This window comes from Epargyreus clarus, unplaced genomic scaffold (genome assembly GCF_041222505.1).
Source record: "Epargyreus clarus isolate Ecla_fem2 unplaced genomic scaffold, WU_Ecla_fem_2.2 ptg000002l, whole genome shotgun sequence".
NCBI lineage: Eukaryota > Metazoa > Arthropoda > Insecta > Lepidoptera > Hesperiidae > Epargyreus > Epargyreus clarus.
The window spans coordinates 2,966,862-3,111,040 of NW_027332210.1; the positions used below are offsets into that span (position 1 = coordinate 2,966,862).

General features: G+C 36.3%; 8 protein-coding genes across 9 annotated transcripts; 7 read left to right on the top strand and 1 right to left on the bottom strand.

Moving 5' to 3' along the window:
• Positions 1-275: 275 nt before the first annotated feature.
• On the top strand, positions 276-6,609 carry LOC140744855 (facilitated trehalose transporter Tret1-like). The gene is made up of 7 exons (XM_073076551.1): positions 276-717; positions 2,084-2,239; positions 2,725-2,927; positions 3,339-3,525; positions 4,074-4,456; positions 4,951-5,062; positions 5,969-6,609. The coding sequence occupies exons 1-7, from the start codon at positions 663-665 to the stop codon at positions 6,283-6,285; spliced, it is 1,413 nt and encodes a 470-aa protein (XP_072932652.1). The 5' UTR covers positions 276-662; the 3' UTR covers positions 6,286-6,609.
• A 9,107-nt stretch (positions 6,610-15,716) lies between these two features.
• On the top strand, positions 15,717-21,919 carry LOC140746001 (facilitated trehalose transporter Tret1-like). Of its 2 annotated transcripts, XM_073077981.1 has the most exons (6): positions 15,717-16,288; positions 17,932-18,624; positions 19,039-19,225; positions 19,430-19,812; positions 20,594-20,705; positions 21,176-21,919. In XM_073077981.1, the coding sequence occupies exons 2-6, from the start codon at positions 18,478-18,480 to the stop codon at positions 21,493-21,495; spliced, it is 1,149 nt and encodes a 382-aa protein (XP_072934082.1). In that variant the 5' UTR covers positions 15,717-16,288; positions 17,932-18,477; the 3' UTR covers positions 21,496-21,919. The 2 variants fall into 2 exon arrangements, with proteins under 2 accessions (XP_072934082.1, XP_072934091.1); XM_073077990.1 differs by lacking the exon at positions 15,717-16,288 and having other exon boundaries at positions 17,868-18,624.
• A 437-nt stretch (positions 21,920-22,356) lies between these two features.
• On the top strand, positions 22,357-36,676 carry LOC140744486 (ornithine carbamoyltransferase, mitochondrial). Its single transcript, XM_073076104.1, has 8 exons — positions 22,357-22,432; positions 22,469-22,615; positions 23,005-23,125; positions 23,805-23,953; positions 25,034-25,187; positions 26,461-26,586; positions 35,569-35,739; positions 36,479-36,676. Exons 2-8 carry the CDS (start codon positions 22,542-22,544, stop codon positions 36,674-36,676), a joined length of 993 nt encoding a protein of 330 aa, XP_072932205.1. The 5' UTR covers positions 22,357-22,432; positions 22,469-22,541.
• A 524-nt stretch (positions 36,677-37,200) lies between these two features.
• On the bottom strand, positions 37,201-37,852 carry mRpS25 (mitochondrial ribosomal protein S25). The gene has a single exon (XM_073078011.1). It carries the CDS (start codon positions 37,771-37,773, stop codon positions 37,270-37,272), a length of 504 nt encoding a protein of 167 aa, XP_072934112.1. The 5' UTR covers positions 37,774-37,852; the 3' UTR covers positions 37,201-37,269.
• Positions 37,853-38,694: 842 nt separating this feature from the next.
• On the top strand, positions 38,695-40,298 carry LOC140746016 (uncharacterized). The gene is made up of 2 exons (XM_073078002.1): positions 38,695-39,758; positions 40,077-40,298. The coding sequence occupies exons 1-2, from the start codon at positions 38,891-38,893 to the stop codon at positions 40,253-40,255; spliced, it is 1,047 nt and encodes a 348-aa protein (XP_072934103.1). The 5' UTR covers positions 38,695-38,890; the 3' UTR covers positions 40,256-40,298.
• A 1,301-nt stretch (positions 40,299-41,599) lies between these two features.
• Positions 41,600-76,500, top strand: LOC140745984 (uncharacterized). The gene is made up of 21 exons (XM_073077961.1): positions 41,600-42,527; positions 45,909-45,986; positions 49,210-49,365; positions 50,818-51,016; positions 51,553-51,743; positions 53,301-53,686; positions 54,741-54,852; positions 56,024-56,284; positions 60,928-61,051; positions 61,588-61,788; positions 62,168-62,358; positions 62,852-63,110; positions 63,586-63,715; positions 64,277-64,388; positions 64,853-65,111; positions 70,378-70,535; positions 71,606-71,804; positions 73,564-73,754; positions 74,155-74,537; positions 75,063-75,174; positions 76,216-76,500. The coding sequence occupies exons 1-21, from the start codon at positions 41,768-41,770 to the stop codon at positions 76,482-76,484; spliced, it is 4,731 nt and encodes a 1,576-aa protein (XP_072934062.1). The 5' UTR covers positions 41,600-41,767; the 3' UTR covers positions 76,485-76,500.
• Positions 76,501-77,835: 1,335 nt separating this feature from the next.
• LOC140744496 (facilitated trehalose transporter Tret1-like) lies at positions 77,836-81,922 on the top strand. The gene is made up of 6 exons (XM_073076114.1): positions 77,836-77,981; positions 78,517-78,715; positions 79,620-79,810; positions 80,158-80,544; positions 81,117-81,224; positions 81,654-81,922. The coding sequence occupies exons 1-6, from the start codon at positions 77,840-77,842 to the stop codon at positions 81,920-81,922; spliced, it is 1,296 nt and encodes a 431-aa protein (XP_072932215.1). The 5' UTR covers positions 77,836-77,839.
• A 3,028-nt stretch (positions 81,923-84,950) lies between these two features.
• On the top strand, positions 84,951-99,189 carry LOC140744506 (facilitated trehalose transporter Tret1-like). Its single transcript, XM_073076128.1, has 14 exons — positions 84,951-85,108; positions 85,900-86,055; positions 86,915-87,113; positions 87,632-87,822; positions 88,397-88,776; positions 89,147-89,258; positions 90,233-90,500; positions 93,872-93,879; positions 94,436-94,591; positions 95,164-95,362; positions 96,173-96,363; positions 96,618-97,000; positions 97,525-97,636; positions 98,921-99,189. The coding sequence occupies exons 1-14, from the start codon at positions 85,051-85,053 to the stop codon at positions 99,187-99,189; spliced, it is 2,682 nt and encodes an 893-aa protein (XP_072932229.1). The 5' UTR covers positions 84,951-85,050.
• Positions 99,190-144,179: the final 44,990 nt, after the last annotated feature.

Consider the following 144,179-nt stretch of genomic DNA (forward strand, 5'->3'; position numbering starts at 1 on the left):
ACAGCGTTAAATATATAATTAATAAATAAATATTTATATTACATGTACAGGGTGATTTTTTTATTGGGTGGCGAAATCCGTCACTATATGCATTAGTAAAAAATGCAGAAATGAAGACGCTGGTTTTTAATTGCTTTCCAGAACATCAGCATATAACAACAACAACAACATATAAGGATCATTTATAAGCTACACTATCCTATGGTGGAATAATATAGGATGTATTTTTTTTTCAAAACGTAGTCGTTCTATTCTAGGCAAGGGAAAAAGTTTTTTTTTTAAATTAATGATTGCAGTTTTAATTGTTTTCATTCATATTATAGTTTCGTATTCATATTATTATAGTTTCGTATTTCGCCATCCATACCCACTTGAAAAAATCACCCTGTATATTTAGTAGTACCACATTACAATACACACATTTATTGCGCAGCACTGTAATATAGTTATTTTTATAATTATATACACTATCTTTATTAAATGGTAATGTGCTTTAATAACAGTTGTGCCGACTTATGCAATAAAAGTATTTTCTTTTGTTGTTAATTACAATAGATTTTTTATAAATATAATAATTAAGTTGTGTATTTTTTAACAATTGTATCAAGCACCTATTTTTGTTATAACGACTTTATTAATTCACATTTTATAAAGATTAAAAGATGATGATTCCTGTTATATCCAGTTCGCTGAAGCAATATATTATTGTTATTACTGGTAAGTTATTTAAATATTTTTATGATAAAATGAAAAAAATATCTTGACTGCTTAAAAATAACTAACTGAAAAAATAAGTTGTACAGCTTTATGTACTTAACTTCTTTGTCTACATGCAACTGTAATATTGCCGGATTATATTGAGATTGCGGCAATTGCGAATGCAGGCCGGATTTGGAGATGTGGAGGCCCTGGGGCAACGAAGTAGAGGAGGGCCCTTATGATTTTCTGTCTAGTTTTTCAAGCATTTACTGTAAAAAATACAATTATTTCAAAACTATTTTGAAAAAAAAGCAACTTGTAAGATGCTGGCCCGTCTAAATTTGAATATTTATTGTGTATTGTGGGGCTCCCTTCGTGGGGTGGTTGCCTCCGCGGTAGTAGCCTCGATTTACTTCTTTAAAGACGGCCCTGTAGTAGACAAACTCAACACTTGCAGCTAGCAATTGCTACAAAACTCCTAAATAAACCCTTTTTACTTATTAAAATTTAATAATTCTAAGAATACATTTAGCATATCAATACCATAAAAATAAACTGGTTACCGCACAATAGAATGTGTTTAAATGTAATATACACGTGGAGTATTTAAGCATGAAATGAATACTATAACAATAGAATTTATTACAATAACCGTGTTAATAAAGCTATTATCATGCATCAGTAAGTGGTAACTGTATTATGAGGTTATCTAAGTATTACATAAAAATAAATAGTAGAAAGAAATAGTCAAATAGAAAGTAATTTTAATTCCCCTATGAATTTTTGTCAGTGAAACTGTGAAATAAGCAATACTCTTCTACGTCCCCCAATGATTACGTGAAAATTGGAATTAGATGTCTATGCCATAAAAAATAAGCGAATAAAAGTCCCACTTCCCCCATATTGGTGCTGGAATGATCTTCATTGGGGCTTCATAATACTTAAATAAGTGGCAATGTGGCGGCCACATCGTTCAGAGGACCGATAACCGATGGGGAAGTCCTCGAGTGGCGTTAGGAAAAGGGACGCCCCTCAACCAGGTAGACCGATGACCTGAAAAAGCTGGAATAAACTACTGAATTCAGAGGGTACGGGATTGGTTATAGTGTTGAAAATTAGGTGTAATCCATGAATTAATCAATCAATTAGCTCTATGTCAAGTGGACCTTAAAAGGCTGATAGACAGATATTTTAATAACACCAAGGTAAGACACGTGTTCAACCTGTAGCCGGACATAGTACATCATTACTAATGAAGACTACTATATGAAGACAAAATAATTTACAAATTTTAATACAGAAATATTAGATATTTCTTTGACACCTTGCTCCGCTTCAAGGGATAGATAATCACTTGATAGATTTTATTTTTTATTTCTTACAGTGAATCTTTCGGTTTTTTGTTTGGGCTTGGATGTCGCATGGCCATCCCCAATGCTGGTCAAGTTGAGGAACCCAGAAGAGACTCCACTGACAAGGCCTATCACAGAAGATGAAGGTGGTTGGATTGCGTCTATTGGATATCTATTTTCTATTTTTAGTAAGTATTATCATAATGCCCATTGGCTACGATCGCTTGAGCGACAGTTGCTGAAGTCTTTTCGCTCAAGCTAGTGTATGTTTACTTAAGCGGTTACCGCTTGGCCTCCGATTATTTGTTGGCGACAGTGCCAAATTTACCGGTCTGGAGGCCCCTGGACAACGAAGAAGCGGAGGCCCCTATTACTTTTCAAATAAAAGGAATAGTTTTGTTTCATCAAGTCTTTCAAAAATTGATTGTTAGTAAGTACATAGAATTATTCAACAAGTGCTAGTAACGTATATAAAAATCGAAAAAAGTACTGTTCGGAAAAAAGAGTAAAAGTTGCTGAGACGTCAAAATTTGGACATTGTTTTATCTGTATTGCGAAGGTTCAGGGGCAGTTTTTGTTTCTTAAGACAGTAAACTTATTTGTTGACTTCACTTACCTTACATGTAAATTTAATGTTCTAATTGTACATCTTTATACAATTTGCGACTTCTAGCCCTACCGTTCGTTGGTTATCTCGTGGACCTCATCGGGAGGAAGTACAGCATTTTGGTGATGTGTTGGCCAAAAGTCATCGCTGCTCTGTTAACTGTGTTTGCCACTGAAGTGTGGATGATATTGGTCGCCCGAGTCCTCACTGGCGTGACCAATACATCATCCATTTTGGTTAACATGATATATTGCACGGAGATTGCTAGTGTAAGTAGATTTTTCACGATTTTTTTAAATTATGGGCGAGTACCGTATTTTATATGCAGCCTAGTGTTTAAAATCGGCCTTTGAATGAATTAAACAGACTTTTAAAATAGTTAATCTCACCTGATTAAGCTGAAATTATATATCGAATAGTCACGTTCTTCTTAATCCAATTTGGCGGACGCCCTAGATGGTGGACTAGTTATTCAAATTCAAATTTCGTTTATTGAAAATTGATTCATATATAACACTTTTTTAACATCAACAAACTATCACCGCTTCGGAAGGTGGAGAAGCGGGGAAAGAAACTCCATAAATTCTGTTATTGATGTACCTTCATATGAAAGCGTTTTCTGAACGAAACTGTTACTACGAGTAAAAAGCTGTACGTTTAAATACAAATTTGTTTTTCAGAGTGAAATACGCGGTGCTCTCGGTTCAGTGTTGCCTCTGCTTGCGAGTTTGGGAGTTCTTGTGGTTTTGGGAATCGGACCGTACATATCATACCTGAACCTCAGCATTCTGTACACCGTTATTATTACTTGTTCGTGCATTCCTTTGATATTTATTCCCGATACACCTTACTCGCTGTACAGTAAAGGTATGACCTCAACTTTGAAATCAAATTCAAAGTATTTTATTTAAAGTAAAGGGATAAAAAGCAGCGACAGGAATCCATAACAATCATCCAAAAAACGTTTATAAATACTTAACTAAAAAGGGCTGTAATCACGGAAAAAATACCTGTAATGCCATCAAAAACAAAGCTTGTAAAAAGATCCAATTGTCGCCATTCAGTTCTTCTACTGTAAAAAGTTGTGAGATCCATGTAATACCAAGTCAGTAAATGTATGCAGTCCCTACTTAAGGGACCTTAAGACAGAACTTAAGGTATTATCTAACTATCTAATCTAACAACATCTCACGGGACCATATCAATATTAAAAATGTTTTATGTTCTAAATAAATAGATTGACTTGGCAATCGTACTAATGTTACTTGTGTGATGCGATATGATAAGATGAAAACACAACGAATCTAACGATATGTTAAAATCCGTCAAGCTATGCGCTGTAGGCCGTGCCAATGAAGACACACATATGCACGAAAAACCTTAGGCTCTCGGGTAAAAAAGTGATTTATTTCCAGGCAAAATCGAAGAAGCTGAAAAAGTGTTAACATCTCTACGCGAATCAAAAACAGTAGCGTTAGAAGAAATGAAACAGCTGTCACACAGGGAACCAAAACAGAATTTCGATAAACGAGAACTCTTCACAAATAAAGCGTGTCTCAAAGGGTTGATAATAGCCGTAGTCCTGAGCATGGGGATACAAATCGTTGGGTATAACTGCATATCGTTTTATTTGCAAACGATTTTCGAAATCACCAACACTAGTGTGTCGCCGGCGTTTAGTTCTGTTGTGATTGGCTTAATACAGCTTATGTCTGGTATAGTCAGCAGTGTAATCAGTGACAGATGTGGTAGAAAACCAATTTTGATTACGACTTTGTTTGGCATGGCCGCAGGAATGGTAAGTTCATTTTATTTGTCGTTAATTCTTATATATATTGTTAATTGCTTGCTTGGGTAGAGACCCGAGTATAGACTCGGAGTGTGGGGGTTTTAGGCCATAGTCCTCCGCTAAAGCCGGAATGAGAGAAAAAAATAGGGGCCCCTGCTCTGCATTTACCTCTATACCTCCAAATCTGGCCTTGGCAAAGTGCGTATTAGTAGAATTTACACAACTTTAAGAATTTTTGTTAGAACTCTCAGGCGTGCAAGTTTCTTCACGATATTATCTACACTGTTTTACCAAGTGATTATTTTTTCAACATGTAAGTAACTTTAAAAATCAAAGGTTTGATAGGACTAGGACTAGGCTTTGAATTTGACCGAAATTTGACAACTTCTAATAGGCAGAATTCAGTCAGGTAGTAAATTTTTCCTTTTTTGATTGGAAACCATTGGAATGATTGATTATTAAGAACGGGAGTAAATTAACCTGAATGTACTGTATTTTTTCAGATCGGTCTGGGTGTATTCTTTACCCTGACACAGCACGGTGTAAAGATTAGCGGTTTTCTTAATTATTTGCCGGTTATATCTGTTGCAATTTCTAGCTGGTGTTACTGTGGAGGTAAGCAAAACATTCTCATTGAATATATTTTGATGTGATATAGGAATAGATAGATAGATAAATAGTCTATGTAATAAACTTAAGCAACAATAACAAATAATAATACATAATAAACAATGAAGTCCAGAAACATATATACAAAAAACAAACGAAATTACTTATGAACTAAATTTTCATAAGTAATAACTAAATACACAAAACATATACTTAAACACTAAAAATAATAAAATAAAAAACAAAAAAACGACAATACAAAACCAAAAAAACAAAATACATAATCGGATGTTGCAGCTAAAGTCTATAAAAAGGGTTCCAAAGCTCAGAAAAAACCGAGATTAGATCTCGGCAACTGATTTTCAGCTCGGACCATATGTGAATGTTGCTCGGCAGGCTGTACCTGTACCTGTACAAATAGGAGACGAGCCAGTCCACCTGATGGTAAGTTGTGACTGCCGCCCCTGGATATCTGACTCCAGATAAGATTAAAGTACTATCTGAAATCGGCCACATAAGCGAGTGTTATCCTGAGGACTAAGTTGGAACACCTCGGATAAGTTACGATACCTTGTCTACGATTTTTTACATAGAATATATAAGTAGCAGAAGAACATTCAGTCCACCTGATGTTAAGTAGCTACTGCCACCCATGGACATCTGCAATCAACCCCAGACAAGATTCCCCCCTGACCCACTACAGATGCGTCGCTAACCCTGAGGGCTAAGCTGAAACGCCTCGGAAGAGTATGTCTCTCTTACCACACCCTTCAAACTAGAACACAACAGCGCTTAACACTGCTGTTATTAGGCAAAAATAGGCTTGGCGGTGGTGCCGCCGGACTCGAACCACAGAGGGTTCTACCACTTTTAGAATGTTTGTTTTTAATACATATTTTTTTCAATCAACAGGGATAGGATCCCAATACTTCGTGTTGATCACGGAAGTGCTCGACGGTCCAGCCCGCGCAATAGGAACTTCAATAGGCCTCGAAATCTCGACTATTCTCGTGTTTCTCCTCACCAGATACACGATGGAGATCATGACGGCACTTGGCGCTGACACAACCTACTTTGTCTTCGGTGCGGTGTGTGTCTTGCTGGCTCTTTTCGTTCTGTTCTTCGTTCCGGAGACGAAACAGAAGACGATAGCAGAAATACAGAGCGCGTTGAGCGGCACGTGTCGGAAGGAGAATGAAGAAAGTAGTGAATATGATTCACGGTTTTAATGTCTTCTGTGGGATAAGAGGCAAGAATCGGAAGGAGAATAAATAATGTAGTGGAAATGTTTCGCATTTTTGATGCTTTATGTGTGTGTGTGTGTGTGTATGTGTAGCGTGTCGAAAGGAGAATGAAGAATATGGTGAAAATATTTCGCGGTTTTGATGTCTTCTGTGGGGCAGGAGCAAGAAGTAGAAGTAGCAACCACTCTATCTACGTGAATTCTCTTTTTATGTTAGAATTAAACTTGTATATAAGGATTTGAAATGTTAATTTGTATTATTTTTTTGTATTAGATTAACAGTATCCGAAAATAAATTTCGTTTTCTTTATGCCTTTATTTATACATTTACTAGCTGACCCGGCAAACGTTGTGTTGCTATATAAATAAAAAAATGTTAAGGGTGAACAACCCTTATCACTTAGGGATATGAAAATAGATAGTAGCCAATTCTCAGACCTTCTAAATATGGATATAAAATTAAAAAACAGCTTTTACATAGGAATACGATGAATGAAGGCACTTTCTTATATCTAAATCTTATACCTTTTAATTAAAAAAGTGAACAAGGTCTAATAAAGGATATTTTCACCCCGACCATTAATATAGGATTATGGCATATCGGGGTATTGGGTTTAAGAATTAATATGCAAGGAGAATTAGTTTAAATAAAAACACTACAAATTCAAACACTCAAAATCGAAGCTGTACAAAATTGTTGTTCCATACTAGGCATGTTGTCAATATCCGTGTAAAGTTGGATTTGTACCTGTCAAAACTGTCCGGTTAGGAAAACTCGGAATGGAAAATTCGATTTCAAAATGTCAACATGTAATTGGAGCTCCCTGGTGCTAGGTTTTTTCTGCCACCCACGGACATCTATGATCAATCCCAGATAGAGTTAGAGTTCTACTTGAGGTCGGCCACGGACGCGTTGCTACTCTAAGGACTAAGTTGAAATGCTTCGGATAAGTATGAATCCCTACAAACCAGAACACAGCAGCGCTTAACACTGCTGTTATTAGTTAAATTGGTGTGACGATGGTGCCTCCGGAGTCGAACCACAAAGTTCTACCCTCTTTAAGAACTGGACTTCGCCTTGGTATATTGTGAGCAGTTCTATATGAACTTATCAATACAGTCATAGTATTATAAATACAGCTGTTTCTTTATGACATATTCAATTAATCTATACGAATGTTATACACAATTTATCTATACTAATACTATAATGTTGACGATATAGTTTTCTTGAACGTGCTATGGGCAGCAAGCATACTTAGATTTTTTAGCATCAGCGATCGACGATGCGGCTTTCCGAAGCTAGTTGCAGTGGTCAAACGCTACACCCCGCATACGTTTGAGTGCCGATTGCAGCTACTTTTGTACACACGTTGCAGCAACTCAACGAGAACAACGCAACGCAGCATTAATGCTATCCCTAAAATGCGTTTAGCTGCTTTCGGAAGCTAGTTGCAGCGGTCAAACGCTATTACTCGCACACGTTTGAGCGCTATTGCATCTGCTTTTGTACGCTCGTTGCAGCAACTGAACGCGTTAAACACGACGCAGCATTAATGCTGACCCTAAAATGCGTTGAGCTGTTTTCGGAAGTGTTCCATATGTATTTCAATAGTGTAACGTTAGGTGCGAGCTGCGCCTCGCCATCTTACTTGCAATAAACCAGTTTGCATCCGACTGCGCTGTGTATTAGTTGTTGCCCCCGCGCTCCCTGTCTTTGTACATACAGACCACGTGGCGACGAGCGAACTCAAAATTAATAATTATGTCACCGGGAGTAATGTACGGAGTTTTGTGTACTTTTGACCATGTGTCCAATGATTGGAGCAGTTTTCAGTCCCGTTTAGAACAATGGTTCATCGCAAACGACGTTAATGACGTTACCGATAAAGCAAAAGTTAAGCGGCGGGCAATACTATTAAGCGTGCTCAGTGAGTCAACGTATAAACTGGCAAATAGCTTAGCACTGCCTAATAAGATTGAACAGGTAGATTACGACCAAATTATAAAATTGTTAAGCGACCATTGCACCCCTAAGCGGTTCGGCTTCGCGGATAAATCAACATTTTACTCTGCCGTGCAGCAGCCCAGTGAGACACCAACGGAGTGGGCAGCCAGAATAAGAGGATTAGCAGCACATTGTAATTTCAAGTATCTCGAAGAAGCAGTCTTGGACCGTTTCATAATGGGGATGTCACCAGGTCATGAACGTGACAAATTATTTGCTCAAGATCAGCGGGAGTTATCCTTGGCAAAGGCGGTAGACTTGGCGGAGAGCGTGCGGTGCGCGCGCCGGGCCGCCGGGGCGGTGGTGGCCGGCGCCGCCGCCGCGGCCGCGCAGCTGGCGGGCTCCTCTGAAGACGTCGTGTTCAATGTAACCAAAGTGAAGTGCAGTGTATGTGGTTATACCAACCATAAAGCTAGTCAGTGTCGTTTTAAAAATTACAAGTGCAAAAAGTGTAATCGGAAAGGGCATTTGCGGAAAATGTGTCGTAACGATAACAGTGTAAATTACGTAGAGGATGTGGATGCAGGAGATGATGGTAAGTGCGTGTATAATATTCGGTGTGATAACGCGGAGCCTATGGTTGAGCGTGTTTGTGTCGGTGGTGTATTTTTGGAATTCCAAATTGATAGCGGTTCAGCAGTTAGCCTTATTTGCAACGAAACTTATGAGCATTATTTCGGTAAAATACCATTATCCCCCACTAATAAAAAATTAATTAGTTATACCGGTGATAAAATTATTGTATGTGGCGTACTAAAAACATCTATTACATACAGAGATAAAACGCGGCCGATGGAATTATTTGTGGTTAGTAACAACGGCATTTCGCTTTTAGGTCGTGATTTTATTTACGCTTTTAATTTGCAATTATCACCTTCCGTTAACGCGGTTTTCACAAGGGATAGTTTTTGTGTAGAAGAATTTATTTCCAAATTTCCAAGTGTGTTTTCCAATAATCTAGGCCTGTTTAATAAATATTCAGTCAATCTCAGTGTTAAACCTAATTCTAAGCCCATTTTCTGCAAAGCTAGATCTGTACCATTCGCTTTACGGGACAAAATTGATAAAGAATTAGACAGGTTAGTCGAATTAGGTATATTAAAGCCTGTCGAGCACTCTGAATATGCTTCTCCCATTGTACCCGTATTGAAGAAAGATGGGGGTTTACGACTGTGCGCTGATTATTCGATTACTATAAATAAACAGCTAATTGTAGATAAATACCCATTGCCTACGGTAGACGAACTGTTTTCAAAGTTAAATGGGGGGACTCAATTCAGTAAGATAGACCTATCTATGGCATATAATCAGTTCCAATTGAGTGAGGCGTCACAGACACTCACCACTATCAATACTCACCGTGGGTTATTTAAATTCACTAGACTGGTTTTTGGGTTATCTTCCGCTCCAGCAGTCTTCCAACGTGCCATGGAGTGCGTTTTGGCAGGTCTCGACGGGGTAGTCTTCTTCTTAGACGACGTGTTAGTGACAGGCAGAGACCGAGACCAGCACGCGCAACGGCTAAGAGCAGTTTTGCATCGTTTAAAAGACGCCGGTCTAACCGTACAAATCAATAAATGCGAATTTTTTAGAGATAAGATAAGCTATTTAGGTCACGTTATTAATAAATATGGTATTAGAAAGTCACCAGATAAGGTAAAAGCTGTATTAAACGCCCCCAACCCGACAAATGTAACACAATTGCAATCATTTCTAGGCTTAACGAATTATTATCGTAATTTTTTACCCAACGCATCATCAGTCTTAAGTCCTTTGTATAATTTATTGCATAAAAATGTGAAATGGGAATGGGAAACGGAACATGATATTGCATTTAATAAAATTAAGAAAATGATGGCATCGGATAATGTGTTAGCCCATTTCGATTCGAATGCGAAGTTAATATTGACAGTAGATGCATCTCCGACGGGGTTAGGCGCAATTTTGTCACAGATAGGTACTGATGGACTCGAGAGGCCAGTGTCTTACGCTTCGCGCACCCTTACGGCTGCGGAGAAGAAGTACGCTCAGATACAGCGAGAAGCGACGGCTATCATTTTCGGCGTTAGGCGATTCCATCAGTACCTGTATGGACGATCTTCGCCGTTCGTACTGCGCACCGATCATAAACCGTTATTGACCATTTTCGGTCCCCATCGAGGCATACCCGAGGTGTCCGCTAATAGGCTGCAGCGCTACGCAATATTTTTGTCGGCTTATAATTACTCGATAGAATATATTCGTAGTAAAGATAATTGTGCAGATTTTTTATCGCGGGCATCGTTATCAACAAACGAAACCGGTTTTCTCAATGCGGCGCGGGCGCCGACGGCAGAGGTGCGGTGCGAGGGGGGCAGTGAAGAGAGCGCGGCCTACGTGAACTTTGTCCTGCAAGGCGACATGCCCGTGTCCCTTAATCAGTTGCGATGCGAAACCGAGCGAGACCCTATCCTTACAGTAGTCAAACATCACATAATTAACGGTTGGCCGAGGAAGGTGTCAGATTTAAAATTGAAACCTTATCATAATTGTCGTTTACAGTTGTCCGTTGAAAACGGTTGTATAATGCGCGGACATAAAGTAGTTGTTCCAGAAGTGTTAAGGCACACAATTTGTAGCGAATTGCATAGTTCTCACTTCGGCATTATAAAAATGAAGGCTGCGGCCCGAGCATTATTTTGGTTTCCCGGCATAGACGCCGAACTGGAGCGGCTCGCAGCGGCGTGTGCGGTGTGCGCGGCGCTGCGGCCCGCTCCGCCGCGTGCTCCGCTCGCTCCGTGGCCGTACCCGCCCGAACCTTTCTATCGTCTTCATCTAGACTTTTTAGGCCCGTTAAATAACCAAATGTTTTTAATTATTGTAGATGCGTATAGTAAATGGGTCGAATGTTACATAATGTCGACATCATATGGTTCTAAATCGGTTATCACCAAGTTATGTGATTTTATGTCCCGGTTTGGTATACCAAATACGTTAGTGAGTGATAATGGTACTTCTTTTACTTCACTAGAATTTCAGAATTTCTGTAAATTAAACGGAATTAATCATGTTTTTTCACCTGCATACCACCCGTCTAGTAACGGCCAGGCGGAAAGTATGGTTAAAGTGGTAAAAAGAGGGATAAAATCGGTAATTTTAGATAATTTTAACAAGAAAATACTACATGATCAAATATCAAAATTTTTATTTGACTATAGGAATTCCAAAAATAGTACCACGCAACAATCACCTGCTGAAATAGTTTTCGGCAGATCTTTGCGCTCCAGGTTAGACATGCTAAAACCCCCAACGTCTCCTCCATCCACAGACCTCTCTCGTACAGTAGAACATAATCAGTATTTACAGAGTAATAATTATAAAGGAAAGCAAAGATCCGATTTAAATGTTAATGACACTGTATGGATAATAAAAAATTGTATTAACAAAAAGCTTAACTGGATCGCGGCTATAGTCAGAAAGAGACTGGGCAGGGTTTTATACTCTGTTTATATTCCAAGCTTGGATATAGAAGTTACAAGACACATTAATCAAATAAGGCCGAGAGTCGGAGCAGCATGTCAGAAGGGTAACAATTGGAACGTAGACGTCATTCCTGACTTTCCTCGTCCAGGGGAAGACTTAAGCGATGACGGACATGACTTTGAGGATTCCACGGGAGGACTTGTGACTCCGAGCTCTTCTCCCATAGACGGGGAGGGAGGAATGGAAGATGGAGGTTGTTTTATGACCCCTCCCGCAAGTTCTGTAAATCCACGACGGCGCGAGTTGGCGCCTATTTATTCTTAAACATTGTTCTATTTATATAATCTTGGGTTTATTTTTAGTAATTGGGGTATTACATACTCTACTATATACTTTAGCTATAAGGGGGAGGGACTGTTCCATATGTATTTCAATAGTGTAACGTTAGGTGCGAGCTGCGCCTCGCCATCTTACTTGCAATAAACCAGTTTGCATCCGACTGCGCTGTGTATTAGTTGTTGCCCCCGCGCTCCCTGTCTTTGTACATACAGACCAGGAAGCTAGATGTAGCGATCAAACGATACACTTCCCACACGTTTGAGCGCCGATCACAGCTACTTTTCTACGCTAGTTGCAGCCACTGAAGGCAAACGCCTACGTAGCGTTAATACTGTCCCTAAAATGCGTTTAGTTGCTTTCGGAAGGTAGAGGCAGCGTTCAAACGCTACTACTCGGAAAATTATTAGCGCCGATCGCATACTTTTGTACGCTAGTTGCAGCAACTGATCGTCAAAGATGTGATATGGTCCTTAAAAGGCGTGTTATCAATAACACGATCAAATGCAATAAGTCGTTAAAAGTAATTGTAAAATCGTGTGATCGTTGCAATCGTTAAAAACGAATCACCGATGCTAAAAGTAGCTATTCCGTAAGGGGTTCCGTAAACTATTTATTTGATGCTTTAACTCTTTAACAGTTTAGGGAATACTTGTATACCAGAGAACAAACTTGATCTCTCTGTTATATGCAACGTAATATACATGAGAGGTGATTGGCAAATGGTGTACGGTTTTTTACATGGATCTCCAATGATGGTGGAGCTTCTTTTAGATATTTATAGGTAAACGCATGTGAAACCACGAAACATAACTAGTATAAACAATAAATCAATTATTTAATTTATTATTTAATGCGCACAATGCTTCGATCACTAATAAGAACTAGATACACAATCAGCGACAAAAAAATGGCGCGACGAAAAGAGCACCCAAATGTCTATTTGGGTGCACTTTTAAGTTTGGTCAGAATGTATAAACCATTTAAATTGTAAAGTCTGTTATTAAACGTACAATTCTTACTATTGCATGCCCACTTGATTTGTTCGGGTAACATGGTGACTCTGTTTTAACTTGAATGGAGACGCTATTGTTTTATATTTTTTTATTTAATTTAATTATTTTTTTTCTTTTTTTTTGTTATATAAAAATATTTGTTTTATATAATAATTAAACATATGCCCGTATTACCTGAAAGGTTAGGCAATGAGTAAATAGTAAATGAGTGAAATTAAATTATTAAGTAAATTATTATTTAATATATTTTATGATGTCTTTTCATCCAACTGCCGCGGCAATAGTCATAGAATTATTATAATAAAGTCTATTGACGAACGATACACCAAAATAAGATTGCTTAACATAGCCAAAAAAGATACGGAAAAAAAAATAAAAATCCATCGAAAAGACTGTTTTCCAATAAACTCACTTTATTCAAGGGAATTAATGGCACCCTGTTGATTCCGTATTTTTATTTTTACTCGACTGCCAAGGAAGGGTTATGTTTTTTGCACGTATCTTGTATGTATCTTTATAAGAAGATTTTAGCTGCACTGCATTTTATTCCCTCGGATCTAACATACGGCTGGGTGAATTTCGACAGTTAAGATGTCATTATATTCGTCTCAAATATCCAAATGTCCTTAGATAGGTGTTGGAAAAAAATCTAAATTTAAGAAAAAAATATACAACGGATTTCTGTCACTACAAAGCAAGCAAGTAATTTAATTAAAAAATCAAAAACCCGACTGGCTAAAACTACTACTACTACTACTACTACAAAAACAGTGAAATAGGCGTTTCATTATTTTTATCAAGAAAGCAAAATATAAGTTTCATAACAGGTATCTGCTTCAAAAACAAATGTTCAAACAATATTATCCTATTTTATCCTCGTAGAGCTCATTCACGCTATATAAAGAACCTATGTGTAAAATTCCAGCACGCTAAAGTTCAGCGGTTTCCCTTTACGTTAGTGTATGGCGCAGCAACTTACGCATTTAGTCAGACAGTCACCTCGATGTGTTATATATATATATACAGGGTGAATTTTTCAAACGGGCCTTCAGGGCCAAATCCATAACTATGAGGATTAGCGAATAACGTTGAAAGGAGTTACGAGGCCGATTTTGATAAAAGCTAAAACTGCATCATTAGTTTTTTAAAATATCTTTTTCCCTAGCCGGGAATAAAACGAGTTCATTTTGAAAAAAAAATACACCCTCTATATTAATCCACCATCTCATAGTGTTGCTTATAAGGATCAAATTCTGGGAAGTAATGATAAATGACAAAGTAAAGGAAAAGCCTCATTTTTAAGGAAATTCGTTTTTTTTATAATAATTTGGCAGTTAAGTTTCCGCCATTCATCAATTTAAACATTTCGCGTATTAACAATTTTTTGGCCTAATATTTCAAATCATTCGAAAGCGGACGTTTTGTTTCTCCAAGAATTTATATTTTTATGTTCAACTTAGTTAAGGTTATTTTCAGTACTATTATAATAGATTTTCAACTTGTACCATTGTAACATTATAATAGAGTTTCGTTTAATACAGATGTAAAGTTGTCAATTTGCGAGAATGACTTTTTCGAGTCAAATCCGAGTGATTACTTAACAAACAGATATTGAAAATCATATTCAACGTTGAAACGAAGTTGTAAACAACAACAAAAATAAGAATTTACTGATTAATCACTTATCTATTTTTATTAAAAAGTAAATCCTAAAAACGGCGGGAACTTAGTTGCCAACCTATTACTTTCTCATACTAAGCCGTTTGTCATGGCCATAACATCGAAGAATTAGTTAATTAACCAACAAATTCTTCAATGTTATCACTTATGTATAGTCCTAAAGAATTATACATAAATCATATGTTATGTATAATCCTTAAGGATTAGTATGCCAAGGTATGAAAAAATATGCATTTTCTTCAAAATTTTCCTTTTCCTTTAATTTGTCACATAACATTACTTTCCAGAATTTGATCCTTATAAGCAACACTATCAGATAGTGGAATAATATAGAGGGTGTATTTTTTTTCAAAATGAACTCGCTCGTTTCCCGGCTAAGGAAAAAGATATTTTAAAAAACTAATGATGCAGTTTTAGTTTTTATCAAAATCGGCCTCGTAACTCCTTTCAGCATTTTTCGCTAATCCTCATAGTTTCGGATTTGGCCCTGAAGGCCCGTTTGAAAAATTCACCCTGTATATATGTATGTATACATCATATAATATGTGTGTAATCTCCTTTTAATTTCCTTTATTTTGATACCCCACTCCATAGGTTTGGTTAACTTTTTTTGAAATATTACTATTTCGCGCCAAACATCCGCCATTTTGATTTTTTTTCTAACACCTATCTAAGGACACTCGGGTCATTGAGACGAATATAATGACACCTTACTTGTCGACATTCATCCAGCCGTTTGTTAGATCCTATGGTTAGATCCGATCAAATAAATAAAGACAAACATACAAGATACGTGCGAAAAACATAACCCTTCTTTGGCAGTCGGGTAAAAATAATTGAAAAAAATGTTGGTTTACTACATATTTCTTTAGTCGTGGGCAATCTATTTCGTTAGATAATGGCGCAAACAGCTTGTTGATTTTTTAATTAAATTACTTGTATTTGGTTATATTTTAATTTTAAACTTATATTTGCATTATAATAAATTGTGTCTTCACATTACTTTCATTGATAAATTATTATTATGTTCATTAAAATTAATTACTTCGACCTAATAAAAATATTAAGTTATAATTTATAATAACCGTATAAAGTAATGACAGTTCGTCTCCACTAATTCCTTGTCCAAGTGACAAACCTGTAAAAGTGATAGGTTATGACAGCTAGCTTTTGTCGTAAAAATTTATTGCTTTTGGTAAGCTGTTTTTGAAAAACACCGTTAAATAATAGTGATAAGGTTGATTTTGCATTAATTTTAGATTCTGTCGCTTAGAATTTTATAAACACGTTTGACACCACTTTTTAAGTTCATTTTTGTATGGGATTGTGTATCTAGTTCTTATTAGTGATCGAAGGCACAATGAAGCATATGTTTCTTCAATTGTTAATTTCAATTTATTTTAATTATTAACAAACTTTATAAACCTGTCACATGATGTTTCGTGTCGAATCTAGTTCGTTGAAGCAATATGGTATTGCTATTACTGGTAAGTCAAAAAAATATGTAATAGTAACAAAGATTAATAAATACTAAAAAAGTAAAAAAATGGATCTTTTTTTAATTGTGCTTGAAATTTTAAAGTGATAGAACCCTTTATGGTTTGAGTCCGGAGGAGGCGCTGCTTCACCGATTTATGACCAATAACAACATTAAGCGTTGCTGTGTTTGACTCTGAAGGGTGTAGTAAAGGAGAGATTTTGATTACATTGACCATAGATTAGTAAAGATTACTCACTCCTAACTAGAAAATGTAACCAGTTTTGAGAATTGAAATACTTGCGTAAAAAAGTTTTGCCACGTCTCCGTGCTAAAATATCCCTAAAATATTTGAAATAATTATTTATTTATTATGTAAATTCATGTAAATTACGCAGTATTAGTTATTTATTCGTAAATTTTCTCTAAAAATGTTTTTATTTGTCAATAATTCAAAAAATGAACTTACGATAATAAGCCATTTGTGGCTTCATTCAATTTCAAGGCGGCGAAGTATCTTTACTAATCTATGACATTGACATACATTTTCATTGAGGAGTTCCAACTCAGTCCTCAGGAGTAGCAACGCATCTAACTGAGTTGATTACAGAATACAGATGTCTCCGGGCGGTAGTAGCCACTTACTATAGTAGCCAGAAGTAGCCAAATAGAATAGCCAAAACTAATATTTTTTGTGTTTTGACTGCGGCACCACAAATATACCTAATATTATATATTAGCCAAAACAGCAGCGTAGCATTGTTGCGTTCAGATTTGAAAGTTGTACTTAGGTAAACACTTAGACCATACTTAGACAGTAACGCGTATGGGGCTGATCTCAGGTAGGACTCTCATTGTATCAAAGTTGGTTATGGAAAAAGCCCAGCGATTGAAATATAATAATATATCACGTGGAAAGATCGTGAAGAAATAAAGCGATGGAATATTGCAATATGAAGTTGCAAGCTGCATAAACATATGTGTCATAAAATTATTCATTATTCATGCGATTTATTAAATTGTGAAGAAAATGTTTAAATAATAGTGTTTACTGCAACACTTTGTTTGAAGAGTTCTTTCATGCATCGGGCGTATGTATTTACCTACCATATTTTCATCATGATCACTATGATCCTAGATAAATTCTTGATTGAGTTTGAAATCCCAGGCAAACACTTCTGATTTAAAAAAATGTGCGCACTAGTAATTAATTATGACTTGCTATAATCATCATGGCCATTGTAAGTAAGAGTACGAAGTCTACCAATTCGTTTTTGGCCAACGAATCTAGCACAAACTACTCTCACTCTGATGGGAGACATGTGTTCCGCAATAGGACAATAATGTTTTGATGATACAGAAGTAGCAAGCGAATACATAGTCCACCTTGACCTTTATGAAGGTGGTAGAACCCTGTGGTTCGACTCCGGCGGCACCACCGCCACACTATTTCTGCCTCATAACAGAAGTGTTAGGCGCGGCTATATTCCGTTTTGATGGGTGTAGTAAGGCAGACATACTATTCTAAGGTTGATTACAGATGCCCATGGGCGGCAGTTTCTGTTCCATGGCGGCAGTAGAGTAGTCTGTCAGCTGATGAAGGTGATGTTACTATCTCCAAAAATAACATTGATCGTCTTTTCCCAATTTTAGTGAATCTTTTGTTACTATGTGTGGGAATGGACGTAGCGTGGACTTCCCCAATGCTGGTCAAACTGAGGAACCCACAGGAGACGCCTCTCTCAAGACCTATCACCGAAGATGAAGGTGGTTGGATTGTGTCTATCGGATTAATATTTTCTGCTTTTAGTAAGTATCTTATCTTTATATTTAAAGCAGCAGGATATAAAGGTTGTAGTGTCCTTCGTTGTTCGACTCCGGCGGCACCACCGCCACACCTATTTCTGCCTAATAACAGCGGTGTAAAGCGCTGCTGTGTTCGGCTTTGAAGGGTGTAGTGCGCCGACCTCTAAGGACTACGCTGGAACGCCTCGAAAAAGTATGTCTTCTTACCACACCCTTTAAACCAGAACACAGCAGCGTTTAACACTGATGTTATGAGACAAAAATGGGTGTTGGGTGGTTAGTGTCAATTATTGTGTAAGTACAGCAAAAGTTATAATTGTATATTTGGTATTTCCAGCGCTGCCATTCGTCGGCATTCTCTTGGACCTTATTGGAAGAAAATACTGCATTTTGATGATATTTGGGCCGAAAACCATTGCCGGTTTTATGACCATCTTTGCCACCGAAGTTTGGATGATATTAGTGGTCAGATTTATCAATGGCGTGGCTGACACCGCAGGTATCATGGCGGTCATGATATATTGTACGGAAATTGCTAGTGTTAGTAATTTTTGATATAATTTCATCAGTTTCACTCAAGACTTTAACTTTTAATAAAATGTGACATCCTTTATGTGTCGAGGCACCAATGTCACACTCATTTTTCTTGTAAGTTGCAAGGCAGATACTTATAGTGACGTTTTAATTTGTTATTCACGGTGTATTTTAGCCTTCGGTAGAATTCCTTATCGCCATTAAAAAAGATGTACTTAATACTAATTTATATGATCGAGAAAGGTCTAAGTATATATATTTTTTTTCAAAAGTACTTATAGGAAATCCACCGATCTACGCGTACGACTATAATCTAAGCAAAATAAAACCCTTCCCATTCCAGCACCCATGGTCAGTTATATGGATCGATAATATTGACTATGTTTCCGGCCTTTTTGAAATTTCGTTTTTGTTTTCCAGAATGAAATACGTGGTTCTCTTGGTTCGCTGATCCCTTTACTTTCCAGTTTAGGAGCTCTTATTATCTTGGGAATTGGACCTTACGTATCATATCGGAACCTCAGTATAATGTACACTGCCATCATTATATGTGCATCCATTCCGATTTTATTTATTCCTGACACACCGTACTCGCTGTATAGCAAAGGTATGATCCCTATTTCATTGTACTGTACTATACTGTACTGTTATGTAAGCTTAACCTGTTACATACTGATGTAATAGGTTAAGCTTACATTTGTAAGTTCGATCCATTACAAACAGATTACTACCCTTCTCTGTCTATGGAATAGTTCCATGGTTACTCTTGTAGAAAAGTCAATGTGGTTGTTAAAAAAAAGGTAATTTTCAGGTAAAATTGAAGAAGCTGAGAGAGTGTTAATATTCCTACGAGAATCAAAAATAATAGCGCAAGAAGAACTAAAGCAATTCTCACGGAGAGAACCAAAACAGAAATTTGACAAACGAGACTTATTCAGAAATAAGGCGTATCTCAAAGGGCTGATGATATCTGTAGTGATGGGCATTGGAGTAGAAGCAATCGGTTTCAACTGTATAACGTTTTATTTGCAAACTATTTTGGAATTGACAAACACTAATGTGTCATCAGCATTCGGTTCTGTGGTTATTGGATGTATACAACTAGTTTCTTGTATAGTTACGAGTATATACAGCGATAGATTTGGTAGAAAAATAATTCTGGTTACAACTTTGTTTGGCATGGCCGCAGGAATGGTGAGTGTATTAGATTTTTTTTTATATAATATAGGAGTAGCAGACGAGCATACAGTCCACCTGATGGTAAGTGGCTACTGCCGCCCATGGACATCTGTAATCAAACCCAAATAGGATTAGATATTCCCACCTAAGGTCGACCACAGATGCGCCGCTACCCCTGAGGACTAAGCTGGAACGCCTAAGAATAGTCTGTCTCCATTACAACACCTTACCGTTTCCTACCTATACGTTCTACGTACCTTACCTATACGGTCTACCATCTTCAGTAGATTTATTAAGACTTTAATTTGTATTATTCCTTTTATTTTCCTGGTATCCGCCGTAGTCGGATAATGCTTTTAGCGTATGTAATGTATGCATGTCTCATACTTAGGTTCGATTTTAAGATATTAAGAATTAAGATATCAAATCATGGGAGTATCGTAGGCTAAGTTAGGCGGTCGGGTTTTTGGTTTCTAATTGCTAATTAATAACACTTTAAATAACACTTTCTACACTCACAGCCCCACACTAGGATTCCCTGTGTCGTGGGTGCCATGGACACACACATAGACAAATACACAAACACCCAGACCCAGAATCAGAAATCTAAATTCATCATTTAGATATCTGTCTGGCCGGGGATCGAACCCGGGACCCTTTGCACGTCAGACCGGTATGGTGACCGCTCCGCTACGCGGGTCGTCAAGTCTAATTAGACTAATATTTTCTTTTTAGATATAAAATTTATAATTTTAAATATCTTGTTTCATTTAATTATGTTTCTCTGTTGTTTCAGATGAGCCTAGGCGTATTTTTCACGCTTAAACGACACGGCGTATCGATTAGTGGTTTTCTTAACTATCTACCGGTCATATCTGTTGGCTTTATTAATTGGTGCTACGGTGGGGGTAAGTTTCTATTCTATATAATTATGAGAGATGACAGAGCTTCTAGGAGTAGGTATGTTTCGACAGGGGAGGCTCCCCGTATATCGCTTAGGCCAGCTCATAGGTATAGTACCTGTCAAGCAGAGGTCTAACTAGATCTCGAAACTAGAATTATAGTCTGATTTACTGCATTTTACGAGGTAGATCCATGAAAGATGGATATTGATATTCCACGCTAAAGAGACAAATTTGAAATAAGCTCAATAAAACTTATTTGCTTTCCGGTTATATATAATGAAACCTATATAATCCTGTTTGGCTATAATTAAAGGCTTTAAATTATTTATATAATATGGTGTTACGATTTCCGCTTACGAAATTGCTGACAAAAGCTTAAATACGTTCATAATTTTGATTTTAGCTAGTTCAAACCAACAATCTCTTCAGCTTTGTAATATTAGTACAAATAACCTTTCGTATTTTCTCATCAGGAATCGGGTCTCAGTTTCTCGTACTGATCTCCGAACTACTCGATGGCCCAGCTCGAGCATTAATTACTTCGATCTGCATGGAAGTATCCACCATCACCGCGTTCTTCGTCACCAAATACACCATAGAGATGATCACAGTCCTTGGATCTAACACCACCTTCTTCATGTTCGGAGTTGTCTGTGTATTGTTGTCTCTTTTCGTCCTCTTCTTCGTGCCAGAGACGAAACATAAAACGATAGCAGAAATTCAGAACGTGTTAAGAGGGGAGGAGCGTTTGGAAAAGCATATACAAGGCAATGGAAACATTTCGCGATTGTGAAGCTTCCAATAAGGGTATGGTGTCCTCTTGGTGTCTAGAGATTTGCTAACAGGGTCTCATCAACGTGTCACAGTCACTGCTAAGTACCTATACTTTACACTGAGGGTAGAGAAGAGAGCCTTAGACCAAAAAGTTAGCTACCAAAAACCCAATTGATGTAGTAAGCGAACGGGTCGACATTTTATTTTCTTAAACTGATTTGTCAACCATAACTATTGGAGTTTTGTTAATCTAATAATATATTATGTTGTTAATGGCAGCTATGTTGAAGGTGGTAGAACCCTTTGTTCGACTCCGGCGGCACAACAGTGTTAAGCGCTGCTGTGTTCTGGTTTGAAGGGTGTGGTAAGGGAGACATACTTTTCCTAGGCGTTCCAGCTTAGTCCTCAGGGATAGCGGCGCATCTGTGGCCGACCTCAGGTGGCAATATCTAATCCTATTGGTTGATTACAGATGTCCATGGGCGGCAGTAGCCACTTACCATCAGGTGGACTGTATGCTCTACCACTCCAATATTATAAAAAAAGGATTTATTAATGATCGCAATCGGCTGCGATAACTGCAGTGACTACATACTATCAATTGGAGCATGTTCGTTCTCTACTTCTATATTATAAAAGAATTATTAAATGAAATTAGACACTAATGGAAATCGAACTAAATTATCGGCATTTGTGAAGTGTATGTATATAAGTTGATTTTGTTGATAATTGTATTTTAAATATTAAATTACTCATAAGTATTGTGAAATAATAGTTTCATTTATCTGTACCTATACCTGTTTTATGTGTATGTAAGTTTCTTGTTTTTACCAGATTGCGGTTTTTACTAAATACCACGGAATAATAAAACTAGTTTTGTTCCGTAGCAAATAGATACGCCTAAAGAAGAATGTTACTTGTGTCAAACATGAAAGATTGCAGACATTTTCAATAAAGTTTAATATCTACGTCAGTAGGATAATATATCTATGGTTTAATGACACCAAATTTTAAACATGATACGTTTTTCTCATAACAACAATCGTTTTTTACGCAAGTATTGATATGTCGCAATGTTTTAGACTTTTTACCATACATCTACCGTTATACCTACAAGTGAGATATCAGCAATGTTGCACGTAAGTTCTTTTCAAAACCTATTTAAAGTCTTAGCAGATATTTAAGCTTTTTACAGCACTATAAAGCATTTAAGCAACTTCCTACAATCGGTTTTAAAAACGCACGTTTAAGCGGCTGTAATGAATGCAGTAATGCTGCATCGCCTTTTTGCATTCAGTTGGCTGTATCGAGCGTTAAAAAGTAGCTGCGATCGGCGCTCAAACGTAGCGGGATGGAGCGTTTGATCGCTGCATTTAGCTTTTGAAAAGCAGCTTAATCGAAATGCTATTAGTAGCTTGTCTGCTGTATGTACCTTTAATGATATTTGTTCTGATTTTTGTAACATTTGAAGATTCCCATCGTAACTTTTTAGTCTATTTAATATTTTTTATAATTGTGATTTTGTCAGGAGTCCGAAACCAAGACATCTAATATGCTTTAAGAACTGGACAGCTGATATGATCATGGAAGTCATCCACAGTGCTATGAACCTCAAGTGCCGTTTACAAGATTCGCACCAGAAGAAATTGGTGAGTTGATTTGGTTAACTATTGGAGATATCACTGGTATACTGTCATTACATGACAGCAAGAGGTGGAGTCATAGATTAGTAAAGATTAATCGCTCCTAACAAGAAAATGTAACCTTTTGATAATTGTAACCGTCATCTATTTTCGTGTTTGAAAAATATTTAAAAAATGTAGTTTTTATATCATTTACGAATGAAACGATATTTCTTCGCACTTTTTCTTCGATTTCGTGTCTTAACTGCGCATGTCGGCATTATTCCGCGTAAACTACACCATGACTGCCATTAAACGGCTAAAAGAATTGTCAGAAGTAATTTAATGGCTTCCTTCAATTACAAGGCGGTGAGATATGTATGCTTATCTATGGGTGGAGTAAGTTCCAAGTTAGTTTTCTGGCGATAGTTAATTTACTCTTCCAGAATACAGCTGCGCTACACTGCTATTCGTACCTATTATTAGGCAAAATAGATGTGGTGAGTGTGTCATAGGCAATTAGAGTTCTTCCTTAGATTATTTTATTTGAATTCTTTTACTTGGACTTGCAGATCACGTGAACTACATGATGTTAGTCGTGTTCTCTAAAGGGTGGAGAAAAAACCGAGTGTTTTATAACTGTATTACATGTCGTGTTTTTAAAGAACGATTTTAAGTTATATTTCAATGGCTTTTTCTGTAACAGGACATTTTAACAAATTGCAAGATAATGATCCTACAGGAAGTAAATGAACCGATACTGAACATGGCGGTATCCAACGCAGCCACGCTTCTGGGTGCTAACGACGTGAATATTACTGATCATTTGGTGTGGGAACACGATTATCTTGGCAGGTAACTTTGATTTAATAAATAGATTACGTTATATAGTAAGTTAATAGTTAAGTTACTTAGTATATTAAGAGAATATTTCCGGTAAAATTCTGAGATCTGCTTAGACGAAATCTCTGCGCTTAGGTGGGCAGAATAATATGAAAAAAAAGAGTAAAAATAAATTTCCAGAGAGTATCTAAGGCACAAAAAATTAAATCCCTTCACGCTGGCAGGTCTACAATAGGTAGAAAATCTGTGGATGCATTTGAAATATGAATGTTACGTACCTTTTTTGAAAATATAGTAGTAACAGACGAGCAAGCAGTCCTGATGGTAAGTGGCTACTGCCGCCCATGGACATCTGTAATCAATACCAAATAGGATTAGATATTCCTGCCTGAAGTCGGCTACAAAGGCGCCGCTCTACCCCTGAGGACTAAGTTGGAACGCCTCGAAAAAGTATGTCTCCCTTACCGCACCCTTCAAACCAGAACACGGCAAAGTTTAACACTGCTGTTATGAGGCAGAAATAGATGGTCTATAAAATATTACTAAGTACTCATTTTATAGCGACATTTTCCGTGTGGTTTTAAGGCAGTCTGATCAAAAAGTCGAATAACTGTGAATGTAATGAGGACCTCCAAACTCATGTTTCATTTCACTTCATCACTTCACTTCAAATATATAAAATACTAGTGGTGCCCGCGGCTTCGCCCACATTTTAAAGAAATAATATGACATACATAAAACGGAAAATTTGTACCTTCATTGGAATGACAGTGGTGCCATCTGTCGAAAATTGGTCTTACCAACTCCCAAACCCTCGGCTCTTGGACAACAACTTTGCTAAAGATCATCACTTGATCAAATGCATAGTTTCCGATTCTATAACTACTTACGAATTAAAAATAATTAAAAAAACCTTTTCCCACGGTCTAAATTGTGAATCTAAACCATTCTCAAGTCCACTTGAACACACACAACAAATTTCATCAAAATCAGTCCAATCGTTTAGGATGAGTTCAGTGACATACACACGCACATAAGAAATATATATATAAAGATTTGCAATACTGAATATTTTTTGTGTGTCATTTTTAGGGTATTCTCCACCATGGCTGACGCGATCTTTGTGTCCACTATGACCCATATGTGCGTACAACGCTTCGCGGACCAAGCCTCCGTCCCAGTCCTGTGTATGAGGTCCCGAACCCACGCCAGCATACAATCTCTGGCCACGGTTATGAGTATAATTGTGAGTTTTTTTTAATAGGAATAGCAGACGAGCATGCAGTCCGAGGGTGAGTGGCTGCTGTCCATGGACGTCTGTAATCGATCACAATTAAGATGAGATTCCTATCTGAAGCTGGCCAAAGATCTTGTCGTCAAACCACAAGTTCTTGCTATCAGCCATAGATTAGTAAAGATTAGTCACTCCTAACAAGAACATGTACCCAGTTTTGAGAATTGAAATAGTTGCGTAAAAAAGTTTTGCCACGTCTCCGTGCTAAAATGTCCCTAAAATATTTGAAATAATTATTTATTATGTAAATTACGCAGTATTAGTTATTTATTCTTAAATTTTCTCTAAAAATGTTTTTATTTGTCAAGAATTAAAAAAAAAGAACTTACTATAATAAGTCATTTGTGGCTTCATTCAATTTCAAGGCGGCGAAGTATCTTTACTAATCTATGCTATCAGCAAAAACATAAAGGTAGTAAAAACCTTTGTGATTCTACCCTAGATGCACCACAGCTATCATCTCCCACCTTTAACCTATTTGTTACGAGCTACAATGTGCGATTTGAAGGGTGTGTTAACGCCAAACGGATACATACTTATGAGAAACATTCAAACTTAGTCTACAAGGGTAGCGAGACAACTGTGGTCAATCTCAGGTAGGAATCTAATTTTATCTGGGGTTGATTACAGATTTAGTCTTCAAGGGTAGCGGCGCATCTGTGGCCGACCTCAGGGAATCAATTTTATCTGGGGTTGATTATAGATTTAGTCTTCAGGGGTAGCGGCGCATCTGTGGCCGACCTCAGGTAGGATACTAATGTTACCCGGGGTTGATTACAGGAGTCCAAAGCAACAAAAGCAACTTACAGTCAGGTAGTAAAAAATGTTTGATACGCCACGCCTCTAATAGTGTTTCGTTTGTAGATGTAAATGAATCCGTATAATTATTTCCGTATAAAAAAAGCAGTGATAGCCTAATGGTTAAGAAACGCGGCTTCTCAATCGAGGGGTCCGAGGTTCAAATCCCAGGCACGCACCTCTGATTTTTCAAAATTATGTGCGTATTAGAAATTTCTAATTAATTAATTATCACTTGCTTAAACGGTGAAGGAAAACATCGTGAGGAAACCTGCATACCTGAGAGATTTATAAAAAATCTCAAAGGTATGCGAAGTCTACCAATACGCACTTGGCCAGCGCGGTGGACTATGGCCTAATCCTTCTCGTTATGAGAGGAGACCCGTGCCCAGCAGTGGGACGTTAATGGGTTGATGATTCTTTACAGGAAGAGTTTGGCACAATGAAGTGTGTGAATGTGTCGTATTTGGGATCACCACATCCAGTACTCAATTCCTACTTGCTTCTCTGTCCGATGCTTGGAGCGAATATTAAATTTAAATGTTGCTGTGAGGTGAGAGAAACTACATTTAATAATTAAGTTTAAAGATAATGAAAGGAGTGTTAAGCTCTGCTGTTTTCTGATTGAAGGGTTTGGTAAGGGAGACATATTTATTCGATTCGTTCGACTCAGTCGTCAGGGGGAGCATCGTATCGGCGGGCGACCTCAGTTAGGAGTTTTATCGTAATCTGGGGTTGATTATTGCTGTCCATGGGCGGCAGTAGCTACTTACCAGGTGGAGTGCATGGAGTTTTGATTTTTGCTCCATTGATCTGCATTATTATTGATTGAATTATCGTGGTATAGTATGCTTCGCGGAGAAGTAGTGGAGAGAAAGTCGTACCCAGCAGTCGGACATAAGAAATGGTTGACCGGGGATCGAACCCTGCACCCTGCAACAGACCGGGCCGTCATAATCAAATATTCCATTTCACTTCGATTTTAAATCTGTCCGTTTTTGTCCCGAATAAGCATTTCCCAATCACGCCCAAACTCAATAAATTATAGACTCAACCCGAAAAAGGTTCAGATATGTTTCGATATAGGTACTTATTTTTTATATTTGTCTCACTTACACTATTTTATCCTTCGAACGTGCGTCTCGTGGCGTAGGGACGTGATCGCAACTTGTATTTTGGGCAATACTCATACTATGCCCTCAGACTAAAAAAGATAGAATGGGCCTGTCGAACAAAATTTAAATAGATGTAATGCTGGAACCTTGGCAATTGGCACTCGTCGCTATTTTCAAACCTCTACAAACGCGCAAACGTGAAACCTATACGAACCAATTGAAAAAAGATTTGTTCATAAAATCCATCATAGCGTTGAGTCACTCACAATTATAGGTAGGTATTCATTCAGAGAAATGGTGTGTAAGGCTGTGTCTTTCTTTTTTATCTAAGTCGTACTTGTAAGCCGAACGGATAAACTTTTTATTGGATTATGGTTTAGAATAGTTAAGATAATAAACGTCATATTTTTATTTTTATTTGTAACAAAATGTTACGTATCAAATACCTACCTATCTACATATTTTATGTTCGAAAAAATTTGACACATAAATTTTAGATTTTATTTCTACCGATTATTTATTTTCTATCGTCGGCTATATAATACCGATACTGACTGCGCTGGGCTAAAGAAATACCTATATTCGTGTCTTCAAATAAGATTTTATAAGAATACCAGACTAAAAACAGACAGACATTTTTTATACGTACCTTAAAAACCTTAATGATTTCAAGTAGATATTATTAATTAATTTCAAGTATTAAGTAATATAATAAAAACAGTGAAATAGGGAATACGCACATTTTTATTTTATTATTTTAAACCACTTATCACATCGTTTTAACATAGTAAAAAATATCTGGAGGCACGGCAGTGCCTCCGCCAAGTCGAGCCAAAAGAAGCGGCACGGCCGTACCATACTTTTCCCGAAGCAATTCGGCCCATTTTTGACCCCCTGTAACTTCGTTGCATATGAAGCTAGAAGCCTGAATTTTCAGGAGCCAAGCAAGAATTGTATAGACACGGTATATTTCAAATTTCATTCAATTTGAACCAGTAGTTTAAGAATTACAAGTAGTCAAAGTTCGTAATTTTGTCACTCACTCACTGACTGACCGATCATCAAAACTTTAAGGCACTTCTAGCAGACATAGAAGGTTGAAATTGAGAATACAATTAGTGTTTAGTATATAACTCACGGAAAAACTATAATATTTTGCAATTTCTTTCCGGTTATCTAGATACACCAACTACATTAAATAACTTTGTATCCTATATAAGTTATATAGGATTACAAAGTTACGTTTGCAGTTAATGAATCTGTGTTTCTGTCCGCGAAATGTACGAGTAGTAGGGGAGCCCATGATGTTAAATGGATAGAAACTCGAGCGTCGATAGGACCTATACGATTGTATAGATTACACTTTAGTGAGTGAAGAAAAGTTTGTATGATATTTTTCGATTCACGGTGGGAATAGCTTCTAGAGGATTCGAAAGATGTAAAAAAATGAGTCAGACGGACATACTCAAGGCGCAGCAGAAATATGTTTATCTGCTGGTTTGCAGCTATACGAGAGGTAAAAATGGAGAAAAAAAATTACACCAGTGCATTAGATTTTCAAAAGGGGATATTAAGTTACCCCAGATGTGTCGCCCATTCGAAAGACTGACGATTCGATTCGACTCTTCGAATATGCAAAAAAAAATCGTTTTCTTGATACACTCGAGGGCGTAAGATTATTATACAGGAAATTCCAGCTGATGTTTTACTTCTCATAACCCTTCATCTGACGATTGAGTGGAGGGGTCGAAAAAATGTATTTTCAGTGACGCTATCAGATAGTGTATGTACATATTGTCTTTTTAAATGACTGTGTTTTCACTACATAAACGTGTGGTATGATTATGATGTTACCCGTTTTCTAGCATTATTTCCTTTATATTAAAAAAAAAATACCGCGCTCAAGTATGTCCAGGTAACGATTTTTTTGCAACCTTATTACGCCACCCTCAAATCGTCAGATTGTTATAAATTTATTGTTTTCAGCATGTAATTAAGCTACTATAGATTTCACGATATTTTCCCCGTGCGAACCCTCCAAATGGATGGTTTAAGATACTCTATAGGATGTAAGGTATCTTCCATATCTTAATCTGCCGCGTTCGAGTCACTCTCGAAATCCCCTCTTGGGCTCCCCTACTATTATAGGCGACGTCAATTGTTTTTATTCTCGAGACAAAAGAAGTATTCAATTCCAACTTCAATTTAACTTCAATACAAATAATGGGTGAAGTGCGAATCGAACTCGTACACTGAGAGTTCCGTACCAAAAAAACATGTGTTTTTTATATTTACTAATTGATATTATAGCAGCCATAGAATGCATTGTGAAAATGTCAACTGTAACATCTATTACGGTTCAATAGATAAAGTGAAAAACGCCAAAAAATAGCAGGTCCTTATATGTTTGTCCCTGTAGTTCCTGGACTAAAATAGGGCTACGATATCCCCTGCCTGTCGTAAGAGGCGACTAAAAGGGGGCTTCCGGAGTTGGGCGTAGCAAGAGTGGGAGCTCGAACCGTCCTATAAGTGTCCCCGGGAAGGACGGCGGTATGTGTGGTCGCATACCGTCGTGAACACCGGATAGTTTAGGAGGAGCGAAACCTGCTCCCCCAGGGCAGAGCGCTTGGAGGACTTCGGTTGCGTTCCGTCGGAGATCCCAGGGTTCTCCAACAAACATTGAGGACGGCCACCGGGGGGTTTTAGTGCGGTAAAAGTCCCACATAACCCCGCGTCACTTCCACGTCATCGGGTACCTTTTGAAGATTTCCTCCTCATAAAGAAAAAAAAAACTCTCCTTTATTTGAAAGTTTTTCTTTTTATTTTTAGTACTTGTTGTTAAAATGGCCATCATTATACATATTCCGTAAAAAAAGTAGTAGTAAGTTTATATCTATTAAGGTTCCAGAAATAGAGCTCTATGTCAGACAGAAAAACGGACAGCTTAGTAATAGGTTCCGTTTTTACCCTTTAGGTACGGAACCCTAAAAAGTAATATAATATCAAAAACATTCCGAATTTCTGACAAATGTCATGAGAATAAAAATAATATGTTACGGCTAATGTGCCTAATCAGATAAATTAGCTTGCCCATTACCTAAAGTACAAAACGAAGATTGTATCAATTTGCCCCTTGACGTCGTTTCGTGCATGCCATGATGCCTCGTCGTGTCATGAATTTACGACAAACATTGCATATTTTCAAGAAACAATATCGCTTTGCGGCATGATGTCGCTATGTGTCACGATACGTCGTTATGTCGTAAAAAGGCACATGTTTTAGCCCTAAGAACGAAAGTCGAAACGAACGAAAGAAAGTCTGAAAAGATGTTTCGAATTTTAATACATAGTTAATCTGCATATTATTATCTTCTAGCTAATCTTGAGACTAACTAGTTAATGTATATGCTAACGTATTCTGCAATCTAACGGTAACGTACACAAAATACAATAACTGTCGTGAGGTAAAGCAACTGTCACCGTATTATAAAATAATAATAAGTTTGTTTCCAAGGAAACAAATGTTTAGGCAAATTTCGCCCTTGTTGTGCTTAAATAAATGTCTGTATGAAAATAAGCATACATAATTATAAAATTTTACAAAGTTCACAATGTAAAATCCTTAATAACTTTTAAACGGATTACCCTAATTACACAATTCCTTTTGCCCTATCCGTTTTAGACCTAAACCTACCAAATGGCATTAAAGACAAACCAATATCTACACAAACAAAAAATCATGTTTTCAACTTACGTAATATTTGAAAAAAATACGCCCTCTATATTATTCCACTACCTCATAGTGTTGCTTATATGGATAAAATTCTTGAAAGTAATGATAAATGACAAAGTAAAGGAAAAGCCTCATTTTTAAGAAAATTTAATTTTTTTCATAATAATTTGGCAGTTAAGTTACCGCCATTCATTAATTTAAACATTTCGCATATTAACAATATTTTGGCCTTATGTTTTAAATCATTCGAAAGCGGACGTTTTGTTCTCCAAGAATTTATATTTTTATGTTCGACTTAGTTAAGGTTATTTTTAGGACCATTATAATAGATTTGTAAATTGCTATGCGTTTGTAACTTGCTATGCGTATGCAGAGTTTACATACAGATGTAAAGTTGACAATTTACGAGAATGACTTTTTCGAGTCAAATCCGAATGATTACTTAACAAAGAGATATTGAAAATCATATTCAACGTTATTACGAAGTTGTAAACAACGAAAAATAAGAATTTACTAATTAATCAGTTATCTATTTTTATTAAAAAATAAATCCTCGGCGGGAACTTAGTTGCCAACCTATTACTTTCTCATACTAAGCCGTAAGTCATGGCCATAACATCGAAGAATTAGTTGATTAACCGACAAATTCTTCAATTTTATGACTTATGTATAGTCCTAAAGAATTAAACATAAGTCATATGTTATGTATAATCCTTAAGGATTAGTATGCCAAGGTATGAAAATATATGTATTTTCTTCAAAATTTTCCTTTTACTTTAATTTGTCATAACATAACATTACTTTCCAGAATTTTATCCTTATAAGCGACACTATCATATAGTGGAATAATATAGAGGGTGTATTTTTTTAAAACTGAACTCGTTCGATTCCCGGCTAAGGAAAAAGATATTTTAAAAACTAATGATGCAGTTATAGTTTTTATCAAAATCGGCCTCGTAACACCTTTCAGCACTTTTCGCTAATGCATTTTTCGATATTGTTCGGTGAAAAATATGGTCTAGCTGAAAATATTTATTATTAATATACTTTGCAAGTAATAATTTTAAAAATAACTACAGGTTGAATGCAGAAGACAAATACAGACTAATAATTTAAGTATGATTTCATTATTGGTGAGTAAACTTACTGAAAAAGGATTTACTGTTAATTTCCTGAAAAACGGTTGCACTATTAGTAACTCTATGGATAATATCATCGCAACTGGCCACAACGTACATGGTATACATAAATTTGAACAATTTGTCAAATCACCGATATGTGATTTGACAATGTCAAATAAATATTGGCATAGAAGACTAGCCCGTACTAATCCGGAATATATGCGCATTTTAAAGAATATTGTGACTCGTCTTGATGATGTGAACATTACGACGGATATGTCGACTAGTAAGAAACCATTTCCAAAACTTTGAACGGGAGCGAACGATATACTGGAGATCGTACATACAGGTTTATGTGGTCCCATGGAAGCAACTTCATTCAACGGTTCAAGGTACATGTTATTATTTATCGACGATTACACTCGAATGACATATGTTAATTTTCTCAAACATAAGAGTGAGACTTTACAAAATTTAAAAAATATAAAGTTCGCGTTGAAAAGGCAACTAGCAAGTCGAACAAGTGTATGAGATCAGATGGTGGAACGAAGTTTTGTAATAGAGCTTACGATATTTTTTTGTCAACAAATAAAATTCTACATCAGAAGGCGATATATAGTATATACCACCAAACAGAATGGTATGGTTGAAAGAGCTAACAGAACTATTATCGAAACATCGAGAAGTCTATTATAAATTGCAGCGAATTTGAGCAAGAGCGTTAAATACTGTGATTTATATCAAAAACCGGAGTCCGACGAAGGCAGTGAAGTGCCACTACAAAAATGGTCTGGGAAACGAGTAGATGTTACCTATTTATGCTTATTTGGATGTGCAGCGTATACTCTTATACCAAACAGAAAAGACGAAAATTTGATGCAAAGTCAAAACCAGTGATTTTTGTCGGATATTCATAAGAAGATATCGATTATTTAATACGAAGACACGTGAAATCACAATCAGTCGAGTTGTTAAGTTTTTAGACGATGTTTTTCCTGAGGATAACGGGAGTAATTCCAGTTGTCAAAATATTAACTTTTTCGATTTAATTTATTGTCATGTTCGAATGAAAGTGGTGATGAATGAAAAGAGTGCATGACTGATCCTGGTGTTACAGGTGATATAGGTGTACGTGTGCCTGCGGTTACAGATACAATTGATGTAAGTAATGTGACTAATGCTATGACGGATGTAAGCGAGTCTGAAGTAATGGAACGTGAATCTATTGATATAAGTAATGGTAGTAATAGGCGTTATCCTGTTAGAGAGAGGAAATAAACTAAATTTTACAACTTTTTAACATGTGATTTAATTTCAGAGAGTGGTCCTGTAACGGCCTGAGTGTAGGCCTGATCGTAATTTGTGCTAAAATAAAATCAAACTTGAGTTCTTGTTGGACCTGCGCGTGATAACATGGTTATAGCTGACTGAGTGATTATTTGAGACCAAAAACAATGTATTTTAAAATTATTGCAAGCGTTTGGTATGTCCGTTTGTAAGTCCGTGTCAACTTCAATGGAGGTTGATTTGAAATAAACAAAAGGTAACTCAGATAGGAACAGTAGTCTACCGTGTCAGAGTTTAGTGGAGATTCAACTATTTAGCCAGTTCCACGAAAGAGTTATGTTTGGTAGTATTTATGTAGAGTTTTGTTATAGGTGGGTAATATAGATAAAGGGGGCGTATTGTAAGAACCTTTTTAATATAAATTGTAATCTATATTACTGGTTGTGTATAAAATGATATTGTTCGGTGACTCACGATTAAAATAGAAATGAATAAAAATGTGGTGTAGCGGAAAATATGTTTTATTAATATACTCTTCAAATAATAATTCTTACAATAACTACAAATATTACCTACAAAAAAGAACGCTCATTCTCGTAAGACAGTGAGAGGGCTTTAAAAAAATCTGTTGTTGACATTTAAGTAATAGAAGGTCCCGGAAAAGAAAAAAAGTAGGCATACCTACAAAAAGGAATGAGATGCCATCAAAAACACTGCTTGTAAAAAAATCCAAGCCTCGCCATTCAGCTCTTCCACCGTAAAAAGTCGTAAGATCCATGCAATTGCCAAGTCCAATCTATTTATTTGAAACATAAAATATTTTTAATATTGATATGGTCCCATAGATGTTGTTAGGTTAGATAGTGAGATAATACCTGAAGACAGAAGGTCTCTTAAGTAGAGACTGCATCAACCGACTTGGATTGCATGGATCTTACGACTTTTTACGGTGGAAGAGCTGAATGGCGAGGCTTGGATTTTTTTACAAGCAGTGTTTTTGATGGCATAAACAATTTTATTAGTGATTGAAGTATTTTTTTAAAAATTATTTAAAGTATCAATAAAATTTGACACATTTGAACGCCGCCATTTTACGCGCTCTTTGAATGACGTCACGTAGCGTGATTTGTATTAATATTGATGATAACTGTATGCACATAAAGGTATTATTAAACGTTTTCAGGTTTCATCGCTATTTACATCATGGGAAAGGCTAAATAACCACTTTATAAATATTTCCTAGACTTATTGTGCAAAACCAGTACTATAAACTATAAATACATTATATAGTGTTTTTTCTTTTGCAAAAGATGCGAAAATACGAAAAATGTGGAGCAATTTACATTAACATTTGTATTTACTGTAACAAACAATAATTTTAGGTAAATGATTTTAAAAAATTGCATTGATCATCTACTTCGTTAGGTACTTATCGACTTCTACAACAAATACTATCATTTGAAACACACAAAATGCATTATAATCTATTATAAAGATAGGTGAAGATCGGTGATTGGTTGAAGGTGGTAGAACCCTTTGTGGTTCGACCCCGGAGGCACTACCGCCACACCTATTTCTACCTAATAACAGCAGTGTTAGGTGATACTGTGTTCCGGTTTGAAGGGTGTGATAGGAGACAGACTTTTCCAAGGCGTTCCAGCTTAGTTCTCAGGGGTAGCGGCGCATCTGTGGCCGACCTTAGGTGGGAATATCTAATCCTATCTGGGGTTGATTACATATGTCCATGGGCGGACTGTATGTTCGTCTGCTACTCCTATATTATAAAAAAAATAATATTAACATAATAAGTTATGATCAGTTAAATATTTCCAAATTGACCTATGCATAAAAACCAGTTTATTCATTTTGCATATTTTAGGTAAATAGTCCGATTTTGCTTTGACAAAACTACTTTCAATCATTGTTCTTGATTATTCCTAATAATACTATGTAGAAAAATCGCACTAGGTAATAAATGACACTGTAGGAATATAGACAATAACAATTTTTCTCTCAAACAGTTTGAATATCGACGCCGATAAACATCGTAACACGCTATGTGACGTCATTTTTCGATTCGACCAATGGGAATGCGTTTTGCAAATTTGAATTTCGCGCGCATAATTTACGATTTTTGATTAAAGTTTTAAACAATTTAACACGAAATAAAGAAAAAATAATGGTGTAGATGTAATTTCAGGACCGTAATGTACCGAGGAACAAAATAACAAGCAAATCTAAATCACATGCATATTCCCTATTTTCTATGTTTTTTACAGAAATGTCCAGTCAGCCCTTTGCTCTACAAAATTAGCGAGGATATGACGTCACAGTCACAAACTGAGTCTAAGGAGTGCAAGACAAAAGAGGAGGTGTTCAAAGACACTAGAGTGGTTATAGCTGGTCCCACTCATAGTAAGAAGAAAGAGGATTTCAAGTTCTGTTTAAGTGTAAGTAGATTTATTATTTATAATACTAGCTAACCCAGCAAACGTTGTGTTGCCATATAAATAAAAAAAATGTTAAGGGTGAACAACCCTTATCACTTAGGGGTATGAAAAATAGATAGTATCCGATTCTCAGACCTACTAAATATGCATATAAAATTTGGTGAAAATCGGTAAAGCCGTTTCGGATGAGTACGGTAACTAACATTGTGACACGGCAATTTTATATATAAGATAGGAGTAGCAGACGAGCATGCAGTCCACCTGATGGTAAATGACTACTACTGTTCATGGGTACTTATCTGTAATCAACCCCATGTAAGGTTATATTCCTACATGAAGTCTTCGCCGATACGGTGCTACCCTTGAGGACTAAGCTGGAATACCTCATAAAAGTAGCTCTTTTTTACCACACCTTTCAAACCAGAACACAGCAGCATTTAACATTGCCGTATAAGGCAGAAATAGGTGTGACGGTGGTGCTGCCGGAGTAGAACAACCTAATAACAGCAGTGTTAAGCACTGCTGTGTTGTTGTTTGAAACCTATCATTCCAATTTAGTCTTCAGGTGTAGCGGCGCATGTGTCCAATTTTACGTAGAAGTCTCCTTATCTGGGGTTGATGTCAGATGTCCATGGGCAGCAGTAGCCACTTAAAGTCACATGGACTGCATGCTCGTCTACTACTCATAAAAAAACTCATTATCTACTCCAAACTTATTTAGGTGACACCTTAATTTCAGGATATAGAAAAGAATACAAGCCAACCCTGGATATTCTTCCACACATGTCCGCGGGGTGAAGAAGTTGCGGAAGACCTGTTTCTCCACTGCAACGCTCGGACATTCTCCGCATTTGAGAATATGCACTTCATAGCCGCTGCCTTAATGGCTAATGCGGTTAAGGGTTATACATTTAGAGGATCTTTTTGTACATGTTAATTTGCAAGTTGTACAATTTTTTGTTGTTTTTACATATCTTCTTGTTGTTTATTGTTGTAATGTTTAATAAAATGTAATTGTTACTTATGAATATCAATTTTTATGTACAGAATTCATTTGAGTTTTAGATCTATTGAATATATACAAGATATAAATCTAGTTGAAAGAAATTCATTGGAATTTTATATGTCATGAATACATCTTGTTTTTTTTTTATAGTTATAGAACATTTATTGCATGGAATAGTCTGTTTTTTTCAAATTGTTTACTATTTTCCAAAAAGAAATCAATATTTCATGTGATGTTTTTATCAAATACTGCATTCTGTTTTACAAAGTAGTAAGCAAAAATGTTTATTAATAACATTTTTAATCAAAGCGCTAGCTAGATTATTGACTTACCAAAATCTTCCTCATTGAATTCTTAGGAAGCTTCAAAGTTTTTAAATAAACAAGAAACAAGTGTTACTGTGTGAATACAAGTGCTGGATCGAATAAACTATGATTTTAGAAAATAAAAAAATGTAATCAATTGTAAATTTAATATTATTTCTTAATTAGCTACAACTATACACACTTAATTAATTAACAATCTTAATCTACTTGGTTCTTATATTTCCCGCGCATGAATTTGGGTAATGGTACAACTCCGGAGCATGGTATCTGGCCGTAGACCTCGCATATGCATGCTCTTTCACAACCAGTACCGAAGTTGGCAGGATTATCTTTCTTCTCCGCAGCAATTGCCTCAGATTCTAATACTTCCTTACTCTTCCCTACAGTCAGCATCAAATGATTTAAAATATCTTCCTTTGATTTATTGTCTATGTCCACTAATATTTGCCTTCCATCGTCAAAATAACATTTTATGAACGGCGAAGGAGTTAAATTCTTCAAAGTAGCCACTTGTACGTCCGGATTTTTATATTGTATCTGTGGTAAATACCAGAATACGAACTCTTTAGCGCCTGTGTTGTTCTTACCAATTATGTTGTATGCAACAGAGAATATCTTGATTTTGTCCTTAAATACCAGCTTTCCAGCGTTTAAATAGTCTAATGTACGACGAATGGGCGCTCTTCCTTTCATAAACGGCATTGTTGATTAGCAGTTTAGTTATTTTATTATTAATTAAAGAATATAACCTCACACTGCTTGAATGGTATTATAACTGACAGCCGATAGTGACAGAGCTTGACAGTTTTGTTATTTCTGACGTTCTAGTTTCGTTTAGAAATAGTATAACAGTTACATGACATTATTTTACCATAATAGCGCAGTTGGTTAGTGCCTCAACAAAACAGAAAAATTAGTACGTCTTTGAAAAAAAATATAAATGGTAAGGCTGCGTCAAGACCTGTAATAACATTGGTCAATACTTTTTATTGTACATTAAGTTTGAAAGGCGCTCTGAATCCAAACGAGCAATTATATTGTACAATAATACGTACAGCACAATGTTTTCGTGTTCAGTCGGAGAATAGTAGAATAGTTTTCTCCATAACGAAACACCTTGTGAAGTGACGGTAGATGGATTGACATTCAAAAAGTGTTCTGTAAAGAACCTATTTTTAATAAAAAAAAACTCATTTGATTGGAGTAAGAATATTGCGCAATACTGACCCTACACTATACAATAAAAAATATAACGCAATAAAAAGTAAACTCGCTCAAACTTTCGTTCAATCTTTGCGCAATTTTCAATATTAACCCTAAACGGTCAATAACATTGCACAATTCGCAATATTGCACAATATAATTGATAGTTTAGGCGGCCTCTAAGGGTTGTATAATATTTTTAAATTAAACGTTCGTCTTATTGTTTTTACTATACCAGTGCTATTATAAGTAAAGATACGATAGCGTGTTAAGTGGCCCATTTTAGAGTTAGAATAAATACACCGAGAGACCACCATATGTTCTACATTTTATGTTTGCTGTTTAATAATTTTAAATATTTTTTGCAATGCTGTGTGGCAAGCTGATTGTGCGCGAGTCCTTAAAGTTGTTAATCAAAACAGAATCTCATGACTTGTATGACATTGATGGCAATCACTTAATAATGTCATTCAACCAATAATTATCATTATCTTGTAATTACAATCAAAATCAATATGATGTATCAAAAACAGCGCGCTACTTCAAAATAATTTCATAATGTACTCTTTTCATTGCTTCATAATGGTTTGTTATTAGGATATCGTGTACCATCACCATGAAGTGTGGTAAAGTGAAAAACCCTTGCAAAATCTGCTTCCAAAGCGTCAGCAACAAAACCGGGCTGCAATGTAAGGGTGCTTGTAAAAAATGGGCCCACTACAAGTGCCTGAATTACACGCCCGGCAAAATCAGCGACATAAAAGCAGGGATAATAAAAGTCACTTGCCCATGCCCTGATTGTTCTACGTCGGTGCCGAAGGAAATCCTTACGGATCCGCCCTACACTTGTAACAACCAGGGATGTCCAGCCACAAAGATGCCGGTTTGCGAGTCCAACGACTGTCCCAGTAAACAGAAACCAATACCACAGTTCCATTCGTACCCAACGCCACCTAGACCTGCGACTCCAGAATGCCAATTGCCTCCGTGTGTGCCGCCTGAACCCACACCACCTTGCACGCCACCTAGATGTCCAACGCCTCCTAGAGTTTGCCCTACGCCGCCTAGGAAATGTCCTACGCCGCCTAGGAAATGTCCTACGCCTCCTAGGAAAAGTCCTACTCCACCCAAATGTCCTACGCCTCCTAAGAAATGTCCTACACCACCAAGAGTATGTCCTACGCCTCCAAGGAAATATCCTTCTCCGCCCAGAAGAGCTTCTCCTCAACGAAGACCTGTTTCACCTCCAAAAAGGCCCGTTTCACCTCCGAGAAGGCCCGTTTCACCACCGAGAAGACGGATTTCACCCACAGGACAAGGATCTCCGCCGAGACAAAGAAATGCTCGACCGATATGCCCACCGTGCCCTAAGCATTGTCCTAAGAAAAACAAAGGAGCTATTCAAGCGAAAGAAGCGGAGAAAATTTGTCCACCGCAAGAGTCCCGCTCATGTTCTTTCATTTCTACTAAATCCTCTGATTCAGGTAAGCTTCATACTATCTGCTTCTACCAGCATCATAACTAGACCTTTAAAAAACTTACTTTAAAGGTGGTAGAACTGTATGGTAACTACGTCGCTACTTTTATAACTACTTGCGTTTTACAGACAGTATTAACCTTAACGCTGCTTTGTTCAGGGTTGGAACTGTTGCTATTTAGTCCTTAAAGGTAGCATCGGAACCTGTGATCACAAAGATGCATCTGTGATCGATTTCTAAGATTGTATGACTTTCCCTCAAGTTAAAAAAATCTTCATTAAATGATGAAATGAGTGAGTGTTCATTTTGTTAATTAAATTTCAGGAAAGACATGTTACGAGATTCCCCGTTCCTCGTCTTCGGATTCTGGAATGACCAGTGTTGACCCTCAGAAAAAGGTGTTTTGCACAATCGAAGAAATGTGCAATACTGTTGGACAACTATCCGATCAGCTTAACGAATTAATGTGCAAGATGATGACCGCTTTCGAAAGAAGAAATTGAGACAAACTACAAAAGAAACGGCATATTTCACTTTATTCATAGTTGTTTTTGCCTTAGTATTATTTGCGTGTTCTGGTCAAGGTGCTAAAATATTCTCGGAGCGTTAATTCTTAGCTAAAGAAACGAATTGACCGACTTCAGTTACTTAAAGGTCTTTGGTTTTAGAATAAGTGACGTAGTTGGGAGTGGGTAAAATATCAGGTTCGCGTTTTTTTATTATTAGCTTTAAATTTAAAAATAATCTTAGACACAGTACAGATATTATACTGTGATATTATAGATATTATACTGGATATACTGTGACTTAGACCAGAATATACCTACTACCAAAAATGTGAGGAATTATGAGTGCAATAATTGCGTTTGGATAATTTATTGCGTAACGCTAGTTTAAGAAATTATGACGGCGAACGAATGATGGAAAAATAATGTAAATAAACTTAACCGAAAATTTTGTTTGATTTATTGACATCAATATTAATATTGCCCAAGAGTTTTATGTTCAAGAAATGAATACTATTATCCTAAAATCTATTCTTACAGTTAGTGTCGGTAGTAAGAAATTCGCGCCTTTGTTAACATTAAAAAATGCATAAGATGTAGAATATGGAGTATGAGCTAATGCGGATTTATTCTCTCTAACTCCCAGCACTTTAGATCCCAGCACGATTTATTACTTAGCTAGTTATAGAAGCTTGGTGCAGCGATCAAACGTTATCCTGCACACGTTTGAACGCCGGTCGCAGTTACTTTTGGACACTCAATGCAGCAACTGAACGTGTAACAGTTGATGCATCAATACTATTGTTGCTAGAATGCGCATTTTATGCAATATGCATTTTACGCAATTGCATCGCAATTGCATTGCATTTTTAATGCATCATGATAAACGCATGCAATAATTAAGGAAGAGATCGCTGCTTAGCGATAAGGCCGCCTATTGCATACGATTAACTATATAATTGTATATCATTGTTATGTTCTGTTGAAGTGTGCAATAAAGAATATCTATCTATCTATCTAATTAAATGAAGATCGTCTTAAGGAGTTCTTCAATTTAAAATTTTCTTGATTGCAATGTTGATAGGATTGTTTTGATAGCCCATTATATGACCTTATTGTTTGTATTTTTTTCTTATCATTTTATCTAAATATCGGATCTGTGTTGTTTGCACGTGCATATGTATATCCATAACATAATCAACCGGGAGTGTAAAAAGCTATTATTGTTTTTGAGCAATTTTAATCATTAGATAGAAAAAGGTGTTTTTTTTTTAAATCTTTATAATCTGTATAATTCACAACAAGAAGGGAAATCGCCGATGAGTTTTCATCTTCTTGATTGCCAAAATAAGAAGAAAAAGACCGGTAATGTCAAATTTGCCACAACTTACGTCAAACAAAACTTTTAGAAAAATGAATCATGTTAACTTAAATATGATATAAAGTAGGCGTATCGTAAGCCTTAATCATGTTCGAAAACTACAAACGTAAATAGCAAGTGAATTCAGAATGTCAAAATGTAAAAAAGTGAAGAATCCTTGCAAGATATGTCTCGCGCCGGTAACACAGAAAACAGGTCTGCAATGTCAGGGGGCGTGCGAGTGCTGGGTGCACTACACCTGCCTCAACTACACTCCTGGTAAGATCAAAGACATAAAGGCCGGGATCATCAAAGTAACATGTCCTTGTCCTGACTGCAAGTCGACGTTGCCGAAAGAATTCCGCACAGATGAGCCCTTCAGCTGCGGCAACCTGCAATGCCCAGCGAACCATCCTCCAAAGTGCGGTAACGCAGGTTGCCCTATCAACCAGGATGGACCAGACAAGATGAACCAAACGTCGGCAACGAAGCCAGCCTGGCCGCCTAGTAAATGTGGGCCGGATTGCAAAGAGTATAGTCATCCCAACGTACCTGGAGCTCAAATGCCGGAGCCTAGCCCTGTTCAACGGCATCCTGGTGGTATGCCAGGATATCCCCAGATATCTCCTGTTCCCGATGCGTGTCTTGGTCAGCGAAACTGTCCATCTGGTTGTTCCTCTTCCCACGACGTGCCAGGAGACTATAGACAGGATCCTATGGATGGTTTGCCCTCACTGGGAGCTCTCGAGCAAATGTGCCAAACGGTTGGTCAGTTGACGAATCAGATTAACTGCTTGATGCAGAAAATGAAGCAATCGGTCCAGGACAGACATGGTGGAGGTTGCAGTGGGAATAATTGTCCTCAAAAAGGGACTAAATCTATGTGCCCTAAACCTTGCTACTGTCCTGGAAATCCAGGAAGAAGAAAGCGAAGTTAAAACCAAAACTAACTTGTCCTCGTCGCTAATGAAATCACCGAATGCTACTAAATTATATGAATGACTTGTGGGTAACTTTGTGCTTTTACAATTATTACTTTTGATAATAAATATTATTACAGCATAATAATATTATTATTTTCAAAACTAAAAATCACGCTTTAACAGTTTTTGATACTAAAAAGCAATAATTGTTGCAATCTAGTAACTTTGCGATGAACTTTCTCTAAGGCGCTTGAGCAATCTTGCCTCGAAAATCGTTAATCCTGAGGATGTCGATAAGGACAATGGTACAAAATTATTAAAATCGTGTATTGTCATCGGTTTTCGATAATTCTTCAAAATTTTGAATTAAACTGAACGTTCTGAGTGGATAGAAATTGGGTTCAAAGATTCCGTTACATAGTAACATACCTACATACATACAACCCAAGCTAATAAAAGAGAATTTATTTATAAAACTTTGAAGTAGTATGTGTAGTAGTGTGTGTGTTTTTTTATACAATATAGGAGTAGCAGACGAGCATGCAGTCCACCTGTTTGTAAGTGACTACTGCCGCCCATGGACATCTGTAATCAACCCCAGATAGTATTAGATATTCCTACCTGAGGTCGGCCACAGATGCGCGGCTACTCCGGAGGACTAAGCTGGAACGCCTCGGAAAAGTCTGTCTCCCTTACCACACTCTTCAAACCGGAACACAGCAGCGCCTAACACAGCTGTTATTAGGTAGAAATAGGTGTGGCGGTGGTCCCGCCGGAGTGGAACCACATAGGGTTCTACCACTGTGGTGTGTGTGTGGAGTACGACTCTCATATAACTTCATAGAGAACAGTAGTTCTATCAGAAGCCGATCACAGATACGTTGCCACACTTCAACTGTTATGAAGGGTGTGGTAAGGGAGACTTTTCCGAGGCGTTTCAGCTTAGTCCTCAGGGGTAGCGGCGCATCTGTGGCCTCAGGTAGGAATATCTAATCCTATCTGGCGTTGATTACAGATGTCCATGGGCGGCAGTAGCCACTTACCACCAGGTGGACTGCATGCTCGTCTGCTACTCCTAATACTATAAAAAAAATCATTTAATTATCAAATTTCTGACTACTAACGATCGAAAGACAATGACTAGAATGAAGACATAGTCAAATTTCGTTCTTTGCTAGCCAAACATTAGATAGATTGATTAATAATAAGGGGCGTAAGATTATCGCCTGATATGTCTATGAGTTGGCATTTTTCAAATTCATATTTCTTAAAAGCTTAGATTTACAAAAACCAAAGCTCGTTTTCCCAGATTTTTATCCGTTTAAATACTAACTCATTTAAAAAATAACTCAACCAATACAATCTCTTTGCACAATGAAACCGATCTCAAACTTACGTGAAAATACGACAAATAGTAAATTTAGTTGCTATCTTCAATCCTGGATCGATGCAAGATCAACAAACTTAGTTTGATTGGCAATCAGAGTTGCACAATGCATGTCAGATGTCAAAGTTATACGAAGTTGGGATTACATGGGAATGTTGTTAATATTTAGATTAAATGTGCTTTCGAAATATCGACTCATGCATTTTCGATTAAATAATTTGGTTTTACCGTTAGCGTTTTTTGACAATATTTTAAGAAGGTGTGGTAAGGGAGACATACTTTTCCGATGCGTTCCAGCTTAGTCCTCAGGGGTAGCGGCGCATCTGTGGCCGACCTTAGGTAGGAATATCTAATCCTATCTGGGGTTGATTACTTATGTCCATGGGCGGCAGTAGCCACTTACCATCAGGTGGACTGCATGCTCGTCTGCTACTCCTATATTATAAAAAAAAGAAATAGTTTGAAAAATATTTCGAAAAATAGACTACTGCTTCTCCCCTCCCTTCTTCCAAGTCTTTATCTAACAATTGAAACTGAATTTTAAAAAAAGAAAACAGTATTCATAATTTCATTCACATTTCATAGTTCATAAGAAGCTAACTTCCCTTGCGCCTCTTAATATATAACATCAGTACACTCTCCCAAAATACTAGATTATAACAAGATCTGGTCGCTAGCAACATTTCTGTGCAATTTTTCCCCAAAGATATATTTTTATAGTACGTAAACGAGCCTGTATTATATAAATAAATGTAAGACAACAGTTATTTTGGTATGACAAATACATCAATAGTTTATTTTTACAGACGTTGATCGCACGTGTTCATCCACTCAATGAAACAATACCTTTACTCGACATTTTGATTGAATCATATTTTTGGAATCAAATTGTTTCAGAATACGTATTCCTCGTCATAAGTGCTTGTGGTCTAAGATCCCGATATAAGACGACCTTCACCGAGCTACTTAATGGATGAAACGTTTATATATTAAACTAGCTGACCCGAAAAATGTTAAGGGTGAACAACCCTTATCATTTAGGGGGATGAAAAATAGATGTTGGCCGATTCTCATAGATACCGGATAAGCACAAAAAATTTCATCAAAATCGGTCAAGCCGTTTCGGAGGAGTATGGCAACGAAAACTGTGACACGAGAATTTTATATATTAGATTAAATATGTCAAAAAGTATATAATAAATGGGTTGTCTATAAAAAATTTAAGTTACAATGTTGTTTATTTTTTGGTGACTTTCAACTATGTAGTAGGTACAAGTACATATGCATTACCGGACACGGCCACACACGACTTGTTACCAATTGGTAATAAGCTGTTTCTCGGAACTTTGACGGTTATTGTACTGCTCAGGTTGTAGGATTTATAAAATAACTAGCAGTGCCCCGCGGTTTCTCCCGCGTTAAAAAGAAACAGGGGCACAGCTAAATCTTAAAGCTAGTGCTAAAATATAAGTTCTAGTTCTAAAATATAAGTTGCCTAAGTTACTCCTTATTACATCAGCTACCTGCCAATAAAAGTCCCGTCAAATTCGGTCAAGCCATTTCAGAGATTAGCCAGAACAAACAGACAGACAAAAATTTGGAAAGATTTTATTTTGGTGTATGTACCGTATGTATATTCATATGCATGTAGTAAAAAGCGGTTATTTCAATATTAAAACAGACACTCCAATTTTATTTGTATATATAGATGTAATAATTAAAATTATATGATGCCTAAAGCGATTTTTTTTCTATTTTTCCGAAAATCCATTTTCAGTCTCGGAAACCCAAACATTGATATCATTGCGGTAAAGGATTTATCAAACAAAATAATTGAAATTATCAATAACTCTTAGATAACAAACAAAATATATAATTACAATATTCATCATTACAATATTCATCATCACTGTAATCAGTGTGTGGGAAGACAGTTTATTGCTAAAAATGTTTTGACTCGAAAATAAATGGATTCAAAAAATTATGAATACAGTGTGATAGAAAATAAACAGAAGATGACGTCGTCAATTAAATTCCAGTTGTTGATTGTAGCTTGCAGTAAGTGACATGATTTTATTTTTTTTAACGTGTCACATAATTGTAATTTAAATTTAATTTTATGCCACTAATTGGACTTAGTTGCTTCGAAAATTCTTTAAACATTAATGACTTTCTTGTCGGCATTTGCCATCATCATCAACCGATTACTGTCCCACTGCTGGGCACGGGTCTCCTCTCAGAATGAGAAGGATTAGGCCATAATCTACCGCGCTGGACAAGCGCGAATACCTTTGAAAACTGTTTTAAAATTATTCTCGGGTATGCAAATTTCTCACGGAGTTTTCCTTCGCCATTTATGCATGTGTTCATTTATTTTTAAAAAGTACATAACTTCTTCGTCGCTTCTTCTTCCCCATAACAAAACACCTTGCAAAGTGGTGGTAGATATTTTATTATGTAACGGGTACTCACGATATGCGTTTTTTATTGCCGATATTTCGACCCAGTTGCATGGATCGTAATCGTGGATCGTGGTGGTGGTAGATAATTGACCTTTAAGAATAATTCTGTAAAGTGTCGCCTTTGAATAAAATATTTTTGATTACATTGTTAAGGAGCGGTAGTCAAAGTCGGCGAAAAAAAAATTTAGCTAGTCTCTGAATCTTTTTTCATTCTGTGTTAAGGGTCTAAAATAAATAGTCCCTAATTTGGCGGAAAAAGGTTGATTTGTTTGAAGAAATTTTCTTTCTTTTTATACTAAGGTTAGAGAGGGCGGGGATCTAGAATACCTAAATTCAAAGATTTAGTTTGTGTCGTTATCATCCAAACATTTACCCTGTTTATTCGAAGGTCGAGGTCAGTGGACTAAGATCCTCGGAGGCCCGGAGCTGAGTTGAATGGAGGCCTCCTAGTGTAAAAAGTCGATTTGATTTTACAAAATTACAAATGTGCCATAGATTTATTCGCCGAAAATACGTATGAAGGTGGTAGAACCCTTTGTGGTTCGACTACGGCGGCACCACCGCCACACCTGTTTCTACCTAATAACAGCAGTGTTAGGCGCTGCTGTTATGAAGGGTGTGGTAAGGGAGACAGACTTTTCCGAGGCGTTCCAGCTTAGTCCTCAGGGGTAGCGGCGCACTTGTGGCCGACCTCAGGTAGGATTATCTAATCATATCTGGGGTTGATTACAGATGTCCATAGGCGGCATCGCCACTTACCATCAGGTAGACTGCATGCTCGTCTGCTACTCCTATATTATAAAAAAGAGTATGATTCCGGTGACCAGTCTTTTTCGCTGATTTGTACACGTTTCACGGATTTGGTTCTGAGGACTTTTTTTAACAACTGTGTTTGGGGGCTCCTCGGGATTGGGGGCCCGGGGTGGACCGCCCCTTCCGCCCACCCTCTTAGTCCAAGAGTTCGAGGACTTGATTAAAGCCACGGAACTTACAAACTTCCGCTCTATGACCACAGGTTAAGTAAATATTATCGACGATAACAATCTTGTTATCGTATATTTCACAGAAGTACCAAACAGTCATAGCTGATCACTTATGTCGTAATAAGTCGTTAATGATATAAACTGCTTTTTGAACATTAATACTTTTTAGGGGTCCGTCCCCTAAGGGTTAAAACCAGGTCCTATTACTACGCCTTTTTGAACTATAATAAAAATCTTTTTAACCGAAACCGAAATGAACACGTGGCCTATTAAGCTTTCGCTGTGTGTCCGTCTGTCACAGGGCTCTATCTCGACTGTAATAGATAGTTCAAAATTTTACAGACTAGGTATGTACCTAGGCATAACAGTATAGAGCCGTAATAGGCAGACAGTCAAAATTTTCCCAAAGCATTTATTTCTATGGCTGATATGACAACAACTTACTACAAATACTAAAAATAAAAGAAAAAGAGAAAATTTGGTTGTACGGAACCCTTCCTGTGCGAGTTCGACTCGCGCTTTGCTAATTATTTATAATATAACTAGCTGACCTGGCAAACGTTGTGTTGCCATATAAATAAAAAAATGTTAACGGTGAACAACCCTTATCACTTAGGGGCATGAAAAATAGTAGCCGATTCTCAGACCTACTAAATATGCATATAAAATTTGGTGAAAATCGGTAAAGCCGTTTCCGAGGAGTACGCTAACTAACATTTAATACTATGCAGGCTATGAAGTACGCCTTATCTGCTGATAAGCGGTCATTGCCACCTATATATCTCTGTAAGCCGTGTAAGCAACTGTAAACGCTGTTATAGAGCGCAAATGTATTTTGTACTGGGGACTAAGTTGGATTTTTTTTTTATAATATATGAATAGCAGACGAGCATGCAGTCCACCTGATGGTAAGTGGCTACTGCCGCCCATGGCCATCTGTAATCAACCCCAGATAGGATTAGATATTCCTACCTGAGGTCGGCCACAGATTCGCCGCTACCCCTGAGGACTAAGCTGGAACGCCTCGGAAAAGTCTGTCTCCCTTACCACACACTTCAAACCGGAACACAGCAGCGTCTAACACTGCTGTTATTAGGCAGAAATAGGTGTGGCGGTGGCGGAATTATTCGTGTAAGTGAATTTCCCTGTGGAAACTATGATAGTGGCAACACTCAAGTCTATAAGATAAAGATAAGATAGAGATAAACGAGTTTCTTTCGCGGCTTCTTCTCCATAACGAAACACCTTGTGAAGTAGTAGTAGTTGTACTGACATTCAAAAAGTGCTCTGTAAAGAACCTATTTTGAATAAAAATATTTGATTTGATTTGATTTGAAAATCTAAAATCAGTTTCCCCCTTCTCAGAATGAGTCCACCGTGCTAGCCAAGTGTATTGGTAGACTTTATAAACTTTTGAGAACTTTATTTTTTTTAAGAAACTCTCAGGCGTGTAGGGTTCCTCAGGATGTTTTCGCACCGTTAAAGCCAGTGACAATTATTTCTAACCTAACAATGAAAATAACAGTTGCCCGAGATAACCTAACCTAACCTAACCTAACTTTCGACTTCCCGAGGTCTATGACCGTCCATTACTTTAGACGCTTCACACGCTGTCTACACTCATCCCGCACTAGATTTTTCCTGTATCGTGGATGCCATAGATACACACATAGATAAATGTACAAAAACCCAGATCCAAAAATCTAAATTCATCATATAGAAAGATATCTGGCCGGGGATCGAACCCGGGGCCCTCTGCGCGTCAGATCGGTATGGTTACCGCTTCGCAACTTATAATATCAATGAATTATGATGCCATTTTTCTTATTTTCACAGTAAATATAGGCCAGATAATTGTGGGTTACAGCGTGGGTTGGTCTGCACCCATCATTCCAAAGCTGCAGAACCCAGAGCTCAGTCCGTTACCAGAACCCATAACAGATCTGCAGGCATCATGGGTTGGCTCCTTACTCTACATTGGCGCTATGATTGGTAAGTCTAATTACTTTTTTTTTAATCTTTATTTAAAGAGCTTTGCCTTTTGGCAATGTCGCTCTGTAGTAGCATACAATATAATTAATGTATAATGATATAAAATGGTATATGTTAACTATTTCTTAAACCTATATTAACTAATTTATATAGCTCTCTAGCAAAGTCTCCCAGGGGGATGAGCTAGAGCACTGTTACAGAAACCAATATCTGACACTGTCTGTTTCTTAAAAAAATCTCCTCTATATGTTTCATTTCGTGCACATTCCACAAGAATGTGATAAACATCTTCTACAATACCACATTGAGTACATAAAGGTGAGTCTACATGGCCCATCAAAAAATTAATTTTTTTTAGTGGAATATGCCCAGATTCTCTCAGACTCTGGTTTCCCTTCAAAACGTACTTTTTTCTAATCGGTTTGAAGGTCGTAGAGCCCTTTGTGGCTTTTGGCAATCACCACACCTATTTCTGCCTAATCGCAGTGTGTTTTTCATTAAGTTTTTTGTAACATATGACCAGCCTTCAACCTTGGGCTAATTGAATGATATTCGGTTACTGTTATATATATTTTTACGTAACTTTTTGTTTTTGAAAGGTAGAGCAAGTAATTTTTTTATTATATAGGAGTAGCAGATAAGTATGCAGCCCATCTGATTTTAAGTGGCTACTGTCGCCGTAGACATCTTTAATGAACCCCCGATAAGATTAGACTCCTACTTGAGGTTAGCTGCTCCCCTGAGGCCTAAGCTGGAACGCCTCGGAAAAGTATGTCTCCCTTACCACACCCTTAAAACCAAGGGTAAAGCAGGGCTTATTATTGCTGTTATATAAATAGGTGTGCCGCTGGAGTAAAAACACAGAGCTCTACAACCTTTAAATTCCTTTTATGCAGTTTACTGATAGTAAGTGGCTAGTGCCACCATGCTACTGCCACTGCATGGACGGCGATAAAACATCCACAGATACGATCACAAAGTGGTATGGTGGTGGTGGTTTTATTATCTGGAATTGTACGGAAACTCGATTTTAATAATCCTTATCCTTACTAATATTATAAATCCGAAAGTAACTCTGTCTGTCTGTCTGTTTGTCTCTTCTTCACGCCTAAACCACTGAACCGATTTTAATGAAATTTTGTACAAAGATAGTCAGAGACCCTAGAAAGGACATAGGATAGTTTTTATCCCGGAAATCTCATGGGAACTAGGGATGTCGATCTAAGATCGATTAATCGGTGAATCGATTTCTTGGATCAATTTTCGCCAGATGGCGGCACTGTCATTCCAATGAATGTACGAATTTTCAGTTTTATGTATGTTAGTATGTCATATTATTTTCTTTTAAACGCGGGCGAAGCCGCGGGCAAAAACTAGTATTTGATATGCCAAAGAAGAATAATTTACATGCCAACATAAATAGCTATATACACGGTGTTTTTCTCATTTCAGGGCCATACGCAACAGCGATTTTATCGAACCTCATAGGGCGGAAACCCTGTCTGCTAATCGGGGGGTGTTTGAACATTCTGGCGTATATCTTAGTGATAACGACCAACAGTATAGCCATGGTGTTTGCCCTGAGGGTTATCAGTGGATTGGGCATGGGAATTACCATAGTGGGCAATATTGTGTATGTTGGTGAGATTGCGTAAGTACTTTTTGAAAAAACGAAACAAAGAATATAGTGTTTTTAATTTTAACCGATTTACTAAGATGTGGTGTAGACTATATAAAGTCAGATCAAAATCAGTTCAGCCAAAATATATACAGACATGTAATTTATAAATATTTAATCTTAATTACTTATGACAGAAATGTTTAATTACTTATATTTCAATATCATTTCCGACTAACTGAGAGTGTAAAACATAAATCGGTTTAGAAATATGAAATTTTAACTGGAGGCACCACCGACACACCTATTTGTGCTTAATAACAGCAGTGTTAAGCGCTGCTGTGTTCCGTTTTGAAAGGTGTTGCAAGGAAGACATACTTTTTCGCGGCATTTCAGCTTAGTCCTCAGGGGTAGCGGTGTATCAGTTGTCGACCTCAGATAGAACTCTCTAGAACTCTAATCTTATCTGGGATTGATTACTGATGTACATGGGCGGCAGTAGCCACTTACTATCACGTAGACTGCATTTAAATTTGCTACTTATATACAAAAAACAAAATGTTTTTCAGGTCAACCCACATCAGGGGCATCCTCCTAACATCTACTTCCATAGTGGGTATCACGGGGACCCTCATAGTGTATGCCATCGTCCCATACGTTTCGTATATAGCGACGGGGTATATAGCACTAGCTGTGAGCATAGTGCATGTTATTGGCATATGCTTTATACCGGAGTCGCCTGTGTATTATGCTATGAAAGGTAATAATAGGTTACTATAAGTAATGTGGTAGACCCTCCGAGGTTCGACTTCGGCGGCACCACCGCCACACCTGTCTGCCTAAAGCGATGCTCTTAAAGGCGTACTGAAGGAGGAACAGACATACTTGTCTAAGGTGTTCCAACTTAGTCTAAATGGCTAGCAACACGTCTTTAGACGACCTCAGATCGGACTCTAATCGTAACTGGGATTGATTACAAATTCCAATGGGTGGTAAAAATAAACTCAATTGTTTGTGATGTCTATCAATACGCACTTGGCCAGCGCGGTGGACTATGGCCTAATCCTTCTCGTTCTGAGAGGAGACCTGTGCCCAGCAGTGGGACAGCAATAGGTTGACGACCACCATGGGCGATAGTAGCCACTTACATCAGGTGGACTACATGTTAATGTGCTATTTCAATATTATAAAAAAATCACTGGCTAACCATTAAAATGTGTTTCCGTATATTTGACTGATACCAATATTGTATGGTTCATAGGTATATTGCTAAATTTTTAAATAACTTTACGAAGCTAGTTCAAGCTAACTAGTCGCTAATAGGTAAATATATTATATCTATCTATATCTAGATAAATTATTCTTTACTATAATTAAACTAGTATAAGTATTATCTCCATTTATATATGCTGATAAATAAAATAGATATAACGCTAGATATTTAAATAAAATCGCAAATAATACTTCTAAAATCAAAACCTCTAATCATTATAATATAAAGTACCTACCTATAAATATATATCTTTCTTCTTATATATAAAATTCTCGTGTCACAACGTTAGTTACCGCACTCCTCCGAAACGGCTTTACCGATTTTTACAAAATTTTATATGCATATTCAGTAGGTCTGAGAATCGGCTACTATCTATTTTTCATACCCCTAAGCGATTAGAGTTGTTCACCCCTAACATTTTTTTTATATTTATATGGCAACACAACGTTTGCCGGGTCAGCTAGTAATATATGTATTTACAAAATTGTTAAAAAAATTGCTCAAAAATATAGCCTATGTCTCTCCCACAATTTAGACAACTAACAATTAATTAATCCAACACCATCTCATATGTTAAGATCTGTAAAGCCATTTGGGCTTTGAGTGCCATGCATTAAACATACAAATAGTTTTGGAAGGTGGTAGAACCCTTCGTGGTTCGACTCCGGCGACACCACCATGGGTGTGGCACCTATTTCTACCTAATAACAGCAGTGTTAGGCGCTGCTGTGTTCCGGTTTGAAGGGTGTGGTAAGGGAGACAGACTTTTCCGAGGCATTCCAGCGTAGTCCTCAGGGGTAGCGGCGTATCTGTGGCCGACCTCCGGTAGGAATATCTAATCCTATCTGGGGTTGATTACGGCTGTCCATGGGCGGCAGTAGCCACATCAGGTGGACTGCATGCTCGTCTGCTACTCCTATATTGTAAAAAAACATACATACATACGCAACAACATTAACTTCTACTGTCAGGTAGAAATACTACTATTAATACCACTCATTTAATATAAACAAATACAACAAAACCTTCATATTTCTATTCCAGAAGAAACCATAAAAGCAACTAAAACCCTCAACTACCTCGGCCGTTCAGCAGACGTCGACAGAATCCTGGACACTTTCGCGCTAAAGAAGGAAAAAACCAGCAAAATCAAGGATTGGTCCGAAATATTCACATACAAATCCAACAGACGATCTCTTTTCATCACATTTACACTTGGTGCCTTTCAGCAGACCAGCGGAGTGGCTGTGGTCTTGTTCTTCGCGACAACCATCTTTGATCTGGCCGGGTCTACCATAGATCCGAATATAGCCACAATTATTATTGGAGTTACCAGATTAGTGTCCAGTTTGATAGCGCCGACGTTTGTGGAGAGGTCGGGGAGGAAGATCTTGCTGCTGATCTCTATGGCGGCGTGTTCTATTAGTTTGGTTCGTACTGACTTCATTTTCCCTATAGTTCCGGGATTCGAATAGGGCTACGGTATCCCCTGTTTGTCGTAAGAGGCTAAATAAGAGACTAAAAGGGACTTTCGGGGTTGAGGGCGGCAAGAGTGGGAGCTCGAACCGCCCGGCCAGCGACCCCGGGAAGGACGGCGGTATGTGTGGTCGTATACCGTCGTACGCACAAGACGGTGTGACGGGCGTCAAGCTCACCTGGGCGGAGCCCGACGGGGCACCGCGCTAAGAGGATTCCGGTTGCGTTCCTCTGGAGATCTCGGAGTCCTCTACGCAGCGCCGAGGACGGCCACCGGGGGGGTTTTAGTGCGGTAAGAGTCCCACATAACCCTGTGTCGCTTCCACGGCACCGGGTACCCTTCGAAGGTTTCCCCCTCGAAAACAAAAAATGGTACTGAATTGTTATCAATATTGTCCCATTGTCGCTTTGCTAAACACTGATCTCCTCTCAAAAAGAGAAGGGTTAAGGCTGAAGTCCATCATACTGACCAAGTGCGGGTTTCTCTAAAGCGAGCTTTGACATGATCTTTGAAGCAGAAATATCCTAGTGGTTGAAAAGCAGCATTTCGGTGTCCAAGGTTCGAATCCCATGGACCTCTGATTTTTTTAAAATTATGTGCGTATGACAAATTAATTATCACTAGCTTTAACGGTGAAGGAAAACATCGTGAGGAAACCTATGTAACTGACAGTTAATAAAAAAATCTCAAAGGTATGTGAAGTCTACCAACACGCAGTTGGCTAGCGCGGTGAACTATGCCCTAATCCTTCTCATTCTGAGAGAAGACCTGTGCCCAGCAGTAGGACAATAATGGGTTGACGATGAGCTCTGACAAACGCCTTCCGAATTAGATAATTTTATACGAATTAATTTTGAATAAATGTTATTTTAATTTCAATTCTAAAAAAAAATATCATTGTTGTATTCGTTTTAAAACATGTTTAATTATGTTATCTTATCCTCATGCTAATGTCACTACATCAAATGCAGCAAAAATATTTGTACGTTTTTTGTTTTTATTTCCAGTCGGTGTTGGGAGTATACTTCCATTTGGATAAAATAAAGAGTCCAGTTGCCGGCTCAATTGGGTGGTTACCACTCGTAGCTTTAATAGTATATTTCTTCTGTTATGAAGCAGGTAAGATAAATATCACTTTATCACAAATCGTTCAAACCAGCATCAATAATTAACAAGAGGTACCTTGTGGCAGACGGACAAACAGCGGAGTCTTAGTAATAGGGTTCCGTTTTTAGCCTTTGGCCACGGAACCCTAAAAATCGCTTTTTACTCTTACAGCCCCACATTAGGATTCCCTGTATCGTGGGTGCCATGGACACACAAATACACAAACACCCAGACCCAGAAACAGATATTTAAATTCATCATTTAGATATCTGTCTGGGCGGAGTCGAACCCGGAACCCTCCGCGCGTCAGACCGGTGACCGCTCCGCCACTAAGTTGAATAATATTTACGTATTTTTAGACGAAAATAACAGCATAAATAACAGCACATTGATTATTTTCTTCAAAGAAACAGTCAAAATCAGATATTATTTTTTAGAGTTACGTAGTCAAGGCTAAAAACGGGACTGTACTACTAAGCCTCCGTTGTCCGTCCGTCCGTATTTCTGTCTGTCTACCACAGGGCTCCTATTTCTTAAACCGTAATAGATATATACTTTTTACATAGATCAGTGATAGCTAAGTGGCTGAAACTCGGCCTTTCGATCGAAAAACCCGAGGTTCAAATCCCCGGCACGCTGATTTTTCAAAGTTACTTGCATATTGCAAATTAATTATCATTTGCTCTGACGGTGAAGGAAAACATCGCGAAGAAATACGAAGAAACATCTGCATATCTGTGATATTTACAATAAAGGTCTTACCTTGGCTACAGACTCACGCCGAGAACCCCCGAGAACACCCGAGAACCCCCGAGAACACCCGAGAAACGTGAATGTGATAGCTTTCTTGCCTTTTCGTTATCGCGCTTGCCTGTCGTCCGATCGGTGTCGGAATTATTGCCCGTTTCAAAGGGTTTCTCGGGCGAGAAAAAGAGAACGGCATCACATCGGTCGGTCTCGGTGCGACCATGACGTTGTATGTTGTTGTGTAAGTAGAGCCGCTGCACTGTAGTCCGTTATGGATAACGATCGAGAATGCGAATGAGAAAGTCGCATGAGTGTAGATGCCTTCTAGATTCTCGCGCAATTTCTCGGCGAGATTTCTCTGCGATTTCTCGCGCGAGTCTGTAGCCGGCATTAATGGTGTGTGAAATTTACGATTTTTTTGTTTTCTTCTGTCTAGGTTTCGGTACAATCCCAAACGCGATAGTCGGAGAGATGTTTCGACCTAACGTCCGTGCTAATGGCTCAGCTTTAGCCATCACCCTGACCTGGCTTGTGGGGTTCGGCTTGACTACCAGCTTCACCACCATGGTGGAGACCCTCGGCGGTGACATCACCTTCTGGATCTTCGGCGGCTCTTGCGTGCTCGCGTTCTTCTTCACGCTGCTCTGCTTACCAGAAACTAAAGGGAAGACGCTGAAAGAAATACAGGATATGATGAGCTAGTAAATACTTTTAGGATATGTGTTATTATTTTTTTACCTCTTTCCTTCCCACTTTTTAGGGTTTACTCAAAGGGTAAAAGGAGAACACTATTTCTAAGCCTCCGATGTCTGGCTGTCTATGCGTCTGTCTGTCATTCACAGGGTTCTATCTCTTGAACCATACTATAAAAAGACTTGAAACGGTGCTCACTATAACACCAAATACTAAAAATAATAATATTTCGAAAATTAAGCAACCCCTTTAATTTTCAAGATCATAGTCAAGTCATACAAGGAACCGCTATTTATTTCACGCTTTTCGCTTTAACTATTTTTAAGTTATTATTATTATAAATTAAATTAATATTTACTTCTAGGGTTGCTATAATATTAAATACTAAAAATGAAAATAAATGAAAATTTGGTCGTACGGAATCCTGCATGCACGAGTTCGGCTCGCTCTTGGCGAATTGTTCAAAGACAGGTAATCAAAACCGAAGTGTTTTTGAAGACATTTGAAGATTGCCTGTTTTACGTCAGCTGTGTCAAGCGCCGCTGAGTTTCGCTTTGAAGGGTGTGGTAAGGGAGACATACTTTCCCGAGGCGTTCCAGCTTAGACTTAGGTAGCGGCGCATCTCTAGCCGTCCGTAGGTAGAAATATCTAATCCTATGTGAGGTTGATTACAGCTTTCCAAGAGCGGCAGTTGCCACTTACCATCAGGTGGACTGGATGCTCGTCTGTGACTCATCTAATATATAAAATTCTCGTGTCACAGTTTTCGTTGCCATACTCCTCCGAAACGGCTTGACCGATTTTTATGAAATTTTTTGTGCTTATCCGGTATCTATGAGAATTGGCCAACATCTATTTTTCATCCCCCTAAGTGATAAGGGTTGTTCACCCTTAACATTTTTTTTATTTACATGGCAACACAACGTTTGTCGGGTCAGCTAGTATTATATAAAAACTGAAGTTGTATACAGCTGTCCATAAAGCGGCAGTAGCCACTTACCATTAGGTGGACTGCATGCTCGTTTGCTACACCTACACAATTAAAAAGTCATTGACGCGACTAATATTAAATTCTAAATACAGGTCTCACTAAAAACGTACCTATCTATACATATAAATAAAATTGGTGTCTGTTTTTTTTTAATATTGAAGTAACCGCTTTTTACTACATGCAAATGAATATACCTACATCCGGTACATACACCAAAATAACACTTTTTACAATTTTTGTCTGTCTGTCTGACTGTCTGTTTGTTCTGGTTAATCTCTGAAATGGCTGGACCGATTTTGACGCGACTTTTATTGGCAGGTAGCTGTAGGTTAATAAGGAGTTGTCCCTGTAGTTCCGGGACTAGAATAGGGCTACGGTATCCCCTGCCTGTCATAGGAGGCGACTAAAAGGGGGCTTCCAGGGTTGCGGGCGGCAAGAGTGGGAGCTCGAACTGTCCAGCAAGCGACCCCGGGAAGGACGGCGGTATGTGTGGTCGCGTACCGTCATAAACACTACATGGTGTGGGAGGAGCGAAAACTGCTCCCCCAGGGTAGAGCCCGTTTGGCATCGCGCTTAGAGGGCTCCGGTTGTGTTCCGTTGGAGATCCCGGAGTTGTCCAACAAGCGTTGAGGACGGCCACCGGGGGGGTTTTAGTGCGGTAAAAATCCCACATAACCCGGCGTCGCTCCCAAGTCGTCGGGTACCTTTTGAAGGTTTCCCCCTCGAGAAAAAAAAAAGGTTAATAAGGAGTAACTTAGGCTACTTATATTATAGAACTAGCTGTGCCCTTGTTTTTTTGTTTTTAGCGGATGAACCCGCGGGGCACAGCTAGTATGAATATAACCGTTATAGTTACATTATAATTTTATAAAAAAACTAGCTGACCCGGCAAACGTTGTGTAGCTATATAAATAAAAAAAAATGTTAAGGGTGAACAACCCTTATCACTTAGGGGTATGAAAAATAGATAATAGCCGATTCTCAGACCTACTGAATATGCATGTAAAATTTGGTGAAAATCGGTAAAACCGTTTCGGAGGAGTACGGTAACTAACATTGTGACACGAGAATTTTATATATAGGTAATGCAAATTACGTTATTTTACATCGCTAATCGTAATGTACGTGACAACTTTATTTTATCAAAATGAAATACATAAAAAAGTAATAACTACAGTGGGCGTAAAATGAGATATAACGAATGTATCATTGAATTTATGTTTCCTGTGTGTCTGCATGTCTGTTTATTTGTTCGTTACGTATTACTACATTATGTGACAGATTGCTATGAAATTTTAGGAAATTGTAAAGTTAAACTTTGCTTGAAAGATCTATTGAGAGTTCCAAGTTCTATTTGAGAGCCTGGGGGTTCTCTCTATACAAAATGAGGTCCCCGAGGGGGTGTTAGAGAGTAAAAAATAATGATTTCTACTCTCATAGTCCTGCACTAGGACTACACATATGCACAATGATAACACATCGTGTTATGTACGTAGAAAGACGAATAGACAAACACCCAGAAATCTAAATTCATCATTAAGATTTTCTGTCTGGCCAGGGATCGAACCTGGAACCCTTTGCGTGTCATACATGTAAGGTCATTCACCAAACAGGTGTGACCGGGACAGGGTGTCTGCCACGCGGGTCGTCGAACTAAAAAAATCACTTTTACCCTGAAAAGATCAGGTATCTTTTGAAATTTTTCCCCAAAACAAAAAATAAAATAAAATAAAAACGGTATCATTTGTTTGTCTCATGTTTCTCGCTCACACATTATAGAGAAAGAGCGAGAGATAAATAGAAATACCGGCTCTGGATTACAATTTGTATTAAAACAAGTCACACATTAGAAAACATACTTTCTTAATAAACATGTACATTTTATGCGAATGAGTGTGTGAAAGTATACAAAATATCATTATATAATTTATAATCTCCGACATAAGAAAAATAATGACTTTGTCAGTATTTCAAACAAAAACAAATGTTGTATTGTACATAGTTAATTTTTATTTATCTAACTTTGGAAACAATACTTATTTGAATTTAACATTTCTTCGAACGACGATTAGATATCTCTAGCATAATGAAATAAAAACGAATATAATCTGTCTTTTATTATGTATAATTACAAAGTTAATTTGTATTTATGTAATTTAACAAAAAAATAACTTATTCGAATTAAAAAAAATTGGAACCTTAGAAACAGATATCTTTGGCATAATGAAAGAAAAATTACTTTGTCTGTTATTTAAACCAAGCAAATGTTATACATAAGTAATTTTTATTTATCTTATTTTGAAAAAAAAAGTAATTATTTGAATTTAACTTTCTTCGAACCTTACAGTTGTATACTTTATATCGAAACTATTAAAGGTATCAGTAAAAATCAAAAACCATTGCGTGGTTGCGGGCATATGAATGGAACCGCGACACATTATGAGTATCAAAATAAATCTACTATTGTTTGTATGTACATAGGTGTACATTTCCAATAAATGCCCTGCTTTTCACCTTTCAAGACACATTTCAACTAGATTAGCCTGTTAATGGATAACTTTTTCATTGAATTATTTAACGCAAAAAAGTATTTTAAAAATATAATTAATAATTATACAACCAATTTAAAAATACAAATCGGAGTTGATATCGTTCGCTTATAAAAATATTATTTAAATTATAGATTTAATACAAAATACGGATATTAAAAATAAAATAAATTTGCATTTGAATAATAATCGAAAGTTTTAACAATAATAATCGAAATTCGAATCACAAAAAATATTTTTTAATTAGACATTTTATACAAAAAACCGATTTAAAAAATACAATTTAATTTTCCGTCGATAAATAAAAAGCCGAACATTATTTACGGCAATTAAATAAGCAATTTGCTTAAATATTACCTAATTAACGTGACAACTGTCAGTCCAAATTATTTACTCATTAATTATTTCCTTGTGTTACTTGTGTTACCTGTAAATGTAATGTTAAATTTATTTTACTGATACAAGTAACTTTTTTATCGTCATGAACAGCATTGTTAGACAGTTGTTTATTGTGGCCTGTGGTAAGTAATTTAATAATTGTAAAAAATGTAAAAAAAGTATAAGTTTAATGTGTCCTGTGGTAAGTAGGTAATTTAAATAATTGTAAAAAGTAAAAAATAAGTCATAGTAATAATTCTTTTGGTAAAGTTTTCAATTGTTATTGTGTTTAAGAAGACACAATAACAATGCCAAATTTTTAAATTTATCCAATAACTTTCTTAAGTTTTTGGATAAATTTAAAATTTGGCATGTAGTAATAAATGATTATTAATTATTTAAGTTATGTGTGTATTACAATTTATTATAGAGCAGGGTTTAAGTTTAAGGGTAGGTGTCACCAATGAAAACCGTTTTTGAAGAACTCTCATGTGTGCAGGTTTCCTCACGATGTTTTCCTTCATCGTTTAAACAAGTGATAATAAATTTCTAATACGCACAAAACTTGAAAAATCAGAGGAGCGTGGGGTTTGAACCTCGGTTTGAACGAAGCTATTACTAATACGCACATAGCTTAAAAATCGGAGTTGCCAAAGGGTTGCTCGGACCCCCAATTGTTAACCAATAGGCTGCTTACAAAAATCTTCTTAATATTTTTTTATGTTTTAGTAAATATTGGGCAATTCATAGATGGGTATAGTGTGGGATGGTCGGCGCCGATCATACCCAAACTGCAAGACCCAGACCAGACCCCCTTGCCTGGCCTGATCACTGAGTTGCAGGTCTCCTGGATTGGATCCTTGCTGTATGTGGGAGCTATTGTGGGTAAGGTGGTCCCACTGGTATACTAAATACTTCATATAGCCATTCTTCTGTTAGAAATTGCAGGGTTTCATCGCTACTCTTCAGGAAGCTTATGGTTACCTAATAATTATGTAAATTTTTCGCTTGGTAGAACTCTTTGTGGCTCGACTCCGGCAGCACCATCGCCACACCTATTTCGGCCTATTAACAACAGTGTTATGCGGTGCCGTGTTCTGGTTTGAAAGGTGTAAGGGAGACATACTTTTCCGAGGTGTTCAAGCTTAGTCCTCAGGGGTAGCGGCGAATCTGTGGCCGACCTCAGGTAGGAATATCTAGTCTTATCTGGGGTTATAGATGTCCATGGGCGGCAGTAGCCACTTACCATCAGGTGGACTGCATGCTCGTCTGTTACTCCTATATTATATAAAAAAAAATGAAAAATACGAACGAAAATGTATATTATTATTAATGACGTAAAACAAATATTTTTACAACTTAACCCGTTAAAGCTAATGCTTTATTTCCAGGGCCATACATACCCAGCTACCTGTCAAACATAATAGGCCGGAAGCCATGTTTGTTCCTAGGAAGTCTGTTGAACCTGACAGCCATTATCCTGATAGTGACAACGAGGAATGTGGCCATGGTGTTCGCTATTCGCATCATCAGTGGCCTTGGGATGGGCATGGTCACCGTCAGCAACTTGGTCTATGTTGGCGAAATCGCGTTGGTCTACATTTCTTATAACACTTACCCAGCTATTTTTAGAATTTAGCTTAACCCATTATTTTCGGCGTCTTTAACAGTTGCCTCTAGTTAAACATTGAAGGTCCCATTTAGACCTTAATCAATTCTTTATTTAATTAAATTAAATTAATTGAAAGTTTCGTACAGAGATTTAATTTTGATTATTTATCTTTTAGATTAGCATTTATTTGGCCAAAGTGTGGTCACTTTCTTTAAAATAATAAGTTTAATTATTTCAACGGATAAATAATAATTTGAATGGTTTTTGTGCATTCTGTGTATGTTCATGGAATTCAAAACAGCGGTAACGCTTTATTTGTTTATTATTATTTTTCTGTTATTTATAGTTATTTTTCAGATCAACAAATATCCGAGGTATTCTGCTGACTTCGACCTCCATCGTGGGTATTTTCGGGACCCTCGTAGCATACGCCATCGGACCATACGTCTCCTACGCAGCGACGGGTTACATCCCCTTGATCATAAACCTCGTGCACTTAGCTGGGATATTGTTTATACCGGAGTCGCCAGTGTATTATGCTATTAGAGGTTAGTATGTGCAGCATTAATGGATTATTGGGCAAATTTAATTATAAATATTTTTCTTCAAGGTAAATTATACGTAGTTCTACTCCGATCGTACCACTTTTATATCTATTTATGCCTCATAGACACATTTTTGTTGTTGTATTCTAGTTTCATGGGTTGCACAAAAGCAGTAACTGAAATGCTCATTTGATATTTAGTGTCATAATTCCCGGATATCTGCGATCTCAAAAATAAATGGAGGTCCTAAGCTTGACTACAGATACGATGCTAATTTGAAAAATTAATTTGAAGCAAATACTTTCATTATCATGTTCTTCAAAGCAGCACACAACAGCTTCTCATCACTTTTGTAGGACATAGGTACTTACAGAAGCCATCCAAAGGTATTTATTTCAAAAAGAAAACTAAGAATTTAAATTGGTTAGAGATATCGACGAGATACTTTTAATTTTTGGATCTTGATAACCTACTGAAATTCACGGTTTCTTCACAGGCAAAGAAACAGAAGCCAAAGAGACTCTTCGTCTTCTTGGCCGAGTTGAAGACCTGGAGAACGTCTTCGAAAGCGTCAAAGGCATCGATCCAAATGAGGGTCACAGCTGGAAGGCCTGGATAAAGATCTTCACGGTGAAGGCCAACCGATGGTCCCTCTTCATCACCCTGAGTCTGTGTACGCTGCAGCAAACAAGTGGAGTGGCTGCTGTTCTGTTCTTTGCTACGACTATCTTCCAATTGGCTGGGTCTTCTATCAGGTATGTATAGTTATTGGGCTACGAAATGTGTAGTATAATAAGGGATGAGGTTAACATTCATTCTTTAAATAAAATGAAGATAGCGAACCAGAAATGCAATGTATGTAATCGTAAGATGTTATAATGAACAACTAGAATCTTCAAATCAAGAGTAAATAGGCTACTTCTAGGCAAGACATCTTAGACCTCATCATCACTTACTTAACAGGCAAGATCGAGGTCAAGCGGGTGCCTATTCTAAAGTTTATAAATCTATCACAAACCCTAAAACAGATTGAAGTTCTATCTGAGGTCAGACAGATTCTAAATAGGAGTATGTTTCCCATATCACATACTTCAAACCATAACACAGTAGCGCTTAACACTGCTGTTATTAGGCAGAAATAGGCGGAACGCTGGTGCCGCCAGAGTTGAATCACAGAGGGTTCTACCACCTTGAAACTCATCTATTAATATCATGCTTTATTATTTTCAGACCAGATTTAGCAACAATCATAGTGGGCGTAACCAGGCTGATTTCTAGTATGGTAGCACCAGTAGTGGTCGAACGGGCTGGCAGAAGAATCCTGTTACTAGTGTCTACTGCTTTCTGTGCTTGTAGTTTGGTAAGATTTTTCTAGAATACTTCTGTTATGGCATAGCAATTCACATTGTTGTTATCGCAGCAAATATTCTTCTTAAAATAGCTTCAATATGGACTGATGATGGGCTCTTTTAATTGAAGGGTAATATTTTTGTAGCATATGTATGTATGTCATATGCTTTGCCAAGACCTGCAGACCAAACAGTTTCACGGATTTTAACTTATGAGGTGTATTGGATTCGTCTAAATTGTGGGACTAAAATAATTTCTATTTCTGAACAGTCGGTTTTTTTGTTTTTTTTTACCATAATTCATTAATACTTACTTCTTAAACTAAATAAAATTTTTAATGGATAAAACATTTAACATATGGGACGTTATTGGATTCGCCTAAATTGTTGGAGGAAAATAGTTTTAATTTTTAGGCAGTTGGTTTTTTTGTTTTTATCGTAATTCTAAAGTTATTATTTTTAAAACTACTTTGTAAATTAAATTGCTTTTATACTTGTCAGAAAATTCTAAAGGGCGTGTAAGTACCTATCATTCGTTATTTATATAATTCATAATTCTGTTTGTGTTTCAGTCTATCCTGGGCACATATTTCTACTTATCAAGAATCAAAAGTCCTGTAATTGCTGACGTTGGGTGGTTACCACTTTTAGCTCTCATTATGTACTTCGGCTCATATGAAGTTGGTAAGATTCATCTTTATCTTGTAATAAACTCCTAACTGATATTATTTAAAAAATAGCAAAATTTAATTATTAATTAATAATAAATTATTTGTAAATTTTACAATTAACCAGATTATTTTTTACTTTTAAAATATATAAGTACAAATAAATTAAAATAAATAATACATTTAAAAAATATATATAAAAAATATATTAATATTCAATTACTAATAAAAAGTAAATTTATTTAAAATTTTACAATTAAAAAGACTTATGTTAAATTTAAAATGCTTTGCTTAACCATAGAATATTACGTAATGATAATTTTGGTCTTTAAATTTTTTTGGTTATTTTGTTTTTTGAATTACTACTATCAAAATTATAATTCATGACTTATGAATGTAATTTATTAATCTTAAGTTTTCATTTAAGTGAATTGTAACCAATTCTTTTAAGAATAAATTACACAAAATTGTTTTCATAAGGTTTCGGCACGATGCCCTCAGCGTTAGTCGGCGAGATGTTCAAAGGGAACGCGCGAAGTACAGGGTCAGCCGTTGCCATGACAACCGCCTGGTTGATCGGCTTCGGCGTTGCCTCTGGCTTTGGTTCCATGGTCAGGATCGTCGGTGGTGACGTCACGTTCTGGATCTTCTCCTGTTCTTGCATCGCTGCATTTGTTTTCACCTTCAAATTTGTACCAGAGACTAAAGGGAAGACGTTGACAGAAATTCAGCAGATATTGGCGCGATGATGCAACTAATAGTTACCTTAAAGTCCGTTGTAAAAGTGATACTAAGCTGAAAAAGTACTACAATATTAGAATAACTTTAGCAATTTAGCCACACATATGTAATAAATATGAATAATCACGATTTTTGTAAATTCCAAAAATCCAGTAAAAGTGAACAGAAATGTAGAATATTTTATAACTATAATTTAAGTTTAAAATAAAGAAATATGAATATTTTAATGATTATTTTAATTCACGATATGTAATGCTGGCTTCCTACGGTCTGTGCTATTGCGATTGAACGCGGATTCGGAAGTGCGAAGTGTGTTTTAGTGAAATGAGTTGATAGCGTAATTCGGTGACATTTACGTGCGTCGTGATGTTGTGACCTCTATCACTCTGTATATTGAAATAAAAACAGCTTCGAATCTCAAGACCATCAGACCGACACGCTCTATTGGAAGAGCTATCCATGACCGTTCGTCGTCCGTCCTGATTTTACGAATTCAATCGTAAAATAAGGGACTGTGGGAAGCCGCCATAACATCTATTGCGTTGTTAAGCGACCCTATAACATATTGATATACTTTTTCTTCATTTATTTTCCATGAATTAGCATTTCACTCGACCTCCATTCGGTGTTGAGTGAAGTGATTTTAATATAAAATTTTCCGTCATCTAGATGTCTTATATTTTATGAAATATACTTCCGACTGTGATTATCTGACTGTGATTTAAGATACGAGTAAAAATATTAAAATGTAAATTTCCGCTACTGAGTAATTATTTACCACTAGTACAGCACTAGTGCATTAACACGTTCCCTGCGGCACAGATTTTTCTGTACTTTCCATTACTGCGTTACGAGTTGTTTTAAACCTCGTCCTATATCCGACATTGTGGCGGCACGAGGCGTGTTAAATCCCACCGCCCGAAGGGGACTAAAATCCTTTTTTTGGCGCCAAATAAGACAAAATCGACGGCTTTTGTCTTGATTATTATTAACAATGAGTTAATTAACCTAAAACTGCCGCCGCCCTTGGTTAAATTCGTTACTTTAGATTCTATGGGTAAAATAAAATGTGGGTCTAATGCACCTCGGACCGCACTGAAAAATGGCAGGTTTCCATATAATTTAGTGATGGGAAAATAAATATCGATTTTATTTTATTGTTTTTATTTATCAACGTTATGGACAGAATGAATACAAAAAGGGGAAAAGTTATGGATGTTTTTCATTGAAACATTTCAGACAATAAGGTTTTTTGCAAACAGTGCATTCCGTGAGATTTTTTCTTTGGTTTTTTTGTCTGCCTCACGACATGTCAAGAATGTGCGGAGTTTTTCGTAGCATCCGACACATCTCTTCTTCTTTGGACCCTTATCGAGATGATGTGCTTTCTTTGCAGTGGATTCTGAAAAGTAGGAGCGAGTAGATTAGGGTAAAGAGTATCAATAATGTAGCTACTTAACTTTTGTTTGAACCATAACAGGAAACGTAATTATCTATAATGTAATTTCTTACTATACGGATATACGCCTAGCCTACCAAGTCTCACTACTGGACTTTCACCTAGACAGAGTATATTTGTGACTTACCTGTTTTTGAAATTACTTCCTGTATTCTGATTCTGGCTCAGATTTTTCAACCGGTTTTTCTTCATCTTCCTCCATGATCAACTTTTTTCGGCAACGTTTCGACATGATAATTTTCAACATAAAGACAGCGGTCCTACTTCGTCGCTACGCAGCCTCGACTGCGTTGCACAACACTAACCACGTGAAGCTAGCGTGGGGTGCGGTACGAGGTGCGTGGGGAAACGAGGCGTTCCCAACCTCGTTCCGCACTGTGTTAGCATTATTATTTGTTCAGTGCGGTACGAGGTCTAACAAACCCGACATTAGGTTGGTGTACCATAGAACTAGGAATCAGTAGCACATCACAAACATATAGTTATCACTCTCCTACACTGAACCAGACGGAAGTTATGCCTCTCGCACCACAGAGAAGTTAAAGTTTTTTCTTACCGCTATAACGACCAGACATGGACGAGGTGTTTTAAGCCGCGTTCCGCAGCTAACGTGTTAATAGGTGCACTTGTTGTCCCTGTAGTCCCGGGACTAGAATAGGGCTACGGTATCCCCTGTCTGTCGTAAGAGGCGACTAAAAGGGGGCTTCCGGGGTTGCGGGCGGCAAGAGTGGGAGCTCTAACCGTCCAGTAGCGACTCCGGGAAGGACGGCGGTATGTGTGGTCGCATACCACCGGCCACTGGGGGGTTTTAGTGCGGTAATAAAAAGGTACATCACTTGTACATAAGTACACCACTAATACAAGTTCATGAAGTAGTACACTAGTGCATCACTAGTACACCAGTACATCACTCTCATGTTCTTGAAATGACCAGGTGGGCAATATCAGTTATAAATAGCGATTAATGCCATTAGAATAACATTTTGATTAGATTAAAACGTGCTTGGTACAGTCGAGCACGATAATAATTATTTGGACAAATAATGCGTAGTATTTTTTACAACATGAAGTAGGAATCGAGTCTGCAGTTTACTTGATGGCAAGTGCCAATGTGTCGTAGCAGTGATAGCCTAGTGGTTCAGAAACTCGGCCTCTTGATCGAGGGGTCCGAGGTTGAAACCTCTGATTTTTCAAAGTTATGTGCGTAGTAGATATTAATTATCATTTGCTTAAATGGTGAAAAAAAAACCATCATGAGGAAACCTGCATACCTGATAAATCTTAAAAAAATATGTTTTAAAGTCTACCAATACGCGCTTGGCCAACGTGGTGGTCTACGGCCTCCTTCTCATTCTGAGACGAGACCGTGCCCAGCAGTAGGACAGTAATGGGTTGACGATGAAGTGCCAAAGTGGCCAATTCCATGAACAGTTTTTACTTAAAGCTGAACACAGAAGCCTCGTCACTAAGTTAGTATTTAGTTTTCTATCAGATTATCTAGACGCTGAAGACAGTGTCAAAGTTGAAAGGCAAGAAAATCAAATTATAATAGAACGCGAATTTGCTGTCGCGAGTCCGTTTTTTATAATATCAGAGTAGCAGACGAGCATGTAGTCCACCTGATGGTAAGTGGTTACAGCCGCCCATGGACATCTGTAATAAACCCCAGATAGGATTAGATATTCCTACCGGAGGTCGGCTACAGGTGCGCCGCTACCCCTGAGGACTAAGCTGGAATGCCTCGGAAAAGTCTGTCTCCCTCACCACACCTTTCAAACCGAAACACAGCAGCGCCTGACACTGCTATTATAAGGTAGAAATAGGTGTGGCGGTGGTGCCGCCGGAGTCGAGCCACAAAGGGTTCTACCACCTTCATGTGAACGTGTACGTCTGCTCGCGCGTCTCACACGCACATATGAATTAACTCGCTGCAGTCTCTTCGCGGCCCGTGTGCGTATGTGCGTACTAAACGATAGGATAGCATGCAAGTGGCATGTACACGTAAATGTTAACACGCAACACAGGAAAAGCGCCCGGATGCTATTTGGCTAAGGAGGACAATCTCAGTTCGAAGCTTGTATATATAGCAGGTGTTAAGAAAACTTAGATTGCGTGCTTCAGAAACATGTTACACCATTTTTTGTTATTCATAAAAATATGTTTAAGTTTTTGTTGACTGTACAAATTTTCCGTCGAATGAAAGATGAGCACGTGAACGCAATAAAAATGTTATGTACAATATCTAATCAAATGATATAACTTAGGTGACAGGGGGTATGGTTGGTTTATGAAATCCAAAAAAAAAAAAACAAAAACAGCTGTTTGTGAACAATTTTGTTTTTACTATTTAAAAATATTTAATTGATGGGAACATAGACAAGTATAGATATCTCACCGCCTTGTAATTGAAGGAAGCCACAAATGGCTGAGACATACGTAAATTAACTGACTGTTATCCCATTACTCCGACTGTCATGGCGTAATTTACACGGAACAATGCCAACATGTGCAGTTAAGTGGTGCAAACACAACACGAAATCGAGAAAAAGTGTGGAGAAATATTCATTCGTAAATGCTCTAAAAACTACATTTTTTAATATTTTCCAAACACAAAAATAGATGATAGTGACAATTTCAATTGTAAAAACATGGTTACATTTTCTTGTAGTAATCTTTACTATTCAATGGATAGTCAAAACAAGTTTGATAAATCGGTTTTTTAGCGATTTATGCGAGAAAAATTTGACGAACTTATTTTATTTTATTAGGATTTTATTTGTATTTCAAAACTACTAATATAATATATAAAAAATAGTATAAATTAAAAAAAGATATATGTGAGTAAACGAGCTACATTTTATTTATTACTGATATCAAATAAATTAATGATGATCTAATTTGATCAATCAATGATGATGATAAAATTTAATTTCAATGTGGTTTTGGTAAACTTACGTTATTAATTATTATTTATGGATTAAATTATAAATGTGATGTGTCTATTTTCCTCATCTCACTCTATATTTTGGTGCCATGGTCAGTGAGATAAAATTTTTCTTCCTTTGTTACGAACATTATCAGTATCACGCGAAATAAGTTACGATAACATCATGATAACGATGATTTAGTAAGAATATTCAGAATATTCCTCCATGTGGCTTTGTAAATAACAATGAAATAAATTTGAAATTAATATTAATATAAATTTTATTGTGATATTTTTTTTATCATTTTATTTAAGTTATTTAGGTTAATACGATTAATAAAATTAATTGTAAATTATTTATTTAAAAGTTTTGTCGTGTTTAAATTATTGTTTTGTTGTGTAAAATGAGCAGGCTTTGAAATATTTTTTAATGTACAGTTACTTTATTTATGTGAAATAGTGATTAAAAAAATAAGTGCAAAATGAAACCTTATGTTAAAAAGCAACTGTGGATTGCGGCATGTAGTAAGTTGTATTTTTTATTTATTCAAATTAATTAACAATTTAAATTAACTTCTCTTTATTCGACAAATTTTAAACTTTTATTTATTAAAATAACTAACTTTTATTTTATGAAATTTATTTTTGTTTGTCAAGTTTTAAACTTTTCTTATTAATTTGGTGAAACATAAAGAAATAAATGATAAAATTAAAAATCTACCTCCGCGAATTTGTACAAAATACTTTTGTTAATAATAATAGAGCTATTTGACCGAGTGCTAAAATATTAAATTTTCAGTACAATTTTCTGTTCTTTTTTAAAAAAAAATTTACTTAGTAAGACATATTTTATTAATGTCAAATTATGGTCTAAATTACAGTATATCTGGGTCAATCGCTGGTCGGTTTTGGTCTAGGCTGGACAGCCCCAATCATGCCAAAATTATACGATCCTGACCAGTCACCCCTACCATATGTGGTCACAGAGACTGAAGCCACACTTATTGGGTCATTACTGTACATTGGAACTATTATTGGTAAGGTCTATGTACGTTCTTTGTCTTGCTTTTTATCTGTTTGCGTTAGTGAACATAATCCATCATTTTATGCTCATTACCTATTTGAAACAATAAATTTATATATCAACAGTACTTTGACTTTTCTGCTTGTTAACCTTCTCTGTTCTTGTTGACGAACATAGGTATCTACTTAATGAACACTTCGAGGTGATAAAACCTTTAATGTTGTAACTCGGGAGACACTACCGCCACGGCTACTTCTGTCTAATAACAGCATTAAGCGCTGATGTATTTTGGTTTGAAGGTGTGTTGCAAGGGAAACCTAAGGGGAATTCAAGGCGTTGAACTTAGTGAGCATAGGAACATAGAACTTAGGAACATAGGCGTTGCCGACACTGAGTGTCAGCAACGCCTTTTTTTTTACGAGGGGGAAACCTTCAAAAGGTACCCAATGCCGTGGGAGCGACACGGGGTTATGTGGGATGGCACTAAAACCCCCCGGTGGCCGTCTTCGGCGCTGCGTAGAGTACTCCGGGATCTCCAAAGGAACGCAACCGGAGTCCTCTTAGCGCTATGCCCCGTCGGGCTCCGCCCAGGTGAGCTTGACGCTCGCTATACCGTCTGGTGTGTACGACGGTATGCGACCACACATACAGCCGTCCTTCCCGGGGTCGCTGACGGGCGGTTCGAGCTCGCACTCTTGCCACCCGCAACCCCGGAAGCCCCATTTTAGTCGCCTCTTACGACAGGCAGGAGATACCGTAGCCCTATCCTACTTCCGGAACTACAGGGACGGTCAGCAACGCCTATGTGGCCAACTTCAGACAGGAATCTAATATTGTCTAGGGTTGATTACAAATGTCTACACTATAGGCAGTAGCCACTTAACACCAGATGGACTGCATGCTCGTTTGCTACTCTTTATTTTATAAAAAGAATAATTTTAATAAATATCAATATATAGAAGACAATATATCCGGTGTTATACAAAACAGCTTGATCGTATAAAATTTCCTCATTCGACTAAGCTGTAGTAGCATTCATTCCCTATTTTATCATATTACCTTAATATTTTTATACCATTCCAGGGCCATACATATCAGGAACCTTGTCCAACTTGATCGGTCGCAAGCCATGTCTCTTGCTTGGTGGATCTCTGAACATCCTTGCCTTCGTGATACTCACGATGGCGAGGAACCTGGCCATGATCTTCGCTGGTAGGATCCTCACTGGGCTGGGTGCTGGTGTCATCTTCATCACCAACCTCGTGTACATTGGAGAGATTGCGTTAGTATGTAGTTTGATTTGCTTATTATGATTAAATATCAATTGGGTAGGGTGAAGTAAAACATCGTGGAAACCTGCATACCTAAGATGTTAAAAAAAGAGAAAAAGGTTTACAAAAGTATGTGAAGTGTAGCAATTCGCACTTGGCCAGCGCGGTGGACTATGGCCTAATCCTTCTCATTTTGAGAGACCCGTGCCCAGTAGTGAGACAGTAATGAGTTGATGATGATGATGATTTATCTATTTTTTATCCACAAGTTTTATTCTCAAAATTGTTTTTAGCTTCTTCAATAAAATAAAACATTTATGCATAAAGTTATGATAGACGCAACAATGAGCACGCAGTTTACTTTACGATACATTTGTAATCAACCTCAGATAAGATTAAAATCCTATCTGTGTTCGGTCACAGATGCGTTGCTACCCTTGATTACTGAGTTGGAATGCCTCGGATAAGTATGTCTCCCTCCACTCCACTCCACTCCGTCCACGACGCCTTTCAAGTCAGAACGTAACAGCAATTAATATTGATGTTATTAGACAGGAATAGGTGTGGCGGTGGTGCTGCCAGAGTCGAACTAACAAAGGGTTCTATGAATTTTAAAATCATAATATATGAATTATCATGAATTATTTAATTAAAAAAGAATTACGCAACGTTCACTTCACTTTATGTCGCGTAACTTCACTTCGTTTCGCTTGACTTCACGTCATTCTACTTCATTTCGCCTCATCACAATTCAATTATATACATTTCATACCATTACACCTTATTCCAATTGTCACAAATAAATACATTGAAGAATTCTTCTAAATTAGTGACACTTTAAAATAAACTATTGTTAAAAACAATATAGTTCAAAAGTGAAGGAGCCCAAAATAAATATAACCAACTTGTAAACAACAAAATATTTTAAGCCAAATTAAATTTACTGTAACAAGTCAATTACTTCAAAAACACGCAAGATCTTGCTTATAAAGGGTATCTTCTTTAATTATAAGCCGATTCAGAAATTAATTAGAAACTAATTACAGAGGAGCACTTGCTGGCTATAAATTAAATTTCGCCTTCAATGCATAATGAATATTTACAACACGCATTTCTTTGATGCCTGATTATGGCTCTCTTGGTGTTTTGAATTATTAAACGTCGTTGAACTTTACGTTTTATTAAATATATTTCGAAAATATATTTTTGCCTCTTTATATAAGTGCCTAAACCCACGTATCAAACTCGCATATAATTGGAAAATCTTTTCCAAGGTATCAGGCGCAGTACATCCACACAATCAATCCATCCACACTTTCTTCACACACATTGTAAAATTTCTATCTCCGATAGGTAAAAATTGGATAGATTGTTTATTAACAACCGGCGTTACATAACACTAACACTCTTGAGCGATATTGAGTTCTGGTTTGAAAAGTACACGATGCCTAAACGCAACTTTGGACGTGAAGCAGGTCCATAAAAATATTTTCAGTTGACAAAATGGCCAAGTTAACTGTATGTATTAGACATTATATTATTATGTATTCGTGTATTTATGACTCAGACTTCCATTCAGTAACTCTATACTATACTCATATATAGGATTCGACCAGACTTACAAGTGAAATGAAAGGATTGCTGCCAATGAAATATTTACAAATCATTTCTCTGGATTACCAACGCATTTGTAACGACTTTTATTAGGACATAAGTAACATTAATCTTGCCTCATCTTACCCATAACTTACTCAATATCTTTGATTCCAGGCCAACAAACTTACGAGGAATATTGCTCACAGGCACGGCAATATTTAGCACATTTGGCACCCTCTTAGTATACTCTATTGGGCCATATTTTCCATATACGGTGACAGGCTTCATCGGAGCTGCTTTAACTACGATATACTGTATTGGTATTTTGTTTATACCAGAAACGCCATTGTTTTTTGTGATGAGAGGTTAGTTAAATCAAATATGTGTTTTGAATTAAAAAAAATTAGGATCAAGAATTTGGAGACAAAATTTTGATTACTAAACTTACGATACAATGACATAATAATAAAGATTTTATCGTACTTATACTTTTCTTTATACTCAAGTAATGTAAATTAAAATCTTATTAATTCACTATTGATTTATATGGAACACTTTTTGAACGTCAACAAAGTACCAACGCTTTGTAAGGTATTTCGCTATGGACAAGAAGGGAAAGAAACTCCATACAGTTATAATTTAATAAAAAAGTAATTCCATTTTATGTGCATAAAAATTATCAGATTATGATAAAAAGAAAACATAACGATTGTAAAGATTTTATAATAGAAGCAGAACTTATTATAAATCATATTGATTTTCCAGATGACTTAAAAGCTGCAAAGCAAGTTCTAGAAGAACTTGGTCGTTTCGAAGAAATAGAAAAAGTTATATCTCAAAAAAACCCTGAAGAGAAAATCAGCCTCAAAAAGGAATGGACCCAAATATTTACTGACAAAAGCAACAGAAAGGCTCTGATCATAACTCTGACTTTAAATATTCTACAACAATTAAGTGGTGTTATTGTCGTAGTGTTTTTCACTTCAGCTATATTTGGTTTAGCTGAATCATCAATAGATCCAAATGTAGCTACAATTGTTGTAGGATTGACGCAACTGTTTGGTGGTTGTATAACACCTTTCTTTGTTGAGAGGAATGGACGAAAGATCTTACTTTTGGTCTCCACTGCGTTCTGTTCTTTGAGTTTGGTGAGTTTTAGAGACCCTAGAGTTTGGGTATTTGGGACTTTATTGTTATACTATTTTGTGTGAAACTAAAACTAATTTAGTTGATAGTTAATATAAAATTTAATATTTTCATACAGTAAACAACAAAAGTAAATTCCTATAAATTTAAAAAACAAAGGAAAAGTATCCGTATTTTGAAGGTGGTAGAACCCTATTCAGTGCCATCTGGCACCACCGGCACACTTATTTCTGCCTCAAAACAGCAGTGTTAAGTGCTGCTGTGTTCTGGTTTGAAGGGTGGGTTAACGGAGATCTACTTTTCCCAGGCTTTCTAGCTTAGTCCTCAGGGGTAGCGACGCATATGTGGCCGACATCAGGTAGGAGCATCTTAATCAGGAGGAGCATTTTAAATACGTCACAATTAATATAACAAAGACTGAATGACTTAATTGCGCTTTCTTATCATGTTGTGTGCATAAAAAGTCACTGTTAAATACATTATTTGATAATTCTTTTTGTTTGTTCATTTTCTTTGTCTCATTTCAGGCAGTTTTGGGTGTATTTAACTACTTAAGCGATATAAGTCATACATCTGCTGCAAAACTTACGTGGTTACCGCTAGTTTTATTATTTGTATTCTTCTTTTCATATAGTTTAGGTAAGTCTATAACTATTTTATTGCTGTTAAAATTTGTTCTATAGTATTTCACCTGTTTCAAGATTGAAGTAGCTCACGAGCATGCAGTACATATGATGGTAAGCAGTAGTCTTGGGCGTAATAGTTCACGTCTGGGATCGCTCAATCTAGTTCGCGGCTCCTAAGCGAACTAGTTCGCTCTTTTAGTTCGTTTGCCCCCAGCTGCTCACCGAACAGTTGGGAACTAAAGAATAGATAAACTAAAAGAGCGAAAGGTCTGCCTTTTTTAATCAATTTATAGATTTAAATTTTGTAGATTATGTGACAAGAATAAGGAATGCATGAATTAAAATGTTTGATTGCTAAAACAGGGTAAATACCTATTGATTCATATAAAATATAACGACAGTAGTTCGGTAACCGGAATTTTTTTACTAGTTCAGTTAGGAGCTAATGAACTATGGAGCGGAAAATCGGGGATCTAATTCGCGTAGTTCATCTGTGGGAGCGCTCTTCCGAACTAGTTCGTTCGCGAACTACACAAGACTAGTAAGCAGACACTGATGTCGGTAGGAATCCGTAACCTGTCCCTGTAGTCCCGGGACTAGAATAGGGCTACGGTATCCCCTGTTGTAAGAGGCCACTAAAAGTGGGCTTCCGGGATTGCGGGCGGCAAGATTGGGAGGTTGAGCCGTCCGTTCAGAGGACTCCGGTTGCGTTCTGTTGGAGATCCCGGAGTCCTCTTGGCTCGGTAATATAGAGCAGGGATTCTCTCTGAAGTGGATCACAGGTGCTCTCCTGATGACTAAATGGTCCCTTCATAATACTCGTATATAGGTCAGCTGGTGTCCATTAAAAAAGATGTAGCGGTGGTGCCTCCACGGAGCAACCATACCATCCATTGCTTTCGTCACTTTTTTATGTTATGTTTTTTTGCTATGAATATCAGGATCAGCCTTTAAATAGTACTGCACTAATTATAATGATTAGTGTAATTCTTCTGTATTCCACTCTACTTGAAATATTTTCTTACTTCTTATTTACTTAATATACATTTTTCAGGTTTTGCCATTATACCTCAAACTTTCGTCGGGGAAATGTTCCAATCTAATATAAGAAGCACTGCTTCAACGGTGACCGTCACCATTGGCTGGATCTTTGGCTTCGGTGTTACCACAGTCTTCGGATACACCATCACAGCTCTTGGAGGATATGTGGCGTTCTGGACATTCGCCGGCGCGTGCGCTGTGGCCTTCCTCTTTACTCTTCTATACGTTCCAGAGACTAAAGGAAAAACTTTGGAAGAGATTCATGAGATGTTGAGTAAATAGTTGAATGATTTAAAAATTGTTTTATTTTACATTGATTATTTACTTTTCTCGCGACATCTTTGGGTGTAACTTAGAAATAACACCTATTTTATAACAATACTATTATGTATTAACCAATATATAATCTAGAGCTAGATAGTAATTATAGATAGATTAAATAGTATCCATAAATTAAGGTAATATTTTAAATGTAAACGTACGTTGATAACAAAGTTATTCAGTGTTGATAATTTTTATTATATATTAATCTAATCTAAACTAAAAGCGCATATAAAATGCAATAAAATACGCAGATTTGAAGATTACATACATAGAGTTATAGTGGACTTTTATCCCTAAGTTGTGGACGTATTTAGTAGAACCCAGAACTCAGCTGGTGTTACCGGTTTTGAAATGAACAGTGTGAACATAGTGAAGCATTTGAATTTAGTTTTCATGGAAAGCAAAGTAACTGTGATCAATTTTGGAAGATCTTATTTGTACTTAAAGACGGTTGTTCAACAGAAACAATTAATGAGTAATTTAATAAGCTAAAATAAAGTAATCTTAATGAAGTTAATCTTAATCTTGTCTTATCGATTGCTATACTGTTTGTTATTGATATCGTAGTTAGTAACGACAGCTGACGTGAAATGAAGAATATATTCCAGTATACAGGTGTAAGGAAACAGGTGATTGTAGCGCTATGTGGTATGTTTTTGAAAATTATTATTGTAAATTTTGATACATTAATATCAACCATTATTATAAGGATTGGTTCTGTAACTTGTGCAGTTATAATTTTACCCTTAGTATGAGTTTTTACGTTTTGACAAAAATGACTGTTTTTGTTTTTGTTTTCGCATATCCCATATATTTCCAATCAGTTCTGAAACAGTCCGCTAGGAGCGTTGATTGGAAATGTATGAGAAAATACGTAAACAAATATCATAACAGTCATTTTTATAAAGACGTATAAACTCATACTAATTCGTCGAGTTTATAGACTTGACGCTTAAGAACTTTATTTGCAGAACTCTCAGAAATGTAGGTGTCCTCGCCTTGTTTTCGTCAGTTATTAAAGCAAGTGATAATTTACTTCCTTTAGTTTAAGTTACAAACAAGTGATACACCCATAACATCCAAAAATTACTTGGATGCCATAAGATCTCAAATTTTAACACATTCAATCCAACGTTATTTAATTTTTTCAGGGTGAAAAACCGATTTGGTTCATTCTGTTCTTATGGTTTTTTTCACACCAACTGAATTCCTTTTTATATTCCCCATCACAATTGCAGAGACTCGGAAGATCCAAGTCACCAAAAGATTTGATATTGTCAATGAAATATATAATTTCAGTATACTTGGGCCAGATGACTGTTGGCTACACTGTGGGCTGGACAGCCCCAGTGATACCGAAGCTTCAGGATCCAGATCAGTCGCCACTTCCAGGATCTATAACAGAGAACCAAATGTCATTTGTAGGAACGATCCTTTACTTGGGAGGTGTTCCAGGTAAATTATTTTTTCGTATAGCTATGAGATAAATCAGAGGTTCATAATTGAAGAATGTATTTAAGTTGACGTGTTTAATCTTTAAATGTTTTCGTCGAGAAAGTAGTTTAACTGGTATTATTGGATGAATTACGATTCAAGTACGACCGCAGATGCGTTGCTTCTCGTAGGACTAAATTAAAACGTTATATTATTCTAACAGCCTCACAACAAAATTTCTAAATATTATGGACATGACGAAGATTAAAATGTTAGCCCCATGTTTCAATCAGTCGGCATCCACAATCGCCCACCGGAAGGCAAGCACTGCTTCACGCTAAAACTAGGTGTGGCGTTGGACCCTCTCAGGTCAACCAGGTTTTATCAATTTTTAAAGCAGTAATAAGTAGACAGAATAACATAATTTTAATGCAACAACTAAAAACAACATAATTGCTATTTATTTTAGCACTCAAAGGCTTATCTTGGGTCCACAGGATCCTCTTATAAATAACATAAAGGAATATAAAATAATATTTCCTGTTTTGTTTTACAGGTCCGTATTTAACTGGATATCTGGCTAATAGAAAAGGTCGGAAGCCATGTTTGTTGCTAGGTGGTGTAGTCACCGCTGTTGGCTATATCGTTTTAGCTACAGCTATAAATCTCCTCATGATGTACATCGGCAGAGCTTTAGTTGGCTTCGGAGTAGCCATCATTACGGTCATGACACTGGTTTACCTTGGAGAAATTGCGTAAGTTTAATTTTTAAGGTACCCTTTGTGGTTTGACTTCTGAATGATTACCACGACACCCATTTCTGCCCTATGCCTGTGGTCAGGGAGATATACTTCTCCAAAGCATTTCATGTTACTCCTCAGGGGTAAGACTTTAATCTTATCTAGGGTTGATTATAGATGTCCATGGGCGGCAGTAGTCACTTACCATAAGTTGAACTGCATGCTCGATTGCTACTTCTAAATTATAAAAAAATCCCTATATTAAAAAAAACTTCGCATATATTTGTGCCCTCAAAATTTGAAAAGTGTTCGACAAATAGATTTGATTGGTTTTACAAAATATTGCATTTTCATATAAAGTGTATTTATTCTGATATTCCCTTGAGATCAAGAATCATTATGAGGAATATTAGATTGGCCGCAGCGAAGCTAAGCCTGGTTAAGCTAAATGTTCTTCATTCCTCTTACTCATGTTATTATCTTCTCATATAAGTGATCAAAGTTATGATAACGGTTATCTTTATGCAAAATCTAATCTTATAATTACATTGTAACATTAGATGTGACATTATTGCTGTAATCTAATTTGTGTGTTGACCGATTTCAAATGCATACACTAGGTACTTAGTTTTTATTTGCACGGCAAATAATAACAGGAAATAATCTCTCGTTCAGTCACTCAAATGCATTTACCACGCTTTTATTAGCTTGACCTGTATGTAACGGAATCTTTGAACTCGATTTTTACCCACTTTGAACGGTTCTATTAATTTAAAATTTTGAACAATTATCAAGAACCACACCCATTCAGACACACAGAATCAGTCTAACCATTTTCCTTGTGGTTAAAGCGTGGTTTTTACTTTTTAATCTATAATTATTTATTATAATAATACAAGTTTTTTTTTTTTCATTTCAGCTCGACGAATATTCGTGGCATCCTATTGACTGGGTCTGGTATATTCCAAACATTCGGGACGCTACTTGTATATTCCATTGGACCTTATGTTCGGTATTCATTAACTGGTTACATAGGAGCAATATTGGCTGCTCTGTACTGTTTTGGAATCTTCTTCATACCTGAAACTCCATTAGGATACATTTTGAGAGGTATGCTAACTTAAACATTTGACATTTGACTCAAAAATATATTTCGATCGGAAAAAATAAATAGTAATACCGTAATGGTTAAAATTTGGTCTCTCAATTTGAGGATTAAAATCCCAGGCCCGCACTTCTGGTTTTTAATGTTGCTTGAAAGGTGAAAAAAAAACATCGCCAGGAAACCTACATGCCTGAGAGGTCATTGAAAAGAAAATTCCTAAAAGTTTCCCAAAGCCTTAGCCCCTCTAACTCTGAGAGTAGATCTATGCACAGAAAGGGGGCTAATAATAGGTTGACAAGGGAAAGAATCCGAATTTAATTTAAATTTTGAAATAGTGTTGTTTTAACTTCAGATAACGAAAAAGCAGCAAAAGAGGTGCTACAAGATTTAGGTCGCCCTAATGATTTAGAGGAGGTGAAAATTTTGAAAGATGAAGAAATAAACAAAAACATAAAGGATGAATGGATAAAAATCTTCACTATTAAAAGCAACAGAAAAGCTTTATTAATTGCTGTAACATTGAACGTTCTGCAACAGTCAAGTGGTATTATAGCTGTTGTGTTCTTCACCACTACAATATTTGAACTAGCTGGGTCATCGATAAAGCCTGATATAGCCACTATTATAATAGGAATCACACAGTTGTTGGCTAGTTTTGTAGCGCCTATCTTTGTGGAGAGAAATGGACGAAGGATTCTATTGCTTCTGTCGACTGCGTTTTGTTGCTTCGCTTTGGTAAGTATATTATATTTTTATACGGTTGTATTTTTATGTTAACCACATTAAAAATTAAAGAGCTGATCGAGAACTGTTAAGCATATCGTCGTATATTGTTTGATAATATTTTTCTTTACCATAAAGATAATAATTAATTTTCCTTAATACGACCTTAAAAATAGTAACCAATTTCTATATCTTATATATAAAATTCTCGTGTCACAATGTTAGTTACAGTACTCCTCCCAAAAGGCTTTACCGATTTTCACCAAATTTTATATGCATATTCAATCTGAGAATTGGCTACTATCTGTTTATTATACCCCTAAGTGATAACGGTTGTTCACCTTTTAATTTTTTTTATTTATATGGTAACACAACGTTTGCCGGGTCAGCTAGTATATCTTATATATTTTGTTTTTGTTTTTATAGTAATTTTACCATCCCGACGCACATGTTTAATCAACCTCAAGTAAGATTAGTCCAAGTAATTCATTTACAAGTTACTAATTTTCTTAAAACCAGAACACAGCAGCGCTTAGCACATTGAAACAACCAGTTATATATTTATTTTGTAACTTATTTTTCAGGTAGTTCTTGGTCTCTTCTTCTATTTAGATGAAATAGATCATTCATCAGTAGATAATCTCAAATGGTTACCTCTAGTCTCATTAATATGTTTCTTCTTATCTTATGATGTGGGTAAGTTAACTTTTTATCCATAAACAAAATTAATATTTGTTTATTTTAGTATGTAAGTAGTATAATTATGCATATTTTGTATTATATTGTAGCGGAATAAACGTTATTTTCTTTCTTCCTATATTACAGTACGTTAAGATATGCTGCAAATAACTTATCTCCAATCATTAAGAACCCTACTATACACACACACAAAACACTACACTACAACACAAAGAACTGTCATCGAGAAAATAAAGAAATGGAAATAGTATAGTTATATAAAGTTGGTTGCAGATGTCCATCTGCTGCAGCGACCACCTACCCTGGAATGGACTGTATCCTCGTTTGCTCTTCAGTCTCAAATACAAAAATAAGACAAATATTAGAAGAATGTGCATTATGAATCGTTGTTCAATATTAAATATATGTTCGTTAACTTGTTTTTAGGTTTTTCCATCATCCCCGTCGCATTAATCGGCGAGCTCTTCACATCAAACGTTAGAAGCACAGGATCAGCTGTCACCATCACCATTGGCTGGTTGTTCGGCTTTGGCGTCACAACAGGCTTTGGTTTCTTCATCACGATCCTCGGAGGACACATCACCTTTTGGATGTTCTCTGGTGTTTGCGCTTTAGCTTTTATCTTCACTTTAGTTTACGTCCCGGAGACAAAATTCAAGAGTTTTATCGAGATTCAGGAAATGCTGAGTAAATAGTGAAAAGTTATTAGGTGTTTTATTTTAAAATTTTCAAGCAATTTCCGTTATGGATAGTAGTATTAATCTTGACTTAAATACGATGCGATTTCCTTAATCATCAGGAGTCTCAACGTATCTGTAATCGGCTTCAGGAACCTGTTTATAAAATTGGTTATTGATGTCCATGGCCGGTAATGTACCACTTACCATCATTACACTGCGTGCTAGTTCATTCTTATAAAAACAACCTCACAAATGCGCTGCTACATCTAAGTAATATTTGGCATTTAAGTAATATTTTGAAGGTGGTAGAAACCTTTCTGGTTCGACTCCGTCGGCACCACCGCCACACCTATTTCTACCTAATAACAGCAGTGTTAGGCGCTGCTGTGTTCCGGTTTGAAGGGTGTGGTAAGGGAGACAGACTTTTCCGAGGCATTTCAGCTTAGTCCTCAGGGGTAGCGGCGCATCTGTGACCGACCTCAGGTAGGAATATCTAATCCTATCTGGGGTTGATTACAGATGTCCATGGGCGGCAGTAGCCACTTACCATCAGGTGGACTGCATGCTCGTCTGCTACTCCTATATTATAAAAAAAAGTGTTTCATTGGAACATTTACTTTTCTTACTACCTTCTTACCACACTTAAAAAAATAAATAGACTCTATTGCTATTCATACGCCGAAATGGATTTAAATACTACTAAAGTAGCGTTAAAATTTGATAAGGTAAAGATATAAACGGAATGAAAGTCACGTTATTTTTTATGTCGACATATTTAAACACGTCAAGGTCTCTAGAAATACATTTGTATGTAGTTCTCAGTGTGGGTATGGTTCTTATTAAAATAAATTTATTCACAACTTTGTTTTATTTACATTATAACGTATTTTATTGTCTATATCGGGATTAGAGCGCGATTTGATTTTTTTTTATAATATCTTCTGCCCGTCATACCAGAACACTGCAGCGTTTAACACTGCTATGTTTGGCAGAAATAGGTGTGACGGTGGTGCCGTCAGCGTCGAACCACAAAGGCTTCTACCACCTACCTTAAGTAACTATTAAGTAAGACACTGTTTGGACACCGCCATAATGACGTAAATGACAAGAAAGAGACAACAAATGAAAGTGACAAAGTCGCGAATTTTATGTGAATATTAGTTCTTATTAGTGATCGAAGGAATATTACGTATGAATGAAGTTGTTTTTTTTTGTCATATGGTTCTAATAGCTCTATCTCTTATATAATATTTGTCTATGTAGTAAAATGTAAGTAAAATAAAAAAGAAAACGTGCATGTGTGCTCTCAATGCGCTTGTACAAAAGTTGTAATTTATTTTGAGGGTAATTTTAAATTTAAATTATCTCGATTTTTTTTTGCGTTGAACGAAATTGTTTTAAAAGTAATAATCAACTAAGTAGCTGACCGTCTAAGAGTGGGAGCTCGAACCGCCCGGTAAGCGACCCCGGGAAGGGCGGCGGTGTGTGTGGTCGCATACCGTCGTACGCAACAGATGGTGTGGCGAGCGTCAAGCACACCTGGGCAGAGCACGACGGGGTAATGCGCTAAGAGGACTCCGGTTGCGTTCCTTTGGAGATCCCGATAGGAAATACGTAAACAAATACAAAATTTTGTAAAAACATAAAACCTCATAAGGTTACTGCAATGCGTGGCGTGTATGGCTTACATAAGTGTCGTTTGTGTGTTACATTCCTTAGCCGGCAAAATGGTTACGTTTTGTGACAATGCTGGTATGGTCACGTCAGAAATAAATTAATTTATTTCAAAGTCGAAATAGCATGTGCGACCACGTGACGAACGTATAGAAACATATACATCTGAATAAATAACATTATCCTGATATAATAATAAAACTTATGGTATGAGTTTACGTATTTTACATAATTTTTCTTTTTTACACTAGAATAAAAATTAAATAGATAGTACGTTAAATTACCGTGGCCGAAATAAGACACCACCTCGAAATTGAAAGTATCTAATAGATTGGATGATTTTAGACTAATACTAGCTGACCCGGCAAACGGTGTGTTGTCATATAAATAAAATGTTAAGGGTGAACAACCCTTATCACTTAGGGGTATTAAAAATAGATAGTAGCCGATTCTCAGACCTACTGTATATGCATATAAAATTTGGTGAAAATCGGTAAAGCCGTTTCGGAGGAGTACGGTAACTAACAATGTGACACGAGAATTTTATATATAAGATTATCGTGAAATTCACACATTTTAATATGTAAATGTATGTAGATTGGATGAGTTATTTATAAAAATTTATACAATAAAATGCTTGTTTGTCTGTATTTTTTATACTATTGACTGCACCCTTTATTACTTTATTACAAAGGATGCCGTCGTCTTGGTGGTAAGTGGCAACTGCCGCCTAAGGATCGCTATAATCAACTCCAGACTTCATTCCTATCGGAGATGCGCCTCTATTCCTGAGGACTAAGTTGGAACATCAATAATAAATGTCCTCCCTTATTAATGACTAGCTGACCCGGCAAACTTTATACCGCCGCAAAATCTATTTATAAATATATTTCATATAAAATATAGCCTATGTTACTCGTGGATAATGTAGCTTTCGAAAGATGAAAGAATTTTTAAAATCGGTCCAGTAGTTTGTGAGCCTATTCATTACAACCAAACAAACAAACAAAGTTTTCCTCTTTATAATATTAGTGTAGATGTGCATTCAAACCAGAACGTAGCTGCGCTTACCCTGTTGTTATAAGGCAGAAATAAGTGTTGCGGTGGTGTGTCCGAAGTCGAAATAAAAAATGTCCCAATGTTTTTATAATATGAAAAATTTGTGTGTTTTATACTTAATATAAAAAAATGTGTGACTTTATTGACGTGTTGTAGGAGGTTGCTAGAGCTCATTTTAAGACGCTTACGCGTGAAAAGTTCCTCCTTATTTTTTTCGTAATCTTGGTTTGAACACGTTATAATTAGCATTTAATTATGAAACTGTATGCGAATACGAATATAGACTGTCTTTAAACAATTTGAAAACATTCCACTTAAGACTCGTATCTTACAATGGCCATTTTTGATCTAAGTAAATTATGAGTTGTAAAATTTATCCGAAATTTCAGTGATTTCTTGTAAAGTGAAAAATGAAATTTTATTTTGGAAAGAACGGTTTGCAGAAACAAGTGAATATAGCATTATGTGGTATGTACTTATTTCAGTCATTTACTAATATATAGATAGATTTAATTTTGATTATCTCTACAGGTTTACTGTATTCATTATTTTTATTTGAAATAATTACAATACAATTTAACAAAAACAATTGAACGATATTTAAAGTAAAACTACTAAAATTCACACTTTTTTATTTTGTTATCAAAATGTTAATTATAGAAACGAGATACCTATTAATTTTATCTATAATTGTAACCGTTTCACCGTGTATTTCTAGTTTTACTCTACTTTCGGTGCGTAAAGGCAGATATTAATTTTACTTTTTATTTTTTTTTTATTTATTTAATTCAAAAATTGGTACACATAAAACAGTTTGTTGGCAAAGCAAAAATATTTTATTTACTTGACCGTGTTTGTTTGTATGTATGTGAGGGTCGAATTTTACAACAGAAAAATGATAATTGATTTTAAAGCAGTTTATCAGCAGCAGCAATTATAAAGCAGCAAACTCCAACCGATTGAGTTGATATTCAACGCACACATTTGGTTAACACGAAAATGCATGATTAGTTTCGTGACGTCATTGTAAATCCAAAATGGCGGATGCCCCAAGATGATGGACCATTTTTTATGCGTCCCATGATATAAGCGTTAGATTATGTTTTCTAAAGTTAAAACAAAAACAAAATATAAGAAAAATGACGTCACTATAAGATCAAAAGCAGTCGCTCCAAGATGGCATCCGATATTTTCTTATTCACCCGTAAGATATCAATTTATTTTTAAATACTTTTTAATATATATTTTTATTTTGTCAGTGTACTTAAGTACGATGACAACAGGCTACGTGATGGGATGGATGGCACCAGTAACCCATAAACTTCAAGACCCAAAATTGTCACCACTATCAAGGAAAATCACAGAAACTGAACTGTCACTTGTGGGAACCATAGTCATTGTTGCAGGAATCTTTGGTAATAACCATTTTGAAAAAATCTCAGTTATGTAAAGTTTACCTATACGCACTTGGCCAGCGCGGTGGACTATGGCCTAATCCTTCTCATTCTGAGAGGAGACCTGTGCCCAGCGGACGTTAATGGGTGATGTGGGACGTTAATGGGTGATGTGGGACGTTAATGGGTGATGTGGGACGTTAATGGGTGATATTGGACGTTAATGGGAGATGTGGGACGTTAATGGGTGATGTTCAATGATGATGATGAACCATTTTGATTACATTTTTACCACACTTTTATTGGCGTTACCCGTATTTTTTTATAATATAGGAGTAGCAGACGAGCATGCAGTCTACCTGTATGTCGCTACTGCTGTCCGTGGAAATCTGTAATCAACCCTTGATAGGATTAGATTTCTACCTGTGACCGACCACAAATGCGTCGCTACGTTTGAACACAAAGCTGGAATGTCTCAAAAAAGTATATCTCCCTTACACCTTTCAATCTAGAACACAGCAGTCCTTAACGCTGCTGTTATAAGGTACAGATGGCGGTGGTGTCGCTGGAGTCCAGCCACAAAGGGTTCTACTACCTTATTGATACATTAAGTATTTAAATCAAATCAAATTTATTTTGTGAAATGCTTCATATACATATATAATCAATATAATACTATACATTTTGTCATTACTGACGTACAAAATTATTATAAAATTACAGCATCAATTATTAGTATTTAAATGTTTTTAATTTAAAATTTTATATATTTTTTGTATTTTACCTAATGTTTTTAATTTAAAATTTTATATATTTTTTGATTTTAATGTGTCACTTCATGCTCGTGTATATTGATATACGGAATTTTTATCAACTACAGGTCCATATATATCTGGTTACTTGGCCAATGTAAGAGGACGGAAGCTGTGCCTTTTGCTCGGTAGCTCTATCACTGTTGTAGGCCAAATACTTGTGGCCACAGCCAAAAATTTGATCATGCTGTATATCGGCAGGATTCTAGTCGGAATCGGGATCTCGATGAACGAAGTTATATCTTTGGTATATCTAGGAGAAATTGCGTAAGTATACCTTTTATATTCTCTCTGTTTTATAATAAGTAGCACTTCTAAAATATTTTGAAAAAAAATTTGAAGCGCCTAAAATGTTACAAAGTCGTTGTGATATTATATTTTTAGTTGAATCTTATCTGTCATCATTACAGAACACCTGTATATACACAGGATGTTCTATAATGAATAATAAATGTTGTGTTTTTTGTATCATATCGATATAAATAGACAACTATATTTAACAATGCAACATATTTTTACTGTGCACAGCAATAAAATAACATAACAAAAGAAACTTTTTATTTTATTATATTTGTCCCTCTTTATCACGCCATTGTATTTTAATATTAATAATAATATACTGTATAGTTATTCTATTTATTATCAGTTTATTTATAAGGCAGAAATTTCAAACTCTATGTTGTGAAAATAAAGTGCAGAAAATTGGTCTACGCTAAAAAAATATATTCACCAACTTTCCCAATTCAAACAATTTCGTTAATTTATTCAAAAACTTTTATTTTCAGATCAACAAACATTCGAGGGGTGTTATTAACTTTGACAGCTATATTTAGGTCATTCGGGACATTATTCGTATATTCCCTGGGACCGTATGTTCAGTATTCAATAGTTGGGTATGTTGGTGCCTTATTAGCTGTGATAAACTTCTTTGGACTTCTTTGTATACCTGAGACTCCGTTATATTATGTTTTAAAAGGTTTGTTTATAACGGCACATTATTTAATATTGTTTTATTAATGTTTGGCTTCTCCATGGACTAGGACATGAATACGAAGCGGCCGGTCTCCGTCAGTCTCAGTTCGGATCTTGTATATAATATGTAAGAAGTTGGGAAAACTTCGATAGCGTGATTCAGAAGCGCCATCTCTTAATGAGTTGTGGAAATTCGCCACATCATCCTTGCCCATATAAGAAACATTGTGCGTGAGAATAGAACTGGCAGATAAAAGCGGTACACCTGGCAAAAATTAATTAATTGTGTTGTATTTCCCTGGCCAAGAATGTAATATAATAGAAACCTTTACAAGACTATCACTACACATTTTACTTCATACTTACACGAGGAGAGATACGTAATCCTTTGTGTCGTCCTGGAAAACCTTCACCGTCGGCGGTCAGATGGATGTCGTGGTAAATGCCATATACACACAACTGAGTTGTTTACATACTCGTACTCGCAGCTACTCGTCTGTACTCGGCGAGAACGTAAACCTGTAATTTGTGTTAAAAATGTATTTATTAATCAAATCAACAATCTATTATATTTTCAGATAATGAAAAGAGAGCAAAAGAAGTCCTAAATGACTTAGGTCGCTCAGATGACTTCCAAACTGTTTTGGCGTTAAAAGATGACGAACAACAGAGCAAAGGAAAGGACTGGACCCAACTTTTAACTGTCAAAAGTAACAGAAAAGCTATGATAATCACAGTTACTTTAAATATTCTACAACAATCGAGTGGAATTATAGCTATCGTGTTTTTCGCGACCAGAATATTTGAATTAGTCGGGTCTTCAATACGACCCGATATATCCACTATTATTATTGGAGTGACTCAAATGCTATCAAGTTTCGTAACACCTGTCTTTGTTGAAAGGAATGGACGAAAGATTTTGTTATTATTGTCTACTGCTTTTTCTTCATTAAGTCTGGTAAGTTGCTTCTGATTAGTCTTCTTCATCATTAACCTCATTTGGATTATCTCTCAAAAAAGATTTATCTTGTGAAGGTTTGCTTACTTTTTCTTAAGACAGATGGTATATGATCTCTGCTGTCCATGGACATCGGTCCAGTAGTTTTTGAGCATATTCATTACAATCAAACAAACAAACAAAGTTTTCCTCTTTATAATATTAGTATAGATTAACACACTTTAGTATTCTTTAGTGGAATATGCATTATTAAAGAAAGTGATTTAATCTTTTAATTTTATTGTTTTTAGTCTTGTGTTTTCTTCTGTTTTCTGTCTTATTTCTTGTTTGTGTATAGCCAGTGTTATTAAATTCTTCAATTTTATTTCAGGTTGTCCTCGGTGTATACTTCTACATAGATGAAGTAGATCATTCATTAGCAGATAATATAAAATGGTTGCCATTAGTAACATTGATTATATTCTTAGTAGCGTATAATTTCGGTAAGTTACAATTTATCAATTCCAATATATCAGAGGTAGACTAGGTTTTTTTTATAATATAGGAGTAGCAGACAAGCATGCAGTCCACTTGATGGTAAGTGGCTACTGCCGCCCATGGACATCTGTAATCAACCCCAGATAGGATTAGATATTCCTACCTGAGGTCGGCCACAGATGCGCTGCTACCCCTGAGGACTAAGCTGGAATGTCTCGGAATAGTCTGTCTCCTGTACCACACCCTTCAAAACGGAACACAGCATCGCCTAATACTGCTGTTATTAGGTATTTGGTGTGACGGTGGTACCGCCGGAGTCGACCCACAAAGGGTTCTACCACCTCAAACTACCTTATCGGCCACTTCAAATTACCTTATCGGCTCATAGTATATACTTAACATAGAAGTAGCAGACGAGCGTGCAGTCCATCTGATGCTAAGTAGTTACTACCGTCCATTGACATCTGCAAAACTCCAAACAAGACCAGATTCCCACCCGAGGTCGGCCACAGATGCACCGCTATCCCTGAGGACTAAGTTGGAATGTCCTGGTAAAGTATGTCTCCCTAGTATAACAGCGCTTAACACTGCTGTTAATAGGCAGAAATAATTGTGGCGGTGGTGTCACCTTGAACCACAGAGGGTTCAACCACCTACAAAATCTGTAGTTACATAAACAACTGATGTTTTTGAACAGTAAATAGGGAGTATTGTCTTAGTGTCCACTTCATTTGAAACGTTATCATGAACCCATAGGACCATGAAAATGACCAGAAATGACCAGGATCATGAAACATAGGACGAAAAGGATTCAGATTATATTTAACTACATTGAAAAATGTGGTGTGCTAAAGCTCACAAACTTGGGGAACTTCTTTAATAGAGCCCTCAGAGATTTATGTTTTCTTACAATGTCTAAATTCAACATTTAAGCAATTGATACCATCCATAATTACCTATTTTGTTTGACTTTTTCTAGGTTTTGCCATCATTCCCTTCACATTGATGGGAGAGCTCTTCACTTCCAACGTCAGGAGTACTGGATCAGCGGTTTCTATCACCATAGGCTGGGTCTTCAGCTTCGTGATGACCACTGCCTTCGGTTCCCTCATAACGACCTTAGGAGGTGATGTGACCTTCTGGATGTGCTCTGGTGTTTGTGCCGTGGCTTTCGTATTCACTCTAGTCTACGTTCCAGAAACTAGATTTAAGAGTTTTATAGAGATTCAAGAAATACTTAATAAATAGTTAGAAATATGAGTTTTTTTTATTGAAGTGTTGAAGACCATAATAGTTATTCTGATGTTAAGTGATCAAAATAGAATTTAAAACAAAATAGAATTTAGACATTAGTGACAGTTGTTGTGGCCTTGAGGACTACTTTGGTAAACCTATTATTAGTTCTTTTTATAAGATTGAAGTCGCTAAGAGTATGCAATCCAAGCGATGGTAAGTGATCGCTGCCGCCAATAGACATTTGTAACAACACCATATAGAATAGAGGTTTCATCTGCACAGCAGACGACAGAGAGCAGCTGGAGGACAGAAGTGGTCGCCTTATATGTAGAAACGCAGGTACTGCGTTATGTTGTAAATCCTTATTTTTTTTAATATTATAAATCCGAAAGTAACTCTGTCTGTCTGTCTGTCTGTCCGTCTGGTTGTCTTTTCTTCACGCCTAAACCACTGAACCGGTTTTAATAAAATTTTGTACAAAGATAGTCTGAGACCCGAGAACGGACATAGGATAGTTTTTATCCCGGAAATCCCACGGGAACTAGGGATGGCGATCTAAGATCTATTAATCGGAGAATCGATCTTTTGTTCCAAAAAAATCGATTATTTTAAACGATATTAGTAAGGATTGAATCGTAAACTATGCATTTGATCAAGTGATGATCTTCAGCAAAGTTGTTGTCCATGAGCCCACGAAGGTTCCAGAGTTGGTACGACCAATATTCGCCAGATGGTGATACTGTCGTTCCAATGAAGGTACGAATTTTCAATTTTATGTATGTTAGTATGTCATATTATTTTGTTTTAAACGCGGGCGAAGCCTTAGGAGGATTTAACCACCTTTGAAAATAGAATTCAACTTACATTTTATATCTGAAGTTAAATTTTGAAAATGAACTGCAAACTCTGGCAGCTACGCAATATCTCAAACTAGGATGTAAAAATAAGGTCGTATTACGTCGTCAAGCCATACTGTCCCACTGCTGGGCAAAGGTATCCTCTCAGAGTGAGAAGGATTACGCCATAGTCCACCGCGCTGGCCAAGGACATACTTGTAGAGTTTACTTACATATGAGATTTTTTTAAAGATCACATTTATACATGTTCCATTTCTCTTCACCATTAAAGCACATGATAATTAATTTCTAATACGCACATACGAGTATATTCGAGAATTCATAGGTGCGTGCCTATTAGTTACTACACAACTGAATAAATATACTTACCTAATTGTCTTTATATAATTACACATATCTACAAGGACAGCTATTTCGCACATCGCAACATTAGAAAAACAATGTTTTAATCGCGAGTATCGAAAATATTTTTCATTTTTCGTGACTTATAAACAAGTATTCTCAAAGATATAGTTAAAGCAAGTTTCATTAGGAAAGTTTAATTAGAAATGCGTGTTTTGGAAGTTCACTTTATTATATAAAACTAAATTTTTGGTCTAAACAAACTCTGATCAGCATAACCTGTTGCTGTGTGAATATTATTTTAGCGACTGTTTTCCTAGATAGATATTCAAGATATTAATCTAGGAAGAAATGGAGGTAAGGGAATCTTTTGTCTCTTTATTTTTGTAGTCTTTTTATTTTCAAAATTAGACGAATGACGATTTTTTTAATGATAAAAATGCTGATATGTGATAAATGATTTATTAATATACATATTGACATTAAATAAGTAAGACCGTCAATGTTAATATTAATTCTAATTCTATTAAAATATTGTATGCCATAAGGCCGGAATATGGCAGATATTACCCAAAGTATGTTATGTTTAAACCTGTATTCAACCTGTATTCAATAAAGTTATTTCATTTGATTTTTTGTAGTTTGTAGGGTCAAACTTGCTTAATTATTTAACCTTGTTCACCGTGATGTAAATAAAATAATTGGTTGCCCAATTATAGATATTAATTAAGCATAGTATTTTCAATGTAAAGAGGGATTATTTATGATCAATATAATTATATTTAAAGAAAAAAATAATTTCGGAAAATCGGTATTCATGGTGGTCTGACACGCATTTACCGGGTTCGATCCCGGCCAAACAGATATTTTAATGAATTTATATTTCTGTTCTGGGTCTGGGTGTTTGTCTATTCGTCTTTGTGTGTGTCCATGGTACCCACGACACAGGGCTACACTAGTGTAGGGCTGGGAGCGTAGAAAATTATATTTTACTTAGAAAAAAGGGTAATTTTAAAATCGCATGCACGTAAATCCTTGCCAGAGTTTTCACTAAGCACACAGTGATACAAAGTTAATAACACGGTTATCTTCTTATCGGAATAATCTCTTTCTGTAACTATGTAGATATGCGTTAGTGTAAAGCCTACTTAGAACTGATGTAGGTAAGTTTTGCTCTTGTCCCTGTAGTTCCGGAACCAGAATAGGGCTACAGTAGCTCCTGCCTGTCGTAAGAGGCGACTAAAAGGGCTTTCGGGGTTACGGGCGGCAAGAGTGGGAGCTCAAACCGCCCGGCTAGCGACCCTGGGAAGGGTGGCGGTATGTGTGGTCGTATTCCGTCGTATACACGTCGTATACAAACTCACCTGGGCGGAGCCCGACGGGGCAGTGTGCTGAGAGGACTCCGGTCCGACTCCGAGCGTTCCTTTGGAGATCCCGGAGTCCTCTACGCAGCGCCGAGGACGGCCACGGGGGCGTTTTAGTGCGGTAAAAGTCTCACATAACCCCGTGTCGCTCCCACGGCACCGGGTATCTTTTGAAGGTTTTGCAGGCTGTACTACCATCAGTTAACCATTCTCCAATCTCAGGTTTCCCCCTCGAGAGAAAAGAAAAAAAAGGAAGTTTTGCTCTAATTCATTGCCTCTTTTAACTGAATTAACATTTTTTACAATTATAACAAGTATGCAAATAGCAAACGAACACGCGATCCATCCTATGGACATCTGTTATTATCACATAAGATCTCTCATGTCCTGAGATTGAATCTTAGTGACCTTTGTTTTTCCGAGGTTATGTGCAATGGGACAATATGTGACGAATCCATGCGAGTAAAGTCGCGGGAACTGCTAGTTATTATAGCATAGATTACAGTAAGCAAGAGTAATTCCCAGTATCAGCTTAAATAAACAGCTTAATAACTTTATGATTCTCCTAACGGCTAACCTAACGTTTTAATGGTTAAGGAAACCATTTAAAAAGTTGCGAAACAATAGGATTGTTAGTTTATAAGATTGGTTTAATTACAAGAATATTTTCTTACGGAAAAATTGTGTCTAATAATAGAACAATTATTTATAGTTAAGTTAAACGAAGCTATTTCTTACGAGTATTAAAGAGTAAATTGAATAAAGTGCTAGTAATATTTTTATGTTTATTTTGTATACTTAGAATACTTAACGTTGAAGTGCTAAAAGTTTGTTTCTGTGTAAAAATGTTTCTTTTGTCCGTTGGAGTAAGAAAACAGTTGCTTGTAGCATTGTGTAGTAAGTATTTATATTTTAACCTTTGAAATAGTTCATCATGAAAATAGTTTTTAAATAGGTCAGTAGATTTCCTTTGATGTTTGATGTTTACCGTTAAATCAAGTAATGATTCATATAATTCCCATATAACTTTGAAATATTCTAGGTGCCTAGGATTAGAATCTGGAACCCTAAGAGTCAACTTTCAATTATTTTTTATGAGCAGTTACAGCAAATGAGTATGCAATTTAAATGATGGTAAATTACCACTGCCGCTATGTTCATCTATACCCATTTTTTATAATATAGGAGTAGCAGACGAGCATGCAGTCCACCTGATAGTAAGTGGCTACTGCTGCCCATAGACATCTGTGGCCGACCTCAGGCAGGAATATCTAAGCCTATCAGGGCCACTATAGCCACTTACAATCAGGTGAACTGCATGCTCGTCTGCTACCCCCATATTATACAATAATGTTCTACTTGCTAATGATACAGTATTTCCAGTATATCTCGGCCAGGTTCTGGTGGGCTACTCTCTTGGCTGGACAGCACCCATCATACCGAAGTTGCAGGATCCAGCCACCTCTCCTCTTCCATACCAAATCACTGAGATGCAACGTTCTTTTGTGGGTTCAATTCTATACTTAGGAGGATTATCAGGTAAACTTCAGATTTTTCTTCAAAAATTTTTTTTGTATAATATAGGAGTAGCAGACGAGCAATCCACCTGATCGTAAGTGGCTACTGCCCCCCATGGACATCTGTAGTCAACCCCAGATAGCATTAGATATTCCTACGTGAGGTCGGCCACAGATGCGCCGCTACTCCTGAGGACTAAGCTGGAACGCCTCGGCAAAGTATGTCTCCAAATCAAAACACAGCAGTGCTTAACGCTACTATTATGAGGCAGAAAAAGGGGTGGCGGTGATGCCACCGGAGCCGAATCATAAAGGGTTCTACCACCTTCAACCTCCACCTTTTACCTATTACCTTCAACCTCATCTTCTTAATACTCTTCATGATAATTGTGATTATTTATAACATTATGACATGGGGCTCTTCAAAAAAGGTGCAAAAAGAGCTCTCCTTCAAAGCCGACGATGCATTGGCGACTCCTCTGGTGTTGCAAATGTTCATAGGCGACGTTGACTACTTTCCATCAGGTAGCACGTCTGCTTCATCGTTAGGCTCAAACATATAAAAAATTATAATTAAGACTTAATTTTTGACAGGTCCGTATTTATCAGGATATTTGTCGAACGTGAAGGGTCGGAAGCCTTGCATGATTATTGGTGGCCTTGTCGCCTTTGTGGCCTACATCATTCTGGGGACAGCCAGGACCCTGGTGATGATCTACATCGGAAGATTCTTGTCAGGGTTTGGGGTTGGGATTATAACAGTGATGGCAATTGTTTATTTAGGGGAAATCGCGTAAGTATTTTTGTAAGATTGAGGTAGATAAGAGCATGCGTCCATCTGAGAGCGTTTGTCCACCACGATGACGGACCTGAGGTAACGGTCCGGTGACAGCGGACCGTAACCGGTCCCGGTCACCGGACGAACGGTAGCGGTGGACAAACGTCCTGACGGTAATGTGCCGTGTATAGATATCTGTTTCCAATTTCATATAAAATAGGCGTTCTATTTGAAGCCAATGATAGATGCGATACCATTCCTGAGGGTGTTGAAGGTCGCCTGTTATGGAAGTGAATTGATCTTTCTTATTTTCATTATATCTTGTCTTGTATTTCGATAGAAAGAAAATAATAAGCTGACAAAAATATTTACTTTGGCATGAGAAGTTTTCCCGTCAAGCGATCGTGCCTAAGGATCTGTGCTCCAGAAGTAACAGTTCGGAATTTGTATGTATGCAAAAATGTTAAGTTCTTAAACAAATAGGCTATACTAAGGCAGTGATAGCCTAGTGGTTAAGAAACCCGGCCTCTCGATCGAAAGGTCCGAGGTTCAAATCCCAGGTACGCCTCTGATTTATCGAAATTATGTGCGTATTAGAAATTAATTGTCACTTGCTAAAACGGCGAAGGAAAACATCGTAAGGAAACCTGCGTACCTGAGAGTATTAAAAATAAATCTCAGTGGTATGTGAAGTCTACCAATAGGAGGAGACCCGTTCCCAACAGTGGGACAATAATGGGTTGATGATGATGATGGATAACCACCACATTATTGTTATGGCAATACTTATTTAGATAAGTAATAGCTATTTTTGGTCTATTACAGATCAACACACATCAGAGGCATTTTCTTGACTGGCGTTGGTATATTTATCACAGGAGGGTCTCTACTTGCGTTCTCTGTTGGACCTTTTGTCTCCTACTCTGTGTCAGCATACATTGGAGCATGTTTATCTCTTGGATATACAATTAAAATGTTTTTTGTATTAGAAACACCCATTTATTATGCGTTAAAAGGTAAAACATCTTTAACGAAAAATATTCTTAAAGAATAAGTAAACATTGTCTCAATAATGAGATTTATAAGCAAAGTACTCCATAATATTGTTTTAAAAAAAACATATTATTCTATTTATATTTTTCTATTTATACTATAGTTAAAATATTTTCAAAAATTATCAAACTTTCTCGCTACTCCATATTTAAATGTGACAAGAAACAATTACATGAAATTAAAACTAAAATAAAAAGAGAGACATTCAACATTTCAGATAAAGAACACGCTGTCAAGAAAGTTCTAGAAGATCTAGGAAGAATGGACGATATAGAAAAAGTGTATTTGTCTAAACAAGAGTTTGAAGAAAGTAATAGTTTGAAAGACTGGAAAGAGTTATTCACTTTGAAAGGAAATAAGAAAGCTTTAACAATTTCTATAATTCTTAATATCTCTCAACAAGGAAGTGGATTACTGTCGGTTACCTTCTTCGCAACTACTATATTTGAATTAGCTGGTTCTTCTGTAGAACCATGGATAGCTACTATCGTTATCGGATGTACACAGTTATTCGGAGGATTACTAACGCCTATATTTGTTGAGAGATGTGGAAGGCGGATACTACTTCTCATTTCGACAGCGTTATGCTGTTTGAGTATGGTAATTGTTTTTTTGTGTATTATTTTCTTATATGCTAAGTAATTTCTAACAAGCTTCTTTATAGAATCGAAATTCTTTATAAAATTAAGATTGTGATTAATTTCTATTACGCAAAAATCTTTGAAAAGTCAGCGACATGTGCCAGGGATTCTTATCTCGGGGTGAATGAAAGGCTGAGGTTTCTTAACGACAGGGTTATTACTGCTGTTTCTGATAGGTGGTAAGACAAGAAAAACAAACTACACGTAGCGTAGATAGATTAATGTAATATCTCTCTTTCTTCTTCTTCTCCCGTTTCTATTTCTTTTTAACACGTTTTCCCCGACACTCAATCTCATGTAGGAGTCTATTCCTATTTAGGGTTAAGTAACATAACTTTAACAGCAACCAATTACCACGTTAACCAATAATCAGGTAACCTGTGTGCTATGATATGTATGCTGTATGTATGTTTGTATGTATGTATGTATGATCGTTTGCAGCTTAAATTTCATCTGTTCGATAAGGTCTGTTTTCTGTTTCAGCTAGTTTTAGGAGTCTATTTTTATCTCCATCATATTGATCATTGGGTTGTACAAAAAATAACTTGGCTGCCCCTTGCCTCTTTAATAATTTTCTACATTAGCTATGATTCAGGTAAGTTCTTTTATTTTTGGAGTTAATACTTTTTATGCAGCGGAAGCTTGACCAAGAGATATTTGGAGTTCGATTTAAAACAGGATAATTACTCGTAGATCATTAGAGCGTCATCTTATAAAGCTCGCTGATATTTTTTTGATGTGAAACATCTATAGCCGCACGTAAAAGCGATTTCTGGCGTGGCGACGCATGCCGTGACGACGCCACGCTATACGATGGTATATATATACAGTCTATATGCAGTAGTGTGTACGGTGTGGCGACGCGTCGCCATACGCAATAACTTTTACCGAAGTCACTGATTAAACGAATTAAGTAGTCACGATTTGAAATAAATTCGTAAATTTTTGTATTTAATGAAAATAAATGTTTATTCAATAAATAGTCATCGTTATCTGGAAAAAAATCGTAATATTTTATTTTATCATTATGACATATTTAGTTCCTATCACAATATGTTCTTTTCTGCATATTACTTTTACAAAATAATGTCGATGTTTCACATCTGCCAGGCGTCCCGTGACGGCTCACATTTATTTTTTATTTTTTATCTATATATTGTTTAATGTTAAATAATTGATATGAATACTTATGTTGTTGGCAATCATCTTAGTCCTCAGGATTGGCCACGCATCTATGACCGGCTTCAGGTAGAAGTCCTGTACTATGAATTTGAGTACAGATAACCATTGGGGCATTTCACGTCAAGCGGATAGGAAAAAAAAGTGAGGTTCTGAATTTAGTTTTTTTAATGTACGAAAAAATATTTTAAAAAAATCATGTTTTCAATTTTCACCATTCTTTAGAAGCTCATAACTCGACAAATAATTACTATATAAAAATAATATTGTATGTTCACATTCCTATCCACCAAGAGTAAATTGACCCCAATATGAACAAAATTCAGAACCTCGCTTTTTTTCCTGTCCGCTTGGCGTGAAATGCCCCCATTGTCATGTTCAGTTATTACTGTATTCTTTTATCACATATAAAAGTTAAACCTTCTCAAAAACAGAAGGTCCAAAACTGCTTTTTATTTAAAATAAGTATTCAAGTAGCAAACATCAATGCAGTCCACCTGATGGTAAGTGGCTACTGCATTCCTTGAACATCTGTAATCTAATCAACCCTAGATAAGAGTAGATCTTAACCTGCGATTGGCCACAGATACGTTGCTACTCCTGAGTACCAACTTGGAACGCCTCTGATAAGTAAGTCTCCCTTAAACCTTTCAAACCCTTGAGAAAACCTGTAAATACACCATCAAACCATTTTTTCTAGGTCTAGGCATCATACCCAACGCATTATCAGGAGAAATGTTCGAACCCAACGTACGTAGTAAGGGCTGTGCTGTCGCCATAACACTATCATGGTTAACCGGTTTCCTGGTCACCACCACCTTCGGGACCCTGGTGACCGTTGTGGGTGGTCATGTTGGGTTCTGGTTCTTCTCTGCCGTCTGCGGAATGACGTTCTTGTACTGTCTTTTCTTCGTGCCAGAGACGAAGGGTAAAAGTCTAGTGGAAATTCAGGAGATGTTGAGTAAATGATTAAGGAAATGTATGCCTCTTTGTATTTTTATGTTACCAAATATAAGTTAAGATATATGACATATGTATACACATATACGTTATAATTTAAGAGAAGGAATAGGTGAGGATAGAGAGAAGTGAAGAGACGGCAAACATGTTTCTTTTCTTAGGGTTCCGTATCCAAAGGGCAAAAACGAAACTCTATTTCTAATCCTCCGCTGTCTGGCCGTCTGTCTGACTATCATAAGGCTCTATCTCTTGAACCGACATATATATAAACTTGAATTTTTTGAAGAGTATGTATTAGTGTGGAAACGTAATAGGTACCTACATTGTTTAAATTTTCACAATTTATTTACTGCTATTTAATTGAAAATAAATACTAAAAACAAAAATGAATGAAATTTTACGGAACCCATCGTATACGAGCTTGACTTGCGCTTGGCCTATATTTTTTCAATTTTAAAAATAGTAACTTTCTACGCTCAAACGATTGTAAATAAATAAAAGTAATGGCCATAAAACAATGAATATGAAACATATAACAGTAATAAATATTATAAGAAACGACAGAAAGAATATTATTTTGATAACGAAACCACGGACCATTGACGAAGAAGTCCATAGACTCCTAATCCATTAAATCCTGAGGGCCTACCACCATCTTTTAAAAACCATCATAGTTCATGAAAGATTTATTTCCTTTACAGTAAAATATTCCGTCATACACAGTTGAACAAACTTAAATCCTTATTAATTTATCGCTTATCCATAGCAAAAAGTTAAATTTCCAAAAAAGTAAAAGTATAATTAAAATAATATTGTTTTAAGAGATAGTAGTAACCTTGTACGTATTCATAATTACTTGAATTAAAGAAAACATGACAAGAAACATACATTTTTTTATAATATAGGAGTAGCAGACGAGCATGCAATCCACTTGATGGTAGGTGACTACTGCCGCCAATGGGCATCTGTAATAAAAAGATAAGATTAGACTCTTCGGTCTTAGGTCTTAGGTCTTGAGATCTTAGGTCGACCACAAATTAGTCTCTTGAGGACTAAGTTGGAACGTCTTGAAAAAGTATGTCTCCTTTACCTCACCCTTCAAACCAGAACGCAGCAGCGCTTCATACAAGGCAGAATAAGGTATAGTGCCACCGCAGCCGAATCACAAATACCTTTAAAATAAAATATTCTCCATGTACCTAAGATGCATCCTAATTATATGATCAGGATACATCTTAAATGGAGTCTATTTAGTTAGTACATCTACGATTTTTGTACTCCAGACCCAATACGAAATTCTCAAAAACACGAACAGAAAATAATTGCTATGACCAAATTCTTATTTTACTGAATAAATCTTGGAATAAATTCACTGAGATAATACAGTTCCGAAGAAAATGCTTCGCTTCAAGAATTTATGTATTCGGACTAAAATGCGTGGTCGGAAGATTCTGGGAATCAGACTTTTGTCTGAGTCTAGAAATCTGGATGAAGCGGTTTTAAATATGCCGTATTTTGCGAAGCGTGTAAAGTTTTTGCGGTTATTTGAATGTCCGTTTTTAGATTTTAGTTTTGGAAATTTAGGCTAATCTCTCTTGGGGCTATCTGTTATCTTGTATTATCTATTTTAGTATGTCTTTTAACTCAGTTCTAAAAAGGAGGGTCTATGTGGGAGTTACAATGGAACATTATTCTACAGTTCGTGTATCGGTTTTTCAAAGTGTTATCACTGAAATCGTATTAGATAGACACTTGGAAAAACAGTTATTTTGATAGAAGTTATTTCGAGGCGTTTACTGTTTATTTATAAAACCACAACAGGTTTTCACAATTCATTCACTTCTAAAGAAGATAATAATAATGAAGAGTTAAGTAGGTACACTTGACCGAATTTTTTACTGTTGTTTTTTAATAATCTTAGAACACCATAGTAAAATTGCAGATTTTATATAAATATCAACTTTACAAATTTGTTTTTTTAAATATTTACCAATCAAACATTTCCTAACTGTGTTGTTAAGTATATTCACACTATATAAACCCTTTGTTGCTTTAGTAAATTATTGTTTTAAATAATACAAACCACAATAGTATCCAAACTACAGTACATCACTGGTAATGGCCTCAAAATGGCCGAAGGGCTCGACTAAGTTCAGTTAATTGCTTGTAGCGGGGCAATCGCGAATCCTACGAATATTTCACTTTTGATTAATAACACAATTTAGGCTTAGCCTTTGTCACGTAGGAAGATGCTGTAATTGCTCAGGACTTAGGAGTATTACGTAGTTACAAGGTTTTATTACTTTGCCTTGTTAGAATAAGGACTTAGGAGAGGAAGCTTCTTAAATTCACACAAAAAGCAGTGATAGCCTAGTGGTTAAGAAAATCGGCCTCTCGATCGACGGGTCCGAGATTCAAATCCCAGGCATGCCTGTCTGATTTTTCAGTTATGCGCGTATTAGAAATTAATTATCACTTGATTAAACGGTAAAGGAAAACATAGTGAGGAAAACTGCTTACCTGAGAAATCTTTTAAAAACAAGTTTTCACAGGAATGAGTTGTCTACCAATCCGCACTTGGCCAGCGGGGTGGACTATGGCCTAATCCTTCTCATTCTGAGAGGAGACCCGTGCCCAGCAGTGGGACAGTAATGGATTGATGATGATGACTTTGTATGTATGATTGTTGAATCTGGCAACAGAATCTTATACCAGTTAACCCAGATTAAGCTGAAATTTTGCTAACAAATTTGGTTTGGATGATAATGCATGATTAGTTTAGTGACGTCATTCTAAATCCAATATGGTGGAAGCCCTTAGATGACGGATATTTTATATGTACCCCCATGATATGAGTATCGAACGAAAGGTTATTTTCACCAAAAAAATACTGCATGCTATACATAGCGCATGATTTAATCAAACATAATTATGTACACACAATAACTAATCACTCATAATGACTTTATCCATCGAGGAAAATATCTCGAAGAATCGTAATGTCTGAAAGAGTTCTGAAATGTCCAGCAATTCGCACTACAGTGATAGACGGCGCTCTATATAAGTCTGAAAGGAAACCCGTGCCCAGCAGTGGGACAGTAATGAGATTATTATTTAATTAATTAAATAAAAAATGATGGCATTTAAAAAAAAAGGGAATTATTATTATTAAAAAAAGACAAACCCACTGAGTTTCTTGCCGGATCTTCTCAGTAGAGGTCGCGTTCCGATCCGGTAGTAGTTTAAGAAAAATATTGTTAAGTGACAATTTATAAGTGCCGCCGTTGGCCTATACAAAATAAATATATTTCATTCCATCTTATATATAAAATTCTCGTGTCACAGTGTTAGTTACCGTACTCCTCTGAAACGGCTTTACCGATTTTCACCAAATTTTATATGCATATTCTGTAGGTCTGAGAATCGGCTACTATCTATTTTTCATACCCCTAAGTGATAAGGGTTGTTCACCCTTAACATTATTTTCATTTATATGGCAACACAACGTTTGCCGGGTCAGCTAGTTTCATAGTAGAATACTGTAAGTACCAATTATAATAATATAAGACTCTTTCATTGTTTCTTACAAGTGTAAAATGTTTGTATCTTGTATAGTTTGTGAAGAAATACTTCCTTTGAAACTCAGTAGGGTGAACTTGTTTAATGATATCGTAATACTAGGCATTACACGCGGTTTCATCTGTATTTTGTCAATAAATTGAAATCAAACTCATCTTGTAGGTCTTGAAGTCATGTAATAATATAGTCACATAAACGGTACAGAGTAACGATATAACAATTATACGTAAGTAAGTTCACACTAGTGATTAGAAGTATTATAACTACACAAGTATCTCCGTTATTCGACTGCTCTTGCTGAAGTCTCCGACCAGAATGTCGCTCTCTGTTAATTCGAGCGCCGCCAAGGTGTCGTCCCCACTTCACCTACCCGCATCTGTTTTTAAACTGTAGTATCAAATGAGTCACTTATTACTTTAATGTAACGTTATAAAAATGTGATATCGTTAATATCCAAGCTTCTTATTAACGACGATAACATTCGGCCGTCCTGCTCACACGTTCGTCCTCGATCGTGTATGGTCTGATGCAAGAGCTGCAAAAGAAAACCAGTTGTTTAATGCCTAAGTCCAGAAGAGTTACACATTTTCTTGTAATACCGACTCGCACGTAAGAGGCCCGAACTGTTTATCAAAAACATGGCTTAAACTCTACGCATTTTCTTGCAATACCGACTCGCATGTAAAAAGCCCGAACTGTTGATCCGAACCAAGGCTTAAACTAGGTGATGTTCATATAGAATCACACTAGTTGTGTATTACCTAGGTTATAAATCTGCCCCAACAGTGTTCACCACGGATTTCTGTTGCAGGCATAGTTCATAAGGACTCTTTACATAAATGTCATATGCGCGACAGGTATTGAAGCGAATGCATTAGACCATTGTTAAATAATAAAACACACGGTTTAAACTAGGTGATGTTCATATAGGATCACTCTAGTCATGTATCACCGCAGTTTTTATACCTTGTTTACGATAACATTCGGCCAGTGCTCAACTCAAATTTACTCTAAAAATGCAATATTCACTCAATGTAATACATCCACCCAACATACATACATACATACACCCAACCATATGCATCACCAAGAGACACCCGCGAACATTACACTGCTCGAGGCATCTGCACTAATCCATCTTAACTACAGATAAATAAAAATCAAACTAAAAAAAGTTTCCTACACCTACAGTAATGACAACATCTAGCTGCCCACTTTACTTATGTCTGGATTCTAAGTCCAATAGTTAAATCTCCAACAACTATTGATTCGATAAAGTTACGCATCAGAATAACGACGTTTATCTTATTAGTCCATTTCGGAATGCTCAACAACCTGTTCAATAACTGTTATACTGATAGATAGATAGATCTATAGTTGGCCACTAAATGAATCTGTGCGACTCAAAATACTATTATAAAATTATTTTATTACTACTTAGTACTTCTTTTAATTATTACAATGTTATTTTATACAAATAGTTGCCTTTCCAATGTACGTCTTTTATCAACTGATGAAGCAGTATCAAAATAATAATATATCGTGAATATTTGAAATGAATGATATCAAAGTTAAAGACTAAATAATGGTAAACTAACCATGAATTTCACACAATATAACACGTATAAGTTGTATGAACCCAATTTTTTTACGTTATTTATCACAAATTCAAATTATTTCTTTCAAAGTAGGGCCACATAACCCACTTTTGAAAGTCAGAAAGAAATTTCATTACATTAAATTGAATTTATATTCAGTTATAATAATACATACTATTACATGAATTTCAAAATTTAATTAACAAAGCAAAGGACCCATGCGTTCACGTCAGCGACATACTTGTCAATTGTGTATGGCTTAACTACTTAACTTTTTTTTTTTTTTATTTCACCAAAAGTTTTAAATTAAGATTCCCATAAGGAAGTTATAGTTTGGGCTATTTTACTGTAAAAGTTATGCATTATACTAAGGAAGATTTGCTAGACTTTACGCAAACGTCGTTTTTAAAAAAAATCAAATAATGTTATGGAAAGAATAAACACATTAAAATGGTCCGTTAATCTAAACGGAGTTTAAACAGACCTTGTCTTACATTGAGTTCCTCGGAAGCGGATTTTTTTTTTTCCGTAGGTAGTTATCAAACGGATAGTGTTATTGAATACACACTCGTAAACTACCTACCAAGAAAAATGACTTCAGAAACCGGCCATTATTTAACTATACTTATTTGTGTCTACAACTGATAAAAGATTTTTTTTAAACACGCTTTTATTTTTGCCACGCTTTTATTAACTTGACCTGTATGTATGTAACGGAATATTTGAATTCGATTTTTACCTACTTTGAACGGTCAGATTTATTTAAAAATTTTGAAATACCTATGACATGACATGATTTTAATAATCTTGTCCGATTCTAATTTTGTCTCATCACGATCGTCAGATTTAAAACTATAACTGTTTTACATAACATGTGGCTCCTTATCAATCACAACCTAAAATTTCTATGACCTGAAAAAGGTCTATTAAAGTTGATCATGATTTTATACCAGCCAGCCAAACAAACAGTTAGTCAAACTATCTTATGATACACCTTATTACCGAACAATTCATATTTATTATATATATTTCAAACGCCTCGGCTTCACCTGACTTTTATATAGTTTGTAATAAAAATTATATTAGTGCGTAATATCTATATAGATTATATTAATATAATATGTATCATTTACAACCAACACTCTCAAGGAGATGCTCGATGTTTCTATAGAGAAAACCTAGACATGACGCAATTGTGAACCGTATGAAATTTATATGAAAAGTAAATTATTGTATAAGAAAATCCCATCGAAATGTACCTATGCTTTTATTTGATTACATTATTATTCATTTGGCTATGATATACATATAATAAGAATGAAATCTTCACGTGTTTACATCGAATATATTTGAAAAAGAAAAATTGTCTGTCGGTTTGTATATTTGAAAATGCATTAAAACCAAAACTACGAAGTCGATGTCAAAAGTATACATTTTTTTTAAAAAACATTACATGACCAGGTAATGGACAATTCCAAATTACTAACGTACTCCGTGATCTTGACAGAGGGCATTGTATAATTCAAATTATATTTTGAATCCACATGAACAAAGTCGCAGGCAAGACTCGTTTTAAAAATGCAATTCAAATTATATTTTGAATCCACATGAACAAAGTCGCAGGCAAGACTCGTTTTAAAAATGCAATTCAAATTATATTCTGACTCCACATGAACAAAGTCGCAGGCAAGACTCATTTTAAATATGGTATACAAGAGACTATCTAAATTTATGTAGGCTTCAGTGACCGTTTCTCACTTAATACGTATAATAACTTAATTGCTGTAACTTGTAAATAGAACTAAGCTCAAGTTATAAAAGCATCAATTTATTATTATTATTATTATTATTTTACTTAAAATAATTTATTCTCAATCCCATACAAAGTGGATCCCGTTTATCATTTCGTAAATGGCTCACATAATTAATAATATCGATAGTCTAAGCGTCTCAACGTTTAAGGTACAAACTTCATTTACCAGTATTTGATAGTGCCCAATTTTCAAACCAAAAGGACGTGTAATGTGTCAAATTCAAATTGAAATTTAAAGATTTAAAATTACGAGATGTAAAGAAATATTAATACAAAACGAAACGTTGCATACTAAATTTAAAACAGACATTTAATATTATGTATAAGTGAGTCAGTCTGAAGTAGAATGGGAGATAAGAGAGATATTTTTATATATAATATTCCAAAGACCGCTGCGCATAAGTTTCTCAGTTTTCTTATAGATCATTAACTAATGTGCATTTATACTTTATGGGAGTCAAAACACAGTAGTACACAGTACTGCGTGAATTCGCCTAGAATTGATGGAAATCTAAATTTGGCAACGTACGTATGCTTCTTTCATAACAATTACGTATCAAGTATATGAAATCAAAAGGAAACTTTCATTGATTTATAAAATGAAAATGTGAACAATGTAGATGTGAATGCAAGTTTATTTTTAAATATAGTCAATTAATATCCAAAAAAAAAAAACAATAAACCTTAAACTCATTTACCATTTCCCTCCTGGGTACACTCAGCCACTCAATACCGTGGTCGTGATACTTTTTTTGCAGGCAGTTAAATATGTACCACGTAGATATTATACATTTCTGTACAATTATGAATAATCAAAATTTTGCAACTTAATAAACGTGTCACTTATATCAAGTAGGTATACTGTACTCTGTAACTGCGTTTGTTGCTACCGCATAGTCCCTTCCATACAATAAAAACAAACGCATATACGTAAACCCCGTTTGAAACATTAAAAGTTATCAAAAATAAATTCAAATCTAACCTGTATGCAATTTCTGGCGTACATTAGCCTATATTAACAACCATTAGGTTCCCATATCTATAAAGCCTGACATTTAAGATTAAAGATCCTTAAAATATTTTCATAAGTACGTGTATTTCTATATATTTCAAAGTAGGTGTAACTTTAGAACAATTAGGATTTACTTTTTACACCACAGAATTTAACCAAATGGACAGATTTACCACAAGAACTGCCTTGCAAAATTACTTTTAGACACTTCTTCACAGAAAATGCACTTATTTTGAAGTAAACACCTCAGTTTACAATGTTAACAAGTAATTTGATAAGAGTAAAGTTTGTTCACAAAATTTAAGTATATCATTTTCAGAGGGTATTAACATTTCATTGAATTACTAGTCTCAATCTATCCATTTTCTTAATTCAAATGAGTTTTCCCTTACATCAACGACATTTATCTACCCCCATTTTTACTTATTCTACCAAGATGAATTCACATATGACATAATAATGTTTTAACTCACGGTTTTTATTCCTGTGTCAAGTATGTTCGTACTTACGAATCGCCGTCCATGATTGTGAGCTGGTTCTTGTACACTTCTGATGAAATCAAACTCATCTTGTAGGTCTTGAAGTCATGTAATAATATAGTCACATAAACGGTACAGAGTAACGATATAACAATTATACGTAAGTAAGTTCACACTAGTGATTAGAAGTATTATAACTACACAAGTATCTCCGTTATTCGACTGCTCTTGCTGAAGTCTCCGACCAGAATGTCGCTCTCTGTTAATTCGAGCGCCGCCAAGGTGTCGTCCCCACTTCACCTACCCGCATCTGTTTTTAAACTGTAGTATCAAATGAGTCACTTATTACTTTAATGTAACGTTATAAAAATGTGATATCGTTAATATCCAAGCTTCTTATTAACGACGATAACAAAATGTATATTTTATAGGTAGAAAGAAGCCTTCGTGGTTCGACTCTAAAGGTACCCTCACTAAACCTATTTAAGCTAGTAACAGCAGTGTTAAGCGCTGATGTGTTCTGGTTTAAAGGGTGTCGTAAGGGCGACGTACTTCTCCGCTTTATAACTTAGTCTTCAGTGGCCAACCTCCAATAGAATTAGTCTTATCCATGGGTTGCAATAGCCTCTTTTCATGATTGTCACCTCATATTTAGAGCATTGACATGCTCGTTTGCTACTTCTAAATTTTAAAAAAAACTAGATTTCGCCCGAAGCTTCGCCCGCGTTTAAAAGAAAATAATATAACATACTAACATACATAAAACTGAAAATTTGTACCTTCAACTTTGCTGAAGATCATCACTTGATCAAATGCATAGTTTACGATTCAATCCTTACTAATATGGATTAAAATACTCGATGTTTTGTGTCCAAAAGATCGATTCTCCGATTAATCGATCTTAGATCGCCATCCCTAGTTCCCGTGGGATTTCCGGGATAAAAACTATCCTATGTCCTTTCTCGGGTCTCAGACTATCTTTGTACAAAATTTCATTAAAATCGGTTCAGTGGTTTAGGCGTGAAGAAGAGACAACCAGACAGTCAGACATACAGAGTTACTTTCGGATTTATAATATTAGTAAGGATTCAGCTGTATCGACATCACAGAGACACATCTCAATTTTATATATATAGAGAACAGATTGCACCCTTGAGAGTTCGATTGTATTAAGAGAGATCTCAGGAAATTATTCTTAGTACTTCGATCTCTTTCGTTTTAATTTGATAGCTTATAGACTAAGGGTAGGTTTGTAAGTTTTTTCATTAGGTATTTTTATTTATTTATTATTTTTTATTAGTTGCACCAACAAAGTGTACACCATCTCCTCACACAGGCTTGACTAAATAAGTTACAAACTCAATTATAGGCACAAACGGCATGCATTAATACCAACATTAACATTCATGTATTACGACTTAACAACAATTTAAGTGTAAATACAGAGCATAAATAATTATAATTCATTCAATAAATTAATTACAATAAGAATATAATATTATAACAATGACGAATAAAAAAAAATTAAAAGTGATTAACGGTAAATTTAAATGAAATTTATAATTCTATTGTTGAAAATACTCTGTATTAATCCAGCTTATGGTAAGTAGTAGCTACTTACCATAAGCTGGATTAATACAGAGTATTTTCTACTTTTATATTAAAGAAAAAATAAGAATTGATGTTAAGGATTCGATTACCCTACCCAAGAGAACCTAATAACATGTTAAAGAACTCGACATGTATCGTATTACCTGTCCGTTTCAGTAGGAATAGGGATAAAGAAATTGTTTTTCCTAAATCCTAGAATGTTTCAAATTGACATATCCCACTTAAGATCGCTGAGCCTGGATAAATTCGGTTTACTCGTATTTATTCAATTGTTTGGTTCAAGACGGTAGCACGACAATACGATTTTGCGACAATACGACAAATTATTTTATTTAATGTTTAGGTAGAAATCATGATAGAGGAGAAAGTAATCGGCAAAATAATTACAATTGCAAGGTTCCGTACCACCATTTTCATTTTATTTTTGGTGTAAAGCGACCAGCGTTAAAAAATCTTATATATAAAATTCTCGTATCACAATGTTAGTTACAGACAGACTGTCTTTACTTTTTAAGTTATATATTTCATCCCTAAGGTAGAATTTACCTCTCGTAAAGACGCTTAGGACTGACAAAGTGAGAACAAAGCCTAGCAAACGCCACTTGACATTGATATAACGACTATATGTTTAGGATTTAGACTTGAAACATATATTTTAACCATACGTTCGACATTTTTTATAATACAGGAGTAGACGAAGGTGGTAGAACCCTTTGTGGTTCGATATCGGTGGCACCACCGCCACACCCTTGAGACCAGAACACAACAGCGTTTAACACTACTGTTATTACGAAATATACAACAGTAGCACTACCATGAGTTTACAAAAGTATTACTCGCTAGCGACTGCGTAAAATAAATGTATGAAAAATTGTACAGCGCCTCTGGTGGTTACTCGTAGAACTAAAATCCGTAGTGACGTAACTCGATACGTAAAAAACCTATCGAAATCAAATCGCTAGCGAATGTCATTATGATCTATTGCCATACAAATTCGGTCCCATGAGTCATTAATTTGACAGACGTTGTCAAGAAATACCGTAACGATAGTAGTTATGTTATTCAGTAGCAAAATGACAATAGTTTTCTATTTACCATTTCTATAGTGGCGTTTCTATGCCAACTCATGGTAATGCTACAGGCTTCGAAGATATACCATATCTATGGTTCGAGCCGCTACTTTTGCTGTCCGCTGCCCCGGAAGCCCCCTTTTAGTCTTGTACGACAGGCAGAGGATACCGAAGCCCTATTCTGTACCCTTACCATGAGATCTCAAAACATCCTACAATTTTACGTTACGTTTGCTTCAGTAGACTGAGTAAACGTAACAATAAGTAAGGCTCAAGTCTTTCTGTCAGTCTCACATGTTCGCAAAAAAGAGAGACAAAACATAAAGCGCCATTTTGTCAATTTAGACATTTAATGTTACGTTACTGACACTATAGTTCTGATACAATCCACTGGGGCGCTGATTGGAATTTGTATGGGAAAATACGTAAACCAATACCAAAACAGTCATATTTGTCAAAACGTAAAAACTCATGGTAAGGGTACCGGAACTACAGGCAAAACATACAATCTATACATACATACTTTAATATTTATGAAGTCAGTAGCACTACCATGAGTTTACAAAAGTATTACTCGCTAGCGACTGCGTAAAATAAATGTATGAAAAATTGTACAGCGCCTCTGGTGGTTACACGTAGAAGTAAAATCCGTAGCGGCGTAACTCGATACGTAAAAAACCTATCGAAATCAAATCGCTAGCGAATGTCTTTATGATCTATTGCCATACAAATTCGGTCCCATGAGTCATTAATTTGACAGACGTTGTCAAGAAATACCGTAACGATAGTAGTTATGTTATTCATTAGCAAAATGACAATAGTTTTCTATTTACAATTTCTATAGTGGCGTTTCTATGCCAACTCATGGTAGTGCTACAGATATATTTCCGATCTGGAATCGATCACAGCCAAGAATAGCATCTTAAATTTAGTTGTTCAAAGTTATTCGCAACTTAGTTTGCGGGGTCATCTATCAAAACTTGGTAGAAGCCTTCTTACATATTTGTTATTTATCATTTCTTCTCCGTTTGGTCGTGGATTATCTATAAGTAACGCGATGTTTCTGTCCGTCTGTTAATATAGCAAATATACAGTATCAAATCAAGTAAATCAGTATCAAGTAAATCAGGTGTTACAAAATATGCAATCAAATAAAATAAATCATCCGTTTCATACATAATAAATTAGAAATAATTGTATATATTGATTGTAATTGTCAGTGTCTTGTATAAATAAAGGATGTCATATTAATATAGGTATAGTCCGCGTAAAACTGCCAGTTCGCTCTGAATATAGAAATGAATCGCGTCGCCATAGCAAATTGTATGGCTATACTTGCCCGCAACAACTTCAGAGCGGACTAGCAGTTTGGCGATAACTATATTTTTTAATATACGGTATATTATTTATGGTATATTATATATGTCGGCGATATCCCAATACCGCACTTTATTAATAAACTGAACGAAACGACTTTAATATGAGAATCACTTTTATTCACTTTTATTTACAATTCAGGCAGAGTAACGGCTTACACGACTGATTAAATGCGAATGAATCACGCTCCACCAGCGCGTGGACTTAAATACTACTCGAGTGACAAACAGCGTAAGAACTACCCTCTCACATCACTTGTTTTGTTATAACAAGTGACGTGATTCACAATAAATTTAACTATTAATAAAATAACATTATATTTAAAATATTGTTTTGAAAATACGAGAATAAATATTTTAATATTATTATAATTCATATAATTATTTGGTATGACTAACAAAGTGTTTTGAAGTACTACCGGAAGTCGTCCATATTTTAATCTAAATATTAATTCCACATTGACAATCAAAATTAACATGATAATTATTAATATTATTTATTATAAAAGGTCTCGCCGCCCATATATACGTAGAAGTAGCAAACTAGGATGCAGTCCATCTGATGGTCAAACTGCCGCCCATGGACATTTACAATCAACCCCAGATACGTTTAAAGTCCTACCTGAAGTCAGTCACAGGTGCGTTGCTACCTTTGATGACTATGTTGCAACGCTTCTTATAAGCGAGTCTCGTACCACACCCTTTAAATCAGAACACATCAGCCTTTAACACTGTTCCTTAATAGGCAGAAATGGGTGTGAAGTAGATGACTTAGGGTGCTGCCACACTGCTGTTTAAAATGTTTACAAACGTTTGTTAAGAAACATATGATCACAATGTTAGAAACTATTTCCATGTTTCATGTACTAGTTGACATGTACATGTTTAATGTCAGTAAACATTTCTAAATTAGTTAACAAATTGTAATAGAAAAAAACAATGTGAGCCGTCACGGGACGCCTGGCAGATGTGAAACATCGACATTATTTTGTAAAAGTAATATGCAGAAAAGAACATATTGTGATAGGAACTAAATATGTCATAATGATAAAATAAAATATTACGATTTTTTTCCAGATAACGATGACTATTTATTGAATAAACATTTATTTTCATTAAATACAAAAATCCAAATCCGAGTGGGAGAGAATCGCACAGTCGATTGCGCATGGCGACGCGTCGCCACACCGTACACACTACTGCATATAGACTGTATATATATACCATCGTATAGCGTGGCGACACGGCGTGTCGCCACGGCATGCGTCGCCACGCCAGAAATCGGTTTTACGTGCGGCTATAGATGTTTCACATCAAAAGTTTGGAAACATTTTTAAAGAGCAGTGTGGCAGCATCCTTAGATGCAACGCCTCGTGTAAGTGTTTCTTATCACAGCCTTCAAACCAGAACTTAACACTGTTGTTATTAGGCAGAAACAGATGTGATAGGAGTACCTCCAAAGTCGAACCACATATGTTTCTACCACCATTAAAATGTATACAACCAACGCCACAGACTAAACTAAACGTCAAATTATTATCATCTGTAGGTACTAAACGACTGCCAAATTTAGATTTGTTTCACAACATTTAATATTGTGTTACGGTATTTGTAATGTAATCTGTATAGTTTGAGGACTTCAGTTATGAGAAATTGTTCTAGAGGTCTTATTTATAGACCACCGCTTATGATTTTCTTGTATAAAGACACTTTAGACATTTCCTAAATCTAAATCCGTACTTATTATTATTATTATTATTTTTTTTTTAAGTTGCTTTGTTTGTTTATTTGTCTGTTTGTTTGTTTGTTACGCTTTTAATACTGAGTTTGGTAATAGTTGCGTTGCTAACGCTAAGGACTAAGTTGAAATGTCCCATTTTTTTTTTATAATATACGAGTAGCAGACGAGCATGCAGTTCACCTGATGGTAAGTGGCTACTGCCGCCCATGGACATTTGTAATCAACCCCAGATAGGATTAGATATTCCTACCTGAGGTCGGCCACAGATGCGCCGCTACCCCTGAGGACTAAGCTGGAACGCCTCTGAATAGTCTGTCTCCCTTACCACACCCTTCAAACCGGAACACAGCAGCGCCTAACACTGCTGTTATTAGGCAGAAATAGGTGTGGCGGTAGTGCCGCCGGAGTCGAACCACAAAGGGTTCTACCACCTTTAAGCCACCACCATATATACCACCATATCTTATATCTTTCCTTCTCCCTTCTGTTAGAAATCTATTCACATTTTTACTATTACTATTATTTTAATATATTTTGTTGTGTTATTTTCATTATGCTTTATTTTTATAATAATAAGTTCTTATTTGTATGATCACTGGCTGGTACGATTGTATGAGCTAGCATAAAAAGTAAAAGAACGTTCTTGACGTTTGAGTTGTATTTTACGCGGGAATAATAAAGGTGGTAAATTGGTTCAAACATAGTTAAATCCTTTTACTTTGAACGAGAACACGGCAGCGGATTGTTGTTATTAGACAGAAATAGGTGTGACGGTGGTGCCACTTAAGTAAACCACAACGCGTTCTACCTTTTAGAATGGAAATGGAGTGCAAGCGAGACGGTATGAGTTTTCGTGCCATTTGCATTTCCATTCTTTAAAAATACGGATTATATTAATGCATTACTATATTGAATAAACACATTCAAATTCGATAGCCAGCCTGTTTGTTTAATCGGATTATTACTGTTTACACACAACCATCTGTGTATTTTGATGGTAGATAGCTAATAAATTAAATAGAATCAGGGGTCTAATATATGAGTAACAAGTCGCGCGGGCGACCGTCGGCGATGGTGGTCGACAGTCGCTCGCAGTCGCTGACCGTCGTAATCAATAGCAGCCGACGCCGTTATCATCGTCATCGGCTGTTGCAAGCGACTTGTTTATCATATAGGAGTAGCAGACGAGCATGCAGACCACCCGAGTAACGTCGCACTTGGACATCTGTAATATTAATCCATATCAGATTAGATCCTATCTGATGTCGGCGACAGATGTTGGTATTCCTTAAAACTAAGATGTCCGCCATAATTGTAACACACAATTAACTTTATGTGTTACAAAGCCGACTCGCACTTGGCATTAACTTGAGCGCCAACAAAGAGTCTAGAATCATCTCGCTTGAGCAGACCTGAATTAGGTTAACGAACGTCTATCTGCGTAGTCAATGGTGCGAGAGTAGATACTTCATGAAGCCCGGAGGAAAAATTAACTTTTGAGTGGCTTTGGTGAATACTCTGTTATCAGTTTAACGTTGACGTTTATAAATTAAAAAAGTGTAGTAATAATAAAAGTCGACCAAGTGTAAGTCGGGTTTATGATCTCAAACCAAAGTAAAATTTTATAAGATTAAAGTAATAACAGAGCATGCAGTCCACTTCATGGTAAATGGTACCGTCCATGGGAATATGTGACCAACTCCTTATAACACATGGTTTTTGACCAAAAATCGATCATAGGTGCGTTAGCTCTTCTCAGGACTAAGATGGCCACTAAAATATAAGTGAGCAATCATTTTTTTTAATTTTTGGATGGTTACATAATTTTAGAATTGTAACACACAATTTTGTAACACATAATGTTAAATCAATATGGGTTACAAACTTCTGAGTATTATATACTTGGTACGTAAGCCGATTCGCACTTGACATTGACTTGAGCGCCAACAAAGAGTCTAGAATCATCTCGCTTGAGCAGACCTGAATTAGGTTAACGAACGTCTATCTGCGTAGTCAATGGTGCGAGAGTAGATACTTCATGAAGCCCGGAGGAAAAATTAACGTTTGAGTGGCTTTGGTGAATACTTCTGTTATCAACTTAACGTCGACGTTTATAGATTAAAAAGTAATAAATTCGACTAAGTGGAGTAACTTGAAACGATGAAGGTGGTAGAACACTTTGTGGTTTGACTCCGGCGGCACCACCGCCACACCTATTTCTGCCTAATAACAGCAGTGTTAAGCGCTGCTGTGTTCCGTTTTGAAGGGTGTGGTAAGGGAGACATACTTTTCCGAGGCGTTCCAGCTTATTCCTCAGGGGTAGCGGTGCATCTGTGGCCGACCTCATAGGAATATCTAATCTTACCTGGCGTTGATTATAGATGTCCATGGGCGGCAGTAGCCACTTACCATCAGGTGGACTGCATGTTCGTCTGCTACTCCTATATTATATAAAAAAAACTTGGGTCGACCTTCTATAAAATAAAACTAGGTTTCCACGAAACCTATCGAATCTAAACATATCCTCTTCCGAGCTAGAACCTTCTAAACGAATTTTCGAAAATTCATCCCCTAAGACAATAAATAATGGATGAACTCTTGTCCCAAAACAAGCTCAATTAAAGTCGCATGAGCTTAGAGAGAGATTTTATAAGACACTATTTTATTTGAAGACAAATTTTATTCTTCCATTTCAGGGTTTTATTGGATGCTGTGACCAAACTGAAATGAAAATCTTTTCTAGAAAATCCGGGAGCTATGGAATAACAGTAATAAATTGTTCTGGCAACGCTTATCTTGCTGAAGTAAGGGTTGTTACAGACTAGTGTGGTCGGATGTAACAGCCATAACAGCTAATTTGGTACGTGAATTGGTAATTTCATAATTGTTCTAGTGAGTCCGATGAATTTATTTATAACAAAGTGGGCAAATGAGAATATTAATTTTAATTTATTTTGCTTCCCCGGAAAACAAACCTGGCTTCTTCGCCAGACATTATGACTGTGCTACGCTGAAAGATGAGGTATGGTCATGACCAAATTCTGGTGTTTTAACATCTTTCAAACCATTTTGGACAACCCATATAATTAAAGGTTTTCCACCCTATGTTTTCCAGCTCTGTATAAAGAAGCGATAATAAATTTCTAATCACATGATTTCGAAATAGTACCCCTATTGTGAAAGACCAAATTTAGAATCATTAGTCTACCTGCTAATCCCGCTAAAGTACACTAAAAATTAGCAATAGGCCGTTACCTAGTTACCCATTAATAGTCGGGATAATTGTTTATGCCTATTCGTTCAAAACGGTGGAGTTAGTATGTACCCTAATCTCGGAGAGCAGAACATCTGGAGCCGACCTCAGGTAGGAATCATTCTTACTACAGTTGGTAATAGATTTCCTTAGACTGCAACTACAAGTATACTGTGCCGTTTACTTAGAGAAATAGAATAGAGCTATTATAAAAAAAAAAAAAAAAAAAAACACCAGCAGTCGGTGTTTTTTTTTTTTTTTATAATATAGGAGTAGCAGACGAGCATGCAGTCCACCTGATGGTAAGTGGCTACTGCCGCCCATGCACAACTGTAATCAACCCCAGATAGGATTAGACATTCCTACCTAAGGTCGGCCACAGATGCGCCACTACCCCTGAGGACTAAGCTGGAACGCCTCGTAAAAGTCTGTCTCCCTTACCACACCCTTCAAACCGGAACACAGCAGCACCTAACACTGCTGTTATTAGGTAGAAATAGGTGTGGCGGTGGTGCCACCGGAGTCAAAACACAAAGGGTTCTACCACCTTCAAGTGGTGTAACACATAAACAGGAAAACTATGTGTCACATATGTAAACAAAGTCTTAACTAAACGTAATAGGTGGTAGAACCTTCTGTGATTTAAGCCCGACCCACCGCCACACCTATTTCTGCCACAAACATCAGTGTTGAGCGCTACTGTGTTTTGATTCGAAAGAAAGGAAACAAACTTTAATCGGAATTCCAGGTTAGTCCTAAGGGTAGCGACGCATCTGTGGCTGACCTTAGGTAGGAATCTTATTTTATATGTAGGTTACAGATGTCCATGGGAAGCAGTAGCCACTTACCATCAGGTGGACTGTATACTAATCTGCCACCCCATTTAGTCGCCTCTTACGTCAGACTGAAGGTATCGTATATCTATGTATTTTGCTGAAAATATTATTTTTTCTTATGCCGTCATAGATTAGTAAAGATTACTCACTCCTAACAAGAAAATGTACCCAGTTTTGAGAATTGAAATAGTCGCGTAAAAAAGTTTAGCCACGTCTCTGTGCTAAAATGTCCCTGAAATATTTGAAATAATTATTTATTTATTACGTAAATTACGTTAGAAATTCTATATTATTAGTTATTTATTCGTAAATTTTCTCTAAAAATGTTTTTATTGTCAAGAATTCAAAAAAAGAACTTACTAAAATAAGCTGTTTGTGGCTTCATTCAATTTCAAGGCGGCGAAGTATCTTTACTAATCTATGTATGCCGTATAGAGTTATAAATTATTTTTCTTTTTTTTCTTTATTTTTATTCAGGTCTCGGAACTACAGGGATACCAATGGAACCTAAATGGCTTCCAGCATCCAGCAAGGGTGTAACAAGAAAAACACCCGCCATCAATCCAACTCTTCAATCATTCCGTTTCTTTGACAAGTAATTTGACTTCTCGAGAGGGATATTACAAAAGAAAATTGACAATATAGCAGCTGTAATAAAGGTTTGAGGAAAAACCGGCCGTTTTCCTTGAAATTCGATACGTTTCGTATAAATAAGGAATGTGTGACATTCAAGGAACGAATGACTCTGAATGAATGAATGAAATGAGTAACGGATTTTTTACGAGGCAAAATAATGTTGTTGTTTTGTTTGTTAACCCATGGTCCCACTGCTGGGTATGGGTCTTCTCCCAGAGTGAGAAGGTTAGACCATGGTCTACCGCACTGGCCAAGTGTGAATTGTTAGACTTTTTATTATTTAAGTATAAAGAACTCTCAGGCAAGGTTTCCTCACGATGTTTTCCTTTACCGTTATAACCATTGATAATTATTTTTTAATACGCACATAACTTTGGAAAATAAGAGCTGCCAAGGATTCGAAGCAAGAAGGATTCTTCGTCTTTTATACACTTAATAAGTAATATAAAGATGAAGCGTAATAACTTAGTACAAAAAATCATAAGCGTTATAATTTAGGCAGCAATTAAGAGACTAAATTATTAGACGAACTAACTAACGAAATTAGGGGACAAATATTAGAAATTAATTAATAATAATAGTGTAACATCGTGTAGTGATTACTCAAAATTAATAACAATATTGGTAGATAATTGACATTCTGACTGTAATTATACAATTATTGTAATTAATTGATTGCCAATAATTACAGAATGTCGCGACAACTAATTGATTATTATATAATTAATTCAATGTAGTGTAAAATACATTTACATTAAATTAGGTGGAAATATTTGTATTTTCATAATTACAATACATAGAATTACTTCCAAGTCGCAACATAAGAAACTTCAACTTTAAACTTCAAATTTATTTTTATGATATTGTAGTAGCCAAGGATAGGAAGGATGAAGGTGGTAGAACCCTTTGTGGTTCAACTCCGGCGGTACCCGCGCCACACCTATTTCTACCTAATAACAGCAGTGTTAGGCGCTGCTGTGTTCCGGTTTGAAGGGTGTGGTAAGGGAGACAGACTTTTCCGAGGCGTTCCAGCTTAGTCCTCTGGGGTAGCAGCGCATCTGTGGCCGACCTCAGGTAGGAATATCTAATCCTATCTGGGGTTGTTTACAGATGTCCATGGGCGGCAGTGGCCACTTACCATCAGGTGGACTGCATGCTCGTCTACTACTCCTATATTATAAAAAAAAACTAGAGGTACAACAAATTACATATGATATTCATGGTCGTCAGTGACTGCTTGTCAGGTGAACTGCATGCTCGTTTCTATGGTCTATTTCTCACCATACGAATAACTAAGGATGCTTGTAACATGTTTTATAACTATCTTCTTTTTAATCTTTGTTTTAAAGTAGTCCATCTCCCTTAACAACTACACACGCTGGCACAATTAACCGCTTACATATTTTTGAATCTTTCGTAAACGCAAATAAATTTGTCGAATATTGTCTTTATTTGTATTAAAGTATCGAGTACCAATAAACAACAACAACAAATTTATTAAAAAAGTGTTGTTTATAGTGCAGAACAAAAAAATACAGAAAAACACATTTTTCTTGAAAAAATACAGAAAAGTTTAATGAATGAAAAACATTTTGTTAATTCACAAAATTTTCAATAATGAGTTGCCTTCCCTGGTTCTAATGACTTCCTGGAGCCTATTCGGAAGTCCATCCATGAGGTCTTGGATGTCTGACTGGGGAATGTTGTACCACTGCACTTTTGCGGCAGTTCTGAGGTCTCTTAAGGTGGTCGACATACTGACTGTATTTACTCAATTTAGAAATACCACTAATGGATAATACACTTGGTACGATTATTTTGAAAATAACCACTGAAATAACAATTCTACAGCAGTACATTCAAACCCTTTACAAAGTACAAAGTTACAAAAGTACAAAGTTACAAAGTTACAAAAGTACAAAATTACCCAGTACAAAGTTGGTACTAAAAATAAATTAGAGATTATTAGTAGAGTTGTAGAATTTCGAAAATATTTTCATGTTAGAACTGATTGCTGCAGATGCATTCAAAACTTTAATTTTAATATAACAATAACTACACAAACACTAGATATGAGTTAGTGCTTCGAACTTAAGCACTTAAAGTCTGAAAATTGCAGGACTTGAGTAGATTAGGGTGTTAACAAAATTGCGATTTTCTAGTTCTCAAATGAGTCACAATAATAAATCTATGTTTTTCCATAGGATGTGGAGAATGCCGGCCACTTGATGTTTTGTCATTGGGTAAATAATATAAGTAGACATTAAGTTACATTCATTTGTGAAACAAATAATTCGTGTTATATAAAATAGTTAAATATGGTTCGTAGATACAACGCAAAAGAATAATTACAGTCTCAACATTACTGTCGTAGACCATCGTAGACTGTTGTAGACATTTGTCAATTGGCATGATGACATTATTAAAAAATCAAAGAATAAATGATTTAAGAAAACACAATATATTGAAAGGATTCTCAAAAATGACTCAGTTTAAGAAAAAACTTTAAGATTTATTATATTTTCAATTAAATAAAAGTATAAAATACTGCAGTCGGCCATCTTGTCTGAAACGCTAATCGGGGCGCAAATGACGTCATTTTTCGATATGTCACTGAATTGCTTGAACTTTTATATGGGATGTTCTAACGTGACGTCACCAACGGACGCCATGACACTCGCGAGCGTTTTCGCGCTAATTCAAAATGGCTATAAACAAAATTAAATGCTATTATTTTCGTTAATACTGAATTTATTACCGAAATAATACGATTTTTGGAATCGTTAGACATGTGTATCTTATTTACGTTATAGAAGGGGTTTTCAAAATTTGTCATGATGCCTATTGTCGTTATTTGCCATGTTATCTGTTCATCGCCGCCTTTCGTTGGTAACTGCCGCAAAAAATATTTATTTAATTATTTTACACAAACACAGCTATCATTACAGGTCATGCCCAAAGCAGTAGTGTGGTTTCTTAAATTTTAAACAAAATAGCACAGTACATACAGTGTCGTATTTGTAATTTCATTTAGAGAGCAAGAGAATATATCAATTAAATCTGCAACGCTTTGTTAAGCACGTTAGTTCGCCCGCGGCGCACCGCTAATAACGGCGGCCGCCGTCTTCGCAATAATGAAACTGAATATCGCTGCCTAGTATCAATGACTATTGTAAATGGTTGCCGGTTTTCGCAGCCTGTTGTCATTGACGCCAACTACGGTTGCCGAATGTCAGTGTAGTGAACGTGGTAGAAGCCTTTGCGGTTCGACTGCGGCGACGCCACCGCCACACCTGTTTCTGCCTCATAACAGCAGTGTTAAGCGCTGGCGTGTTCTGGTTTGAAGGGTGTGGTAAGGGAGACATACTTTTCCAAGCCGTTCCAGCTTAGTCCTCAGGGGTAGCGGGGCATCAGTGACCGACATCAGGTAGGAATATATAATCTTGTCCAGGGTTGATTACAGTCAGCTATTGTCTCTGCTTATGTTCAGCGACTCTCATAGACGGACAGTCGCTCGTGTGTAACTCCTTTATCAAAAAAACAAGGAGAAACAAATCGCAAGTGTGAAATACCCTAACTGTTAGCTAGAGAAGAGTTCTTTAGCAAGATTTATGTAAGATGTTTCAAGTAGCATAACGTATTGTTTGGGAAACTACACCGAAATGGATTTATTTTAAGTAGTTTTCTTATGTAAACACATGTGTATGTGAAAATAAGTTGTAATCCATAGAAATGAATAGCTGAAGGAACAAACAAATGAGAAACATTAATTATGTGAGGCACGTAGCTTCGAGCAGTGATAGCCTAGTGGCTGAATCTTGGGCTCATGATCGAAAGGTCCGAGGTTCAAATCCCAAGCACTTGATTTTTTAAAGTTATGTGCGTATTACAAATTAATAATCAAAACTTGGCCAGCGCGGTGGACTATGGCCTAATCCTTCTCATTCTGAGAGTAGACCCGCGCCCAGCAGTGGGACTGTAATGGGTTGATGAAGATGATGATGATGAATCACTTGCTTGAGTGGTGAAGGAAAACGCGATATAACATTTTTATGTGAGTTACTCGATATCATATTATTAGCTATAGTCTGATTCATAATTAGGTGTCCAAAATGTAAACAAAGAAATGTCACTGTCAAAATTGACAAGAAACAAAAACTTTAACAAACTCAATAAAAAACGAAAACTTTAACAAATATACACATTTTAACAAACGCGTAATGTAAACGAGAAAACATTCAAGTTCGATCACAATCACGAAAATGAATAATATCAGCTACGAAACTTAAAAATGACGGCACAAGAAATGTTTGGGATTCCGACTGTGTTACCATTATCACATTTTAATTTTCTACCATAAACTTTGTTTTTATTATTATTACTGTATGGAACCAAATTGAGGTGATAATAATATAAGAAAATGTGAATTAATCTTAATTTATTTAGATTATTATTTTATTACTGTTGTATTACTTTAATATCGACAATAATAAGAAACTACCATTTCTAACATATTTTCTTGATAGGTCAACACCTTTGTTTACATTTTGGGCACCTAATTGTGAATCAGACTATAGGATAAGTACCACCGTCACCCCTATTTCTAGCGTTAAGTTTTGTAGTTTAGAAGAAAAGTTTACGAAACTGGGCTAAATATACTCATTGCAAAAATATAGGTACTAAAATTATGACGTTAAAAAAGCTTTCTACACTCATGCGACATTAGGATTCCCTGTGTGGGTGCCATGGACACACAAAGACGAATACAAAAACACCCAGACCCAGTAGAGATATGTACATATCTGTCTGACTAAGATCGAACCTGGAACCCTCTGCGCGTTAGATCGGTATGATGAGCGCCTCGCCACGCAAGTCGTATATATCTTATACATAAAATTCTCGTGTCACATTGTTAGTTACCGTACTCCTCCGAAACGGCTTTACCGATTTTCACCAAATTTGATGCATATTCAGTAGGTCTAAGAATCGGCTACAATCTTTTCATAACTAAGTGATAAGCGTTGTTCACCCTTAACATTTTTTTATTTATATGGCAACACAACGTTAGCCGGGTCAGCTAGTTACATTGTGTAATTATACTTTAAAACAGTACAAAGAATGTTAAATGAAAAAAAAACAAAATTTGAACATTTAAAATTCTTAATTACACTTTTTCAGTACTATTCAACGTTTAAACTAGAATGTAACTTTAAACCTAGATTTGTAAGCTTTATTTCAGCGCAATGCAATTAACAGTTCATGTTGACTCGAAAAAGCACTACGTACTTAATTGGCTAAAAAAATGGCGGAACAAAGGGGTTTGGAAGTGAAACGGGATTCAGTGCTCAGTAACTCAACGTTTTGTTGCTGTAAAACTATTGTCACACTGGTTGAAATGAGCTCAGTATCTTTCTATCGACTATAGAGTCGGTCCCTCAATGCTGAGGATCGTGACTTCTTTGATTTATAGCGTCCAGAGATTGCGATTAGTGGCCTGGTGTATCGCCTCGCTGACCGGTATCTTTAGATGGTCCCAGACCCAGAACAGATATTTAAATTCATCATTTAGATATCTGTCTGCCTGGGGATCGAACCAGGAACCATTTGCGCGTCAGATCGGTATGCTGACCGCTCCGCCACGCGGGTCGCCGATATCTACAATGTGTACAATTTCGTTTATTTATATCCACAATTTTTTTAAATAGAAAGATAAATTCTATTGGTTCCGTCCTTAAAATCAGACGCGTAGATCCCTAAACCGAATATTACTTTTCACTCATCACATGTAACAGACATGTCAAAATTTCATGAATATTTGAATTATTAAAAGGGGATACAATATTGCAAACGTGATGTACCGTATTTGGATATTGCAAAAACCAGGCGAACGTTGATCTCACGAAGGGCTCCATAAAGGGTCTATTCTGAATATTCATTTACGAAATTTCGAATCCGAATCGAATTCTGAAAAGTTCGAAATTAATTATAATCTGTTGGAATAAATGACAAATAATTAGTTAATTAATACACTTTTACTTTCTGTAGCGTGTTTAAAAAAACAAATCTGATTAAAGGTGGTAGAAACCTCAGTGGTAGAAACTCCGACGGCATCACCGCATGTTTATCTAATTGTATTACTTACTAGTTTTTGCCCGCGGCTTCGCCCGCGTTTAAAAGAAAAAAATATGACACAATAACATAAATAAAACTGAAAATTCATACCTTCATTGGAACGACAGTGGCACCATCTGGCGAAAATTGGTCGTACCAACTCTGAAATCTTCGTGGGCTCATGGACAACAACTTTGCTAAAGATCATCACTTGATCAAATGCATAGTTCACGATTCAATCCTAACTAATATCGATTAAAATAATCGATTTTTTTGGTCCAAAAGATCGATTCTCCGATTAATCGATCTTAGATCGCCATCCCTAGTTTCCGTGGGATTTCTGGGATAAAAACTATCCTATTTCCATTCTCGGGTCTCAGACTATCCTTGTACAAAATTATTAAAAATCGGTTCAGTGGCTTAGGCGTGAAGAAGACACAACCAGACAGACGGACAGACAGAGTTACTTTCGGATTTATAATATTAGTAAGGAATAAGGATTTTAGTTCGTTTTGGAAAATAGATCAATCTATTTTTACCGTTGGAACAAAGTTGCGCTTGCTATGTTTCACATAATTGATTTGCTTTTAATAGGTAATAAGGATCCGTTTTACTCTTTGTGTACGGAACTCTTAATAACAGCAACAATTATGTGAGACAATAGTGTGTTAATGATGACAGGTTTTATTAAAGATATATTTACATACTAAATATCAACCGTAGATTTTGACCGGGAAGTAAATGAACCGTTTAAACCCTTAAAAGCTACCATTGGCTTTCGAAGCCACACTGCATTACAATTCCCTTTTATAAATATTAATTTTTCGAGGTCTTCGAGGCTCTTAGGTAAATTTCCTGAATTTGAAGCAATATTCAAATATAATTAAGTAGCCAAATTCATCATGGCATTTATCAGCAAGGACAGATTCTCTCGGTCTCTGGGTCACCCTGTTTTATAATATTATGGAAGCAAACGAGCGTGCAGTCCACCGGTTGGTAAGTGACTACTGCCGCCATGAACATTTGTAATCAACCCCAGATAAGATTAGAATCTTACCTTAGGTTGACCATAGAGGCATTACCACCCCTAAAAACTAAATTGAAACGCCTAATATTTGTCATTTTCTGTAAAATTCTAATATAATAAAAATAAATATCTTTTAAATTTAATTAAATTATAATTTGTAGGTGGCAGAACCCACTGTGGTACGACTCCGGCTCCACCACCACCTCACCTATTTCTGCCTCATAACAGCATGTTAAGCGCTGCTGTGTTCTGGTTTGAAGGATGTAGTAAAGGAGGCATGCTTTTCCGAGGCGTTCCAGCTTAGTTTTCGGGATACGGCACATCTGTGCCGAACTAAGATAGGAATATCTTATCTGGGGTTGATTACAGATGTCTTTAACCTTAAGGTGGAATGCATGCTCTACTAAGGTGAACTACTCCTGTACTTATTATAAAAAAATCTATATCTTTTAGTCATTTCTTTAGTAATTTCCAAGTGTAACCCTAAAGCCAGACAAAAAAAAACATCAGAACTATTTTTGTTTGGTTTTCGTATCACACAAATAGACATGTTATGACAGACACATCTATAATGGATTCAATATGATGGAAGCGGTCGACGGGGTGACAGGGGGTCGTAATTACCCCATTAGCATGCCAGGGTTGCGGCCTGTGTGGGCGTCGGCAAATATTTTTGTCTCAAATATGCATGGGCATATTAACACGTTCGCTGCTATAAAAATATAACCAACTTTCGTCTGGTGTAACAGGTCGATGGCGGTCATCCATCAAAATCGGCCTGCCATGTCTTTAGTAAGTTTTTTAACTTGAGGTGTTGGGAAGAGGCCTGATGCGATATTTTTATTTACAACTAGCTGACCCGGCAAACTTTGTACCGCCTCAAAATCTATTTATCAAATAATATTTCATATAAAATATAGCCTATGTTTCTCATAGATAATGTAGCTTTTGAATGGTGAAAGAATTTTTAAAATCGGTCCAGTAGTTTTTGAGCCTATTCATTACAATCAAACAAAGTTTTCCTCTTTATAATTTTAGTATAGAATTATAGATAGGTCATAATATATTTGTGATTGTTGTATGTGTGATGAGAACTTTCTAATGTTTCTCATGAGCGTCAAATTAAAATTAAAATTTGTAGTGACGTATGTTCAACTAAATATTATAGCATGGATATATGACTCAAACTTATACCTATTGTTAGTAAAATTATTGTTAACTAATATCCTCCTTATAACTACTTACTGTAAATAAATTTTGATTATTTGTAACACATAATTAGCCACACATGCCACCTTTAAGTATAACAGTTAACTATGCCCATAATATGCATTGTATATTTTACAGCTTCGTCTAATGTTGGTTATCCGTCAATAAACAAATAAATAATTGAAGAGAAAATACGTTTATTAGTGTATATACCGTAGCACCAAATCGGGCCTATTGTGGGTGATCGGCACCAACGTATGAGCCCGTGCGTTGATAAATTTATTATCATTGCATATTGGAATCACGCAAAAGATTTCAATATGTATTGTGTATTGTAAATGTTTGGCTTTTAATAAAAAATCAAGATTATTTTAGTGATAAGGGGTGATAGTATTTCTTATAAATTAATAAAAATCTCATTTTATTTATTTTTTTTTTGTTGACGAGGGGAAAACCTTCAAAAGGTACCCGGTACCGTGGGAATGACGCCGGGTTATGTGGGATTCTTACCGCACTAAAACTCCCCCGGTGGCCGTCCTCGGCGCTGAGTAGAGGGCTCCGGGATCTCCAAAGGAACGCAACCGGAGTCCTCTTAGCGCGTTGCCCCGTCGGGTTCCGCCCAGATGAGCTTGACGCTCGCCACACCGTCTGGTGCGTACGACGGTATGCGACCACACATACCGTCATCCTTCCCGGGGCCGCTGGCCGGGCGGTTCGAACTCCCATCTTGCCATCCGCGACCCCAGAAGCCCTCTTTTAGTCGCCTCTTACGACACGCAGGGTATACCGTAGCCCTATTCTGGTCCCGGAAGTACAGGGACAATACTAAAGCGTCCTAGGTAGTCCAACCAAAAGATCCAACTTAGTTCCCAAGCAATGTACTCGTATCTGTGATCGACCTTAGGAAGACTCCAGTTTTATTGGGGTCTGTTAAAAATTACCATTTTTTTAATATTCTTGACCACTGACCACGATCCACGCGAATGCGTGTCAAAATATCAGCATTAAAGAAATCAAAACACCCTATCGTGAATACCCTCTACTAAATGTTTTAATTACGCGATAATATCTGTCTAAAATCAATTATTGTTACTTAAAAACTTATACACACTACTACTAGTTGTAAATACTATAAACAGCGCTAAAGTTCAATAATATTCAATCAATTTAAACATCTTCAGAAATATAAAATGTCTGTGAACAATTCGTTTTTGAAGTATTATTTATCTACTATCGCATCGCCCGTAAATTATAGCCTCTATACAAAGCCTAAGACGCCACGTGAAAAGCTTTTTCAGTCTCCCAAAAAGCCTTTGAGGGTCGCAGGTTATAATTATCATGTTCAAAACAAGCTTTAAGCTCCGTGAAAGCCACCCCGAAGCTTTCAGTATCGTTCTATCTGCGTATCGGGGTGGACGTAATATTCCGTACACGCCGAATAAAATCGTGCATTCGGAAATACATTTCGTAAAAAGTTATTCGAAATAAAACGGTTATTAATTATATAAATAACTGTTTATTGGACGGCGATAAATTAAATAACTTTTTATTGGATTTCCTTCGCGGAAAGTATTCGAATTAAAGTTGTTGGACAGCTTTTCTGAAAGTTGGCGATTGAAAAAGTTTTATTCTTAAATCTGGTGTTTTTCTCGGTGATCGGTAGTTATTTGTAATTTGCAAGTCATTAGAATAAATCTTTATTTTAGTTCTATATTAGTGCCGTTTATATTAAATTTGTGTTTCAGTGAAGTGTGTATCTAAAAATAACTCTAATATTATGTGATAATATTATTATTTTCGCCGTGTTTTTAATGTAAGTACTCAAGCTTATTTTTTAAATTAGCATAAATTCATTTTTAAGTTTTACAAATTAAAATATTGAATTATATATTTTATCGTTCATTGTAAAAAAAATATTCAGTGTAGAGGAAGTGTTGTGAATTGTTTACTGCGAAGTATAATAATATTAAAAATTCCATAGTGTTAGTTAATTCACCATAATTCCTTAAAAATAAATTATTCAATAAATAAACAAGAAATGAACGGAGTTCACATTATTTCAGACAAATTCAACGTTCCAATAACAAATCTAAATACTTTTTAAAGTATTATTTTAATTTTTACTAACGCTAGGGTATTGGCGTTAGTAAAAATTACTACTTCAATATATTTTGATAATGTTTTTTGTAAAATAAAGTATTGTTAAATTAAATTTAAATATAATAGTTGGTGATTTAACAGGAGGTGAAATAACTCTACAATACATAATTTTTCTATAAAAATTATTTCATTATAAACAAGTAATTATAATTGAATATAAAAAAATAAAGTAAGAATTTTATAAGGCACATATTTAGGTATATATTTTTATATTCAGCTGCAAATGAATAAGTAAATTAATTAAGCAAGCGCAATAAAATAGTGTTATCAAATTACAAGTTTTTATCGTGTTACTAATTAAGTCGTAGGCTTTCTAAAGAGCGTTGAAAGACCTGAATGAACTTTTAATTTCCTTAAATATGTTAAGGTATTTCTGAGATTAAAGACCCGTTAAGAATGACGTGTTATTACGCAAATTTTAGTTACCTGACCACATCCCATATGACATATGACACTTTTTCGTCATTTTTACATTCCGTTGTGAGGTCGAAAATTAGCAAATGCAATCATCATTCTATTATTGTCACTATCAGAATGAGGTAGGTATGTAGGTAGATAAAAAACTAAACTAAGTCGGTAGTAATAGGTAGGTGTGAAGCACATGCATATGTACTAGTTAGGTACGTGGACAGACCACTACGGTGATCAAGTGCAGACAAGTGTACTACATACTCCTAGAAACTCTCAGGCATGTAGTTTTCCCCACAATGTTCACTAGCAATAGCAATAGCAAGTGATAAATGATTTGTATTTAAAAACATCTGATCTGGCTTATTTCATTAATTTTAGTTTCTTTCACCGGTTCTCCTCCATAGCGAAGCACTTTCCGAAGCGGTGGTAGTTTGTTGACTTTCAAAGTGTTCTAAAGGAATCTTGAATAAATGAGATTTGAATTTGAATTTCTGGTAGTAAATTAGCATGTCTTTTTTATAATATAGGAGTAGCAGACAAGCATACAGTCCACCTGATGGTAAGTGGCTACTGCCGCCCATGGACATCTGTAATCAACCCCAGGTAGGATTAAATATTCCCACCTGAGGTCGACCACAGATGCGCCGCTACCCCTGAGGACTAAGCTGGAACGCCTCGAAAAAGTCTGTCGAACACAGCAGTGCCTAACACTGGTATTATAAGGTAGAAATAGGTGTGCGGTGGTGCCGCCGGAGTCGAACCACAAAGGGCTCTACCACCTTCAAACTCATGTCTATCTGATGGTAAGTGGTCACTGCCGCCCAAATACTGTAATCTACCTCAAACAGATTGAAGTCCTACCTTAGGTCGGCAAAACTACGTTACTACCCTGATGACCAAGTCGAAATACTCGTACGTCGAGTATTCCTCGTTACAATTATGAAAAAAATATTAGCGGTTTAGTTTATTGCAATTTTAAGTATTAAATAACTTTTATAATTCCTTCTCATTTTATTTTCATAATTTCATTTAAAGGTGAAATAAAAGAAAAGTAAAAGAAAAAAAAAGTAAAAGTGAAAGAAAAGAAAAGTTCGCGCTCTACGAATTATTTCATTAAAGCGTTATTACAAAGCTTCCAAACATTTTTCATTTTATTTTCAGCAACATTACTGTTTGAATGTTTTGTTTTTTGCCTGGTCTTTTGCAGTTTATTATTACGCCAGTGCTGGTTAGAGGTCTAGAATAAGCAAATGGGCATGTAGTCCACCTGATGGTAAACGGTGATCTCGATTTTTGACCGACATTTGTATTCAACCCCAGATAACCCCAGAATTCTATCTAAGGTCGGATTCGCCGCTTTTATAATTCCTTCTTATTTTATTTTTAAATTTCACATCATTTCATAATTTTTTATTAAGAGGTGAAATAAGTTCGCGCTCTACAAATGATTTCATTAAAATACCACTGCAAAGCAATATTACAAAGCTACCAAACATTTTTAATTTTCAGCAACGTTACTGTTGGAACGTTTTGTTTTTTGCCTGGTCTTGTGCAGTTTATTATTACCCCAGTGGTGGATATAGGATTAGAAGTAGCAAATGAACATGCAGCCCACCTGGTGGCCACTGTCGACCATAGATATTTGTAATCAACCCGAGATAACCCAGATTTATACCTGAGATCGGCCACGGATGCGCCGCTACCCTGAGGATTAAGCTAGAATGCCTCGGATAAGTATGTCTTCCTTACCACACCCTTCAAACCAAAAACACTCAATACTGCTGTTATCTACACTAATATTATACAGAGGAAAATTTGTTTGTTTGATTGTAATGAATAGGTTTAAAAAACTACTGAACCGATTTTAAAAATTTTTTCACGATTCGAAAGCTACATTATTCACATAGGCTATATTTTATACGAAATATATTGGATAAATAGATTCTGAGGCAGTACAAAGTTTGCCAGGTCAGCTAGTTAGGTAAAAATAGGTGTGACGAAAATGCTTCCGGAGTCGAACGACACAAGGTTTTATCACTTAAAACTGTAGAAACACGCGCCCACCAGTGGAGCAGTGATTGACATCTAGACATAACAGTTCTTAAATTATATCCGAGTAGAATTACTTAATCATCAGATTATTTTAATTAAAAAGTTAAATTGAATATAAAAAGTGGACGTGGATATTAGTGGGAGTAAAGCCGGCTTTCAGGTAAATGTTAATAGGTTCTTACATTTTTATATTCAAAAGATAACACGGTTGTGAGTCTATATCTATTTGTCATTTAATTATTCTTTTATAATATTAAAGTAGGAAGTGAGCATTCAGTCCATCTGATGGTAAGTGCTACTGCCGCCAATGGATATCTATAATCAATCCCAAAAAAGTTTAGGAATCTATTTGTCGGCAAATGTGTTGCTACCCCTGAGGACAAAGTTGAAACACCTCAGATAAGTATGTCTCTTAATACACCCTTCAAACAAGAACACAGCAGCGGTTAACACTGCTGTGGTGAGGCAGAAATGGAGATCCCGGAGTCCTTTACGCAGCGCCGAGGACGGCCACCGGGGGGGTTTTAGTGCGGTAGAAGTCCCACATAACCAGCCGTCACTCCCATGGCGTCGGGTACCTTTTGAAGGTTTCCCCCTCGTAAAAAAAAAGGTGTGGCGCTAGTGCCTTCGAAGTCGAACTAGAAGGAGAACTCAATGAGACCTTCAACATTCTTGGATTTCTCTCCATATGAACCAATTGTTGTTTTACTCGAGTCGAACCACAGTATACCAGCTTCATTTTCGGATTCCTCGATAAGTAAGAACGGTTTTAGCACACAATTAAATAAAAATTTAATTTTCCTATAATGGAGTCAATTTTTAATTTAAATATGTATAATTTTTCTTTATTAATTTATTATATTAATTCATAAATTGCATGACATATTAAATTCTCAATTGTAAAATTTAATGTTATTAAGGAAATAAAAAGGCTAAATTATTATTATTATTAATAAGATTTTCCTACGGAACCCTTAAATCCATGAACCTTGTCATCGATTGCAGTAGCCACTTACCACAAGGACTGCATGGCCTTAATAATCATGAATAATTCATGATATGGTAATATTTCTAGACCTTATTAGCCTTCAAGAACCACAGACTCGGCGGCATGTAACAAGATTGTATCTATGAATCTATCACTAATTTATAATAAGTGCTAGCCTAGTGGTCAATTGAACCATAGTCATAAATTTTCCATTTGTTTTTTACCCGTCTATGGAGGGTAATGTTTTTCGAGTGAATTATCCTTATCCTTACTCCTTACTAATATTATAAATCCGAAAGTAACTCTGTCTGTCTGTCTGTCTGTCTGGTTAACTCTTCTTCACGCTCAAACAACTGAACCGATTTTAATGGAATTTTGTACAAAGATAGTCTGAGACCTGAGAAAGGACATAGGATAGTTTTTTCCCGGTAATCCCACGGGAACTAGGGATGGCGATCTAAGATCGATTAATCGGATAATCGATTTTTTGGACCCAAAACATCGATTATTTTAATCGATATTAGTAAGGATTGAATCGTAAGCTATGCATTTGATCAAGTGATGATCTTTAGCAAAGTTGTTGTCCATGAGCCCACGAAGGTTTCAAAGTTGGTACGTCCAATTTTCGCCAGATGGCGCCACTGTATTTCCAATGAAGGTACGAATTTTCAGTTTTATGTATGTTAATATGTCATATTATTTTCTTTTAAACGCGGGCGAAGCCGTGGGCAGAAACTAGTAAGCAATATATCCGACTGGATGTTCCGGAGATAATGGAGTTCTACACATTGCGTTGAGTTGGTTTTGTGGGCAAACATCCCATATAACTTGCTCTTTGTCGCTCTTAATGCACTTTTAGAAACTTTTGAAGGTACCCCTTAACAAAAAACAATGTCTAATTATAGTGCTATTCGTGATTAGTTACTTATATACGTTGAAACGTTCACTGAAGTTTACTGTCTTGGAAATCTGTATCTATTCATCTATTTTTGTAGCTGACTGTACGTTGTTTGAACATCTTACGTAAAACAAAGTGATATTAAATGCCAGATGTCATTTGTTCATGACAGGTGTATCGTGCAGGTTGTAGTATGTGGAATTTAATACAAGTTTTTAGACGTAACATTTTGTTGTGTAGACTTTTACAATAGTATATTATTATACATATTATTATAATAGTATATTTCCTAATTTATTTATTTATTTAATTCACAAAATCCACAGCTTGTAACCATCAATTTACAATATACTTATTAAGCTAAAAAACGTCACATAGTATTCACCACATTACTTAAGAATAAAAGCATGATATATATATATATATATATATATATATATATATATATATATATATATATATATATATATATAAACAAAGCGCTCAAGATTTTTTTTAAACGTGGAACAGTGTGTATGGTGTGTGTGTGTATGTGTGTATGTGATTGAGTGAACGTGAAACAAAGTTTAATTATATAACGATATTTTATAATAAATATAAACATGATGTTAATAAAAATATAATTATAATATAATCATATAATATAATATAATAATATAATGTATATGTATCCAAATAAGTACCTGCTATATAATCCTAATTAATATTACATATACGAACGTGAGTTTGTTTCTTTGTTTGTTTGTTACGCTTTCATGCCTTAACTATATACCCGATTGTCATGAAATTTTGTACACACGTTACCAGGAGTTCAGAAAAGGACATAGTACATTTTATCGCGAAAAATGTATTTGTTCCCGAGGGATACATAAAAAATAATTGACTAAGTGAGAGTTGAACTCGCACATGGGGACGTTTGTGTCACCAAAATTTATTTTTATTTTATTTTTGGTATTTGTTATTATAGCACCCGTTGAAATAAATGCATTGTGTACGAAATTTGAGCTCTCTAACTACTTATTACGTTTTAATAGATGAAGTGAAAAATGTCGAAAAATACCCGTTTCTTGTATGTCGACCCCAATTTATTTTCAACTTTTTTGTTTTGTTTTAGTATTTGTTGTTGTAAGTAGCGGCTACTCACACACACACTTTTACATACTCTGTAAAAAACCAAGTGTCTGTCTATTACGGTTCCAGAGATAGAGCCCTGACAGACGGACAAACAGCGGAAGCTTAGTAACAGGTGGAAGGTGGTAGAACCCTTTGTCGTTCGACTCCGGCGGCACCACCGCCACACCTATTTCTACCTAATAATAGCAGTGTTAGGCGCTGCTGTGTTCCGGTTTGAAGGGTGTGGTAAGGGAGACAGACTTTTCTGAGGCGTTCCAGCTTAGTCCTCAGGGGTAGCGGCGCATCTGTGGCCGACCCAGGTCGGCCACAGATGCGCTGGAATATCTAATCTTATTTGGGGTTGATTACAGATATCCACGGGCGGCAGTAGCCACTTACAATCAGGTGGACTGCATGCTCGTCTGCTACTCCTATATTATATATAAAAAAACAGGATTCCGATTTGACCCTTCGGGTACGGAACCCTTACGACTATTATCATTGACCTCTGATGGTGAGCGAAGCCACGTAGTCTTTGTACTTGCGAGTACAAACTCCATAACATTCCTAAATTATCACTATAAAAAACATATAAAGGAATCGGTTTCTCCCAAAATGTACCAAAAAGGTCCCATCTGTATTTGCCCAACACAGAGCAAAGGCAATAATTTGTTATTTAAGGACATTCTATATAGAAACACAAGGATTTTTGGAGACCCTTTCTGGTCACATTTCTGTGTCTTTTTCCCGTTACCAGTAAATTGTCCCTTTGGAGAAATATAGGGTCTCACGTGATTTTCATTGAAATATAATTATTAAAATTAAAATGGAGATAAATTCAAAATTCAAAATCCTCCTTCATTTATAAATAGCCAATTTCTAAGCATCATTCTCCGAAACGAAAAATATGAAACGAAAATTAAAAAAAAATAACATTAAATTTTGAAACATTTTAAGCTGTTAGCAAACTTTGAGTTTCAATTGATTTTCCAGAATTAGGTAAAAGTTAGCAGACTGAAGAAATACAAACTCTCATTTTTGGATCTAACTAACATGTATTTTGAGCTTCAACCTTGTTCTCCTTAGGTAGTTTATCATCATCATCAACCATTTATTGTCCCACTACTGGGCACGGGTTTCCTCTCAGGATGAGAAGGACTAGGTCATAATCCACAGGGCTGGCCAAGTGCGAATTGGCAGACTTCATACCTTTGAAAACATTTTCTTTTAAGATTTCTCAGGTATGCAGGTTTCCTCACGATGTTTTCACCGTTTTAAGCAAGTGATAATAAATTTCTAAAACGCACATAACTGAAAAATCAGTGATGCGTGCCTGGGACTTGAACCTCGGACCTCTCGATAAAGAAGCCTAGTTTCTTAACCACTAGGCTATCACTGTATGTTTAGACGTTAGATATAGGTTTAGACGATAACTTAATACTATTCGGACAAACTAGGCTAGTTAATGGACATAGGGACTAAATTGAGTGGTTAGTTCCCAGGAAATTCGTGTTAGGTGTACTGAATTCAATTAGCTTTAGCTGCTGGCCCGTTACGTAACTGTATGTTTAGACCGACGCCGGATGTAAATGTAAATAGGGAAAATAAACAAAGAAAGAAAGAAAGAAAGAAAGAAAATAAAGTTTTTCAATATTATGAAAGACATGTAATTACCAATACGGAAATAAACAGAGAAAGAAAAATACAAACAAAATGTTTATCTACCCATGTTATAAAAGACAGATATAATTTTAAACACGGAAATAAACCAAAAAAAGAAAGTAAGAAACAAGAAGTGTACTAATGTTATAAAAGACATATATCAATTTAAAGAAATATCATTTTAAATATGGAAATAAACAAAGAAAAAAGAAAGTTTACCAATGTTATAAAAGACAGATATCATTTTTAATGCGGAAATAATCAAAGAGAGATATAGAAAGTCAGAATAAAAAAGTTTTACCAATGTTACAAAAAATGTCACCACTTTATGGTGTCGATTTAAGTTGTTGGTGTATTGTAATAATTGTAATATTTGTTTTGGTGGTAGAATCCTCTATGGTCCTACTCCGGCGGTACCACCGCCATACTTATTACTGGTTAATAACTTAATAATTTCTGGTCTGGTTTCTGTTTCTGGGTCTGGGTGTTAGTGTATTTGTTTCTGTGTGTGTCCATAGCATTCAGGGAATCCTTGTGTGGGACTGTGAGTGTAGAAAGCATTTTTTTATTACCGTGATTCCTCTGAGAGTGGTGTTTCCCAAGGGTCTCCGCTTTTGTCTACTCGCGATGTGTAGCTCGATTATTCGTTATATGTACAAACTTTGTACATATTTGCTCTTTGACATCACGTTTGAATAAGTCTCCGGGGGCGTCTACCTTGGAAGCTTTATAGCTGCTGTGTTATCTTTTGAAAAGGTTTGTCTAAATATATTCAACTATACAGGTAACAGTAGCCCGTGGAAAAAAGAATTATCTATGAGTTGTTACCAATTGGTAATAAATTGTTCTGAAGTAAACGTGAACTCCGCTGTGTTATCTTTTGAAAATATTGGACTAAACTCATTCAACTATGATAGTAATCGACGATGGAGAAAAAGGGTTATCGTGAGTTGTTACCAATTAGTCATAAGTTGTTCTGAAGTAAATGTGAAACGCTGCTGTATTATCTCTTGAAAAGTTTGGACTGAAAACATTCAATTGTAATAGCAATTGACCAGGAAGAAAACTTATCGTGAGTTGTTACCAATTAGTCATAAGTTGTAAAGCAGGTTTCCTCACGATGTTTTCCTTCACCGTTTAGCAAGTGATAATTCATTTCTAATACGCATATAACTTTGTAAAAATCAGAGGTGATTTTTTCAAAGGATTGCCTAGGATTTGAACCTCGGACCGCTGGATCGAGAGGCCAAGTTTCTTAACCATTAGGTTATCACTGCCTTAACTCATTTATTTACGTTTAATATCTAACCATAATTTGCAATAACAGAACCGTTTGCCCTTTGAAAGCGAATAGAATAAACCTTTTGTATTGCTTCGATTGTTCACTGCTTAATTAAAACCTCTTTGAGTCTCATCAATAGTGCAAATTGGGTTTCGAGTAGTTGTAAATCTTCATTACTATGCAAGCGCCTGTATAAGTGCATACAGAATTAATTAGTTCTACTACTTGTATCTAACGATGTATTATGTTTCCTCCTGCTTTATCGGTAAATTAATATCATCATCATCATTATCAACCCATTACTGTCCCACTGTTGGGCACGGGTCTCCTCTCAGAATGAGAATATTATGGTCATAGTCCACCGCGTTGGCCAAGTAGGTATCGGTAGACTTCACATACCTTTAAAATGTTAGATAGTTAATTGTATCAGGCGTTACTTTGCGGAAATCCATGCTATTCCGTCGTAGAGTCAACTTACCCTGATGATGCTCCGTTTTGGAGCGAAACACGTGTTGGTGGTGGTATGTATGGTGGTGTATATTTTTAATTTTTGCATCTGCATGCATCCTTTGAGGGAGGGAGGGTGGTACATACTGCATGGTTTAAAATATATACCATCATACATATTTGTAGCGGATTGTTGCGAAGTAGTTTTAATCTTAACTTTAAAATGTTTTTTATAAATCTCTCAGGTGAGTAGGTTTCCTCAAGCTGTTTTCCTTCACCGTTTAAACAAGTGGTAATAAATTTCTATTTCTAATGCGCATACATTTTGCCTGGGATTTGAACATCGGACCCCTCGATTGAGACCGAGTTTCCTAACCACACTAGGCACGTCAAAGAAATATATGAATGTTAGGAAATCGCTAAAGACTGTATAATATTCCCAAAGGTATGTCGTCATCTGTTACTGTCCCAGTGCTGCACGGGTCTCCACTCAGATTAAGAAGGATTAGGCCGTAGTTCACCTGTCCCTGTAGTTCCAGGACCAGAATAGGGCTACGGTATCTCCTGCCTGTCGTAAGAGGCGACTAAAAGGGGACTTCAGGGGTAGCGGACAGCAAGAGTGGGGGCTCAAACCGCCCGGGTCCCGCTTCCCAAACTCACCTGGGTGGAGTATGACGAGGCAACGCGCTAAGAGGACTCCGGTTGCGTTGCTTTGGAGATTCCGGAGTCCTTTAGGCAGTATCGAGGACGGCCACCGGGGGAGTTTTAGTGCGGTAAGAGTCCCACAACCTGTGTCGCTTCTACGGCCCCGGGTACCTTTTGAAGGTTTCCCCCTCGTTAACCAAAATAGCGTATTGGTAGACTTCACATATAAAATCACTCCGTAATGTCTTGATGATGACGTCTAAAAAGGATTGAAGCAAATGTAATCCCTTATTGACTATACTTTTAAAGGTAGTAAAGGTTTTCTAACTAGGTTACCAATGCTCTTAAGTCTCTGTTAAAGCGATTACATACAACTTTCGGTACTTTCAGTAGTTACTTACTTAGTTAGTGTTTTATTGAAGCTGAATAAGTCTTACCGATACTGCGATTTATTTTATTACAGCAATGTTGTTAGTTTTAACCGACTGCGGTAATGTTTTTCGAGCGTATGTATGTATGTGGTGGGGGTAGAACCCTTTTGTGATTCCACCACACCTGTTCCTGCCTCATAACATCAGTTTTAAGCGCTGCTGTGTTCTGGTTTGAAGGGTGTGGTAAGGGTGATACTTTTTCGAGGCGTTCCAGCCTTGTCTTCGGGGGTAGTGGCGCTTCTGTGGCCGACCTCAGGTAGGAATATCTAATCCTATCTGGGGTTGATTACAGATCCATGGGCGGCAGTAGCCACTTACTATCAGGTGGACTGGATGCTCGTCTGCTGCTCCTATTATAAAAAAAATAAATGTATCATTATTTGGTAAGTCCTGCCCAAATGGGTTGATGGACATATGGGGTGTGTTTAGATTCGTCTTAATTGTGGGAGTGGCATTAAGCCCGTTAAATACATTTAAGCACTCGGATTTTTTTTTTTAATAATAATTTAAACGATAGTAGACATCTTAAGTTTTGTTTTTACCTATATCCCGCTATTTTGTAATTAAGATAATTCGTTGTTGATATGTGTGTGTACAATGCATTTCGTAATAAATTTATTTCTTTCTCTTCTTTCTTTCTTTCTTTCTTTCTTATATATAGGCTACATTTTTAAGTAGTCGCGGTTTTGTTTTTATTATATTTGTTTTTATGCTGCCTTTTTTGTATGTTTTAAAATATGTCTCATACAAATTTGCTATATATATGTTTTTGTATTAAAAGCAGTGATAGCCTAGTTGTTAAGAAACTCGGCCTCTCGATCGAGGGGTTGGAGGTTCAAATCCCAGGCACGCACCTCTGATTTTTCAAAGTTATGTGCGTATTAGAAATTAATTATCACTTGCTTAAACGGTGAAGGAAAACATCGTGAAGAAACCTGCATACCTAAGAGATTTATAAAAAAAAAGTATCTCAAAGGTATGTTAAGTCTACCAATACGCACTTGGCTAGCGCGGTGGACTGTGGGCTAATCGTGCCCAGCAGTGGGACAGTAATGGGTTGGTAATTAAAAAAATCATTATTTGGTAAGTCTTGCCCAAATGGGTTGATGGACATATGGGGTGTTATTGGATTCGTCTAAACTTTGGAAGTGTGATAATTATTTAAACAATAGTAGACATATAGGCTACATTTTTAAGTAGTCGGGGTATTTTTTTGATAATATTTGAAGTTTGTTTTGATGCTGTCTTTTTTATGTTTTTAAAATATGTGTCATACAAATTTGCTATATATTCTTTGTAGATAGTGTTTAATCGATGAAATCGAAAACCTGAACATACCTACCTATATTTGGAAGAAAAACATGAAATTAGCTTACCTCGACGCGTCTCACCATAGACCTGTATTTGTACCCAATAGATCCCGCATGTGTACGTATTTAGTATGGTTAAGCCTCGGGTTAAAGGAGGTGGATTCAACTCACATTGATGAAATGTAATTTAGTCCGAAAGTAACATTTATTATATAGGTCTGTGCGTCTCACAATTAGCCCCATTTTCTGTTACTATAGTAAAAGGCTATATGAATAATGCTACGTACCTACTCATCTCTACTTTCTAGAAAGTTGTCTTTTGGGAGATTGCTTTTAGGAATGTTTTAGGGCCTTCTCTATGACTAAAATCGTAAAACTTACATCAAAGTTTTTATGTACCTAGTTCTATCTAGTCTCATTGGGGTATAAAATATGAAACATAAAAACGAAAATAAAATACATTATTTACGCTAGCACTTTGTGAGGTAGACTCAGTATGGTTCGACCGGGTTACACCATTTTTTTTTTCTGAGTTAATTCTACAATTTGGTGGAAGGAGGTAGTTGCACGCTGGCTTACATATAAGACGATTATCTTGAAGGTAGTTTATGGTTAGTCCTCAGGGGTAGCGGCGCGTCTGTGGCCGACCTCAGGTAGGAATATCTAATCCTATCTGGCGTTCATTACAGATGTCCATGGGCGGCAGTAGCAGGCAGTAGCGCCACTTACCATGAGGCGGACTGCATGCTCGAAAGCTCGCAGAAAAAAAAATTTTGGTTATTTAAACACTAAAGGAACTTATTGTAACGGAAATATCTCCAAAGATATTTTTGGCATTCTTTTATAAAACAAGTATGAATAGCGTGCACGTGGGCGTGTCTCAGATAATGAGAATAAGGCTTTATTCATAGCAAGCTGGATCTAAGCCCGCCATTAGGGTAACGACACTAAAACGGCACGTCGTTTACCCGACGCGGGATAAATGCTGATAGATCAATCACTGGATTGAAGTGAAAACTTTAGTGAAAAAGCGAAACGCCCTATTTCTTTGCCGCGCTACATAAATATTTTAGAGGTGAATAATGAGGTGAGTCCTACATTGAGACGGATACTAAACAAGTCGTTTTTTTAATATTTTAAGTAGCAAATGTGTAACTTGATGGTAAGTAGCTACTGCTGACATCTCTAATCAAGCCCCGATATGATAAGAGTCCTACTTGTGGTCGACTGCAGACACTAGACAATCTAAATCTATTTATCCATTTCAACCATGTTGTCTACCCATTACTGCCCTAGCTAGGCACGGGTCTCCTCTAATAGTGAGATATGGTCCACCGCACTGGGTAGGACTTTACGCAATTTTGAGATTTTTTTTGGCTGCATATCTATCTTTACGTTGAAGTCTTATAAAAATAAAAGTCAATTTTTATTCTCAATAATACATACTAATTATTATTATTGAGTGATATCATCATCAGCAACTCATTGCTGTCTGACTGCTGGGCTCAGATCTCTCAGATTAAGAGGCGATTAGAAACCGGAGAGGATCCACGCGGCAAAAGAATCATCATCAACCCATTATCGTCCTACTGCTAGGCACGGGTCTCCTCTCATACTGAGAAGGATTAGGCCATAGTCCACCGCGCTGGCCAAGTGCGTATTGGTAGACTTCACATACCTTTGAGTTTTTTTTTATAAATCTCTCAGGTTTCCTCACGATGTTTTCCTTCACCGTTTAAGCAAGTGACAATTTATTACTAATACGCACATAGTTTTGAAAAATCAGAGGTCTGGTCAGACAGGCCTGGGATTTGAACCTCGGACCCCTCGATTGAGTTTCTTAACCACTAGACCACTGCTTGGCACGCGCGGCAAAATAAATCGCTGATAAATTCTTCCAAAAAACTAAGAAATTCCTATTTGTAACGACATTAGTCTGAATCTGGCGCCCTCCCAGCTAAAGTTTCGTAATTAGCAAAAGTTGTAATCCATTATACCTATAGATATAGACTAATCTTTTACGTGCCTAATTTCTTTACTGAACTTCTTGGGTAGCACAAAAATATTAGTATTATTTTTTATAACATAGGAGTAGCAGACGAGCATGCAGTCCACCTGGTGGTAAGTGGCTATTGCCGCCCATGGACATCTGTAATCAACCCCAGATAGGATTAGATTCGACCTGAGGTCGGCCACAGATGCGGCGCTACCCCTGAGGACTAAGCTGGAACGCCTCGGAAAAGTCTGTCTCCCTTACCACACACTTCAAAACGGAACACAGCAGCGCCTAACACTGCTGTTATTAGGTACTTTTTATAATATTAATCGACGATTTTATCTTATTTCTAAAATATTGCATCTAAATATAATTTAGATTTTTTTATAACATACTAGCTGACCCGGCAAACGTTGTGTTGTCATATAAATAAAAAAATGTTAAAGGCGAGAAACCCTTATCGAAGGGTTGTGAAAAATAGATAGCAGCCGATTCTCAGACCTACTGAATATGCATATAAAATTTGGTGAAGATCGGTAAAGCCGTTTCGGAGGGGTACGGTAACTAACATTGTGACACGAGAATTTTATATATAAGATTATGTTAATTGAAAACTAACAAAGAAATTATTATTTAATTATTATTTGGACTCATTGTTTTATCTTTGAATATTTTAACCTTTAAATTAATTCCCTTTTTTTCTAACTTGTACATATAAAACATATACAGGGTGAATTTTTCAAACAGGCCTTCAGGGCCAAATCCGAAACTATAAGGATTAGCGAAAAATGCTGAAAGGAGTTACGAGGCCGATTTTGATAAATACTAAAACTGCATCATTACTTTTTCAGTAATTTGTGAAAATCAATAAAATATAAGTTTCACTTAGAAGATCAAAAACTTCCAATAATAGAGTATTTAAGGGAATCAATAAAATATAAGTTTTATTTAGAATATCAATAGACAAAAATAGAGTAATATGAATCGATACACCTTAATTATAAATAAGACTGTCCACGAAACAAAAGTCCATAAACAAGTTAAAACAGAGAAACAAAAGGTAATTATGTTCTATTCAGCGACTTCGAAACTTCACTAATGATAGCCAATCTTTTGATTTGGCTTACAATGGGCTATTTTGAGTCAATCCGTGGTATGCAATTTATCTTTAGAATTAAATAACAAATTAAAAAATGTGAGCCGTCACGGGACGCCTGGCAGATGTGAAACATCGACATAATTTTGTAAAAGTAATATGCAGAAAAGAACATATTGTGATAGGAACTAAATATGTCATAATGATAAAATAAAATATTTCGATTTTAAGCTATTGCATAGCTTTTATCGCGGGCTTTGAGCGCGGCGACCGAATCGAGAAATTCCGTAACGAAAATAAGTAACACCTTTCAACAACTCGGTTGCCTGGAGACTTGATATCCAACTATCAAGTCTCCAGGCAACCGAGTTGTTGACTGTCAATAGAAAAATATGGATATAATTGAATAAAGTATTATTTTACATTCCTTATTATTTTATTTGATATTGGCGACGAGATGTCGAATGAACTAAAAAACAATAAGGAAATACGTGGGTTAATGAAACGAACCGAAAATTACATTTCGGGAATAGAAAAAATTTACATTGAAGAAATAAATATACGACTGAATTCTTTACAAGAAAATTTGAACAAATTCTACGCGATTCAAGAAAAAATTGAATGGCTTACAGAAGAAGAAAATTTAGAAGAGGAAATAAAATACAGGTACGAATTTGAAGAAATATATACAAAGCTAAAATTTAAATTTTTGAATGTACAAAAAGAAAATAATCGGCTAATACCTGAATGTTCTTTTATATCAGCAAGAGCGGAAGTTTATTTGATAAACTGTTAACTGTCAAGGCACGCTTGAGACGTACACCTAATACAAAAGAGTTATCACCTTATCAGTTAATGTTCGGCAGAGAGGTAAGAACCTATATGCATGCCTTATTTAAGAAATCCGCCCCACTATCCAGATTACATTACAATGCACCGCCAACGCAGGAGTTCGGACAAGGTGATAAGGTACAAGTCCGCAGTTACACCAACCCAAGAGTTAAATGGGAGTTCGGAGTCGTCATCCGAAGATTAGGTAGACTCCATTATGAAGTCAGAACTGAAAATGGCATACTGGTGCGCCGTCACCTTGACCAAATGCTGCCGGCGCCCCTGGTGGTGTAAGTGAAAATAGCGGTGGAGGACTGTTGGATATC

Bases quoted from the DNA above. Each gene is read 5' to 3' on its own strand.
- LOC140744855 (XM_073076551.1), top strand. From the start codon at position 663: ATGATGATTCCTGTTATATCCAGTTCGCTGAAGCAATATATTATTGTT. The intron at 2,240-2,724 runs GTAAGTATTATC...TGCGACTTCTAG, and splicing joins ATATCTATTTTCTATTTTTA to CCCTACCGTTCGTTGGTTAT. The intron at 4,457-4,950 runs GTAAGTTCATTT...GTATTTTTTCAG, and splicing joins TTGGCATGGCCGCAGGAATG to ATCGGTCTGGGTGTATTCTT.
- LOC140744506 (XM_073076128.1), top strand. From the start codon at position 85,051: ATGAAATTTTATTTTGGAAAGAACGGTTTGCAGAAACAAGTGAATATA. The intron at 96,364-96,617 runs GTAAAACATCTT...TCAACATTTCAG, and splicing joins CATTTATTATGCGTTAAAAG to ATAAAGAACACGCTGTCAAG. The intron at 97,637-98,920 runs GTAAGTTCTTTT...CATTTTTTCTAG, and splicing joins CTACATTAGCTATGATTCAG to GTCTAGGCATCATACCCAAC.
- LOC140746001 (XM_073077981.1), top strand. From the start codon at position 18,478: ATGATATTTGGGCCGAAAACCATTGCCGGTTTTATGACCATCTTTGCC. The intron at 18,625-19,038 runs GTTAGTAATTTT...TTTGTTTTCCAG, and splicing joins ATTGTACGGAAATTGCTAGT to AATGAAATACGTGGTTCTCT. The intron at 19,813-20,593 runs GTGAGTGTATTA...CTGTTGTTTCAG, and splicing joins TTGGCATGGCCGCAGGAATG to ATGAGCCTAGGCGTATTTTT.
- LOC140744496 (XM_073076114.1), top strand. From the start codon at position 77,840: ATGACTGTTGGCTACACTGTGGGCTGGACAGCCCCAGTGATACCGAAG. The intron at 78,716-79,619 runs GTAAGTTTAATT...TTTTCATTTCAG, and splicing joins GTTTACCTTGGAGAAATTGC to CTCGACGAATATTCGTGGCA. The intron at 80,545-81,116 runs GTATATTATATT...TTTTTCAGGTAG, and splicing joins TTGTTGCTTCGCTTTGGTAA to TTCTTGGTCTCTTCTTCTAT.
- mRpS25 (XM_073078011.1), bottom strand. From the start codon at position 37,773: ATGCCGTTTATGAAAGGAAGAGCGCCCATTCGTCGTACATTAGACTAT.
- LOC140746016 (XM_073078002.1), top strand. From the start codon at position 38,891: ATGAAGTGTGGTAAAGTGAAAAACCCTTGCAAAATCTGCTTCCAAAGC. The intron at 39,759-40,076 runs GTAAGCTTCATA...ATTAAATTTCAG, and splicing joins TACTAAATCCTCTGATTCAG to GAAAGACATGTTACGAGATT.
- LOC140745984 (XM_073077961.1), top strand. From the start codon at position 41,768: ATGTCAAAATGTAAAAAAGTGAAGAATCCTTGCAAGATATGTCTCGCG. The intron at 49,366-50,817 runs GTAAGTCTAATT...TTCTCATTTCAG, and splicing joins CTACATTGGCGCTATGATTG to GGCCATACGCAACAGCGATT. The intron at 51,017-51,552 runs GTAAGTACTTTT...AATGTTTTTCAG, and splicing joins GTGTATGTTGGTGAGATTGC to GTCAACCCACATCAGGGGCA.
- LOC140744486 (XM_073076104.1), top strand. From the start codon at position 22,542: ATGTCGCAATGTTTTAGACTTTTTACCATACATCTACCGTTATACCTA. The intron at 23,126-23,804 runs GTGAGTTGATTT...TTTCTGTAACAG, and splicing joins ATTCGCACCAGAAGAAATTG to GACATTTTAACAAATTGCAA. The intron at 25,188-26,460 runs GTGAGTTTTTTT...GATTCTTTACAG, and splicing joins CCACGGTTATGAGTATAATT to GAAGAGTTTGGCACAATGAA.